This window comes from Camellia sinensis, chromosome 4, assembly GCF_055761805.1.
Source record: "Camellia sinensis isolate YWXY chromosome 4, ASM5576180v1, whole genome shotgun sequence".
NCBI classification, from domain to species: domain Eukaryota; kingdom Viridiplantae; phylum Streptophyta; class Magnoliopsida; order Ericales; family Theaceae; genus Camellia; species Camellia sinensis.
The window spans coordinates 211670778-211814956 of record NC_138964.1 but is presented as its reverse complement, the minus strand read 5'-3'; the positions used below and the strand labels follow the sequence as shown (position 1 = coordinate 211814956).

At 35.7% G+C, this 144179-nt stretch overlaps 5 protein-coding genes, 2 long non-coding RNA genes, 1 other non-coding gene and 1 pseudogene across 15 annotated transcripts; 5 read left to right on the top strand and 4 right to left on the bottom strand.

Annotated features, from left to right (window-relative positions):
- Positions 1–20656: 20656 nt before the first annotated feature.
- Positions 20657–21223, bottom strand: LOC145824426 (protein FAR1-RELATED SEQUENCE 8 pseudogene; annotated as a pseudogene).
- A 38857-nt stretch (positions 21224–60080) lies between these two features.
- Positions 60081–71780, bottom strand: LOC114307682 (uncharacterized). 6 transcript variants are annotated; one of them, XR_014328348.1, is made up of 9 exons: positions 70991–71780; positions 68752–69959; positions 66125–66192; positions 65948–66040; positions 64738–65772; positions 61803–62800; positions 61486–61687; positions 61075–61179; positions 60081–60348 (listed from the first exon to the last, which is right to left on the bottom strand). It is a non-coding gene; the product is annotated as an uncharacterized LOC114307682 (long non-coding RNA). The 6 variants fall into 6 exon arrangements; XR_014328347.1 differs by having other exon boundaries at positions 61486–62800; positions 64738–65461; positions 65552–65772; XR_014328349.1 differs by having other exon boundaries at positions 61486–62800; positions 64738–64991; positions 65552–65772.
- Positions 71781–72119: 339 nt separating this feature from the next.
- LOC145823548 (uncharacterized) lies at positions 72120–72779 on the bottom strand. Its single transcript, XR_014365839.1, has 2 exons — positions 72535–72779; positions 72120–72410 (listed from the first exon to the last, which is right to left on the bottom strand). It is a non-coding gene; the product is annotated as an uncharacterized LOC145823548 (long non-coding RNA).
- Positions 72780–76996: 4217 nt separating this feature from the next.
- Positions 76997–78278, top strand: LOC114307686 (hydroxyproline-rich glycoprotein family protein). Of its 2 annotated transcripts, none has more exons than XM_028253084.2 (3): positions 76997–77412; positions 77715–77823; positions 77928–78278. In XM_028253084.2, the coding sequence occupies exons 1-3, from the start codon at positions 77231–77233 to the stop codon at positions 77982–77984; spliced, it is 348 nt and encodes a 115-aa protein (XP_028108885.2). In that variant the 5' UTR covers positions 76997–77230; the 3' UTR covers positions 77985–78278. The 2 variants fall into 2 exon arrangements, with proteins under 2 accessions (XP_028108885.2, XP_082723587.1); XM_082867461.1 differs by having other exon boundaries at positions 77007–77412; positions 77925–78278.
- On the bottom strand, positions 78152–99088 carry CRR7 (chlororespiratory reduction 7). Its single transcript, XM_082867460.1, has 3 exons — positions 98933–99088; positions 98710–98822; positions 78152–78651 (listed from the first exon to the last, which is right to left on the bottom strand). Exons 1-3 carry the CDS (start codon positions 99015–99017, stop codon positions 78379–78381), a joined length of 471 nt encoding a protein of 156 aa, XP_082723586.1. The 5' UTR covers positions 99018–99088; the 3' UTR covers positions 78152–78378.
- Positions 99089–103297: 4209 nt separating this feature from the next.
- LOC114307684 (uncharacterized) lies at positions 103298–105822 on the top strand. Its single transcript, XM_028253081.2, has 2 exons — positions 103298–104226; positions 105292–105822. The coding sequence occupies exons 1-2, from the start codon at positions 103397–103399 to the stop codon at positions 105470–105472; spliced, it is 1011 nt and encodes a 336-aa protein (XP_028108882.2). The 5' UTR covers positions 103298–103396; the 3' UTR covers positions 105473–105822.
- A 1291-nt stretch (positions 105823–107113) lies between these two features.
- Positions 107114–111959, top strand: RPK2 (receptor-like protein kinase 2). Of its 2 annotated transcripts, none has more exons than XM_028253079.2 (2): positions 107114–110787; positions 111530–111959. In XM_028253079.2, exon 1 carries the CDS (start codon positions 107338–107340, stop codon positions 110737–110739), a length of 3402 nt encoding a protein of 1133 aa, XP_028108880.2. In that variant the 5' UTR covers positions 107114–107337; the 3' UTR covers positions 110740–110787; positions 111530–111959. The 2 variants fall into 2 exon arrangements, with proteins under 2 accessions (XP_028108880.2, XP_028108879.2); XM_028253078.2 differs by having other exon boundaries at positions 111518–111959.
- Positions 111126–116730, top strand: LOC114299767 (uncharacterized). The gene is made up of 11 exons (XM_082924079.1): positions 111126–111236; positions 111472–111580; positions 111961–111980; positions 112603–112731; positions 112834–112848; positions 113583–113633; positions 113754–113856; positions 114385–114651; positions 114902–115036; positions 115147–115534; positions 116003–116730. The coding sequence occupies exons 1-11, from the start codon at positions 111126–111128 to the stop codon at positions 116643–116645; spliced, it is 1971 nt and encodes a 656-aa protein (XP_082780205.1). The 3' UTR covers positions 116646–116730.
- A 5224-nt stretch (positions 116731–121954) lies between these two features.
- On the top strand, positions 121955–125576 carry LOC114307687 (uncharacterized). Its single transcript, XR_014328345.1, has 2 exons — positions 121955–122790; positions 125260–125576. It is a non-coding gene; the product is annotated as an uncharacterized LOC114307687 (transcript).
- The last annotated feature ends 18603 nt before the right edge of the window (positions 125577–144179 follow it).

Sequence of the window (144179 nt, the reverse complement as noted above, 5' to 3'; positions counted from 1 at the left end):
ATGCAATGATAGAAATGCCAATACGATATATGCCAAAACTCAATAATAACTTTGTGAAAATCAAGTGAATGAATATGAAATGCAATAATCATCATCACTACATAACATTGCTCCATCGTCAAATCTCTCAACGATAATTCATTATAATTAAACTTTCCACTCTTCTTTCAACATTATCAAACATGATACCCATAATTCTGTTTAAATTCATGACAAATAAATATTTTCGCATTTCGTATTGAACCAACAATTCGTTATCTCATAACTTTATCTACGATTTCAACTACAAATTTCCATCTCCATGTTTCACACATTCCATGCAATACCTCATTTCCATTATGACATAACAACACTTGATTAATTTTATTAGACCCTCAACCCATTTCAAAAAACAAAATCCATAAATTTGGGTTTTTGGTTAAAATTAGGTATTTCCTCACCCTTTTTTTTAAAAAGAACACACACACCAAATATCATCTCTCACGCAATGAGAGTGAAACCCTCAAGCACTAACTTAGAAAGATTTGAGATTTTAAAACCCACTTTTGAAAATCCCTACAATCTTGAACCAAAATCAAACCCTCATAGTATTCCCAACAAAACCCCAAAACCTACATCAAACTTGCAAACACATGTATATATAACTCAAAAAAATTCCTACCTCAAGTTCTTGGTGAGAAAAGAGATGAAACCCCTAGAATCAACGGTGACGAATCTCGATTTTCACCGCACACAATGTAGCTCTAGAGGAGCTCTTCAACTTTGATGAAGGAGCTTAGGTTAGAAATGCAATAGATCCGAAAGAGATCAAGAGTTCTAAGTGTTTTGGTGTAGGAAATGTAAAGAGATTGAGGAGAAAAGGGTTTTGAGAGAGAGAGAGAGAGATGTGTATAATAATATACACTCAGCCCAAGAAAAGAAAAATGAGCAGATTTTCAGATTGCACAGGGGCCCGCACGTGCGGCCTCTCTCTCGCACGTGCAGAGCGTCTTCCCGCACGTATAGCCTTCACCTCGCACGTGCGGTGGTCCCTCCTCGCACCTCACTCCGCACCTTCCTCTTCATGTGCCTTTTATGCAGAATGTAACCCAGAAAGCTTCTTCCTTACCGCACGTGCGGCCTCCCATCCTGCACGTGCGGCCCTAGCCCTCAAACACAGAATTTTCTCTTCACAACACCAATCACCCCTGACCGACCTTGTACCCTCCGAAACAAGTAAAATTCAACCCCAAAATAAACAAGAGCAAAAATTTTGAGGAAAACTCCCGAATGCAACAAACCCAATTAGTTAACAAGGTTCTAGGTCAACCCAACAACCCAACAAGACAGACCCAAAGTTAAACGAGGAAAACAAAACGAGTAGCGCACCTGGTCATTACATTGGGTGTGCCCAACCACTAGTATTAAATAAAATATACGCAAAACCCTACCTCCTTATTTGTTCATCACAAGTTAGAGAAGAGAAAAAAGGGGAGAGAGAGAGAGGATATAGATTTGAGAGAAACTTTTAGGAACATTGGTGGTCAACAACTTTAAGGTATCATCCTATTTTATTATATCTATATATTGTGATGGTTCATGTGTGTAATCTGCTTGTTGTTGGGAAGGAATAGGAGAAACGGGTGTGTTGTTTGGGTGCCAAGTCGGTGGTTGGTGATGAGAAATAATGGGTGTAATTCTGAGTTCAAAAAAATTCTGTACAGAATCACAAACTTTAAAAAACGAGGATGAATTCTGTATCAAAAGGATGAATTTTGAATTTTGTATCAAAAGGATGAATTCTGTATAAAAATCGAGGATGAATTCTGTACAGAATCACAAACTTCAAAAAAATTCTGTATCAAAAGGATGAATTTTGAACTGAAATTTTTACAGTAGATTAATTACATATTGAATTGCATATTAGAATTTTCTCATAATTTTTTGGAGTTAAAATCTATATTAACTGGTGTGTTCAAATCTGTCCAGAAAACTAGTGTAAAACAGTAACTTCGAAAGTGTCATTCTCTTTGGGTATAAATCCAAAAATTATCAAATTAGCATCTTTAGAACTAGTTACAAGTCTAGTTTCTTTAATTTTTGTCCTTACATTGATTGCTCTTGTATACTAAGATAACCATTAATTTCTTTAAAGTGCTATAGAAAGCGACCTATTTGGATATAATTAATTGTAAATAATTATTTTGATAAGCAAATCAAGTAAAACCAATTAGGTTTGAAATTTAGCATATATTAGTTGATATCTTGAGGGTTTTGAAATTTTTTGAACAGCATCAAGTGGGTTTTGTAATTTTCAAAGTTAGCGAATAGATTGGGAAAGCTTGTTTAAAATTTTGTTTTATCTTAAAGTTACTCTTAATTAAGTTTCGATTTGAACCCATGTCTTGGGTGATTTTAGACTTTGAAGAAAATGAGCTTAGGTAATATTTAAGAGTAACAGTGAGTTGGGTTGAGTTGTGTTAGTATGTTTTAGTTTGGGATTATTTAGTTCTTATTCTTTAGTATTTTTAAATTAGTAGTCACGTGTAGTTTTCATACTTGGTTCAGGGTACTAGTTGGACTTTTATACTCTATTCGAGAATTAAATTATTCCCTTTTTAGGTGAGTAGTTGCATGCTACATATTTTTATAAATGTTCTCCTATTCTGAACTATTGAAAAATTTAATTGTTGTTTCAGGACTAAACTGTTTGATAAATTATTATATTATCAATATAATTAAATTATTTATGAAACATGTATAAACTTGACATACTGTAAACTATTTGTTATGGTCTTATGTTTATAATGGTGAACTACCATATTTTGCGAAACTGAATTGTATTGATTATCGGAACCATCTGTATATTTTAGTCTAGGGAAATTATTCTACTATGTGTGGTGACTCTGGCCACTAGCGAACAGATCTGGGATGGGTCATGGTGACTCTAGTGCTCAACGATTGTAAGGAAAAGACCTAGGCTAGGCTAAGTGACCTTCAATCAGATCGTCTAAGAGAAGAGGCTCGGGTTGCCACCTTGAGGATGAGTCTTGGTTCGATATTGGATCCAACGAGCTTATTGCCTTGAGAACTGTGTGGCATGTTACTTGTTATTCTTGGTACCCAGAAAATTGTTAATGATGATATTGTAATCTATTTTAAGTGGAAAATGTCATTTATCATGTTCTTGAGAGACATGAGTATTTTATCTGTTGAACTGTGGAACTTTCTTTTGAAACAGATTATTTTTATCAAAACTGTATGCCAATCTAGTTTCTGTGATATATATCTTATTTTGAAATTGAACCCTGTTTTTCAAAACTATATTTACTAACCATGTTGCTACTCATTGAGCTATCAGCTGACTTAATTGTTTATCATTTCTAGGTGTTAGAAGGACTTAAAGTGAACTCATGGCGTAGCTGTAACAACCCCAACCTCTGATTAACGCTAATCTATGATTAATTATGCCTAATTAAAAATTTAGTTGAATCTTGAATTAAATGCATGTGTGTGTGTTGCATTGTTGTGATTATATCTGTTAGGCATAGAAAGATCTGTTCATGATTTAGTTTTGGCTTGCGAATTGAAAGCCTTATCGGCATTCGAATCAGAAATTGACTTGATTTTTGTACTAGTTAGAATTTATAGAATTTTATGGTAGGTTTAATTAAAATTCAGTTCGGAACGATTAAATTTGATTAAAATAATGCTATTTATTTTATTTTGTCAATTACCACTTATTAGGCCTTTTGATCCCATTAAGTTGCCTTTCTCATTTTCATTCCTTCCACAACTGATGCAAGAGACGAGAGAGAGAGAGAGAGAGAGAGAGAGAGAGAGAGAGAGAGAGAGAGAGAGTTGAGGGATTTGGGTCCTAGTTCAAGAATTGACTTCACAAGGGGGGGATTGGCTAGAAGATTGAAGATAATTTGAAGCTTTGAGTTAGGATCACACTTGTAATCAACCTTAGGTGAGAACTACACTCTTAAACTTTTTATTTAGGGCATTAAGTAAATGAACTCAAGAAAGTTAGGTGGTCAATTAAGCTAAGATTGGAGAATTGAAGCTCAATGCATACATGCATGTGTAATTCATAACATTTGGGGTTGCCCTTCTAAAGAATCCTTGCATGCATGTCATAATCCAAGCTTCGTTTTAGAAATTCCTCATGTTCCATGTCATATTATCTTAGTTGATCATGTTTTTGGGTTGAACATTGCATTTGATCATGTTTTGGAGAGCCTTAGCTCAAAAATGTACTTGCATGTGATGTTCATAAATTGATCTTGAATTTAAGTTGAGTTTGTGCAAAATTGATATCCTTTTGGGCCATGATTTCTTGAAATGATCTTTTAAACATGTTGTTCTATGAGTTATTAAGTGTTTTCCAAAGTTTTGGGCCCAGAAAATTGAGTTTGATGCTTTAAAGGTCGAATTTGAACTTGGTGATCAAATCTAGAATTTCCAGAAATTTGATCCACGCTCGAGCGTGGGACTTTACGCTCGAGTGTGAACTCTGAGTACGTGCACTCCGCTCGAGCGTGGAAGTATATGCTCGAGCGTGAAATGCATATACCCAGAAGTTTGTGGGTTTTACAGTCCGCTCGAGCGTGGGAATATACACTCGAGCGAGGGTCTGAGTCTCACGCTCGAGCGTTGGTCGAGCGCCCGTCGAACGTGAAAATCATGCATCCAGCACTTTTTCATGAGTTTACAGTGCACTCGATCGAGGAGATTCACGCTCGAGCGAAGCTTCATTGTCTGCATGTCCGCTCGAGCAAGGGAAGCCACGTTCGAGCGTGGACCTTATTTTCAACAAATCTTGAGAAATGTTTTCCAACGCATTCTTGCATCCTCATTCTATTCTAGGCATTTCTAAGCCATGCTAAAGACTCCATAATGAGGATTAAGGGTTAGAAACACACTAAGAGCAAACGACATAAGTTATGTACAATTTGAACGTGTATTTCAAGCGTATGTTCGCATGTGTGTTCATGTAGGTCACGCGCCTCAGAACAAGTGAAGGGCCACCTTACTATCTAGTTAGGGCTACCAATCATCTGTGAGTAATAACTTTGTAAAGTTATGTTTAATGTTAAGTATTTTCTGAATATTAAGATACGAAGTAATTAGTTCTCTGAAATGCCATGCTATGTTTGAAGTGAATGATTGGTTGTCCAAAATTCTGAAAGTTATTCGTGGCATCCTTAGCATCATATGATATGCCTCATTTTATGGGTCATCAGGTCCCTTTATGGGTCATCAGAAACGTCTCTATGCACATAAGTCATCAGAATGCCTTCAAGGCCGTCCCTTTATGGGCCATCAGATTTGTTAACGCTAAGGGATGTACCACGTATGATTGTATGCAAAATCTAAATATGGAAATGATTATGAATATGTACATGAATCTGTTTCTGATAAGAATTTGATTTCTAACTCTGTGATGAACATCATTTATTAAATCATTTACTTTGTTATTATTCACTGGGCTTTAGCTCACAGTTTATATTATATATGTAGGTGAGCCGGCGTGTGACCAGGGCCAGAGTTGACGGCCTTCTGTTCTGTTTTGTCAGCCAACCGTCGTGCCTCCCGAGGAGGTTCCGAACGAAGCCTAAAGCCATGGCTGTTTTTTTGTATTCATGCTAGTTTTTGTGTATGTTCTGTAAAGTCAGGTCTTGGGAAGTACATTCTGTAAATGCCTTGTAAATATTGTGTATTTGAACTGGCATATTTATGTATATATGAATAAGTTTTGAAATGTTCTGTCCCATGTATGTTATCACAGCTCATTGGACCTTGCCTATTTTGCATTATTGCTTCTGCAGCTCCTTATTATTTGCTAATCTGTTCAGAGGCCTTTGGTAATCCATGGATTACTGGCCGGTTACGGTGCTAAACCTACAGGGGCGGGTTTGGGTCGTGACAGTAGCGGAGACTCAATTGTATGAACCTTTAGGACATTCATTTATTTTATTTTAGATTGTTATGTCAAGTTTGTACATATTTCTTTTTATTTTTATAAGGGTTCATTTAGAATTATTTTGATATGTGGGCTGTTTATATCCCATAAGTTTGGATGGTATTGATTATGGTTCGTTTTGCCGTTTATAATTGTGGCATGTCACTGGATTGAGTTTTGGTTATTTGTTACTGGACTATTGGATAGTTATTCAATGTGTTTATAGATTTGTGTTTAGGCTTACGTGTGCCTTGAGTTAAGGCCCTGTGGGCCACGACCAGTCATACCTGGGTTTGGGGTGTGACAAGTTTGAAAATAGAAATCTATTTGAGGTTAAAGCAGAGGGAAAGACAGAGTGGAGCAGAAGTACAAAAAAAATAGATTGTGAGTAAAAATATGATAGAGATATTTGGGATAGGAATAAACTAGCGAACAAAGGAAGAAATCACCACGAAGTGAACTGATTGGAAAATATGACAATAGAATAGGTTGAGGTCCGGCGGCCAGCCAAGGCAGTGTTGTTGCTTGCCAATAAAGTGAAATTACTAGGTACTTAACCTAATTTTGATACCATGTTAAAATAGTAGATAGAGAGAGAGAAAAAATAATATGTATTGTATTTAATAAATTAATCCTATACAATAGAGGACCTGTATATATAGGCTGAGAAAGAATATCCTATTAGAAACCTAACTATGAGAAAGAGTATCTTACAAGAAATCTAATTATGGCTATTCCCAAATATATTTAAGAAATCAATACTTAATGTATCTAAGAATATATACTATATATACACTAACATAGATAAATTGAAAAATATAAAGTGTAATTTGTTATACAAAATTTTTCACATCCAAATTTTCAATTGTAAGTGCAAGAAAAATTTAAACACAAGTAAAAGTCTGAAAACTTTAATTATTATTACAAGCGTGTTGGGGACCTTAGTGAGGGTGACCCCAGCACCCTCAGTCCACGTGGAGGGCCGCAAATGGCAAGAAAAAAAAAATATTTTTTTTTAACCAATCAGACTCTACTAGAGGTCTTGGGAGTCACCCAGCGGGGGTCTGATGCATTTCTCTTATTATAAACAAAGTGACATATGGGCAAAAATTTGAGATTGAAAAGTGTAATTTACCTCAGTTTTAATTAAGGGGAGGGCGATATTGAAATTGTGAAAAGGGAGTTAATTTTCTGAAAAATACTATGGACCTCAAATAAATTATCAAATTTTTTACTAAACCTCTCACATCGTGTGAGATCCACACAAATCAAATGTGTGTGGATCCCACACCTTTGTGAGAGATTTGATAAAAAATTTAATAATTTATTTAAGATCCCTAGCATAATCCTAATTTTCTTACTAGTTTGACTGGTCTTCCGTTGAGTAAGAACAGACATTGAATGGGGTAACCCCCAGTCTTTCTTTTTGACTCTTGAGATATCATTCAAGTCTGATTCTGGATGAATCCTTGTTTCTTCTCTCTCTCTCTCTCTCTCTCATGAGTTTTGTATCTCTGATAGACTCCCTCAAGAATATCAGATGACGACATACATACAGTAGTCTTAACTACTGTATTAAATTATAGATTTTTATTTATTTATTTATTTTTTTTAAATATAGAAGAAGAATTGTCTATTTATGGAGATTATATGGGATGATTCAGAAACAACACGTAATTATTACTTTTGATCGATAATAATCAATTAATTTAATCAAAATAAGGCTTGAGATTTCACCCACTAATTAAAATTGCAAAACCAGTTTTATAAATACACTTACACTGAACCCTTTCAATTATTAGTAATTATCATGTTACCTGTCATGTATGAATAGGGGTTTTAATAGTATAATTGAGGTTGAAGAAAAATTTAAAGGACCAAAACAAAAAAAAAAATCAACGTTTGAGCTTCACAACAAAATAAATTTTTAATATTTAATTTTGTCAATTTAAATTCTAATTTTTTAATTTTCACAATTTGAACCATTTTCCTATTTTCGTTAAGTAAAATTAACTAAAAAATAGTATTTTATTCATTAAACTCAATGTAGGTATACATAAAATACCTAATGATTTAAATTTAAAATAAATCAAAAGTTCAGAATTTAAATTGACAAAATTAAAAATTTATGATTTATTTTGTTAATAAAAGGCTCAAATAGGATTCAAATTTGTTGATTGAGGAATAAAAAATTAATGGATTAGGATTTGATATTATCGGTTTAGTATAAAAAAATTCTTAAATATAATAGTTTGGTCAAAATTTCATAATCAAAATGGATAGTACATTATAAAAAATAATTTTTTTTTTTTATTAATCTCGAACAATTGGTTTGGTATATTGATTTTTCTTACAACTCTGTTTCGACTATAAAATACATCTCTCTTTTGTTGATGGAATATTGTAAAATTTTTAAAATAAATTACATTAACTTTTTTTAAAGTTTTAAAAAAGTATAAAAATTCCCACAAGTTCAATATAATTATATGAGTTTTGTTACATTTTTCAATTGTGTGCATCTCTAATGATATGACAAGAAAGTAAAACCCCACATAATGGAGTATGTGACAAATCAATAGTTGACACCTATCATTCCACATTATTAGATTTTTTATTAGGAGTCTCATCATTTTCCTAATTATATTGAGTTTCTTTAAAATTTTAATTGACATAACTCATTCTTACTTAGGGAAAATTTGTATAGTGTTTACAGTAAATTACACTCACTTTCCATGACGTTTAGAAAAAACATAATAAAGCTTACAAATTTAATCTAAGTTCCCTAAAGGTTTTAATTGATATATAATACCACTACAAGAAATGACAGTTTTTCCGACTAAAATATTAGTCGCTAAAGGGCACATGTTTTGTCGCTGAAGCTATTTAGCGATGAAAATTTTTTGTCGCCAATTTCGTCGCCTATACTCCGTTGGCGATAGTATTGGCGACTAATCTTTTTTTAGTCGCCGAAAGTGAACCTTTTGGGCTACTAACTTTTGATTAGTCGGCAAATGTTATCTTTTCGCAACTAACATATTAGTCGCTGAAAGTGAATTTTTGGCTACTAACTTTGGTTAGTCGGGGAAGGTGGGTCTTTTGGCGACTAAATTATTGGTCGCCGAAAGTGAACGTGTGGCTACTACACTTTGGTTAGTCGGCAAAGGTGATATTTTGGAGACTAAACTATTCGTTGTTGAAAGTTACAACATAAACTAAATTCAACTATTGGCGACTAAAGTTGTAGTCAGCAATGGCATACATACATTTAGTGACCATGAAATTTAGTCGCCAAAAGCCTCTTCAGTTTCACTTCAATATTTTTTACCACCAAACATTTTAGTCGCCAAAGGATGCTATGTGAAAAAGAGACAGTGAGAAGCAGACAGAGAAATCAAGAGCGAAATACAAAGAGAGAGAGATACGAAATAGTGGACACACCTAAGAGGGAGACAAAACGATGATCCAGCAACCTTTGTGGTGATGGCGATAGAGACAAAGCTATAGAGAAGAGGGCAGAGGCGTGAGTGAGAAGCAGTCACAGAGACGTGAGTGTACCAGTGTATAATCAATTATATATAGGATCAAAGTTATGTATATATGATTTGTGTCTATATACATAGATGTATGTATGTGTTTGCGTGTGTGTGTGTGTAAACAGAGAGGCAGAGGCGTGAGTGAGAAGCAGTCACAGAGACGTGAGTGTACCAGTGTATAATCAATTATATATAGGATCAAAGTTATGTATATATGATTTGTGTCTATATACATAGATGTATGTATGTGTGTGCGTGTGTGTGTGTGTAAACAGAGAGAGAGAGAGAGAGAGAGAGAGAGAAAGAGGAAAATCGAGAGCCCTCTGTGAGAAGAAGACAAAATCGAGAGGGAGATACAGAGAGAGAGACAGACAGACAGACAGGGGCGAAATAGAGGGCATACTTGGGAGGGAGACAAAGCGATGATCCAGCAACCCTTGCGGTGATGGCGATGGAGACAAAGCTATAGAGAAAAGGGCAGAGAAGTGATGCGGGAGTGAGAGAGGAAGGGTAATGGACTTGTATTCTATCCCTAGCTGCTATTGTATTGCAATAAGAACAAAACCTAGTTTTTTCCCGACCAAAAAACATTATTCATCGCTAATTTATTTAGGAATAACGCGAAAATTGGAATCCTCCCTCCAAAAATTTTCGTTATAATTGGCCACTAAATTTTAGTCGGTAAAAGTGAAATAAATACTAACTAAATTTTTTCTGTAGCTAAATATTGCAGATTTAGTGACCAAAATATTTTTTGGTCGCCCAAAACCTTATTTCCCACGACTAACACACTATTAGTAGCCAAAAATGAAATAAATACCAATAAAATAAATTTATAATATCTAAAGATTGCAGATTTAGCGACCAAATATTTTTTAGTCGCCCAAAATCTTATTTTCCACCACTAACACACAGTTAGTAGCCAAAAATGAAATAAATACCAATAAAATAAATTTATAATATCTAAAGATTGTAGATTTAGCGACCAAATATTTTTTAGTCGCCCAAAATCTTATTTTCCACCACTAACACACAGTTAGTAGCCAAAAATGAAATAAATACCAATAAAATAAATTTATAATATCTAAAGATTGCAGATTTATCGACCAAATATTTTTTAGTCGCCCAAAACCTTATTTTCCACCACTAACACGCAGTTAGTAGCCAAAAATGAAATAAATACCAATAAAATAAATTTATAATATAGATTGCACATTTAGTGACCAAAATTTTTTTTAGTTGCCCAAAACCTTATTTTCCACGACTAACACACAGTTAGTAGCTAAAAGTGAAATAAATACCAATAAAATAAATTTATAATATCTAAAGATTGTACAATCAGGGACGAACTTATTTTTTAGTCGCCCAAAATGCTATTTTTAACAACTAACATGTAATTAGTGGCCAAAAGTAAAGAAAATACCGACTAAATTTATTTTTAGTAGCTAAATAGTGTACTTTTGCCGACCATATATTTTTAGTAGTCAATGCGTGTACCTTTGGTGACCAAATATTGTTTAGTAGCTAATGTGTGTACCTTTGGTGACTAAATTTTTTTTAGTAGCTAATGCGTGTACCTTTGGTGACTAAATAAAATTTAGTCAGCATTTTTGGTCGCCGAATGTGTTATTTCCTGTAGTGTACTTAGTCTTCCTATCAAAAACTCATTAGTCATACAAATGAAAAAATAATATTGTCATCTCTTTTCCACTAAATATATATTTTATCTTATTTATTTTATATTTTCATATTATTTGCAGTTTTGGTCAATTTAATCGTATCAGAAAAGAGGTCAGTGTAATTATGATAAATTTATAAAATTAATTATATTTTCTTCAAGTTTTATTTAAAAAAATATATCTTAATTTTTATTATATTTTACGATTTAGAAGGTAAAAAAACCTATATTATTTACAAAAATGCTTCCGACCCCCAGTGACTCCCAGCTAATGTGGCACGTCACGCGATAGCCACGTGACTATAAGACCCAAACACATATCTATCTTCACTCCAACGGTAACAGCTACTGGCCCCCACTCCGATGTCGACAGCTCGTTCCATTCACTCGCGAATCTCTCTGTCTCTCTTTCCCTCTCACCCGACGAAGGACGATTAAGAGGTAAATTTCCCAACTCTTTATGTCTCTTTTCCTTTCATCCCTCTCATCCGATAGGTATATCTGCGTATATATATATATATATATCTGTATATATATCTATTTGTGAAGCCTCGACTCTCTCTATATATATCTGCGTATATATATATATATATCTGTGTATATCTGTGTAAATTTCCCGAATGTTTGAATTTAGTAGTTTTGACAATATGTGAAAGGAATTGAAAAATTAAAGTTTGGCCTTTTGATTTGGGACTTGAATTTGGCCTTTTCATTTAGGAATTGTGACCTTTTCATTTGGAGTCTTACCTTGCCATAAACCTGTTCGATGAAATTCCTCAACGAAATGTTGAAATTATGAAGACCTGCAAAAAATTTCTTATCCAAATTTTGTGGCTGAAGCAATTGAAACTCTACTATCCTTGATTTCATAAACCTGTTTGATTTCATATGAAGGTAGTCCAATTCATAGTAAATGTTAAACGTGTTAACAAAATTAGCCATTTGCACCTAATGTTTGATTAATAGGTTGCTGAGAAGTTGGTGCCATTTGCCAATGAGAAGGCTTTGGAGGGATGTCTGACATCTTGAGATTGCTCTCATGACTCACATTTTGACACTAAATTGATGCACATTTTGAACTGGGTTTTTCACAAACCACAAACACTAGTTTCAGATAATTTCCAATGGGATGTACAAAAAATAATCTCCATATCCAAAAGACCTATAAGACTACAAAGATGCACCAAAGTTCATATCAAAGGACTATAAGTTGTGGTCCAAACAAGAGAAAGATGACCAAAGATCCTGCTCTCATATTCCTTGCTAAAAGAAAGGTTGCTAATATCAAGCATAAAGACCACTTTTCAGCATTGAACAGCCAAATGGCCCCCAAAAAAATTAAATCGATTGAACAAGGAAAGCATATAGCACAAATGAAACACGAGAGAAAAATATCACTATGTGTCTGGTACTCAGCTTCTGGTACCCAATTACAGATTCACAATATAAGATTCTACTCAATTTATTTAGCAAAACTACTTGCTCAGGTTTTGGTACTCAGCTTTTGGACTTTTGTTTCTCATAAACAGTAGGATTACATAGATTAATAAAGGCAACGGGGGAAAAATTAGACTACCAGCTCAATAGAGGCAGAAACAATTAGTGCCAATCTAAACAAGCTATTTTCACATCACATATGTGTCTCAAAACACCTGTTACAGAAACATCTTACCAAATTAATATTTTCTGCATCTTTTTCATTGACTATACATATTTATGGCTAATCCCATGCTAACCATACTCTCCTAGCCCCCTAGCAGAGTAGCATGGATTTGGCATCAAATCACTAAAGTTTGTTTCGGATAAGTATATAACTAAAAAAGAATATAAATTCCATTTCTTATGTCGTCTTGGTTCAAAAAATCAAATTATTCCAAGTGCACTTGTCCATTCATAAATAAACTACATTTTACTCGATTCATCCCTAGTTCCAGAATGCATCAGTTGTACTAGCCATGAAAGATAATACGACTTGGTATCATTTCACAATAAAGGAAACCATCTAAAATAGACCCTTGTTTCATTTCTGTGAGCAAATTCCATGGCATGTAGCATGCACCTATATCCACAAGATTTACTCAAAATTCTCCATGTGCCTTACTTCAAATATGAAATATACTAATAGAGAACCAAAACACTTCAACATTACACAATTGACATTTTGGCATAAAGATCATAGATTTGAAGACTTTTTATTTTTAATTTGTGCTATTCAAAGAAGAAACATGTTCCCTGTTTTCAATTTCGAAAGATGTGAAAACTGGCATCACAGCGTAATGAACCTAAATCATTTTTCTTAACTTTAATAATAGCTTCAATAGTAGAAGTGCCGCATTTCAAATTTATCTTATATCAACCATAGCTTCAATACTAGGAATGCATATAAGTTTGAGGGGATGATTGACTCACTTGTAACTTAACTTGTTAACTTAACTTATTAACTTTACTTAACTTACTACAATAGTTTATTAACCTTCATAACTTGCTATTTGTCCCTTTTTGCAGATGTCAAGTTCAAGTGTCAATGGCAGTAGCTCAGATCGGTTGACATACGTTAACAAAAATTGTCGTAGATGTAATAAAAAGGCCACCATTCGAATTTCTGAGACCGATCGAAACAAAAACAAGTTATTCTACTCTTGTAATGATTGTGGTTTTGTCGGATGGTGTTTACCTATGAATCCAGAATATAGAGGTCATCAAATTCCAAGAGACGAAGTGCCAACTGTCGGCGAACAAGTTATGATCGAACAACTTCGAGCTGTGAGCAAACAACAAAGAGAGATGACAGAACATCTTCAAATTCAAAATGTAAAGATGCAAAAGTTGATATATATATATATATATATTTTTTTTTTCGTGTTGCTTGTAATTGGTGCCTTTACACTTATGAAAATGTAATAACATATATATACATATATGTAAGTTAGAAGTAGAAGTAGATGTTAATGTACAAGTTCAAGTAGACTAAATACTTTTGTATGATACTATGATGTTTTAGAGGAAGTTATGTTTTGTTGTGTATTGAAACCTAATTATTGTACCTCTTTTGTGGTGAGTGGAATGGAAAATGACTTGTTCAAACTTGTACACTTTTTTCAATACTCATTGAATAGACATTGTTGAATACAGGAAACTGTTGAATACAAGGTAACTATTGTTGAATACAGGGAAACTATTGAATATACATGGTTGAATACAGGGAAACTATTGACTATACATGGTTGAATACAGGGAAACTATTGAATATACATTGTTGAATACAGGGAAACCATTGAATATACATTGTTCATTACAGGGAAACTATTGAATACACATGGTTGAATATATGGAAACTATTCAATAAACATTGTTCAATACGGAGAACTGTTAAATAAACATTGTTCACTAGTAAATATTGCAACATCTTCATTACATAACAAATAATAATAATAAGATAACTTCATTAATAATTAGTACACAACATGTTTTACAAATCCACTTGTTGAATCTAAATAACAAAGTTGTAACATAAGCTACAATCTCAAAAACAAAGTTTCAAACTCAGATTAATAGACAACATAATTTGCAATCTCAAAAACAAACTGTTGGAATACATAGAAACTAGTCAAACAAGTCTATAATATCCAAGCTTCCCAATGTGCATGCATTAGAAGCCGATGGGGTTAGAGATGCAGAACCATAAATCTGAGTTGGAGCACTCATCAAACTTCCCTGTGTGCCACTTATGAAGTCTGATAGAGTAAGTGTAGACACGCTCGAACGTCTCGGGGAAATCCCGTTTTGTTCATTGGGCTCACTATAGTTCGGACTCAAATGTCATGGTTCTTAATCTGATCTCACAATGTGCGATGTGAGATTAATAAATCACCAAAGAGTCCAAATCCAGCAAATCGTTTTGATTTTTAAGAAAGAAGTGCCAAACATGGACTACTTTGCCAGACATAGAGTCGCCACCTAAAGTTGCCTCAGCTCGAGAACTTGGGTACGATTAGGGAAGGTCATCTATGAGCACCCCCGCTCGCCCGATCAAAGATCGGCCTGTACTAAGCATGATATTTTATTTTTGAAAACACATGTGTTCTTATTCCGATTAATTAGCTAGAATTACTATGTGATGCGCACAACACACAAGTATAGACTAGATCGCCTAATTTGGAACAAAGCATCGCATGTTTGTTTGAAAATGGTTTGAAGGTGCTACTCGCAAGTAGGCTAAAACGTGGATTTGTCACCCTCGAGTGGGCTTAGAAAACATGATTTGCCACAATCAAGTGGGCTTAAAACTCGCATTTTAATGAATTGTTCTAATTCAAGTAATCTAACCTTCACCCACAAGCATTCAGGCAGTTATATCAGATAAGCAGTTAGCCTCATGACAAACATGCTATCATGTTAACACTCACACTCATGCAAGATGCTAAAGCATAAAAGCTTACCTAGTACTCCAAGCCAAAACAATAACCAGTTAGTAATCACTGCATGATCCTAGCTATGTTAAGATGCCTAATGCAACACATGCAAAATGCAACTAGAAATAGGCTCGGCTATCTAAGAATGGTATATGAAATGCAACTGGATAATCATGTATTCAAGTTAGAATTGAAATACAATGCAGTTAATATGGTGTGCCGAGCTCGGTGCATGCAATATAGATGAATGATGCAAACATGCGAGCATAAGGATGCTAATTGAAACATGCCCTAAAACTAACCATCGTAAGCTGGTAAATAAAAGGGAGAAAGAAATGGGGGTTGGAAGACATGCATCACACACACGCACACTTATTACAAAATTCGCCCTCTCGACAGATGGTCCGAATAAATAATACAGAATCGACTAATTAACTAACTATTCTAGCTAATTAATTATTACACAACCAAACTTGAAACATATAACTATTCTAAATTTACAAAACACTGAAATGGCCTCATGATGAAGGATGCATGCATGCTCGAATCGCCTCGCTCGGAAATCCATCGCGATGCCCCGACTTGCCTCTGTTTGCAATTGATCTCAGAACACTGCACAAAGCTCTAGAAGGCTGAAACTCCACCAAGGGAACCTGTGGGAAGGCTACCGACTAGATATTGGCCTCGGAGACCACCGGTCGACCACCTTTTGTGGTGAAAACCAGAAAAAGTGGTCGGTCTGCCACTTTATTTGGTTGGCCTACCAGTTTTTGCTGCTGGTTTCTGGTTTTCTGCAATAGAGGGCAAGAGAGGGTCATGACAAAGTATTCACAACACATGTATGCGTGGCCACCCTCCTTATCATTACATAAGTTCAAGGGAGTGTATGTCTCGACCCTTGGACCACCAATCACGCATCTCGATGCATGATGGCCGAGGAGCCGAATTGCGCAACTCAATATGAAATGAATGCACATATGAACACGTAAAGCCTAAAACTCCATCATGTATAGTCAAGAGTGTCGGCCACCGGGAATTGAGGAACGTTTCATCACTTCGAGTATGAAACGCCCCTCGTTTCCCGTGTTTGGGCTAACTCTTATCCCAAACACAATGCAACAAACATGGCATGTACAATGTGATCCAAGTATGCAACCTAATGCAATACAACTTAGACATGCAAACACGCAAGGGATGAACATGCGAACATACAACTAGCATACGCAATGCTATAAACTATATGGCATACATAATTCTCATGACACTAGCATGTAAAATGTACATGGAAACTAACATTCACAATGCGATGAAAGTGGCATGCGCAATGCAATGATCAATCATGCAACAACATGGCATACTTCAATATTATGAACTGCATGGCATACTCAATGCACAATGGACTTAAACCAAAATGGATAGGCCTCAGCCATGTCCAAATCAGTGGCCATAACACCAAGACTAAGGCACCAAAAGGCAAGACACACATGCACACATATTGGTCCACAAGCTAGGCAACAAGAACACAACCCTTAGGGGCACTCAAGGGGTGACAAAAGTGGGAGCATGACAAGTATATATACTCTGAAATTACATGCAAAGTGAAGCCATATCATGCAAATAGCTCAAATAAAGCATGCAAAGAGACTTGAAATACAAAGCTAGTCAAGGGCTTTACAGTACAACCATACCAAGCAATGCTCAAATGACCTAAAGCACTTAGAACAGACCTAATGCAGGTTAATATGGTAGCAAAAACATGCTAGACTCGCAACAAAGATGGCAAGAAAGATAGGCTCCCGAATTAGCCCACAAACAAGACATGAGGGCATAACTCTTAAACATAATGAAAGAGTGATAAACATGAGAGCATGATAGAAGTTTATGATCTGAAATTACCTACCAAATGATGCCATGCCATGCAAGAGGCTCAAATATGACATGCTAGGGGTCCCATAGTGCAAGGCTAGCAAAGCCAAATGCACTATAGCTATGCAAAACCAAACATGCATGACCAAAAACAATTAAATCAGACCTTAAGCATGTTAAATCAAAGCCAAAAATGTGCTGGAGTGGAGTCAAAACATGCTAGAATGATGAGCCAAAACATCATGCACACAAGACTAGTAAACAAGATTTGTTCTACAAGTACATGGAGCATGCAAAGGACTACCAAATCAGTCAAAAATAGAGTCATGACATGTTAAATGATGACCAAAAATCTACTGAAATGGAGCCAAAACATGCTAGAAAGACATGTTACTTTGATGAGCCACAAATGGGTTACATTACACATACAAGAAGCATGCACAAGATGACCAAACCAGCCATGGACAGAGTCAAGGTAGGTCCTAAAAGTCACAAAAAAGGTCCTAAACCAAGCCTCAAAAGTAAAGGGATACATGCTCCTTTGATAGGCCAAAAACTCAAGTAAACAAAACCAAAAGAGAGGGGGTCACCCCCCTTTGATTTGAGGCCTTAAAACCACATGCCTATCATTGAAAATACACTGAATTTCAGTGGTAGAAAGGTCATGCAAAGGTTAGAACAAGAGCCAAAAGGGATGGTTCAAAACAAGGCCTAACAAGGCCTAAGAGGGGGTGAACCTCCCCCAATGCAAAAATGACCTTAAACAAACATCACAAGGACTGGAAAAAAAAAAAACTTTTTCTAGTAGGAAGTTAAGCTCAAATCACCATGAAAATATGGCTAGGAGAGTAACCAAAAACAAATCTTAAAGAGGAGAAAAGGGGTTACCCTTGAAGCACTGCAAAACCAGCAAGTTTCCTGAGCCAAAACCAACTTTTGAACTCCCACAAGACCCTCCAGCAACTCAACAACAAGGTAAGAGTGTTTGGCTAGGAGGTTGTGTGCATAAATGAAGGAATAACACTCTTTAAGGCACAAAATATAGAGGGAGAGAAGAATATAGAGAGGGAGATGTATGTATCACCCTCAGCCAATTTCAGAACCTGAGACAAGAGAGAGAGCCTTTCCTCTTATAGAGAAACAAGCACCAAGCTTGTTGAAGAAGTTTTAAGCTAGATGCAATCCCTCCATACACGTGTATGGAGGATGTAATCTGTGCACTCTAGCTGGCACAGATGGCATCCACAACACCTGTAGAATATGCAGGAAAACCGCCGACCAGTTAAAGTGGTCAGCCCGCCACTTTTACTGGTCAGCCAGCTACTTTTTCTGGTTTTTTAGAAAAATTCTGCTTCCCAGGTCCAACTTCAAATGGGCATAACTCCTTCATCTGGACTCCTTTTCAAGTCATTATTGTATCCAAATTGAAGCCCTGGAAGTAATATTTCCAATGGCGGAAGCCTTGCATCAAAATTCCAACTATGAAAAAAGTTATGCCTATTTTGGTGAAGCCGCGCAGTTTTGGTCCTACCCGAATTCATGCCGAACTTCTCTCAAACTAGTTTTCTTCTCTCCTTTCCTCTTTTCTTCAACTCCAAACCCCTAAACAAAGTGTTTTGAAAGATTTTTCAAAGATTTCATCTCTCTTTCATTCGTTTCCACTTGTCCTTGCTCGATTTACCGAAAAGTGCAACATTTAACGAAATGCGAGCGTCGGAACATCGTAGGAACTTTATTTTCAAAAAATTTTGAAAGAGAGGGTTTCAATGTCTAAAATATTTTGATCAAGATTGTTTTGATCCAAAAGGGGTATGAAGTTGAGATTTGTCTCTCTCATTGCCGAAGAAACTGAACTTTTGCCCTGCACACATTTCTCCACCAAGTAAACCATCAGTAGTACCCAAGTCTTAAGGGCGGTAAAAAATGGGGTGTCTACAGTAAGAGACGTGCCTCCAATACCATAGGCCACCTGTGACAATTCAATTAAAAGTACATGTTAGAATAATACACTTTGTAAAAGTACATGAAGTCCTCTTTCGAACACGTACCGGTACATAGATACTATTTTGCATGCCAACCATATACGGATAATACAGTGTATATGTAGTAGCTTTAGCTTGAGCTTGAGCTTGAGCTTCAACTTCAAATCGAAGCAACTTAGCACCCTGTATTTTTTTAACAATAATTAAATATTGAAATTTATGAATTGCTTTTACATACTGGAAAACAATTTGTAAGAAAAAAATGTTGAATGCACAATTTACCTTTGCTTTTGTTTGTTTTTTTGCCATTGCCTTGAACCGATTCACAATCTGATCTACTTTGGCAACCTTTCGTTTGGTTAACTGGACGGCCTCTTCGCCGAGCAACCAAAGGACTAATCACCTTCCTACTAGTACCTCCTTGTGTAGAACCGGTGCGAATCGGACTTTTTGTGGAACATGGTAAATTAATCCCATCATCGGATTCTTCTTTCATGACTCTCTCCTTGATTTCATCCAACCTAAGGTCTATAATTTTAGTTTTGCCTTCAAAGTTACCAGCAAGTTATACAATGGCAATCAATTTTTTGTTCATCCTCTCATAACTACTTGCATTGAAATCATTCCCAAAGCCAGTGTATGTGGTTTTGATGCATGCGTATTCTCTATCCACATTTTTTCCCCACCAGGGCAAAATGTATTTACTTGGCACCTCATTTATGCATCTTCTGACAAGCACAACGAGTGAGTGAGCACACATAATGGCTCTAAACTCAAACAACCGACACATGCATTGAACTTCACATTCAATTGAATTAAAATAGACAACAAAGTCCACATGTTTCATCTTCTCACAAACTACCATCGCTTCTTGGACATTATATGTAGAAACTGATCCCTCATCTTTCACAAACAACGGTTAACAGTAAACTAATCTCTTCAACTCTCCTTGAACTTCTTTGAATTTTGCATTGGTGTTGGCTTGCTGAAATTGCTTCTCAAAACCATATATAGTTAGGCAATCAAACAATTTGTGTTGAGACTTGAAGTCTGCTTTCTTCTCTTTCTCTATCTTATTTCTCAAGGCATTGTCATATTGTTCAACGAATTGTTTCAATGTAGTCTCTGGATTTACATATCCATCAAAAAATGCATTCATACTTTCACTACGTTGTGTAGTTGACATGCCAGCCAAAAAAATGTCTTTAACATAGACAGGTACCCATCGATGCCGTTCATCATATAGTATCCCCAAACCACTCATTATCATAAAGATTGAATGTTGCAAGCATCTCTTCCCATTTACTCTCAAATTCAGCTCTTGTCAAACAGTCATAAACTGCATTTTGCATAGCCAACTTTATGGCTTCATACTGAGCATATCCTTTCAACTTCTCCAGAATTTTCTTCATGATATTCCATAAGCACCATCGATGTCGAGCTTTTGGAAAGGCAATTTCTATAGCATTTTGCATAGCTCTGCATTGATCAGTTATGATAGCTTTTAGCGGATGATTTGACATGCAACTTAACCACAACTTGAATAGCCAAACAAATGTGTTAGCGTCTTCACTTGATAACAATCCACAACCAACAAAAATGGACTGTCCATGGTGATTAACTCCGACAAATTGAGCAAATGGCTTGTCATATTTGTTCATCAAATAAATTGTGTCAAATGAAACGACATCTCCAAATGCTTCATAAGTCGCTCGACTCCTTGCATCAGCCCAACACAAGTTTCTAATGCGAAACTCCTCATCAACATCAATCACATAAAAGAATCTCTCACTATGTGCTTGCATCATCATAAAATAATTTTGAAGTGATTCGGTATCACCTTCTCCAAGTCTCAATCTTCTAGCTCTCTCAATGTAATTTCTTGCATCTCACTCGTCAAATGTCAATGACTCGTATCTCCCCGCTTCAACAACCATTGAATGAAAGTTCCTAGACACCTCAATCCCTGCTTGATCATTAATTTCTAATCTTCTCTTCACGGGAGTAAGAATCTTTTTATTCATTGCAAAATAACGTGAGTTGGTGGGAATCAAATCATCATTATGCTCAAGGTTAACTGTGGTTAGTTTGTATCTCCCATCCTTTTGTACACTACCTCATACCCTTGCTGTGCAACTAATTTTTGTGGACAAACATGGCATCAGAGGGTTTACTTCTGATTTTTTTTTTCTCTGCCCGCTCGAGAACATTCAATTGCAAAGTTTACTAATTGCCCATCATCTCCAAAATGTTGTGCTCTATGAGCTATAGAAAATCCAACATGCTCAGCATATTTTCCATAAAATGTGTACACCTCTTCCCTTGAGCTAAAACACATACCCTTCTTAGGTTCTTCAACATCTTCACCCTCATTTATTGAAAGATTCTCACCAACATTTGAATCAACCTCCATTCTTCCACATTACGTACTGAAATAACAATTAAACAAATATTAGTTCCCCAACAATTTGCAAACAAAATACTGATTTGATTATATAACAATTATGGAACTAAACTTCATATTTCAGATTACAGATTATATAAACTCCATTCAAAATGATCACAATGCCCAAATTTCAGATTTCAGATCACTCATATATATATGGAACTAAACTTCACAAAATGACAAATTACTCATATTGCAGATTACAGATTATATAACACAATGACCAAATTTCATATTTCAGATTATATAACAATTACTCATATTTCAGATTACTCATATATATTTCAGATTTCATATGTCCAAAATGACAAATTTCAGATTAGGGAAGTTCCATATATATACTCATTTACTCATTTTAAACTGAAAGAGAACTCTATATATGAGAATTAGCATATATACAAACTCCAGAGTTCAGATTTCAGATTAGTCATTTCACTATTCAAATTTCAGATTTCAGAATTAGCATATAACTGAAAGAGAATTCATTTACTCATTTCACTATTCACATTTCAGATTTCAGAATTACAATATAACTGAAAGATAACTCATTTACTCATTTCACTATTCAGATTTTAGATTAGTGATATGAAATTGATTTTTTACCTCATAAACCGAAGATTGAGACACAGACAGAGACACAGCGGAAGATAAACGAGGAGCGACAGAGGAGACAGAGACACAGTGGAAGATAGAGAGCGATAGAGGAGCTGAGGACAGACGAGAGAGACACAGACACGCAGCGAAAAGTCGAATAGTCGTCGATGGACAGATAGAGGGCAACTAGAGTTCCCGGCGAGTTATGGCCGTCGTCGACGGCGGAGAGCTTTGGTGGAGGAGGAGAATGGCGGCGACAGGTGAGGACAGACGAGGGAAGATGGCGGAGATAGGTTTGGTTCCCGCTATATCCAAATTTTGTTTTTCTCTTTCTCTCTTTTTTTTTTTTTTTTTTTTTCTCTCTTCTTTTTTCCTTGCAGTTGCGTTGCTGGGTTTACACTCATCCTCCACATCAGCTGTCACCTCATCTGCCATGTCACTGGGGGTCTGGGGGTTAAGTTTTGCTGGGGGTCTGTAGCGGGATTGTATTATTTAGTGATCTTAAAGTGTACGGTGAGATTGTGTCTCAAGTTTGTTATAATTAATGAAGAGAATAGATCTATAATTATAGGAGGAACTACATATAGGTGGGAGAAAGAAAAAAAAAAAATTATCAACATATGGGGGTATAAATATGTCTGTGATAGAGTGCAAATTAACAACTATGAAAATACAAGTGTTAGGTGTATTTCCTCATATATTGGTAATTTTTTTTTTCTTTTTGCACTTGTATGCAATTCTCCCATAATTATATATTCCATGATCAAAAAAACAAATAGAAATATAATAATTTCTGATTTACCATGAATATGACCAATGTCCTGAACCACAAAATAAACCAAACTGTTAGCACCATAAATCTGTAATTTTTATTATTATTTATTATTTATATAATTGCAGGACACGTGGCATCCTCTTATTCATTTGGAAGTTAAAAGAAGTTATAGAGATAATGAAGAATATGAAGGATAAAGTGGATGAGTGGGAGGACAAAGTGGATGAGTGGAAGGACACATGGCAAGACAAGAATGGAGATGGAAGAAATGGGTAGTTACTAAGTAGTTATTGCTGTATTTTTTCTTCTATAAATAGGCATTAATGGCCACATTGTAAAAGATCCAGAACTTAAATCAAAGACAATTGATTTCAATATTTCTTGTCATTTTCCTTATCTTAGGAGTAGTTTAACATAGATTTATATTTTGAAGCATTTATTTTCAGCATTTCCATTTCGAAGCATTTTATGCACTTTCTTTTCGAAGCATAGGAGTAGAGATAAGTAATTATTACTTTGATTGTTCACTTAATCATCTTTCTCCTTCCCTTTTTCTTCTTTTACTTTTTCTTTTCTCTACACTTGACAATTTTGAAGTCCTCTTTGTTGAGGCAAAAGAACCGTCAACACAATCGCTTGATAATTGGCTTGTATTTAATCTGTAAGGATTTTTCAATCCTTGCTGGCACGCTCGCATTTATGATATTTTCCTTCGCAGAAAAAATAAGCCAACATATATTTTTGGCACGCCCAATGGGACGTCAAGTGTAATAAATGGAAAATGAATTGGATTTGTCAATTTCAAATAGCCTAGATGAAATTTATTGGCGTAAACAAGAAATTTTGGATCTTCAAGAAGAGATCCATTTTCTTGATGAAATAAATTTTCATCCCTTATAATATTATTTGGTGGAAGAAAAAAGACACCATTTAATTGGAGAAATTCATCAACTTGATATGGAAATTCGCCAATGGAATGATGAATTATCAACTCTCACTACCAAGTCTTTAACTGAGGCCTTAATGGCCGGAATTGGTGAATTTTTTCAAAATTTTTCCATGGTTAAAAATAGCAAAAGCAAAGAGTTGATTTCATCAATGGCTCGAAGGGTTCAAGAATCTGTTTTTAAAGAGCCAAATTATGAAATTAACATAACGAAAGAGCATGTTTTTGAGCTAAATTTGGCTAAGAATGATGTTTCATACATGGCTCGGGGGTTCAAAAATCAATTTTTAGAGAGTCAAGTAATGAAAATAACATTCTTATGGGGGATTTTCATAAGCCATTAATGGCTAACTTGGAAAAACAACCTACTTTGCCAAAGAATTATGAAAATCAATTCGGCAAAAGTTATGTTTTTAAACCAAACATGGTCAAGAATAATGAACAAGCCACTGTTCATGAATTCAAATTTTTTGACATTTTTCAAAATGTCAAAAAGTATGAATTTTCATGGTCACACTATACCATGACTTTTGGTGTTCAAAATCCTTTTTGGATTTGTGGTTCACATCAAAATATAATTCTGATGATGTGGCTAATAAAATTAACAAATTGTTCTTATGAGTTCAAAGCACTAAGAACAAGGGATGACCATTTAAAATGCATGAACTTGGCTAGAAAAAGCCTATGCATTTAAATAAATTGTTGAAAATGGCTTATCTTTTCAAATTGATGGCTAGTTGTTTGTATGTACACAATCAAAGCATTGAAGATACATTCGAAGCATCAAGAGTTGTTTCGAAGGTTGATTACTTCACCTTCAAAGCTGTATAAAGCTTTGAAGATACATTCGAAACATCAAAAGTTGTTTCGAAGGTTGATTACTTCACCTTCGAAACTGTATAAAGCTTTGAAAACTTTCGAAATGTGTACATCTCTTCAAATATATGTAAAATGACAATTAATTAGTTGTCGAATAATGCCTGTTTTTGGCATGATAAGTTGGTTCGAAGAACAACAGTTTTGGTGTCTTCGAAGAATTAATAATTGGTTCGAAGCACCAAATTAATAGTTTCATTAATTATGTATGAACCAGAACATACAAAATGTGAATAACTACAATGTTGGCCAAAAGCTGTTTCGAAGGCTCTTTTGCCATAATTTTGTAAGCTCCGAAGCACTCCATCTTGCATTAACAGTTTCGAAGAAACAATAATGGTGGTTGTGAACCTTCGAAACTTTGCCGAGTATTTCTAAGGATGTAATTTGTCCTTTGTCGGCACTTTCAACCTTCGAAAGATGATTTTGGTCCTTTGTACCACCTTCGAAGCTTGTTACTAGTCCGTAATAGCTAACATTCGAGACATCTAGTCAGAATTTCATACTCATTCGAAACACTTCATTGGTGCTATTATATCATTCGAAGCACTTTGTTGATATTATTTGAAGCATTTTATTGCTTAGATTAGTCATGTGCTTGGTTCGGCCCTTCAAAAATTTAAGTAAACATCATTTTTAAGGGCCGCAGAGGGTAATATTAGCACCATAAATCTGCAATTTTTATTATTATTTATTATTTATATAATTGCAGGACACGTGGCATCCTCTTATTCATTTGGAAGTTAAAAGAAGTTATAGAGATAATGGAGAATATGAAGGATAAAGTGGATGAGTGGGAGGACAAAGTGGATGAGTGGAAGGACACATGGCAAGACAAGAATGAAGATGGAAGAAATGGGTAGTTACTAAGTAGTTATTGCTGTATTTTTTCTTCTATAAATAGGCATTAATGGCTACATTGTAAAAGATCCAGAACTTAAATCAAAGACAATTGATTTCAATATTTCTTGTCATTTTCCTTATCTTAGGAGTAGTTTAATATACATTTATATTTTGAAGTATTTATTTTCAGCATTTCTATTTCGAAGCATTTTATGCACTTTCTTTTCGAAGCATAGGAGTAGAGATAAGTAATTATTACTTTGATTGTTCACTTAATCATCTTTCTCCTTTCCTTTTTCTTCTTTTACTTTTTCTTTTCTTTACACTTGACAATTTTGAAATCCTCTTTGTTGAGACAAAAGAACCGTCAACACAATCGCTTGATAATTGGCTTGTATTTAATCTGTAAGGATTTTTCAATCCTTACTGGCACGCTCGCATTTATGATATTTTCTTTCGTAGAAAAAATAAGCCAACACAAACGAATCCTAATTTTCTCGATGTCCACCACTAGATCTGATAACCAAAATCTAGAGGTGACTTTTTTTCAAAATGTATTAGGGGATTACATTAAGTGACATAATTTTTTCTTTTACACAAATATAAAGGGTTGCAAATCATACTTGTAACGGCAAAACCTTTTAGTTATATCTCATTATAGAATTATTTATATTTTATATATTTTATAAATTTTTTTCTGTCTTACTCTGATGTAATATTTCAAATATAAAAAATATTTAAGATTCTCACAAAAAAAAACTTTTATAATTTTTACTAATGTATTGATCATTGACGTATTTGAATTTTTTTGAAAAATTATGCCTAATGACATGAATAATTTAAATTATTTTAAAATCAGCAAGGATTCATACTACTAATTTTAGTGCTCTAATGGAACACTAACGACATGACAATAAACAAAATAAAATAAAATAAAAATAAACCAAGATCAAAATATCACATCAATATGGGCAGAGCCCATTACTAACTCATTAAAGTTCCTTTTAGAGTTAAAAAATTAGAGTTGTAAAGTTTTTTTCTTTTAAAAATAATAAAGATTGTGTTTTGTGAAGATCGTAGGCAAGGAGAACGAATTTGTTCTTATGGATTGTTTAGGGTGTGCTAAATAAATGTATTTTTTATTTTTTTAGATTAAAAAATTAAAAAAAAATATGAATGTTTGAATTAATCTTTTGACTTTTTATAAAAAAATATGTATTAAAAAATTATAAAAATTAATTTGTAAAAAAAAATTAAAATTACGAATTATGCAGCTATAATTGTTAATTTTTAATTGATAGTACTAACTTTTTAAATAATTTTTTAATTTTTTTTTATTTTCTAAAACTTGGCCTTAATAACAATGCTAGTAGGACACACTAGTAATCGGTGCACATCAACTAGAATGTCCAATCAGGTTGACTTAATGGTATACCTCAGTCTCTCTCTCCCTCTCTCTCGTGAAGGAAACAATGGGGATGCGACATGTGTCCATCCTTATATCCTTATATTTGACCAAAAGTCTTCAAGGATGCAGTTACATCACACACATTTGTTAGTGATTGATGCAAGTCTCACCAAAAATAAAAATTTCAAGTTAGAGAGATGGGATTATTAAGAAAAAAATTGGAAAAATTCCAAATCAGTTTAAAAATTATAAAATAATTATAAATTGATGATAAATTTTATTAATATTAATAATTATAATTATAATTTTTTTGATAAATGTGTAATAATTTTCTCAACTTACATCTGACTGGTCATTTTTTCCCATAAAATATATATATATATATATATAATTATAATTTTAGACAAACTGCTATATATACCCTAATTTAATATTTTCTAAAATGCAATGATTTACTATTTGATATGCAATTGATAAAAAAAAATGAAGCAAAATTACAATTTAATGATTTTTTTAGAAAATAATTATAAATTCGTTAAAAAATAAGATTTAATAATTAATATTTATAAAATTCACAACTGATTTAAATTTTTATATTAAATTTATATTGAATTTTAATTTTTAAAAAAATAAACACGAGCTTGACAAAAGCACATTATTATCACTTGCATTACTTTTATCAAGGTTCATGGAGGGTAATATTTATGAGAAGGCTTCTACTCCTAAAGAGGAAAAGAGGAATTAGCGTAGAATCATATTGATGAGATAAGGCTTCTATTTCTCCTAGAGACGAAAACAGGAATTAGAGTAGAATAAGGAGTAAAATTAAGAATGAACTGTGAGGGAGATCATAAATGAAAGTCTCTTCAATAAACTCTTTCTGTTTCTGTTTCTGAATCTAGATGGTGGCTTTAGTTGGTGGAGAAGAAAATGTTTCAATTACGATTTAGGACATGCAAATATAGAGATTTGATATTGTTACAATGCCAAGCAATTTTTTTGTCTTTATTTTTTCTTCTTATTCTCTTATACCTAATTAGTCACAATTATTTGATCATTGAGAATTTTGAAACACAATAATCTTAAAATATTATCTAAAGAATGTGAATGTTTTAAGACAAAGAGTATGAAAATTTAAGGACAAAAAATTATATCAATTTTAAGTCTAGTATAATTAGCTAGAATAATGATAGAGAGAATAAAATGCATGCTCTAATATCTTCTCTTATATTGGAGATTAGGGATGGCAATGGGGCCAATGGGGTGGAGATTAATTCCCCATCCCCATTCCCCTATAATAAATTTTCCTCATTCCTCATTCCTCATTCTCCATGGGTACCACCCTCCCCATTTCTTAATGGGTATGGATTTTCCCCCACCCACTTTAATCCCCATTTTTATTTTTTATATTTAATGTTAACAATCACTTTTTTTTTTTTTTTTTTTTTTTAATGTTCACAACAAAAACTAAAATATACCTTCAATCTTTTTTCTTTTTTTTTTCATACTCGTTAATTGAAATTTCAGAACAAGCAAACTATTCTGAAAATTACAATACATAACAAAATAAAATAACATAGAAAAGCAAACCGAAACCTGCACTAGACAGTGTCCTTAATTTTTTTAAATAAATTTAAAAAAATTCTAGATATGCATAAAATTTGACAAGAATAATGTGACAATGTTAATTAATTTGTATTTGATTTTATTGTTGAGCCAAATAAAATAAAATAAGATTGAATGTATATTTAGCTTTGGCTGTGAATCTTAAAAAAAAATAAAAAAAAAAAAATAAAAAACTGGTTGTGAACCTTAAACCTTAAAAAAAAAAAATTAAAAGAAAAAAAAAAGAAAAAAGATTGAATGTATATTTAGTTTTGATTGTGAATTTTAAAAATTTTAAAAAAAAATGATTGTGAACCTTAAAAATAAAAAATAATAATAATAATAAAAAATTAGATGTATATTTAGTTTTGGTTGTGGATCTTTAAAAAATAAATAAATAAATAATTTGGTTGTGAACCTGAAAAAATAAATAAATAAATAAAAGAAAAAAGATTGAATGTATATTTAGTTTTGGTTGTGAATATGAAAAAAAAAAATATATATATATATATATGGAGAAATTAGTGGGTACCCATCCCCAACCCATTCCCTATGGATATTTAAAGAATATCACTTACCCTACCCAATGGATAAGAAAAAAAGGGAAAACCTATGTATTTTGGTTGGGTCTCCATAGATACCCACAGGGTAGGTTATCCATTGCCATCCAGATAAGGTGATTGTGATCTCTTAACTCTAGCCACGAGTATTAGTTAAATTTGTTTTCAAAAATACCAAGTTCGCAACATATTGTGTACAAGTGAATTTTAATAGTGGTATAATTTATGTATATATATATATATACATATATGAATATTAGTGCTAATGATGACACCGATTGAATGTTTTTGTAGGCACATTATGAAATTGATGTGTGGTCACATTCCTGGCTAGCCAATTACTAATTATTTGTGAAGACTCCAAAAATAGTCTAATTTGGATCTAAACTAGCCCTATTATTAGTCATAGATTTTCTCTCCTTGCCGACACATCTCCATCACCTCACACATGCAAATTATCTTACAATAATTGTAAATATGATTGATCTATAATCATATTTACCATAAATTATCTTACAATAATGGTGTGATAATAAGTGTCACACTAGGTGTTTTATGTTGAACCTATTCTGATAAAATGAAAAAAAAAATATATATATATATACTTACATTGTGTTGGAATTTTAAGTTTGGCTAAAAATTTGTGCAAGTTATGAGTAAAAATTAATTTAAATAAATTTTAAAAGAATTAATTATTCTAAAATTGAGAAAGAGATACTTTTATTCTATTTATAAATTACTAGTGGTGAAATACATGTGCATTGCACGTGGTTTTTATAATTATATTTTTGAAATATAAAACTTTATAATAATATAATAGAAATAGACATTAAAAAAATAATATTTCATAATGATTTATAAACTATATGGATTTATCAATGAAACACAAAAATAATAATTCATAGTGGATGAGAAAAGTGAAAGGTTTAGTATTAGAAAGCTGTAAAACCACTAATGTAAAGTAAACCGATGACGTACAAATATGATTTGACCGATGAATAATTAAGTAAAAATTGTAAGAAAGAATAAACTTAAACCCGTAATTTATCAAAAATCCTGATGAATGATTTAGATTCAATTCTTAAATGATGGGTTCTACTTCTAAAATAAATCTCACCCCCACATGTATTTTCTAAATCAATTTCTAGTAAAAATTTTGAGTTTGTAGAAGTCTTCGTATCAAAGACAAATATGTGTTATCAAATTGTTGGATTCGCTCTTGTACGGTAAAAATAAGTAAAAGTTTTATATGTAAAAAATAATGAAAAACTTACACCTTATATGTGAAAAAGTGTTTCTCAATGAATGAATGTGTCTATTCAATTTAATTTTCTAATGATTTGTAAGAGTATGACCATTCGGTCTATATAAAAAATACTAATTTTTAACTTTTAAAATTAGGGTTGAGTGTAAATTTGAGAGAGCTTGACGATCTCGTTGTGCTCACCAAAAATTATGTTTCGATGATTCGAAACCGTTTATTTTGTAGAACCCTCAATATATATCATTCATAGAAAAAATTAAATTGATCTGATAAGTGTAACATTTTTATTTTATCAAATGTCTCTGAAAAAATAGAAAGCAAATATTTTTTTAAAAATAAACTATTTTTTTAGATAATCACGATAAAATTTACACGGAGGGTCATACAAATGAACAATTGGAATCATAAAAACAGAACTTGTAGGGAGCCTCACGAACCCGTCAAATTCTATCAAGTTTATATTTAAATTTTTGAAAAACTCAACCATAAAATTATGTATCATTATATGAAAAATGTTAGAGATCCACAATTTTATATCTACAAATTCAATTATAATAATGTGGCAAGAAAATTGAACACTATCTACTATTATGATTGTGTGACAAATTAAAAATTAACATATATTAGTATCAATTATGCCACAACATTATGGATTAAATTAATTTTTTTTAAGAGTTTCAAATATTATTATTATTATTATTATTTGAAGTTCTCTAATGGATGAAAATCTTAAAGCGATTATTTACAAAAATTCAAAAGTCTTAGTGCATGTTGTTATATGGTGCCTCTGTCTGTTGTTATATGATGTCTTTTTAGGGGCAACGTGTTGGGAATGATATTTTGGAAATATGAAAAAATAAAAAATAAGTGAGGGGTATTTTGGAAATATAAAAAAGTAGAAAACAAGTAAGGGAAAATTACACTGACCTTCCTTGAGGTTTGAAAAACAAATAACAAATCTCATAATTTTGACACAATTACATTGTGCTCCCTTATAATTTTAACCTATTTTTATCAATAATTTATTAGTTATATTAGTGAAAAAATAATATTGTCATCTCTTTTACACAAAATGTATAATTTACATTGTTTATTTTTATATTTTCGCAACATCTATATTTGTTTCGATCCATTTTACCTTATTAAAAGAGGAGCCATTATAATTATATTAAAATTGTAATATTTATTATATATATTTTTTAATTTCAAGAGAAGCTGATATAATTTATCCTAAATAAACTGAACAGGTCCAACAAATGACTCACATGCTATAGTACATGTGCTAATCATTTGGGAAGAGTGTTGAGATCTAATATATTTGTTTGTATGTACTTACGGTGTGTCAACAAAGCCAAATGATTAATTTCAAATCAAATCCAACCCAAATCTGGCCCTTTGCAAGTTTAGGTCGAAGACTGTAATGTGACTACAACTTGTTACTTTTACAAGACTTTTTTTCGTTGTCCATATCTTTTAATTTTAAGGCTTTGTTTGGAAAGTAGATTGATTTTTTGAATTTTTTGTTTTTTTGGTTAATTTAGCTTGGGATTAAAAAGTTTGGTTTGGAAAGAGTTTTTAACTTTTGACTTTTTTGTGAGAAAAAAAATGTAATGTTATGAATTGGATATAATATTTTGTTTAATTAAACTAAAAAATCTATTTTATTTTTTATGACTATTTTAATAAAAAAAAATCTTGAAACCCAACTTCCAAAACGTAGGCTAAGTCAATATCAAAGCCTATAAATGGTTGTTTTTTAGCTTGATTTATCGTGCACAACGAGCAAAGTAGAAGAAGCTTAAATGTAAGCTATGGCACACCACTTGTCAAGTTGAATGGAATTGATCTAAATGATCCAAATCCATGTAATTTAATCATTAATTTATGGGTAAATTACACTTTACCTCCTAAAATTTTACCTATTTTACACTTTGGCCTTTTAAGTTTTATTTTTTCTACTTTGACCCCTCATGCCCTTTAAATTTGATTTTTCCTACTTGGTCCTTCGTGTTTGCAATCCTTCTCATTTTACTCCTAAACTAATTTTCATCAGAAAAATTAATAGAATCTGTCACATTACTAATACATCAGCTATGTGTGATGTAAAAAATTCACTAAAGATGCAAAAAATAAAAAATAAAAAAATTAGAATTTGTTTTAATTTTTAGTGAACTTTTTTTTCTTCGAATTTATTCATAAACATTATTACATTATAGATACATCTAGATTAGATGCACCTAAGAAAATAGATTTTTTTTTTTACTAAAGACGAAAAAAGAATAAAAATATACTAACTTAAATAGTTGTGTTGTCAATTCTGAAATAAAAGGTTTACTATTGTTTTTTTTTTTTCCATCTTTAGTGAACTTTTTTCTTTTTTTAGTTAAATTTATTTTTATTTTTTTTAGGTGCATCAAAGTTGGATGCATCCATAATGTAATAATATTTATAAATAAATTGAAAATAAGTTCACTAAAGCCTAACGAAATTTCAATTTTTTTGTTTTCCATTTTTCATTTTTTGCATATTTAGTGAATTTTTACACCACACATGGAGTTGATGTGTTGGTGATATGACAGATTCTGATTGTTTTTTGGATGGAAGTTAGTTTAGGAGTAAAGCGGGAAAGATTGCAAACATGAAGGATCAAAATGAAAAAAATCAAACTTAAAGGGCCAAAGTGGGAAGGATTGAAAACATGAGAGGGCAAACTGAGAAAAATTAAACTTAAAAAGCAAAACTGGGAAATTGGTGAAACTTTAGGGGGGGCAAAGTATAATTTACCCTTAATTTATAAGTAATGCTACAATTATCATTTATATATATTATACTTAGTTTATCATTTCACTCGTAATAATTATATTTGATGGGCATAGCCCAAATAGATAGTCTAACGGGCCATCCAAATAATTTCCAACCCAATTTAGACCCAAGGGCTAGACAAAAAGAAGAGACAAGTCGCTCATTTTTCTTCTGTGATTTCTATGACGTAATGATACTACCATGGTCGGCTATAGATAGCCATAGACTTATGATTAGTAGGACAACGTGAAAAAACAAAGATAGGAGAGTAATCATGAGTGGAGCACGATAAGACAAGAGGCCAACAAAGATATGAAAGATATCAATACATACATACTCTCTCTAATGATTTCTAGACTCTCTTTTTTTCCAATCTAACTTAACCATCGGAGGGTCCTCATGACGGAACCCCACCCCCTTGGTCCTTCCTACTGGACTTGGTACAGTGCTGCTGGGAAGACAAAATTCAGCCAACCCATGGAGCATTCGGATCCTGTTTGACCCATATTTCGTCCGACCAAACTGCATCATCAATATTAGTTAAATAGATCCTACCAAATATATATTTTATCAATATAATAATGATGCATCACACGATAAATCAAATAAAATATATGTAATATTTGAAATAAATAAATAAAAATTGATACATCGAAAGATAAAAGAACAAAAAGAGAACAGGGCCGGCCCTGGGCTAAGGCTGGTGAGGCCTGTGCCTAGGGCTCCAAAAATTAGGCCCAAAAAAAGGCTCCCAAATCTAGTCTTGCACTATGTTAAAAACTTGAAATGGCCCATTCTGTTTAATTAATTTAGGCCATTTTAAAGGGGGTCTAAAAAAATCTATTTGACCCAATTGATAAAAGGCCCAATTATAAAATATTTATAAGTTTTAGTTGTTAGTCTAATTAAAAAAATAAAATATAAAATATATGTACATATATTAGTCATTAACCTAATTTTGTGTGGCCTATTTTTTTCTTTCTCTTTATGGCTCAATTATGTGTTTTTTTAGTATTTTTTTTTAAAAATATTTTACACAATATTTATTTATTTATTTTGTAGATGCATCTAATTTAGGTACGCTTAAAAACTATAATATTTATATATTTTTTTTAAAAATGTTATCAAATACAAAAATATAAAAAAAATACGAATTGTAAACTTAGATAATTATTTTTTGAAAACTCTAAACAAAACAAAATGATTTTTATTTTTATTTTTTATAAATATCTAAAAAGAACGCGAAGATTAACCTCCCTTAAATTCAAGGCCGGCCCTGAAAGAAAAAGCAAAGCTACTCCCTCAAAGAGGCTCTCTCTAATGTTGTGTTTGGTTGAGGAATTTGGAGAAAGATTTAGAAAGGGAAAAGAAAAAGATGTGTAAAATTAGGTGAAATGCAGATATATTTTATTTATATTTTACTAAATTTTTTTTTTTAAATTTTTATTTAAATCTTTCAACCAAACACAACGCAAGAGGTTGGTGGAGGATGCTAGACATTTGATGCAAAGGTGTAATGCTCTAGCTCAACACGTTTGCCGTGAAGGAAGTCAATGTGTTGATGGGTTGGCTTATTTTGGCGCCGACAACGTTGATCAAATTTTTAGTATCCTCCATCAAATAATATTCTTTTAATAAGAATCACTTTATCATGAAGATGCATGATAAGACCTATAGTTATTCATAACTTTGAACCTTGACTACTATACATTTTTGCATTCATGGTAGAGGATAAAATATATGTTAAATCATTTTGAATTTAGGCGCACTAAATAGTGATCACAATAATACTAAGGGTTCGTTTGAAAAATGGATTGATTTTTTGACTATTATAATTTGGGATTAAAAAATTTTATTTGAGAAAGATTTTTGACATTTTTAATTTTTTTAATTTTTTTATAAGAAAAATAATGTAATAATTATGAATTAAATGTTATATTTTATTTTTTGTAATTAAAAAACTTATTTATTTTTTGTGACTATTTTAATCCAAAAAAAATCCAACCTTTAACTTTACAAACGAAGCCTAAAAGTGTTTGTTGATCAATAACATCAATAAATAACCTAACATATATGAAAGTACACTTGATGAATGCCCAAGTCATGTACATCACTGATCTAATCTATCATCAATAAGCTACTTGGCCACCGGTTACCCATACTTGTATTGATACACAAGATAGCTTCTCTCTCAATGCTACTCATTTAATATATATACATAATCCAATAAATAAAAATGTGGGTCAAATTTTAGAATACAACTATTTTTTTTTTCTTTTTCTTTCTTTCTTACAAACTAATGTAAACTGATGTGACAAGTGATAATAAAATTTCGAAATGCAAAATAGATATTATTTTATTAACATAATAGATGTTACATTAATTTGTAAGAAAATTTTGTAAAAATTATTTTATTTGTCTAACAGTACTCACATACATATTAATCTCTCATACATTTCATATGAAGATTTGTTTGGATAGACCAAACATTAAAAAAAAAGTGTTTTTTTTTTTTTTTTTTTTTTGGATTTAATGCAATAAACTTTGATTGGTGTCCACGTTTGTGGCCATGAAAACGGTCTTGAGTCAAACAAGTCATTATCAATATGGGCTAGGATAATATGGGTATCTTATGATGATCTTAAACATCATATAATAATTGGGGCACGTTTGTAATGATGTGATATGATGTCCTCTTTTGGTAGGGCTCAACCCCACAATTAAGGGTTGGTGGGTGAGTGAGTGGTGCTCTTTTAAGTCAACAAACAAAGGCTACATATAGTGGTAATATGGATAGATATCTTTTAGTTGAAGAAGAATGGGGCCATTGCTTTGGAAATATCTCCTAAATCCATGGTTCACAATTTTCAGGGCATGTGTCACATTTGACCATAATGTAATCATGTTGATGGCTGCATGTCCTAGTCAATGTAATGTGCCAATGGTGACGTTAATTCTTAATCATAAACTCGGAAATGCTATGCCAAAAGTTCTGACATTGAAGTCAGTTAGAGCTCAATTACAACAATTATTTAATATAGTAAACGATAAATGCAGTATTGAATAGTTTGAAACCTTTCTAATAAATATTCTCTCCCTTACCACAAATGGATTTATTTTTTTAAAATATGCTAATTTACTACAAATAAAGTATAATGAGGAAAGCATGTTTCCTGGTGTTTTTTAAGAAGTGGAAATGTTTTGATTGTTCTAATGAGAATGAAAAGAAATTGTATTCCTAACTCATAATTGTGGCAGTACCATATTAAGTTTGTGCTTGCTTTATATATATATTTTTTTCCCTCTTTTTTTTCTTCTTCTTCTTCTTTGTTCTTCTATTTTTTTCTAAAAAAAAATTATGCACACGGCAATATTATTCTAGATTGAGCTAATTTCTTGTTAAAACTCTGTTTTTAAGCTAATGTTTAACTATCTAGCATAGTTGACAAAGTTTGTTAAAGTGGCACTGAGGACCCCTTTGGTGCAATTTATGAAATTGTTTATAGTTTTTTTTTTTTTAATGAAAATTTGTGCCAATGTTAGGTGTAGCTTTTACTTACAATTTAGAGGTAAAAATAGTTTAAATAAATTAAAAATAATAATTATTGAAAAATTGGGAGAAGATTACTTGTAGATTCTTTTGGTTATTACCCTTTTTTTCTTTTCTTTTTTTTTTTTTTTTTTTTTTTTTTTTCTTGGATACAAGAAAATGGTGGACTATCCCTTGGCAAAAAAAAAAAAAAAAAAAAAAGATTTTTGGTGAAATCTCCCATTTTGGGCCTTTTTTTAAGATAAAGAACAACTCAATAAATTCTCCTTCACAAAGCCCTTTAGTAGGAGAAGCCCAACTCAATAAGGACATTCTATAATTTGTATTTTTTTATGACCATATTGCCCTTCTATATATATATATATATATCATATATTTGAACAATCTTAGCTTATGCATACACCGATTTTGAAGACGATATGCGAAGTGAAGATGATCTGCGAAATCCATGAAGACGATCTCAAAATCTGAAGATCTCACCGCCGACGATCTCACTCTTGGTCAACAATACATGATCTCGCCATCGAAGATCAACACTCTCAATTAAATGAGAGATTACGTTTTCAAATCTGTACAAATCTGTATCAGATTTAGTGAGTTTCATCAAGATTTGTGAATGTTGATGGAGGTTTTGCTTCAATCGCGTGTTTGATTATTGTTCAAGTTCAATCAGGTATGTTGATTAGTTTTTTTGTTTTTGTTTTATTTTTGTTGATTTGTCGAGTTCAATCAGGTGTGTGCTTTATTTTTGTTTGACAGAATGAGAGTAAAATTTTACTCTGGTTTGTGCTCTGTTTTTGTTTGACAAAATGAGAGTAAAATTTTACTCTGGTTTGTGCTCTGTTTTTATTTGACAGAATGAGAGTAAAATTTTACTCTAGTATGTGCTCTGCTTTTGCTTGATAAAATGAGAGTAAATTTTATTCTAGCATGTACTTTGTTTTTATTTGATAAAATGTTGCTCTGTTTTGATTGATAAAATGAGAGTAAACTTTTACTTTTTATTGCTTTTTTACACACTAACAATAAAATTTTACTCTGTTATTGTGTACTTATGTTATTTGTTTTTGGACTCCTAGTGACGGTAAAATTTTACTTTGATTGACAGTAAAATTTACTGTCAATTGATTGTAGATTTGAAAAATGATTCCACCTCTTATGTTGTTATGCAAGTATGGTGATCGTACCATTGTGTTCAAGGTTGTGTCAAACTGCACATTGAAGGATTTAACTGATTTCTTAAGTTGTAAATTGAAGAAGTTTGACAGTAGTGGTTCCATACTGTTATCGTACTGTTTACCTGGACATTCGCAATGCATGATTGATTATGATTTCAATTTTCAGAATATGTTGTCGCTTGTTTATTCCCTTGGTGTTAACCGGGTTGATGTGACTGTTACTGAAATGGGCATTTCAAATGAAAAACATGGAGTTATAGGATTGGGTGAGGCTAGTAGATCCAACGTTACTGATGATGAAATGGATTTACTCCCTATGTTTTGTTAACATGAAGAAAGGACTTTGTTGTCTTCTGAATGGGTGAATGGAATTACTCATGTAGGTCAAAGATTTATTGGAGGTGCAAAGGATTTTCAAACTGTATTATGTAAATATGCCATTGAGATAGGATTTGAGTTTGTGTATCTAAAGAATGAGAAGTGTCGGGTGATTGCTGTGTGTTCAATGTAGGAGTCCAAAGGTTGTTTATGGCGAGTACATGCATCTTTAGAGAGTGCTAATATTTTTTTCTACATTAGGACTCTACATGATGAGATAGTTGTGAAGCTACAGTTTGTACTTCTAAAAACTCAAGGATGAGTTCAAATTTGATTGCAAGTTTGATTGTTAATGAAGTTCGTGTGAATCCCTAAACTCGTCCAATTAATGTTGTGCGTCAGTTTACAGATCAATACGGGCTCACCATTACGTACAATCATGCTTGGTTGGGAGCTGAGAAAGCTAGGACTACCACTTTTGGGGATTTCTCTATGTTTTATGATGAGATTCGATGGTATATGGATATTGTGATAAGCACAAATCCTGGTAGCTATTTGCAGCTTGATTATAACCATCAAAGTGGACGATTCAAGAGATTTTTTGTTGTATTTAATGCTTCCATTCAAGGGTTTAGGCATTATCGTTCTCTATTGTTTATCGGTAGTACTTTTCTGAAGGGGAAAAATGAGGGCACCTTGTTAACAGCTACAGCGAAGGATGGGGATCAAGGTACATATTACTATAATTTATTGAAAAGCAACAAGTTACTTATTCTCAAAGTAACATGTTACTTATTTTCAATGTAACATGTTACTATTATTCAGAGTAAAAATTTACTATATTTGTCCTTTTTGATTAATAAACTTACTAATTGTAAAATGTTATTTTTCAAGTTTTTTTTCCCTCTTGCAATGGTAATTATTGATACAGAGACTACAGATAGTTGGGAATGGTTTTTTATGCATTTGTCGAATATATGGTTGGATGAAAGACCAATTACCTTCATATCTGATCGAAAAGTTGAACTTTTGAAGGCTTTACTCAAGGTTTTACCTACTGCTTACCACTATTTTTGTCTCCAACACTTGAAGGCCAATTTGAGGGATAGGTTCTATAGTCCAAGTTTCAGCAATACTTTTAGGAGTAGAATAGTTTTTTTGTTTTCTTCAGGTGCTTATGCTCCGACAGTGGAATGTTTTAATCAGTGTTTGAAAGAATTACAAGATGAGGGAAAAGGGATTGTTTGTAGGCTTCTATCCAATTTGCCTTATGACAAGTGGACTAATGCATATTTTAAAGGACAAAAATGCAATGCAATGCACTCGAATGTGGTGGAGTCTTTCAATTCATGGATCCGTCAAGCTCATCATTTGCCCACTACAAAGATGATCGATTCAATTAGGTTGAAGATCATGGATTTGATGTCAAGAAGAAAAGAACAAGCTAAGAAATGGAATACTTTTCTTTGTCTGGAGATGGATTCAACATTAGTAAATGCTCTTAAAAGTGGAAGAACTTGGTTGGTTATTCGTTCAAGTGATCATGTTTTTGAGGTTCAATCCCGGCCATCAGTTAGCGTTGACCTCTTGAATAGAACTTTCTCGTGTTACCAATAGCAATTGAATGGATTTCTTTGTGCTCACGCGGCGACCGTTATCCAAAAGAGCAGAGGTGATTTGTATGCATATGTGGAACCATTTTATTACACTAGCAAGTTCAAAGCTTGTTATACTGAGTCCGTTTATCCAATACCCATTGTTAAGAAACCTTCTGTAGCTATGGATGATCTTGTTATCCTTTCTCCAATTTGTAAGAAGCCACCTGGTAGGTAAAGGAAGAATAGGATTCCATCTAGGGGTGAGAAGATAAGACGAGTATAGTGTGGTAAATGCGAGAAGTACGGTCATAATAAGAAGACTTGTAAGGAGATATTGCCATGAAAGGATTTATTACTTTGTAATAAAAGTATGAAAATAATGAAGGATTGAAGTAAAATTCTAGTCTAAAATGAAGTAAACATGAAATTAAAACTTTACTGCCTTTTAGAGTAAAATTTTACTATCTTGTTGAATGGTTGTCTATGGCTATGCTTAGCCTGTGCTTCCAGAGTACAATTTTGTTGTATTTCAGAGTAAACTTTTACTTTATTGCGAAGTAAAATTTTACTTTTTTCAAAATAAAACATTACCTTCATTCATATGAAAGTAAAACTTTACTGCCTTTTAGAGTAAAATTTTACTATCTTTAGAGAAATTTACTCTGCAATGAAAGTAAAATTTTACTATATTGTTGGGTGGTTGTCTATGAGCCTGTGGTTTCAGAGTAAAATTTTACTTTATTTCAGAGTCAAATTTTACTTTATTTAAGAGTAAATTTTTTCTTTAATTCAGAGTAAAATTTTACTTTATTGAATAGTAAATTTTACTTTATTGCAAAGTAAAATTTTACTTTATTTAGAGTAAAACAGTACCTTCATTCACATGAAAATAAAACTCTACTGCCTTTTAGAGTAAAAGTTTACTATCTTGTAGAGAAATTTACTTTGAAATGAAAGTAAAATTTTACTATATTGTTGAATGGTTGTCTATGAGCCTGTGGTTTCAGAGTAAAATTTTACTTTATTTTAGAGTAAAATTTTACTATATCGTTGAAGAGTTGTCTATAAGCCTCTAGTTTCAGAGTAAATTTTGCTATATCGTTGAATGGTTGTCTATGAGTCTCTAGTTTCAGAGTAAAATTTTACTGTCAAACAGTTTGTGTGTCCTATTGAAAAACATTTCCAACCTGCACCAAAATTTACGACAATACACAAACTCCCCTAATGCTCATCATGCAATCTTTGTACAAAAATAATCTAACAACACAACCATAGATATTATCAAAACACATAAGTATAACCTGTATTATTGTATTCTATCCATAACAACATTCATTCTTAGTTAAAACAATATTCTGCTATAATAATGTATTAATCACCAAACCACAGTAAAATTTATTAGAACAATAGACATAGTACGTACTATCTATTACTCTTTTAGCATTCTTTCACTTACAATTACTTTTTCAGCTTTCTTTCATTTACAAAAAGTAAAATTACATACATCATTCACAGTAATTCCCAAAAATTGTCCACATCGTTATCCTCGATGTCACGACCCAAACCCGCCCTATAGGTTTAGCGTCGTAACCGGCCAATAATCTTTGGATTACCAAAGGTCTCTTAACATAATAATATATAAATAGGGGTTGCGGAAGCAAATACATAAAATATACATATTCTATCGAGCTATGAGAACATACATGTGACAGATAATCTTAAACTTTTATAAACATACGAGTGACGTCAAAAGATACAGTATTTATACGTCACTTCATGTACATATGAACAAAAAAAAAATTGTTCGTGGAGCAAAAGAAAAAAAGTCTTATACATTCACAAAAATAGCCACTAAACTTGACTTAATTCGGAACCTTCTCAGGAGGTGCAAAGGGTGGCTAACAAAATTGAATCTTAGGCCATCAACTCTAGGCCTGGTCTCGCGCCTGATCACCTACATACATAATATAAATAGTGAGTGGGAGCCCAGTGAATAATAACAGAGGAAAGGGTTAAATGAATGATGTCCCATAATTATGTGAGACCCTTAAATTTTGTAAATCCTAGTAAGGCCCTTTCTCTTGAGTTATTATAATAAAGCCCTTAGCTCCCCGTTTATTCGCAAAATTAACCCTAGAACTGAAAACCTATCACGGATGAACCTGTACAAACCCTCATCGATCTCGTTAACTTAGAAATCATTTATAACACTCTAGTATTAATTATTTAAATCTCAAATTTTAGATTAGTAGCTTAAAATCTTAATTTTTGATTTTTATCATTTTCATTCGGTAGTGTGTCCTTTAATTCAAAGCAAGATCATTTTAACCAAATTATTTTTCCTAACATTATTTTAATTAATACTACACTTGAAATAGATATTCTAATCAATTCCAAACCAACACATTTTATTTTAATTGCATCTCGAGTCCAAATTATTCTTTATACATATAAAAGCATACCCCAATATTATAATCTTTTTAAAAAATATCTACAATATGTATATATATAAATAAATGAGAAAAGACCATCAAATCTATATCACATGGCCAGCCACCCTAGCATACACACTTGTAGTGTACTTTTGGAAACAACATTGCATGATTCATGGAGGAAAATTTGACCTTGGTACCATAATTCAAGGAAAGTTGTCATGTACTTGTAACTATCTTGGTTCTACTTACGCCTAACCCTAACTAGATCATGCCTTAATATATGATTAGGCTCCCTAATGATTCCTCATTCCATTACATTTAAACTAAAGACATCTCAATTCTATTCCATTCCAACCAATGGGCATTATGGACCTTTTACACCAATTTTATTATAAAAACACCACCACCCTCCACATGTTACACATCTCATTCACTCACACACCTACACATTCAGTTGAGAGTAAGAAAGAAGAGGAAGAGAGTGAACTTTGGTAGTGGAGGAGAGGGAAAGAGGAGAAAATTGTGTAAACACTTCACTAGGCAATCAAGTAAGCTACAACACAACTCTCTCTTTTATTTTTCTTTTTCAAATACATGTTATTATAGGTTTTATATAATATTTTCAGATGTGTTGTAATGGTGTTCGTGTGTTCAAAGTGGATGGATTGGGCTTCAATCATTCTTCTACTCATATTTCCTCTTAACAGATGTAAAACTACATTTTCTTTCCATGTCTCACATTTTTTTAAAAGCATACCATCACTCTAAAAATCTGAGTTATTGATACATTATTTAGTATATTTTCATCACAAAAGAAGTGAAAAATTTCCCTTAGTTGGCCTCTTTTCTCACAAATCATCTTATTTTGAGTATTGTGCATGAAAAATCTATTTTACAGCCAACTTTAAAAAATTATAGGAAAATGTACAAAAATCTTCTGGACCTCAATTTTACGTCAACATCTTCCTTAAAGAGTTATCTTTCAATTAAAATTAGTTTCATTGACAAAAGAGTGAGCGGTTGGAAAGAAAATTTGATTTTCGTAACTGTCGACGAATCTGGACAGCGCTAGATTAAATTGAGGTCCACAGTGTTTCTTAAATAACTAATTATTTGGAAAAGCTATTCCATTTCTGAAACATGTTCTGAAAACTAGATTAAATTCTCTACGAACCATAGGAAGGCCAAGTTCGGGAAATGTAATAACCCTCACCACTGTTTACTGATAAGCCATTGATTACTGTTAAACTGAGGCTAAATATGTTAATAGACTGACTGACTGAAAACTGAAGCCGAATTGATTGAGTATATTAGTTAAATTGCAATTCTATCTGTTTGCCTGCCAAATTATCTATTCATGTCTTTGTGTTTAAACTGCTAATTGAAGGCCTTATCGGCGGCCGGATCTGAAATTGATTGATGTTCTGTGTCAATTAGATTTTATGTGATTTTATGGTGTATTTAATTAAAAATAAGTGTTTTGGTATGATTAAATTGGATCAATATTGATAAATGACATAAGTTGCATTATTTACCAAAAAGCCATATTGGTGGGCCACTATCTAAGACATATTGAAGCTTCATTACACCTAAACACAACATTTACTCTGTCCATTTGAGAGACAAACTGACTAAGAGAGAGAGAGAGTTAGGAGATTGAATTGTTCTTGAGGGTTTTGCTTGGAAACTTGAGGAAATTGTAGAAGACTTGCAATATTGAGCCCCCATACCTCTAATTCAAGACATAAGGTAGAATAATTTGCCTTCTTAATTGTGTATTTAAGTTCTATCTAGCATGGATCATGATAGTTTAAAGATCTAAGTCAAAAATTGGAATAGATTGTTGAATTAAGGCTTAATTGTTGCATTCATGTCTATATCCTTGCATTTTGATGTTGATTTCATGGCAATTGGTGCATGCATGTTCATATTATTGTTATAGACCATGATTTCATCTTGTTTTTGTAAGAGTTGGCTCACTAGAGCATGTTTTTGAGGCTTGGAAGTTATTTAAAGTCATGCATGTCCCATGTTTATCTTGTTCATGATAATTGGTTTGAATTTGGATTTATTTGAACTACCTTTGGGCCTTGATTTTACAAATTGAGCTTTGAAATATGTTATACTATGGGTTTTGAGGTGTTTTCCAGAAAATGGGCCCAAAAGGATCACATTTGATACATTGAAGCTTGATTTGAGCTTGAGGTTCAAATATGAGAATTCTAGATTTTGAACTCACGCTTGAGCGGGGTGACTGGCGCTCAAGCGTAGAAATCGTGCTCCCAGCATTTTGTTCTGTTTTTAAGTCAGCTCGAGCGGGGTAATTTACGCTCGAGTGGGACATTGTATCTTACGCTCGAGCAGATGTCGAGCGTCCAATCGAGCGTAATTTTCACACATCTAGCACTTTTGACTGTTTTAAAGTACGCTCGAGCGCCTAAGTCTGAGCTCAAACGAAAACCTTTGTCTGCATGTCCACTCGAGCGAAGTAATCGACGCTCGAGCGGAACCCCTATTTTTTGAAAATGCTTTTAATGTGCATCTTTGCATCCTCATTTCATCTTAGGCATTCTTAGGCCTAGTTTAAGGCATCTTAATGAGGATATAGATGTAGAACCACACCGAGTCTAAGTAGGGACTAAGTCTTTGTTTTCCGAATGTGAACTTAGTGTGTGTTCATCTTGTAAACTGTGTAGGGTTGGCATCTGAGGACGCGCTCTAGCTTAATTGTAGCCCAGAACTCTGTGAGTAACAACTGTGTAAAGATATGTTCAAATATGAATATCTTCTGAATGGTTAAACTGTACTGTTTCTGAATTGATACTGTTAACTGAATGAATGTATGTCCTCTATTCTGAACTATACTGTGGCATCCATAGCAACTACTGTTACTGTTACTGCTACTGTTACAGAGATCTCTGTCGGTTTCCATGTTGGAACCACTACTGTTTACTAATATGATAGCCATCATTGACTGTTCGATCTTTTAAGACCTACTGTTTACTGTACTGCTATGCTAATGGATGTACCACATATGACTATAATGACTGAATAACTGATATACTGATTGAAGTGACTATTTTCAATACTGTAAGGACATCCATTCTTAATCTCTTTACGCATTATGTTATTCACTAGGCTTTAGCTCACTGTTTATATATATATGTAGGTGTTCAGGCACCAGACCGGAGCTAGGAGCGTGGGTTAGACTCCAGTTTTGTCAAGCCAACCTATGTGCCTCACTACGAGGTTCCGAGCTTGCTAAGCTATGGCTTAGGGGTGTTTTAATTTCTCCCGTCTGTCTCTGTATCTATTTTGTAATGTTGTATAGACTGATAACACTGTACTGTACTGTTTAACAGGGATTAGGTCCCTGTTCTGATCGACTGTAAATGTTGTACATACTGTTCATGCATACGTATGAAAAGTCTTTTTGCATACAGACTCATAGCTCATTGGACATTATTTATTTACTGTTTTGGCTTCCGCCATGTCCCTGTACTCTGTATTACTGTCTTACTGTTAAGCAGGCCTTTGGTAATCTCGGATTACTGGCCGGTTACGATGCTAAACCCATAGGGGCGGGTTTGGGTCGTGACAAAGTGGTATCAGAGCGATACTTAACCACGAGTTATACCGCACACACGTGTCCAAGTGAACTATAGGGTGTCCTAGAAGAGCAATTAGGGCATCACATGAGCATGAAAAAGTGTGTGCGGACATGACATGTATATGTGTTAATGTGTTGAAACATATAACTGCTTATGTTTAAATGTTTAAAGTATGCAACTTCCTATGTTTATTATTATAATATTGCATACATTGAAATGGATAATGCAAGCACTGCTAATGAAACTGAATCCTCTAAGGCAAGAATGGTGAGGTTGGAAAGAATGGTGGAACTATTAACTGCAAGACTAGAACAACAACAGAACCAACAGCCCCCACCTCTTCCTCCGGTATAGCCGGAACCGAATGTTAATGATGGGGATATAATTGCTCTCACCTAGAAGTTCAGCAAAATGAAACCGCCATCCTTTCAGGGTGGCCTCGAACCGCTAAAGACTGAAGCTTGGGTCCTTGAGACAGAAAAATTGTTCGAAGTTTTTCCATGTTCTGAAGCACATAAAGTGCTATTGGCCACCTTTACACTATAAGAAGAGGCCAGAAGGTGGTGGATGTTAGTCTGCGACACCAACACTGTTATGACTTGGGCTCAATTCAAGGAGTTCTTCTTCAAAAAGTATTTCCCTCAATGTGTCAGAGACAGAAAAGTGACTGAGTTTGAACAGCTGAGACAGGGTACCATGTCCGTTGCTGAATATGAAACAAAGTTCACCAAACTTGCTAGATATGCACCACATATGGTGGACACTGACTACGAGAAGGCCAGAAAGTTTGAGGGCAGCCTTAATGTTGCAATACTGGACAGAATAAATGTTTTAAAGCTACCGAACTATGTAAATGTTCTTGATCGAGCATTAATGGCTGAGTCGAACATCAAGGCACTGAAACAAACTAAAGCACCAGCGTCTGAATGGCATGGTAAAAGGTAGGGTTTTAAGTTTAAGAAAGGCAAAAATAACCCATTGGACAAGAAACAGAATACGGGGTCAACAATTAGCCCCAGCCAGGGGAGTGGTCCCATACCACCCTGTTCTGAGTGTGGCAAGAAGCACAAAGGGGTTTGTTACAAAATATCTGGAGCTTGTTACAGGTGTGGCAAGGTGGGCCACATGGTTAAAGACTGCCCCTCTACCCCACAGGCCAATAGGAAAGCTACACCTAGCGCAGCAGCATCGACTGCTACACCAAAGCCTAATCCTAAAGCTACCGGGAAAGAGCCTATGAGGCAAGCCCAAGTGTTCGCACTAGTACTGGAAGATATGCAGAATACCGAGACCGTTGTGTTAGGTATTCTCTTTATTTGTACTCAAAATGCATATGTTCTGATTGATTCGGGGTCTACACACTCGTATGTATCGCATGCTTTTTTGCGAAAATTGAGTAGACCATTAGAACCCATGAATTATCTGTTAGCTGTAACTTCACCTGTTGGGGGATCTGTAACTTGTGCTTATATGTACCCTGCATGTGAAATTATTGTTGGGGATATGCATCTGTATATTGACTTATTGCCTCTGAACATAGATCATTTTGATGTTATATTGGGGATGGACTGGTTAACGAAATATCATGCTACCATAGACTGTGTAACGAAACAAGTAGTTTTCTGTCCACCGGGTTTACCTGAGTTTGTGTTTAATGGGATTGGAGTAGTACCTCCTCCATATCTGATTTCCTCCACGAAAGCCTTTAAACTGATTAAGAAGGGGTGTAAGGGGTATCTTGGTTCTGTATTGACTATACATACTGATGGTAAATCTGATGTGAACTGTATTCCTATAGTCAGAGAATTTCCAGATATTTTTCCAGATGATCTGCCAGGGGATTTGATTGACAGGGAGATTGAGTTCACCATTGATGTGATTCCGGGTACACAACCAGTATCTAAAGCTCCTTACAGAATGGCTCCAACTGAACTGAAAGAACTGAAAGTTCAACTGCAAGAACTGTTAGACAAAAATTTCATCAGGCCTAGTACTTCACCGTGGGGCGCACCTGTCTAGTTTGTGAAAAAGAAAGACGGCTCACTGAGACTCTGTATCGATTACCGTGAACTAAACAAGGTAACTGTGAAAAATAAATATCCATTGCTGCGTATTGATGACTTATTTGATCAGTTACAGGGTGCTCAAGTCTTCTCTAAGATTGATCTCAGATTCGGATATCATCAGTTAAAAGTTAAACCAGAGGACATTGATAAAACTGCTTTTCGAACGAGGTATGGACATTACGAATTTTTAGTTATGCGTTTCGAAGTTACCAATGCACCTGCTGCATTTATGGACATCATGAACAGAATCTTTAAACCATTCTTCGATGACTTTATTGTTGTATTCATAGATGACATTCTGATTTATTCCAAGAGTATAGAAGAACATGAACATCATCTGAGACTTGCCCTACAAACCCTAAGAGAACAGAAACTTTTTGCTAAACTGTCTAAATGTGAATTTTGGCTTGATCATGTTATATTTTTGGGACATGTTATTAGTAAGGATGGAATTTCAGTTGATCCACAGAAAGTTGAAGCAGTGGTGAATTGGCCTAGACCAACGAATGTTACAGAAATTCGAAGCTTTTTGGGATTAGCTGGATATTACAGAAGATTTGTCAAAGATTTCTCCAAAATTGCCTTACCGTTAACTCAATTGACTCAAAAGGGGATATCATTTGACTGGACTGACCAAAGGGAATCAGCTTTCCAAGAGTTGAAAACTCGACTTGTGACTGCACCGGTTCTTACCCTACCTTCAGGTACGGATGGTTTTACCATTTTTAGTGATGCTTCTCATAAGGGTTTGAGATGTGTTTTAATGCAGAATGGGAGAGTTATTGCTTATGCTTCCTGACACTTGAGACCACACGAAAAGAACTACCCGATCCATGACTTGAAACTTGCTGCAGTAGTATTTGCATTAAAAATCTGGCGTCACTACCTTTATGGGGCGACATGTGAAGTATATACTGACCACAAGAGTCTGAAATATTTCTTCACACAGAAAGAACTAAACATGAGACAGCGGAGATGGCTAGAATTGATTAAAGATTATGACTTACAGATTTTGTATCATCCGGGGAAAGCCAACACCATTGCCGATGCATTGAGTCGAAAATCGATCGGGAACTTAGCCTATTTACTCACCGGACAGAAAGAGTTGCTTTGTGACCTTGAAAAATCTGAAATTGAAATTGTTTTGCGAGAACAAGGTGGAACAATAGCTGCTATTTCTGCTCAACCGGCACTGATTGAAGAGATTAAAGAGAAACAGCAACAGGATGACTTCTTGAAGAAGATCATCGAAGAACAGGAATCTAAACCAAGATCGAGTTTCAAATTTGAAAATAATGTACTGAAATTTCAGAGAAGACTGTGTGTACCGAATGATACTGAATTGAAAAGAAGAGTTCTGCAAGAGGGCCACAATTCGAAACTGTCTATCCATCCAGGGAATACAAAAATGTACCAAGATTTGAAACTGAATTTCTGGTGGCCAAGAATAAAGAAAGAAATTGCTGATTTTGTATCGAAATGTCTTCATGGCCAACAAGTCAAAGCCGAACATCAACGACCTGCAGGCTTACTGCAGCCCTTACCTATACCGGAGTGGAAATGGGAACATATCACCATGGATTTCATTGTTGGTTTACCTCGCTCCAGTAAAGGTATGGACTCAATTTGGGTTATAGTTGATAGACTGACTAAATCTGCTCACTTCTTACCTGTCAAAACAATCTATAATGCGGACAAATTGGTTATACTCTATATTGATGAGATTGTTAGACTGCATGGAGTGCCTGTGTCCATTGTTTCTGATAGGGACTCAAAGTTTACATCAAGATTTTGGTAAAGCCTACAGACTGCATTGGGTACTGAACTGAGACTGAGTAGTGCCTATCATCTCCAGACAGATGGCCAGTCAGAAAGAACCATCCAGACTCTGGAGGATTTACTGAGAATGTGTGTCCTTGATTTTCAGGGAAACTGGGAAAGCCATTTGCCATTGGCTAAATTTGCCTACAACAACAGCTTCCATTCAAGTATTGGTATGGCGCCTTTCGAGGCATTGTATGGCAGAAAATGTAGATCTCCGATTTGCTGGGCAGAAGTTGGAGATGGGCCTTTGCTTGGGCCCGAGATTGTGTATGAAACGACTTAGAAAGTAAAACTAATACAACAGAGACTGAAAACTGCACAGAGCCAACAAAAAAGTTATACAGATGTCCGAAGGCGAGACGGAGAGTATGAAGTAGGTGATCACGTTTTTGTGAAAGTGACACCGATGAAAGGCCAAACTCGTTTTGGAGTCAAAGGCAAGCTAGCGCCGAGATATGTTGGACCGTATGAGATTATTGAGAAAATCAATCCGGTGGCGTATCAAGTAGTGCTTCCTCCTGAAATGGAGCATATGCATAACGTCTTTCACATTTCTATGCTGAGGGACTACCTCCGGGATCCTTTTCATGTGATAGAGCCGACTCGTGTAGTGCTGAGTGATGACTACACTTATGAGGAACGACCTATTCAGATTGTAAACAGATGGATTAAGAAGTTGAGAAACAGAGAGATCCCGTTAGTGAAAGTTGACTGGCAAAACCATGGTGGCGTGTATGTCACTTGGGAAAGGGAAGATGACATGGCTAAAAGATATCCTGAACTGTTCCCTCTAAATCCTATTTTCTTCCAGAATGAAGGTAACTCGAGTTTAGGGGACTAAACTCTTTTTAAAGAGGGGAGACTGTAATAACCCTCACCACTGTTTACTGATAAGCCATTGATTACTGTTAAACTGAGGCTAAATATGTTAATTGACTAACTGACTGAAAACTGAAGCCGAATTGATTGAGTATATTAGTTAAATTGCAATTCTATCTGTTTGCCTGCCAAATTATCTGTTCATGCCTTTGTGTTTAAACTGCTAATTGAAGGCCTTATTGGCGGCCGAATCTGAAATTGATTGATGTTCTGTGTCAATTAGATTTTATGTGATTTTATGGTGTATTTAATTAAAAATAAGTGTTTTGGTATGATTAAATTGGATCAATATTGATAAATGGCATAAGTTGCATTATTTACCAAAAAGCCATATTGGTGGGCCACTATCTAAGACATATTGAAGCTTTATTACACCTAAACACAACATTTGCTCTGTTCATTTGAGAGACAAACCAACTGAGAGAGAGAGAGTTAGGAGATTGAATTGTTCTTGAGGGTTTTGCTTGGAAACTTGAGGAAATTGTAGAAGACTTGCAACGTTGAGCCCCCATACCTCCAATTCAAGGCTTAAGGTAGAATAATTGCCTTCTTAATTGTGTATTTAAGTTCTATCTAGCATGGATCATGATAGTTTAAAGAGCTAAGTCAAAAATTGAAATAGATTGTTGAATTAAGGCTTAATTGTTGCATGCATGTCTATATCCTTGCATTTTGATGTTGATTTCATGGCAATTGGTGCATGCATGTTCATATTATTGTTATAGACCATGATTTCATCTTGTTTTTGTAAGAGTTGGCTCACTAAAGCATGTATTTGAGGCTTGGAAGTTATTTAAAGTCATGCATATCCCATGTTTATCTTGTTCATGATAATTGGTTCGAATTTGGACTTATTTTAACTACCTTTGGGTCTTGATTTTACAAATTGAGCTTTGAAATATGTTATACTATGGGTTTTGAGGTGTTTTCCAGAAAATGGGCCCAAAAGGATCGAATTTGATACATTGAAACTTGATTTGAGCTTGAGGTTCAAATCTGGGATTTCCAGATTTTGAACTCACGCTCGGGCGGGGTGACTGGCGCTCGAGCGTGGAAATCGTGCTCCCAGCATTCTGTTCTGTTTTTAAGTCAACTCGAGTGGGGTAATTTACGCTCGAGCGGGACATTGTGTCTTACACTCGAGCGGATGTCGAGCGTCCAATCGAGCGTAATTTTCACACATCCAGCACTTTTGACTGTTTTGAAGTACGCTCAAGCGCCTAAGTCTGAGCTCGAGTGAAAGCCTTTGTCTGCATGTCCGCTCGAGCGGAGTAATCGACGCTCGAGCGAGACCCCTATTTTCTGAAAATGCTTTTAATGTGCATCTTTGCATCCTTATTTCATCCTAAGCTTTCTTAGGCCTAGTTTAAGGCATCTTAATGAGGATATAGATGTAGAACCACACTGAGTCTAAGTAGGGACTAAGTCTTTGTTTCTCGAATGTGAACTTAGTGTGTGTTCATCCAGTAAAGTGCGTAGGGTTGGCATCTGAGGACGCGCTCTAGCTTAACTGTAACCCAGAACTCTGTGAGAAACAATTGTGTAAAGATATGTTCAAATATAAATATCTTCTGAATGGTTAAACTATACTGTTTCTGAATTGATACTGTTAACTGAATGAATGTATGTCCTCTATTCTGAACTGTACTGTGGCATCCATAGCAACTACTGTTATTGTTACTGCTACTGTTACAGAGATCTCTGCCGGTTCCCATGTTGGAACCACTATTGTTTACTGATATGATGACCATCATTGACTATTTGGTCTTTTAAGACCTACTGTTTATTGTACTGCTATGCTAATGGATGTACCACATATGACTATAATGACTGAATAACTGATATACTGATTGAAGTGACTATTTTCAATACTGTAAGGACACCCATTCTTAACCTCTTTACGCATTATGTTATTCACTGGGCTTTAGCTCACTGTTTATATATATATATGTAGGTGTTCAGGCACCAGACCGGAGCTAGGGGCGTGGGTTAGACTCCAGTTTTGTCAAGCCAACCTATGTGCCTCACTGCGAGGTTCCGAGCCTGCCAAGATATGGATTAGGGGTGCTTTAATTTCCCCCGTTTGTCTCTGTATCTGTTTTGTAATGTTGTATAGACTGATAACACTGTACTGTACTGTTTAATAGGGATTAGGTCCCTGTTCTAATCGACTGTAAATGTTGTACATACTGTTCATGCATACGTATGAAAAGTCTTTTTGTATACAGACTCACAGCTCATTGGACATTATTTATTTACTGTTTTGGCTTCTGCCATGCCCCTGTACTCTGTATTACTGTCTTACTGTTAAGCAAGCCTTCGGTAATCTCGGATTACTGGCCGGTTACGGTGCTAAACCCATAGGGGCGGGTTTGGGTCATGACAGGAAAAATCTGAAATAGCCCTTTTGATTTTAATCTTTAATTCGTACTAATCTGAAAATTTGGTTTTGCATGGGTGTTTTATGCTCTTGTGATCATAAATATGCTTATTTGTACATGATCATGTCTTGGTATGATATTGAATATGTTATGGTTATGTTTTTTTATCTTCTTCAATTGATGATGCTCATGCTTATGTCGATATTACTATCTTGTTAAGTTATTCTAACTTTAATTTAAGACATCTAACTCAACAGAAACCTTCATTGGGGTGGTATTGGGTTTTTGATCACTTGAATATTGAAAAGATGATAATGTGTTATGTATGGTTTGATGTGATGTGCTCCATAATTGAATGTTAAGTCTTGTGCAAGTAGTTGTTGCGTAAACCCTAGAATGAAACGGATGTATTCAGACTCTGTCACGACCCAAACCCGCCCATATGGGTTTAGCACTGTAACCGGCCAGTAATCCGAGATTACCGAAGGTCTGCTTAACAGTCAGACAATAATACAGAGTACAGGGGCATGCGCGGAAGCCAAAACAGTAAATGAACAATGTCCAATGAGCTGTGACAGTCTGTATGCAAAAAAACTTTTCATACATATATACCATCAGTGCAAAACAGTATGTACAACATTTACAATCATTCAGGACAAGAACTTAATCCCTATTGAAACAGTACAATACAGTGCTATCAGTCTATACAAAATTACAAAACAGATACAGTGACAGACAGGGGAAATTAAAACACCCCTACGCCATAGCTTGGCAGGCTCGGAACCTCGCAGTGAGGCACAGTGGTTGGCTTGACAAAAAAAGGAGTTTAACCCACGCTCCTAGCTCCGGTCTGGTGCCTGAACACCTACATATATATATATATATATAAATAGTGAGCTAAAGCCCAGTGAATAACATAACGTGTAAAGAGGTTAAGAATGAATGTCATTTCAGTATTGAAAACAGTCAATCGATTCAGTATATCAGTCATTCAGTCATAACAGTCATATGTGGTACATCCATTAGCATAGCAGTACAGTAAACAGGAGGTCTTAAAAGACCGACAGTCAATAATGGTCATCATATCAGTAAATAGTAGTGGTTCCAACATGGGAACCGACAGAGATCTCTGTAACAGTAGCAGTAACAGAAACAGTAGTTGCTATGGATGCCACAATACAGTTCAGAATAGAGGACATACATTCATTCAGTTAACAGTATCACTTCAGAAATAGTACAGTTTAACCATTCAGAAGATATTCATATTTGAACATATCTTTACACAGTTGTTACTCACAGAGTTCTGGGCTACAGTTAAGCTAGAGTGCCTCCTCAGATGCCAACCCTACACAGTTTACAGGATGAACACACACTAAGTTCACATTCGGGAAACAAAGACTTAGTCCCTACTTAGACTCGGTGTGGTTCTACATCTATATCCTCATTAAGATGCCTTAAACTAGGCCTAAGAATGCTTAGGATGAAATGAGGATGCAAAGATGCACTTTAAAAGCATTTTCAGAATTTTCAGAAAACAGGGGTTCCGCTCGAGCATCGATTAATGCGCTCGAGCGGACATGCAGACAAAGGTTTCCGCTCGAGTGCAGACTTAACTGCTCAAGCGTACTGCAAAACAGCCAAAAGTGCTAGATAGGTGAAATTCATGCTTGATTGGGTGCTCGACACCTGCTCGAGCGTAAGACACAAGGTCCCGCTACGCTCGAGCGTCAATTACCACGCTCGAGCGGACATCAAAATAGTGCAAAGTACTGGGAGCACGAATTTAACGCTCGAGCGCCAGTCACCCCGCTCGAGCGTGAGTTCAAATTCTGGAATTCCCAGATTTGAACCTCAAGCTCAAATTCAACTTCAAATGTATCAAATTCGATCCCTTTGGGCCCATTTCCTGGAAAACACTTCAAAACTCATAGTTTAACATAATTCAAAGCTCAATTGTAAAAATCAAAGCCCAAAGGTAGTTCAAATAAATCCAATTTCAAACCAAAACTCAAGAACACAACTCAAACATGACATGCATGAGTTTAAACCAATTCAAAGCTTCAATTACTTGCTCAAATGAGCCAATTCCTTCAAAACCAAGATGAGTTCACAGTCCAATGCAAAAATATGAACATGCATGTACCAAATTCCATGTATTCAACCTCAAAATGCTAGGATATAAGCATGCATGCATGATTTATGCTACAATTCAACACATTAAGCCAATTCTAGACTTGGACCACTCATTAACCATGGACTATGCAAGATACAACTCAATTACACAAATGAGAGGGTGAAACACCAACCTTAAATCTTCAAGCTCAAGAATATAAGCTCAATTGATCACAAACTCTTCCAATCTTCTCAATTTCCAAGCAATACAAGATGAACTCACTCCAACTCCCTATCTCTCACTCTCTAGTCAGCAATAACAAGCAAAGAGGCTGATGAAATGTTTTGTTGAATGCATAATAAAGCTCAAATATGTGTTGCCTAAGTGGTCCACTAAGTGGCATGTTGGTAATTAAGCCAACTATTGCAATTTAGCTCAATTCAATCTAATTTAATCATACCAAATCACATTTCAGATAAATACACCATAAAATCACATTAATTCTAATTATCTTAAATCATCAATCGATTTTAGATTCGGCCGCCGATACGGCCTTCAATTCGCAAGTTAAAACATAAAACATGGACAGATAAGTTTAACAGTCAACAGATAGATATGCATTTAAACTAGCACATTCAATCAGTCAGTTCAGTATTTCAATCGATTCAATTACTTATCATAATCAGTCTCAGTTTAGTAGTAATCAGTGGGGTTATCAGTAATCAGTGGTGAGGGTTATTACAGACTCTTTGCAATGGTTTGATTTGTGAGATAAAGTTGGGTCCGGATGGAACATTCAGGAGGATAAAAAATTTTTTGGAAGGATAAGGTTAGATTCAGAGTGATAAAACTTTATTCTTTTCGTTGTCTCTTTTGAGGCCCAGCGGTTGGCGCTACGTGGTATATAACTGTTAGTAGGCATCCGAGGTTAGTTATGCAACAAACCAGCAAAATGGGGAGTTCTGAATAGTCCGGTGTCTAATTCTTGTGGTTGGGATGATGAAATCTCTTTGGGGGATTTCTAGAACACTAACCACTAACATTATAACCTTTGTTATCTATTTGAATGACATGTCCTTTCCTCTATTATTGAAATTACTGTTATTGACTTGAATATCATGTTTCACTACTTGCTTGCTATAAATATGATGGTGTATTGGATTAGGAAAAAAGGACGGGGTGTGTGTATGCTTACTAGGCATTTAAAGCTCATGGCGTTTCATGCTAAGTATTGAAGACTACTAGACCGATCGAAGGCATAGCTAAAGCATTTGGAGACGTACGGCTACCCTAGGAGGATTAGAAATTAGTTTGTAAACATGTTTTGAGATTATAAGTGATAGATCCCATGTTGTATTTAAGACTTGATTTTGTAACTATTATATATCTATACATATCTTTTATATTACCCATCCCTTATGTTTCATCGACTCATGTAGACCTTGTGTTAATATCTTGTTAAGATCTGTCAGAATGGTAGCTTTGCTATCTAAAAAGATTGGACTTTGAAGGGAGGCTAGTTTGACTCGTCCAATCTTTCCTGGGATCTTGCTTGGTTATTAGCCAAAGGACTCATTAGTGATGTTTCATACTCTTGTAACCTTAGATAAACCTTGTATTTAATTGTTAATATATTCTCTGATGTTCTCAATATTTGGGGCGTCACAACTAAGTCCATACATAGAATAGATTCATATTCGTATTCTTGTTTGAGTCATTGACAGAAATCAGAATTCATGCTTGATCTAACATGGTTTATCTGTTAGCACTAATAGATCATATATAGAGCATCATAGATCATACTTGTCAGTTCCATAGAGAAACCTCTAGTCGGGTACGAATAACTTGTAAGTTCCACAAAGGAACCTTTGGACTGGGAACGAATAACTTGTCAGTTTTATATAGGAACCTCCAGCCGGGGTATAGGTAACTTGTCAGTTCCATAAAGGAACCTCCGGTTCGGGTACATATTGCATACTTGAATCGTAGCATAAATACCACAAACATTTGCCAAAGTTGGACAATCATTCATAGTATAAAACATGACATTCATAGAACAGATCTTATTCCTTATACATAAAATAATTTAACTTGAACATAACTTTACTAAGTTATTACTCACAGATAATAGAAGGCTCCAAGTAAACAGACAGAGTAGGTAATTCAGATATCTTGTGGCGCGTGACCTACACAGATACAGAATGAATACGTACTAAATTACACACCCGGAATTATTAACTTGGTTCTTTCTTGCTTTGGTGTGTTTCTACATCTTTATCCTCATTATGGTGTCTTAAACTTGGCTTAGGTATGCCTAGGATAGAATAAGGATGCAAAAATACACTTGAAAACACATAACAAAACTTGCTGAAAATTGGGTCTTCGCTCGAGCGCAACTTCCTATGCTCGAGCGGACATGCAAAATGTGAGTGGTCGCTCGAGCGGTCTGTAAACTTTTGCAAAAATGCTAGTTGCTTGATTTTTTCACTCTACGCTCGCTCGAGCGGTCCGCAAAGCACAAGAACTTCTGGGAGCATGCATTTCATGCTCAAGCAGACTTCTGGTTACTCGAACGGAAGTGCACGCACTCAGAGTGGTCGCTTGAGCGTGGATTCCTTCGCTCGAGTGTAGGAGCAAAATTTTAAAATTTCCAGAATTGCTCCCAAGCTCAAAACTCAATTTCAAAACTTTCAAAACACATCTTTTTGGACCAAAACTTAGTAAAATGTTGAGAAACTCATAGTACATGATGAATTACAAATTATTTCGCAAAATCAAGCCTAAAAGCTATGCCAATTGTAGTAAACAAAACTTGAAACTTAGATCACATAACTTGCTTGTAATGCCATGAATTCCAACCTTCTAAAACATGATCAAATAAGTCACTAAGCTCAAAAACAAGTTGAATTCTTTGAACAAAACGAAGATATGAACATGTATGTGAGAATTCTTGTAAAAACAACTTCAAAACTTCATGATATACGCATGCATGTATGATTTGAGTTACAATTCTTTAATCCTAGCTCATTCTCATGTTAGTCCACCTCCTTTACTTGAATTCTTACAAATTACACAACTAAGGGTTAGATTTCTTACCTAGGCTTGTCAAGATGAGAGCTAGAAGCTTAATTCTTGAGTTTCTAAGTCCAAATCCTTCAATTCTAGTAAATTCTTGCTTAATTTCTTCAATCCTCTAGTTGAAATCCAACTCCCTTCTCTCTCTCTCTCTCTCTCTCTCTCTCTCTCTCTCTCTCTCTCTCTCTCTCACATTGAGCTCAAAGATGAGGAAATGAGGATGTAAAAATGTGTTGGAGATGTATGAATGGCCTTATATAGGCTTGCTTAGTGGTATTAATTAATTTGGCTTAAGCTAAGCAAAGTGACATTAATTAATCTAATTTAATCGTTCTGAATCGAATTTTAATTGAGCCTACCATAAAATTCTAAAAATTCTTATTAACACATAAATCAAGTCAATTTCTGAATCGGATGTCGATAAGGCCTTCAATTCACAAACCGAGACGAAAACATGAACAGATATTTCTACGTTAAATAGATATAAACACATATAAGGCAACATATGATACAACAATTCGCTTTAATTATTTATTAGGCATAATTAAGTATGGATTAACGTTAATCATGGGTCAGGGTTGTTACATTCAAGGTCTTATCTTTTGGCTATTTTTCTTTTGAGGTTGAATTGTTCCTCACTCCATGCTTTTGGATAATCATTCAAAAACTGATGCACTGTTGATGCTTGGAAATTGTTAATTTCATCATCTTCTATAGAATTTGCAATAGGCTCATCTCGTATGATTTGGCGCATGATATAACATACAATAATTCCGCAATCAACACTATTAATAAAAATGAAGATCTTGTTAGATTTACTCAAACTTGAAAACTACCAATTCGAGCATGTAGTAGTAGCGTGAAATACTTACGATCACTATGGGAAAATCGAGTTTTAGCAGCATTTTTAAAACACCGCTAAAAGCCTGAAAAACGCCGCAAAATGTTACAGGGACGTTTAAATTTTTCGTCATTGATATGGCCACCACAATAGCTTTACAGCGTTTAAAAATCGCCGCTAAAACTATTAGACAACGTTTTTAAAAATGCCGCAAAATCTTTGACGTCTGTCTCCCAAATTAACGTGTGACGTCACAATGACGTCATTTAGTGACGTTTTTTTAAAAAACGCCACTTCCATTTTTTTTCCCGTGCTGCTGCTACTGCTGCTGCTGCAAGAATATGGAATAAAATACCATTTTTTTCCTCTGTGCCGCTACTAGTGCAAGAATATGAAATAAAATATCAAATATATATATATATATATATTCTCTCTACTGCTGCTGCTGCGAGAGTATGAAATAAAATACCAAAGTTGGCATTCTCTGTGACTATATATAGTTGTCGTAAAATAAATGTTATTGTGCACTACAAAGTTCATACTGCAACTTAGGAAACAAAGTATAAACCAAAGAATTGAACTAATTGCACATTTCATAAGATAGTATCTAAGACAAAACCAAAGGCTGAAAAACAAAAACCAAATAGATAAGATAGTATCTAAGATTGAATAAATACTCATTGGAACCAATGTTGGGTGATCTATGATTGAATTTTCAATGTCTGGTCCAAATTATAAGAACAATAATCCACACCAGAATCTGGAAATCATTGGAATGTACTTGGTTACAATAATGCCAATTACTTGTGTAAATATGATGATCAAAGCATGTTGATGTATCAAAATATTTCAAACTTCAAAAGGTACAGCAGAATCGAGCTTCACACGAATTAGTCGAACAGTTCCAAAAATGTACTCAGGGAGCTCCTCCTCTTCTTTGGCCTAAAAATATAGTTATTGTCAATACAAAGCTATGTATAGCACACATGCTTTCATGGCTAAGAATTGGAAAGCAATTGAAATCAAATACATCAATCAAAAATGGAAAAAAATATAAAAAAAAAAAAAACATTTCTACAAAAACATAAAAAGAAAGAAAAAGAACTAAACTATTCTCGATCAATTTTACAAGTAAACTATTTTAAGAAGGAATCATACTGTTCCAAATTAAAGAATGATAAAATCTATTCTTAACTAGTATGGAACTTTAAACTTCCTTGTTTTACCATTTTGATACTATTATTGAACTTTTTCCATTAAAGCTTTTACTAAGCATGATTTTCAAATTCACCCAAAAAAAAAAAAAAAAAAAAAAAAAAAAAAAAAGAAGCATGTTTTTCAATTACAAAATTTGCAGACAAGATTCCTTGATCACAATGTATTAGCAACTTAGATATGGTCAAATGAATAAACATTCATAACATTATACTTAAGCATCACAATTAGCATATGGCCAAATATGTTAGCTTCAATATCCATTTGAGATGACTGTAACCCAAAAAAAAAATCAAAACAATTATTTATCAATAGAACCAGAACATAAACACAAACTCAAACTGTGATGATCATTTATCATGAAAGGAATAAATAAATAACTAATAAGGATGAAAAGGAATTGCATGTTAATATAAAGCCAGAGAGAAAGAGAGAAGCAACCAAGCTACATACCATGACCTTAGCAACTTTATCAGTATTTGGTTTTTTATCCTTGCAGTACCCAGCCATCCACACCTCTAAGTGAGTTGCAGGAATTCCATTCTTCTTTTTTGTTTCCTATAATTACAATTAAAATTAAATAACAAAATCAAAATATACAATTTCAATTTGAAATATAAAGAAACTATATACCTCTACTTGAACAACTAAGAATGGTTTTCTGCCGGTTATGTGATTTAATGTCTTTTTCTTCCGAATTTTTTTGTTTTTGTACATTTTTTCTATTACATATGAACATAAACACAAGATAATTTATTAATTGACAAACTCATCCTATGAGATTACAATAGAGCTCAATAAACCCATGCAAAAAAATTTCTAACAGCAGCAGCCACCAATTAAACTACAAACATTAAATGATACCTGTGCCTTCCGAGTGCCCCAATAATATACTAAGCTCCGCCATTGATGCTCATGTACTCTTTCGGGTCGATGAGTTAACCTATCAGCATCATTGTCGAATGGCACATACCCAATTTTTTAACTCTAGCCTTCTACTCTCTCCATTTTTTCCAATTGATGCCAAAACAAATTTCTTCATCAACTCGCCAGCATTTGTATTAAACTGCAACAGTGTTGAATACAAGTACAATGTCAAGGAAAATGAAATAATTACCACAAGCTCAATCACCACAAGAAGTAAATACAAGTACAATGTGAAGGCAAATGAAATAACCCACTACGTCCATAACTCCAAGAGATATATGAGAAAAGCCAAGAACTACGTGTTAGGCAGTGGAGGTCCTGAGAACTGAAAATTAGTTGGTCGCTATAAGAGGCCCAAACACCGTGTATCCTGTAAAATCCCTAGGCCAAAATTTGGTCACAGAGTTCAGTCTACTGATAAAGAAAAGCAGCATTTGCCCTTAATCCTTCCAATAAACATAATATTGTTCATAATTTTCATTTTCAACAAGATAAAACAAAAAGAGTGTTTTCTATGAATTCTCTATAACAGGTTATCATTAGTCTAGAGTATAGGTTTCTGAATAAACAGTTCAAACATTATTCAATGAAGTCTGTCATGCAAGAACACATTTCAATGTCAAAACTAGATGAAAATATTCACATGTAAGTCAAGTTCTCAATGCTAGTATCCCCTGCATCAAGTAATTTTTCTGTATGTCAAGAAACTTTGGACTATGCAAAACAATAGAGCTGCTATTTCTTGTTTGATCTCACAGTAATAGAGCCAATTATTGTAAGACTATGTAGGAATGTCAAGAATGAAAAAGATACGACTCCACACAAGTTACTACATTTCAATAGTACATAATAGTACATAGAAACTAGAAAACACGCCATTGTATCTCCAATTCCAAGGCTCAAAATTCCAGTAAAAACAGCAAGAGGTCAATCATTGAACCTAGAAGACATCCAGATGGGAAGTGCACAGCTCAATAAGAGTGAAAAATGGCTGAAAAATGAAAAACACATCAAATAAGAAGATCTGAGTCATGGTGGTCTGTAAACGCATTCATAAACTGATGTACAAATAGCCTTAAAGGTTGAATTCTCCATACCTATCTACAAAAGTTATGGTTATGCAAGCTTTACCAAAACCATTATAACGTGTTTAAGCATCTAAAACGAACTAAGACCCAGCTTTCAATAAGAACAACTAGAGTGTTGCAATGAGTCACTTTGGGGAGATAAATACAAAATTGCTTTCATAAATCTGTCAAAACAAGTTGGGATAAACTTTTTATATTAACTTCTGGATGGATGATGAAATGATATCCCCCATAATTTGGATTTCTATAAAAACAATGAATCAAAAATAAACAAAAACAATGAATCTTGTGTCATGATAGACAATTTACAAGTCACAATATCTGAAAGCATTTTCATTTATTTTCTGCAAGATTTGCAATATATCCCCCAATATCCATGGAAGCATGGTTAGCTTGTTAATTATCTCCTGGATATCATTTTCAATAGTTTCAAACAAGCATTTGATATACCATATGCAAAGTAAACATGTAAAATTACAAAGTGCTCTTGAAGTTTAAAAATTTCCAATGTTCCACAAAATTTGCCCACACTTTCCCCTTCTATTTAGTTTATTTTCTTACAATGCATAAATACTTTAATTTCATATGCAATAAGTTCTGCAGACTGCAGTGTTGACATTTGAACCCAAGAATATTAAACATGAGCAAAGGCAATGACTTTTAGCACCGTCATTTTTCTAGTATATAGCAAAGAAAAAGTCAAGAACAATAGTACGTGCAAATTCACTGAACTTAATCGAACAATTTCCAAGACTAGGAATACTGCCAAAGCTGCACCAAATGCCAGATCAAGAAACTTCGGCTGGAAACAAAAATGAAGTCCACATAACTTCAAAAACTACTCCGAGAACTAACAATTAAAAAGAAAGGATACAGAGAAGATCATTGTGTGAATCCCAAATCACCTGGAAGATAAGAGCAGTCAGAAACATTAAAACAGCCATCAGATGGTAGTATTTTCGAAGAAGAATCCTCTCAATCTTACTATTCTTTGAAATGTTGTAAAACCGTTGGACAGACACACATATAACAGCCACCCAGTAGATACACAATGAAACCCTCTTATGCGGTTCTGAGAAAGCAAAATTAATCACCCTAGAAAAAATTAAAAACAATAAGATGCAATATATATATGTTTTTCAAACCAAACAACTTCATATACTGGATAGCTACAAACAAACTAGAATTCTTTCCCACAATATTGTAATGGAACTGGTTTATAATGATAGAAGGCTAACCATTGCAAGTGTAAATGAATAATTACGTGGCAACCAACCAAACTTCGGCCTGACCTAAGCCTAAACTTTATCCTAAATTGGCATGCCTAAGACGTACCTGAGCTTAAACCAATGAACTCGGATTAGGCATTTTTTGCATGAATAAACCCAAAAATAACAATAATAATAATAATAATAATAATAATTATTATGAAATGAGACAAATTCATTCAAGCAGAGGCTTTCGTGGACATCGCAAAGGGGTTATCTCCATGAACAACCCTATAATTTAGCTAGATCATTAAACTTCTTCCTTATCTAGCCGTTGATGACTATTTATTCTTTGTGTTCATCATACACATTACAACAATGATCTTGGAAATATTAAAATCTAAAAACAGACAACAAATTGCCAACAATTTAACCACACCATAGTTTCTAGTGTATTTCCAGACTAACAAAACAACATAGTTTGTCAAACAAGTGATATACAAAAGTCAATTAGAGACCACAAACAAGTACAAAATTTTAATTTGTGTACCTTACAAAACATCAAACAACTTGACCAAAAAAAAAAAAAAAAAAAGCAATGAAAAAGTTCAGTACCAGCCTGGTTAGAAGAATGAAATTGTATACAACATTGTATCCATAGTGGAATCCTTGGAGAATCATCTTGGCAGAATATTCAGAAGAGAAGTCGTCGAGTAAACAATGAAACACAAACATATTGCAACGCTAAAATCTTAAATAATCTATAGAACTAGAATAGTAAGATCATCACAAATTATATAAACTAGTTTTTTTTTTTTTTTTAACTAAAGAATGAAAAATTACAGAGTTAATCAACGATTTGATAATGAGAAAGTAGAGAATGAAAAATGTACCTGATATAAGAGCAAGAGAGCTCAGCTAGAACATATCGATTTTGGATTTTAGATCTGTCATTTGATAAAGAACAGATCGATTTTGGATTTTGGATCTGCGATTTGATGAAGAACAGATCGACTTCGAGTTTGAGTTCGATGAAGAACAGCTAGAGCAAAGCCCTCGAGTAACAGAGATCGACGAAGAATAGCTAGAGACTTCAATTGTGAGCGACAGAGATTGATGAAGCCCAAACCATCGAGGGTTTTGGAATCTGCAATCAAGCAAATCGAGGGTTGAGAATGAGAGTGTGTGTGTTTGAAATTGAGCAAGGGAGCGAGAATGTGTGTTTGAAATTGAGTAAGAGAGAGTGAGAACTTCAAATTGAGGGTTGAGAATGAGAGCTTCAAATCGAGGGTTTTGGAAGAGAGGATGACTGAGTTATGGTAAAGACTAAGAAAGAGAGAGACTGAGTTGAAAAAGACAAAGGTTTGGACGGTCAATACGTTGACCCAATACGGCGCCGTTTCACTGAGATCAGAGACAACGTTTTTCAAATCGTTGTGTTTCATTAATTTATAGTGGCGTTTTCATAAATGCCATAAAAGAACCGTTGCAATATCCCACTTTTCCTGTACTGGATGTTGGGCATTGTTGTGGATTATCTTTTACCGAAACCAAGTTTGCAAACTTTCTTGTACCTCTCTTCCTTTTGTTGCCCAACTTTTTCTCCACATATGTTATCTAACATCATTGCATAATTGTTTGGTCACAATTAAATACAAGAATAAAACACAGTAAAAATTTACTGTTAATATGATGCAAAACACTTACAATCTATTTTGCATCCTTAAGGTAAGAATCATCTTTGTTGTCTCTTGGCCTTAAAGAATTGTAATGCCTCCACTCATCAAATTCAGTGTCCAATACAAGCAGTGTCTAGTGATAGGGTTTTTCATGCAAAAGTGAAAGAATCTGTATCCACTCAAATCTTGCTCAAGCACTTCATCAATTAAATGATTTCTCAAATCTCCATAACCCCATTTCACTAGTGACTGCATTAAATCATATAAGAGTGTCACGTGTCAAGTTGTGTTGGTAACACACTGTATGAGTTGTCAATCTTTGGCAAACCAAATAGTAAACATTAACTCTAAAATACAGTACAATGTTACACTAAATCACAGTAAAAGTTTATCAATTCAAAATAAACACAAATTGATTGTTTACCCAACAAAGGCTTGAGAAAAAGAATGACTTATTCTTTTCTAGCTTCTTTGCTTGTTGCTCAATCTGAAGCATTTCTACAAAACTGTCAATGACCTACAAAAACAAAAATAAATTAAATATATGTTAATAAAATGAACTATTTTTAGTTATTGAAGTGAAAATTGTATGGCCACTTACATTATTTGCAGTATCACCATGTCTTAGAATTGCATCCACATCATGCAATGCAACATATACTCTATTTCCTGTGCCAGACCATATGATTGCACTAGTCATAAGGTAAAAAAAATGTTGATTAACACGTTACAATTTGATAACAGTAAAAATCTATTGTTTGATAAAATTAAAATGGTCTTACTCTGTGGTTTCTAAATTGTAAATCTTACTCAATAGACGCTTATCATTCTCATCAAGCAATTTGCATATTGCAGCCTTATCTAGAAACAAAACCTTTTCAACTGGTTTTGGTTGGCTTAGAGGCAAGTCGTCAATACAAATCACTTCTTTTGATATCACTTCAATTGCTTGTTTTGTGGTCTTTTTTTTCTCTGCCTTTCTTGTCTCACATTCAAAATCAGACATCTCTTTTTTTTTCCTTGCCTTCATTTTGATTTTCTTAACCATGGATGTTTGCAATGGCTTTATGACTACATGTGTTTCTTTCAATGCAGCCTGAATCCCAATGTTTTGCTCTTGTTGTACTCCTTTAGCATGTGGTATTTCTTTAGAAGCAAAAGCTTGGGTAGCCGCATGAACTGCATTTTTTTTAATTTGTCCAACCAATTCTTTATTTTCAAATTCAAGTGCTTCAAACTCATTTCTTAGTTTCTCCATTTCTTTCTTTGTGTTGCTCATATTTTCCATCATTTCTTTTGCTTTCGCCTCTTGATCCTCTTGTATTTTTTTCATTGTTTCCCTCATTTTCTTTAGTTCTTCAACCAATGCCATATTTTCACTTTTTAGCCTCTCGTTTTCTTTTTGAACTTATTCTAATCTCCCAAGATCAATGAAGTCCTTCAAAGGTTGATCATCTCCTATAGTTTCAGCTACATGATCTTTATCTTCTTCAGTCTCCAAATTTTCCTCTATGACCATTGCATCTTCTTCCTTATGACTGCAAATGAGATTCGTTTCTTCTTTGGAAATGGGGTTCAATTAATTATGATTCACTTGAATTTGAAAATTAGAAAAAGAAAAGAAGTCAACAATGAAGCAAATTTTAACCAACAGAGTAATGTTTGATAGTAAAACTTTACTCTGATTGTAAGTAAATTTTTAATCTGAATTTAAGAAAATTTTTACTCTGTCTAAGAGTAACATTTTATTATGTAACTATAATTTTAAGCAAAGCGCACCAATAAGACTGAGATTGAAAAGATGATGTCACAACCCAAATCCGATACCCACAAGGTTTAGCGTCGCAACAAGACAATAAAAATAAAATGATGTGAAATAATTCTAACAATTTCGTAGCGCAAGTGAATAAATTAAATAAATAAATAAACGGGTACCAAAAGTTTATTCAAAAGAAACAAAAAAATAGTCATTTGGGCTTTTATTTTATTATAAGAGTCCAATAAAAAATATAGATAGTACAAAAAAAGAAAAGAAAAGAAAACACTATGGTTTATCCCCTATCTTGATCTTGCTAAATCTCGTCATCTGAAAAGGGTAACAGCTATAAGTACACAGCAGAGTGAGAAATATTACACTGTGAGTATAGGGGTACAAAATAGCCATGAATAGTTATCTAAGCTAAAATATTAACATAATTTACGTTGAATAAACAAATTTATTGAGTAGCAGAAACTGAAATACAGAAATTAACTATAACCACAGTACATAATAGAGCAGAACAGGGGTCACTGGAGTGACAATCAGAACAGGAGTCAATGGATCCATGACAAACAGAGGACCACAAGGTGGCCAAACAGGGGCCAATGGTTTATTTAAGTCCCCCAAGGCATGGGACTTCCGTGGTGGTACTTACAGAACATAATTATTTATAAAATTTTTGCCAAATAATTTCTAAAATTTAAACAAACATATCCATGGATTTCAATTTAAGCAAATAAAGTTCAAAAAATAATCCACGTAATTAAAACATTAACATAACTATAAAACATAAATTATATAAAATAATTTTTGGTAACTCAAAACATTCGTAAAATATATTATGATAACTCAAGACATATAGAAAATATATTATGGTAACTCAAGATATAATATAACTCACCTTTGCTATAAAATTTCCCTTATTTTTCACGTATTCCCGAACTATGCTAAGTTTGTTGCTCCTCACTCTACCCCAACGCCCTTTATTTATACTTGAACAAGAGTGAGGCTCAAGCTAGGAGATACACAAGTAGATGCCCCCTCTTGTGCCATCTATGGGGCCCAAGTATACACACAGATGCTTCCTATTTTTGCCATTTGTTTGACCCTTGTTTTCATCTCCATGAATTCACCAAGGACCAAGTTGACCCTTGGCCCCACCGAAATTTTACTTGGCTCTTTTTATTTATTTATTTATTATGTTATTCTAATTCTAAAAGTCATGATTCCTGAAATTACCTATGATTATATGTTAGGTTCACGTCTAAAAACATTTCCACCCAACTATAAAATATCACTTACCGCTTACTAAAATATTTAATATTCTAAAACTATGGTGTCTCGCAATCTATTCCTTTAACAATTTATTCGGTTATTTCCCAACTTTCTGAACTATGCACCTTTCAATATAATTAGAAATTCTATTGATTGAATTAAATTTAAAAAATTTCGAGTGTCACAGATGATACCTCTTCAGGCTTTAGATTTTGCAATGACCTCTTCATTAGCTTTTTCCTCAACTTTGATAAGTCCTATCGAAGGAGCCTTGGACACAAATTTTTGTCTTCAGGTTGAATGAGGGTAGTGTGCTTGCATAAACAATATTGTAAAATAAAAAATCGAAATTAGTTAATTCTCTAAAGATGGATTGTGTAATATTTCAAGTAGTTCAATTTACTCACCGAAAGAAGAAGTACTCATCCAGTCATATTTTCAGGACTTCCTGATGAAGACTGGATTGAAGTAGTCAATGTGGCTGCAACTGCACTTGACCATGCATATGAATTCATTATTTCCAAATCTTCTACAAGGGCGACAAAAGCCTATCTAACTGTTAGACCGGTTATTGGGAATAACAAAGTTGCCGCAATGAATAAACATATTATTCATGCAACATCCTTAACATCAACTGTCGTTGTGCCTTCCAATGTATCTCCTAATGCCTCTCGCAAAATCTTTACGGATACTCTTGACATATTATGAAACCTTCTCTGAACAAAAGGTGTTTCTTGTTTCTTCCCATATGAGACATCTACTTTTTTTTGTTCCCGACTTTATCCCAAAAATCAAAGTAACATCACAGTCCCTGTATGTCATACGTTTTCCCCCCAAGCTTGAATCCTTTTGCATGAAAATCATAACACTTGATCACATCCATGACATTATCGTCAACTATCTTAAACTTTTTCAACACCACATCTTCTTTCTTCCAAAAAGATTTGAATAACATCCCAAAAGGTGTTCTTTATTCCAAAAAGATTTGAATAACATCCCAAAAGTTGTTCTCTCGAGGGCAGTAATGTACCTTTCAGTGAACTTTATGTCTTGCATTAGGTTTATTAATGAAACAATATTTGACCTATATTGTTTCACATAATTCTCTTTCTCTCGTACGCCATGTACAATATTCAACTTTGAAGGTTTTCTTGTTGAAGGCATTGGATTGCTTTCATGAGAGCCTTCATCTTCACTAGGGTAGCGCTTTTTCAGTCTCATTGATGCAAGCACAAAATCATCATCACATGCATCATCCACATTGCTCATGGATTTTTTGCTACTCTTTTCAGGGAGTTTCTTCTTTTCTATAACTGTTAGTGGAACTTCAAAATCATCGTCATCCTCACCATCCTTACGCTTGTTTCTAGTAACAACCATTTTCGAATACTAAAAAGTTTCCCTGTATCAACAGTATAACATTTTACGTTAAACAACAAAGTAACAAAACAATAAGCACTAAAGAAAATGAATAATAATGCAACAAAACAAAAATGCAAAAATATTGTAATGAAACAATAAAGTTTTAATGTGGAAGTAAGATTTTACTTTGATTGGAAGTAAAATTTTACTCCGAACAATAAACCCTAGGAAATAAACAAAAACACCTACAAAAATTCTACAACTAATAATATTGACAAAGGTACATCACTATATTCAAGAAATGATAGTGAAGAAACAGAGATAGTTCTAGCAAAGTATAGAAATTGCATATAAAGACCACAAAAATATATATTCAACAATATACACTACAATACATAAATAGATAAATATATACACAAATATATTCATATACAAATTGATATATACATTTATATAATAAGCAAAGGCTAGAGAACACATAAAACAAGAAATCAAGAGGTATTCATGAAAGTATAAAAATGCACAAACATTGTAATGAAACAGTAAAGTTGTAAAATAAAATTTTACTCTGTCTATAAGTAACACTTTACTCTCATTGAAAGTAAAATTTTATTCTGAACAATATACACTAGAAAATAAAAAATGAAAAAACATATTGAACAAAATACATTACAATCACATTCACATACATAAATAGATACATATATACACACATATATTTATATACAAATTGATATACACATTTATATAATAAGCAAAGACTAGAGAACACATACAGTAAGAAATTAAGAGGCATTGATGAAAGCATAAAAATGCACAAACATTGTAATGAAACAGTAAAATTTTCAAGTAAAATTTTACTCTGTCTAGAAGTAAAACTTTACTATTGAAAGTAAAATTTCATTTTGAACAATATACACTAGAAAATAAACACACAAAAAATACATATATTGAACAATATACACTACAATCACATTCACATATATAAATAGATACATATATACACACATATTTTCATATACAAATTGATATACACATTTATATGATAAGCAAAGGTTAGAGAACACATACAATAAGAAATCAAGAGGCATTGATGAAAGATCCGCAATGTTGTTGGCACCGTCGCTCACGGTGGTGGTGGAAGGAAGGTTTTGAATGCTCACAGCAATGGTGGAATGAGGGTTTCGGATGCCATTGCAGTGGTGGAAGTAGGGTTTTAAATGCTCACGACAGTGGTCGAATGAGGGTTTCATATTTTGAAACCATTATTTTATTCCGTGAGTTTCATACAAAAAAAAGTCTTACTGGACTGGGTTGTGGGCCTATTTATGGTTTTTCAATCCAGCCCAAACTGATACAACATGACGCTTCTCTCAACAATGCACGTGACATGATAATTAAAAATTAAATAGAATATAAGTTTATTTTCTTATTAAAAAATAAAATAAAATTGTTTGGATAAAGAAAACTAATACCAAAGAAAAAAAAGTGGGTCTTTTAGGTTGGACAGTTACTATAAATAGGATGGTTAGGTTAGGAACGTTGAGAAGAGAAGAGAGAGAGAGAAAAAAAAAAAAAAAAAAACCTCAAGGGTTTAAAAAGCTGTGTTTGTTATGTTTTACAAAAATCAATTTTTAAAAATTTGGAAAGCAATTTAAAAGTGTTTTTAGAAGCAATTTTCAAAAATAATTTTCCGAAAAAAAGTTTTCCTACCAAGTTTGTACATTTTTAGACATTTTGAAATTATTTGAAATTCTTCTAGAACGAATTCTCACGTAAATGGGTTCAATATCACACAATAATTTTGTTGTGGTCGGTAATTCAATGATTTAGATTTAAAGTGGAGTAATGTCGCACTACTAAAAAAAACACTTTTTGCGACCGCTATAAACCGTCGCAAATAATAAAAAACAGTCGCAAAAGACTTTTTGCGACGGCCCATGCGACGGCAAATGGGGGTCGCGAATATGGGGGGTGGCAAATACTTTTTGCGACGGCAAAGCAACGGTCGCAAATTATTTGCGACCACCTAAACTACTTATGGCGACTGCTGTTTTGCCGTCGCAAAAAATAAAGAAAAACACTAATATGTTCTTTGGCGACCATTTTGTTACCGTCGCAAAAAATAAAAATAAAAATAAAAATAAAAACAATAAATAAATAAATAAAAGTGTAGCGTTAAGCACTCTAGGAATAACAATGACAAGAATTCAGACAATATAGCATTATAGTTTGATTGAACATTCTATTTGAGTCTCAAAATTTGAGCCATATGTAAAAGTTATTACAACTAAAAACTTGGGAAAAGTTCTTTTATGAAAAAAATACAATCCAGAACTGGCCAATCTTCTCATCAATTTTCTTGCTCGGGTGTTTCTCCACTCTATCAATGAACTGGCATAACACCTTGTACTCCTCAGTGCAAGAAATGAAAGCAATATGACGAGGGGAAAAGCTCCTTCTCCACAATTGAAAAAGGTAAGCTTTTATACTGCATTGTCACATGATTCCCAACATAAAGAAATCTTTTAGGATGTAAGCTACAAAACAGTGATAAACCCCCACAACTAGAGACCATTTGTCCAGAACAAGGTAACCAGAATTATATGGCATACCAAAATTAAGCTCAAGGTAATTTTGAAGTCTCCCTCATTAAGCTCAAGGTAACCAGAATTATATGGCATACCAAACTTCTGGATATAATTTTTGACCAAGCCCTGCACACATATCTCCCACAGTTATGCAGAAACTCTGCACGAAGGAAAATAAGAATCTGAAAAAAGATTTCCCGGGAAGAAATGGAATGTCATTCTTCAGTTTCTTCAATTTTGTCATTTTAGAAGAAGCAATCCTACAAAAATGTAGAGAATACTGTAAAATTTTGAAAAATGATGAATAAGACCAACAATATTGTTCATGCATCTATGGAATAAAAAACTAGAAGTCTGGACAAGAAGATATCTTTGGCACAAAAATGAAATACAGAAGGGAAAGAAAAACATACAAATAAAAAATCTTAAACCAACTAACCAAACATAGTCCTTCACACAAATGCTATGAAAAGATTGAATTCGAGGACGGTTCTCTTCATCAATGGGAGAAGCATATAATTTAAACAATCAAGCTCATACACAACACATACTGACCTTTCCTTAATTTGTAACTATTCATAAAAGCAATCAACTTAACCTGTTTTTCAGAAAGTAATAAAATGGCTGGTTCAATCTACAGAAAAATGTTTCTGGTTTTCGCAACAGTTTAGGTATTCGATGAACAAGAGGCTCCTTCAAATCAAACCACGAAAGGAGAAATATTTCAGCCCATTGTCTATATTACCGCTTTAAACACACACCTAAGGCTAACTTAAGATATATAATGTAAGTATCCACATGGAAGGATCTACCAAAATGCAGCCAAAAATATTAGACACATAATCACATAGGTATTGAAGCACCCCTGACTGGTAATGCTCCAAAAGCACCATGCATACCCTTTATGCATATGCAAGTAACTACCACAAACAAAAAAGGATAATGCCTTTTCGGGAGGGAAGAAAGAAAAAAAATATATATCCAGAAGATTTTCAAGCCTCTGCTAAATCTTGTCCAATAGATCCACGCCATTAGTTTACAGAACACAAATACAATAAAAGGGCTTGAGCGCTTGCCTTGGGACATTATGCTTGGTGAATGTTGCAGATTGCAGCACTTATGCTTTTACAATCAAATTCCATGGTCTTCATCCAGTTCTCAAAATCTCCAATTTCCTGAGCAAGGCAAACCCGTACTCAATTTCGGTAATCAAGAGCCAATCCCACACCAAGCTCTCCAATTTATGGTGTGTTCGGAAGCCATATAAAAGATAGGAATCAGAAGCTTATCACATTCTTCATAAACATATCCTAAAACAAAACGATTGGACACAGAATGAAGCATACCTGTGTATATAGTTGGACACCATAATTTCTCAATTCAAATTTGTATTATAACTTCACAATTTTACCCAAGCTCTGTCACCTAATAACACACCCATTCATCATTATATCTAGATTCTTCTAACTATATACAACCATTCTGACAGGCAGTCATTGTCATAGATTACAAGTCAAGATTTTAAACGTGTTGTTTATTTGAATGTCAATTTGAACAAGCCCATTGTGTTTCACATTGCTTTTATGAATGTATTCATCATTAGAAGCATCAAAACTAGAGGAACTGAGCTCGAATTATTTCAAACCTATTATGGGAAACAATAAATTCATTTACATGCCATCAGAATTGCAATAGATAACTTCAAATTCAATGCAAGACACAATAATCTAATTTGAATTCCATGGAAGACCCAAATTCTCATTAACACTCGGGGCCACCGAAAGGATGTGGGAGCAGAGAAGAGAAAGATAAAAAGAGCTACTGAATTAGAATCCAAATTCCAATGCATGTGAAATATGAAATGGAAAAGCCACAACTGCATAGGGGACAAACTACAAATTGCCATGGGGTGGTAATCTATACAAGCAAATTAGTGAGGCCTATGCCAACTCAATAATTGCAGTTGTGGCCATGACTATTCTTTAAGCTATGGTGGCTAAGCAAACAGACATAGTCATCCAAGAATTGAGTGTGTGTGTGTGGAACCAACTCTACCCCCATTTGCCAATCTAACAAGCGGTTGTAATAATTGAACTACACTAAGGGGTGCAAGAGAAACTGATGAAACTGAACCGACCGTGAAACTGACCAAAATTTCAGTTTTCAGTCAGTTTTTTCATAAGGTATGGCCTGTTTCGTTTTAAATTTGTTTACAACTGATATTGACTGAATTGACCGAAACATTATATTTTAATACTTTTTATGTTGTAAATTTTTTTAGTATTATCAGAAGACAATAAACACCAATGCACATTTTACAATTAAAGTTAGGACAGAGATTTATAGAGCATCTCCATCCATTTATTCCCAGTCATTTATTCCAAATATAGGATTCTATAGATTTTATAAAACACTTAAAAACGTTTATTATGAGTCAATATGAACAATTGACAATACCAAACCCTAGTATGCAGATGGTTTCGGTTCCTCAATTAACAAAACTGAAACTTTAGCTGGATGCCAAATTTTCGCACAACCCCAACCGAACCGAACTGTTAACACTACTCAACTAGCGTAAAAAAGCAGGGTATGCACAAAGATGAAAACATGTAAAACAAGTCAAAACAATTCATGAGTCACAATTGAGAGCTACTACAACTAATATACAGAGTAATTTAATTATTATCCAATAGAAAATGAGCAAAAATGAACCGAAATTGAAAAGAAGGGAAGTGGATTTGGGGACCTTGATAGCAGTGTTGATAGAACGAGAAGCAGCAAGCCACTGATCAGTCTGCTTAGCGAAACGCATGATTGTGGCCGCCAAAGACCGAATCTCGAGCTCAATTCGCTTCTCATTCACGAACGATTCTTGTACTCCTCCATTCACAATCTGCTTAGCGAAACGCATAAATGTAGAAAAAAATCATTTCAAATTCAAACTCTCTGGATCATAATTCGGATTTGAAATTTATATATAGGTTGCTATGATCATCTGTAAATGAAAATCAAAAGTTGAACTGTACCAGTAGAAGCGAGTCCTGCTCGGTTATCTCCGATTCCTTCACTTTTTGTACAACAACTTGATCGATCGAGAAGATTGCAGTGAGATTAGTGGATAAGCAACAAGTTAACGAAAAAGGCGTGAAGATGAACAAGTGAATGCTTCGAAGAGATTTCTCTGATCTCACAGAGAAACTAAGACAAGAGAGAGAGAGAGCAATTCAGAGCACACTTGATTTCTCGGATCATTACAGAGAAAGTTGAATCGATGAAGATGTGTTTAGGCTTACCGATTATGAAATCTTCAACAGTTGTGGACTAGAGAAAGTTGAATCGATCGACAGATTCGAGCGAGAGATTCGAGCGACAAATTCGAGTGAGGGAGGCAGTGAGATTCGAGCGAGAGACAGATTTTGAGAGGGAGAGAAAGAGGGAGCTCAGATTTAGGAAAAAATGGGACGGATTGAGAGGGAGAGAGAGAGTCAAGTTTTATAAGATTTTGATGGTAAAATAAGATTTTGATGTCAAAAAATGATTGGGTCAGGAGAATGAGATGGTAAAATAAGATTTTGTTGTTAAAAATGATTTTTTGCGACCGTTCAATAATCAGTCGCAAAAAATTAGACGCAAAAAGTCATATTTCTAGTAGTGTCGGGATCTTAAATAATTTATTAAATATTTTATCAAATCCCTTATATATGTGTGAGACTCATATATACGTGAGTTTGTATGGGTCTTATTTGATAAAATATTTGATAGATTATTTAAGATTTATAGCATTATCTTTTAAAGTGGAACAAAATGACGTCATTTTAGGATATGTGATTTTAAAATAAAATACACGTTATTTTAGGAGTTGTTTGAGGTGTTCTAAATAAGTGTACTTTTTGTCTTTTAAGATTAAAAAATTGAGGAAAAAAATATAAATATTTGAATTAACTTTTTGATTTTTTATGGAAAAATGTGTATTAAAAAATTGTAAAAATTGGTTTGTAGGGAAAAATTAGGATTGAGAGTTGTGCAGCTGTAATTGTTGACTTTTGGTGAATAATGTTAACTTTTTAACTTTTTAAGTAATTTTTTAACTTTTTGACTTTTTCTTATCTTCCCAAACTTGGCCTAAATATCATTTTTTAAAAAGCATTGTTATTTTAAGACAAAAAATTAGATTCAATTTTCAAGTCCAGTAATGTGGTACTTAGGATATTAAAAGCAACCCTTCCTCCTATATATTTTCTAATCATTAATCAATTATATTACTCATATATCATTGGGTCTAAAAAAAGGACTTATATATCATTTTTTTAAATTTTTTTAAATTATATACTTATTAATTTGTCTTCTTGTAATAAAAAATACTAATAAAAATCATTATGCAAATTGAAATTAGAAAAATGGTTGAAACCATTAAAAATGGTACTCTAATAGCACTACTAATGATGCGGTAGTGGGTTTATATATATATATATATATATTTTTGGGTAGGAATCATTGTTGTTGAAATTAATAAAATTTATCCGTTGGGTTTTGCAGACTTTTCACATGGCTTTGAATATCCCACTCCTTTAGACCCCCAATTTTGACCGTTGCAAACCCCCCTCTTCCCAAACGGTCACCGCCTCTGTCCAACACATGTTTAAATCTGAGAAACTTCTCCAAATTTGAATGCTCTCTCTCTCTCTCTGAAGTTGTTTGCCTTTATTTCACCTGCAATTCCATGGAGAAAGCTCTGAAAACACCTCCCAAAACACCAATTCATTCAGAAAACACTCATTCTGACTCCAAATGTACACCTCCTCAGACTCATCGAACTGATCAAAACTCCCAAAACTCTGGCAATGGAACCGGCACTACGCCCAATCGCCTCACGGTCCCCAAGGCATTCAAATACCCTGAAAGGTGCCTACCTAAATCCCCATGGCATTCAAATTGGTTCTACTATTTTTACTTTAATTTTTCTGGATACGTCTTAATTTTTCTCCGTGTTTGTATTTGGGTCTATTTTGACATGACGTGCAATTTTAAAAATTTTGTATAGTTATTTTGAGTTATAGGGTTGTTGAGAGATAAAAGCCGATTTATTGTAATCTCTACACTCATAGTGGAATTTTTTCTTCTGTTCTTTGCTAGTATTTTATAGCCTAATCGTGTATCTTTGTGCTCGTATGTTTATTCTGTTTTAATTTCTCTCATCTTTTCAGGTACACAAGCCCAACTGATCTTATGATGTCTCCAGTCTCGAAAGGCCTTCTTGCGCGAACCAGAAAACCCGGCACGCTCTTACCTCCAACTAAAAATCAACCCCCCAAGGTATGATTGAACTGCTTCGCCATCAAAGTTTAGTTTGAATGTTTAGTGAATACTCTTTTTCTTTTTCTTTTTCCTTTTTATGAATTTTTTCTCCCCTGCAGCAGATTCAGGATTTGAGTTTTCAGGAGGTGGGTCTTTTTGCAAACTTGAAGCATCAGTAATTCATGATTCCATTAATTTGTGGGCAATTTAAGAAGTTTTAAAGAGGGATGTACATGTGTAGCTTGTTTCTTGGGGTTTCTTACTCCAACTTTTGGAATTGTGCATTGCACTGTATTATTCTCCAGGGAAAAGCAAAATTTTCTTGCTCATTGCAACTGAACAAAGCTTCTTTTTTTTTTTGTTTTCCAATCCCAGAACTTAAGAATTTGTAGGCTTATTTATTTGCTGTTTTCTTATGGACGGTGTACCCTATGTAAAATAATTAGCAATGAACAAGGTGGGGTTTGCTTGAATGTGTCTAAAATAATCTACTTGCCCAAAAAAATGTGTCTTAAAATTATCTCGTTAATTACACATTTCATGTCTTGGGACAGTTTGACATATGGTTGTTTGTCACTCCAAACGAACTTCGAACCACTGGATAGAGCCAACATCTCCATCAATTTCAAGCTCACAAACAGATTTAACAAGATATGAAACAGCATCGTTAATATCTTCAAATCTCGCAAGGTCAGGTGGCAGGCACTTGCCTGGCCAATTCTCCAGCCAACCCTTCAACCGGTCCCTCAATTCGTCCTTGGTGACAAACTCCTCATTTTTTCCAGGTTCCATTAGAACATAAGTGTCTGTCTCTATGTTTGACCTCCTCCTCCTCATTGCATAAACCTGACCAAAAATAAAATAAAAATTTCAAGCAAAATAATTAGAAATCTCATAAAACAGGGTAGGAGAGTGCAATCAACACGTGGTGAAAGTGAATCCTCTCTAAACGTGATCGACCCATGGTATCAGAGCTTAGGTTCAATCCTTACCCACACGTTTCAACTTTAAACGATTTGACGATCACCTGCGAAGGGAAGTGGTTTTAACTTCGAATAGGGCAACATGTTGAACATTAGATACAATATAGAAGTAGGGGATACTGTTATTTCTATGAGTCTTCTATCGATCGTCATACTCTCATTTCATATTTGTAACCTTGTTTGATGTCGTTTACTTCAAGATTAAGTTATTACCATCTGGTCTTACTTTATATTTTTCAATGCTATCTTATATGAGAATTTTTCTAAAAGTTGCAATTTCTTTATTCGATGACGAATCTTGGATATTCAGTTTGAAACGCGGATGGCTGACGCAGTTGCAAGTTAAATATCTAACTTGGTCACTATCTCTATACCTTGACCACATAAAAGTCTTAAATCACAACCCATCCGTATTTCCGATGATCCTTGTATTGATTGATGCAAGTACTATAATATTCTTTCATCTCCACTTCATTTTTCCTTTTATTAATCCTGTTTAAAAGTCTTGTAGTTATTATTTTGCCTGTGTGTGTGAAGTTGTGTTGTGTACTTCCCTATATTTGTTATTTACTACTTGATCTTATTGCTTTAAACACCATGGGATAATTAAACCATAACTTTAAGATTAATTGATTGCCCCTGAGAATTGCCTTCATAATTAGACTCCAACTTATGCCTCGCCCCGTACTATGAACAGAAGGAAGAAAAAAAAAATAGTGAACCGCACTCGAGCCAACGGTTGCACCGAGACAAGCGATAACACACGAGCTCACGAGCAATAACGCAATAAGAATGAAGTATCATGTAATTGAAACCCTGAGAATGGACCAATACCCGCAGTTGAAATCTTGAGCCACATTGGAAACCAGATTCTAGAACAATTGGGTCAATTGAGAGGGAAAATGCAAGAAAGTTCGAATGGGAGCTAGACCCTACGATCAAAGGAAGAGGACGAAGACCCGTTAGTAATTAGAGGTAACATCGTACTCTATAATTCTTGGGTTCACGCTCCATCTGATTATGGTGCACCATTTTTTTATTATAAAAACATCATGTGTTAAATCGTTAAGTCTTACATATGAACATTTAAAAACTACTTTAAGTATCGCATCACCTTTGGAAGGAAGTGTTAGTGCAAATTAGAAGTGTCAGGTTTACACTTGATTTGTGACCTTGTCGTCAGGGACATGTTCGATTTTGACATAATCTTAAGTATGGATTGGCTATCTGCCCACTAAACGGTGATTGATTGCTACCAGAAGAGGGTGACGACTTACACACCTGATGGGAGGTGTTTTCAATTTAAGGGGATAGAGAGGAGTGTCTGAGCAAGACAATGCGGTGGCATAATCAACTTGGTGGGTGTTCTCATTGAAAGAAGTTAAATTTTTGGGACACATAGTGTCTGAACATGGGATTGCAGTGGACCCAGCCAAGGTAAAAGTAGTATTAGATTGGAAGCAACCAACCTCAGTATTCGAAGTTCGTAGTTTCTTAGGGTTGGCCAGGTATTACCGACGGTTTATTCCAGATTTTTTTTTTTTAAAACTAGCCAAGTCGATGACTCGTCTAACGCAAAAAGGGGTAAAATATGATTGGGATGAAGCATGTGAACAATCCTTTCAAGAACTCAAGAGGAGATTGACTAGTGCCCAATACTCATCATTTCGGAGCAGGACGAAGGATATATAATGTATTGCAATGCGTTTAAGGATGAGCTTGGTGGTGTGTTAATGCAAAATGGAAAGGTGGTGGCTTGCGACTCCACGCAACTAAAACCGCATGAAATGAATTATTCAACACATGATCTGGAGCTGGTAGTGATGGTTTTTCGCTAAAGCAATGGCGTTAATATGGTGAACAATTTGAGATTCTCATGGATCATAAGAGCTTGAAGTATTTGTGCACACAGAAGGACTTGAAGATGAGACAAAGATGGTGTTGTATCTTATTATCCTGGCAAAGCTAATGTGGTGGTAGATGCCCTAAGTTGCAAGAACCGAGGAATTATTGTTAGCTTGGCACTCAAGGAATGGAACATAGTTGGAACACTTAATGAGTTCAGAGTACAGATGAAAGCTTATGACAAGAAGGTATACCTTGGTGCTCAAGCTGCTACGACCAAATTACTGAACGAGGTAATGGAGTCACAGAAGTATGATCAGGAGGTGGTGTTCATAAAAGCGTGAATAGCATCCGGCGATCATATACTTGATTGGACGATTCACTCGGATCGAAGTTTGAGACATCAAGGCAGCGTGTTTGTGCCATAAGATGAGTCTCTTAGAGAAAAAGTTCCATCATTCGGTGTTTGCAGTGCACACAGGAGGGACCAAAGTGTGCCAAAACTTAAAACACCAATAGTGGTGGAACAGAATAAAGAAACTATAGAAAAGGTGAAACTTATTCGACAAAGATTGGTGGCAGCACAAGATCGTCAGAAGAGTTATGCAGATAAAGAAGGCCTCTAACTTTCATTGTCGGTGATGTTGTCTTGAAAATTCAACCCTTTGGTATGGTATGTACAGGGTGCAAGCGAGCCCTAAACACGATTTGGGTGTAAGCGAGTCCACTTGTTTGGCCGTCCCTTTTGAGGTCCATCAATGTCACTAACCGGTAAATAACCAGAAGGTGGGCATAGGTGGTAAGGTCTGCAAAGCAGCAAAATGGGGAGTTTTGAATAGTCCGGTGTTCAATCCTTGTGGTTAGGTAGAAGGATTTCTTTGGGGGGATTCTAGATGTCTAGTCTAACTACTAATTCATAGAACCTTATTGTAATGTTGTATGTTATGTTACCCGATTTGTTCTGTGTATGGTTGATTGGTTGATAAAAGATATGGGTGTGTGTGTGTTTTTACTGGGCATTCCAAGCTCATGGCATGTCATGCTAGGTGATGAAGCAGTTTACAATGGTAAAGGTTAATTCGAAGGAAAATAAGATGAAGTGTTGGAGTTGTGGTTCATTTGAAGATTTAGACTAGTTATTTTTTTTCCTTTTGACTTTTGGTTTGGCAATGTTTTGGTAATCCTGTAATGGAACATAAACGAATTATCTGTGATATTAACTCTGGTATGTATATTAAGATGTTTTAGTTATTTATCCTACTAGTGTTATATTATTGTACATATTTAACGGCCCAGAAGTTGGAGCGTTACATGACCCATGATTAATAGGCATGAGTCTTATGTCACGAGTAATCTTTATCAATACCATGTAAATTTAACTATTAATAAGAGAAATTAGAATTAATCCCCTCAAAATTTAACTTTTAACCCTCCTAAAGTTCACAAAAACCTTATCATCAACAAAACACAAAATTTAGTTCGACAAGATTAAACACCAAAAAAATATTTTCAAAATTAATAAAAATATTTCCAAAAAGAAAAAATCATACGAAAATTATGAGTGTTGTATTATTATTATTATCACCAAATTAGTTTTAGTTTTCTTGAAAGAATTTCAAAAAACAAATTTGAAAATGAAACTGAGAGGGTAATTTGTAAACAAATTGGGCCGAGCTAGGAAGAGTCTTCTCTAGGAGTTGGACTGCGTAATGGGCCGAGATAAGGGCTGGTGTAGCTCGGTCTTAGGCCAAGAAGACATCTCATATTTTGGGTTTGGGCCGAACTATGGACCGAGGTATTGGTAGAAAGAGGACCGAGCTAAACGATAGCTCTACAAGGCGTCATCTCAAAGTCAAGATTGATAGTAGTGCTTAAAGTATCACAGAGCCGAAGTAACTTGGCTGACCGCAATGTTAGCCGAGGTAAAAATGTCAGCCGAAATAAGTGGGCCTGGTGGTTAGCCGAGGTATTGGTGAGAAAGGATGTCGGGCTTGGTATAGCTCGGCCGGTCTTGGTATAACTCGGTCGGGCCCCATCTACATCATTACTTAAGCGTGTGACCGAGGTAACTTAGCTCGGTGTGGTTGCAGCAGCCTATTAAAAGGAGGTAGCATCAATGGCGAGGGCCGAGCTGTGTATAGCTCGGCAGGGTGGCATCCGGTAGATCAGCTTTCGATCACACGGTCCAAAGGGCAGGGGACCGAGATAAATCAGTTCGGGCAAGAATGTATAACCGAGGTAAAAGGTTCAACCATCTCACTTGGCTTGCAGTGATGAGACTTCTAGTGGGACTCTGCTAAGGAGAGTTAGAGTCCTACTGGGATTGTGTAAACCATCTCACTTGGTTGGTAGTGAGTAGGAGTATGACTCCTAGGAGGACTCTGCTAAGGAGAGTATAGCCCTACTAGGATTGTGCAAAACCATCTCACTTGGTTAGTAGTGAGTAGGGTGTGTGATTCCTATGAGGACTCTCATAGGGAGAGTTATGAGAGTTGGAATCCTACTAGGATTGTGCCAAAGTAAAGTCTATAAAAGCTCATGACCAGACCTTTGTACAGGTATCCCAATTCTTACTCTAGAATACACAGAGCTTATTGTCTATTGTCTAGTTACTGACTTAGGCATCGGAGGGGTTTCCGGCACACACCCGCCGGTTAGCTCACGTTTGTGTTTTCAAGTGGCAAAACAACATTGTTTGGAGGAGTGCAAGCTTGATCAACAGGATCATACAAGAAGAATTATTTCTTTCCCGTACAATTGGCGCCGTCTGTGGGAATTGCAGACAGAACAAAACCTCTTGACTAAAGCTTCTCCTCTTTACAAACAATGGTGCACATTGAAGAATTACCACAGTCCGCCATCGACGGGCAAACACCAGATGGGGGGGCCAGGCATAAAGGACTACCTTCTATCCCTCCCATGACAGATTTGGAGCCCCAACGACATAACCCCAGGAGAGATACTAGGGGAAGACGGACTCACTGCCCCCATCAATCTCGCTCGCAAAGTCCTGACAGGCAAAGACGGAGGATGGGGGGGCCAGGCGTAAAGGACTACCTTCTATCCCTCCCATGACAGATTTGGAGCCCCAACGACATAACCCCAGGAGAGATACTAGGGGAAGACAGACTCACAGCCCCCATCAATCTCGCTCGCAAAGTCCTGACAGGCAAAGACGGAGGATTGATCCTCAAGCTCTGGAAGACCGCGTGAAGGAGCAAGATGAATTAATAAGGAAGATGGCGGCGGACATGGAGGCCTTAAAGCGCCAGATGAAGAGAAAAGAAGTGGCGATAGGAGAGGGGCGCAAAAACAAGACGCCCCCTCGCCACTCAGAAAATCGTAGTAGGAATACCACACCCTCACAAGGAGAGAGTAGAAGCTTCAGGACAGGCGATACTCAATCCAGGTCTTCCAGAACTCGTCACTCCAGGTCTGAGAGGACGAGATCTGAAAGATCATATACTGAAGGAAGCACGTATTGGCCTTCACATACACACCAAACCAAATCTAGACAGACGGAGTTACCCAGATCATCCGACTTACGAACCGTGCTCGAAGAAAAAGCACGATGCAAGGAGGATGCCAGGGCACGGGATCCACACAGAGTTTTTGCCTTACAGCGATTGGCTCCTCGGACGCATGGAAGCGTCGAGGTTGGAATGCCAATACCGCACCCTGCCTACGAACCAACGGACAAAGCATTAGCAAGGCCGCAGACTTCGCCGTTTGTTCCAGTGATTGAAAACGCGCCTCTACCATCAGGCTTCCTTCAGCCCAAATTCACTACATATGAAGGGAAGACGGACCCCTACTCACACTTAAGCCACTTTCGCCAAGTCATGGCTGTATACAGGTGAAACGAGGCCTTAATGTGCATACTCTTCCTATCTAGCCTTGGCGACTTAGGCTTGACTTGGTTCGAGAAACTTCCAGAGGGCAGCATAGCCTCTTGGGCGCAGTTGGCAGAGGCGTTCGTAACAAGGTTCCGAACGAACACTAAAACCCCGGTGGAAATTGATCAATTGCTCTCCATCGACATGGGCGATAAAGAGACCCTAAGATCCTGCAATAGTCGCTACTGGGAGACATTTAATCAGATTAGGGACTACCCCACCAATCTCGCCATTGCACAGTATAAAAGAGGCCTTCCAGTCGGGAACAGACTAAGGGACTCGATCACCATGACACCACCCCTCACCATGGAAGCCTTGATAGAAAGAGTGCATCAGCACATCAGGGTAGAAGGGGATGGCGCACGTGCCAAAGCAAAATCTGGGGCGCCCACAGTACTAGAAAAGAAGACCTCAGCAAAGGTCAACACGGTAGATCGAAGTAACAGAAACGGACGTGGCAGACGAGATAACGGAGAAGACCCGGATAAAAGATGGTTGAGAATCCGCACTGCCATAACCACGGTGTTCAAGAAACCAATATATCGGATTCTAAGCAAAATAAGAGATGAGCCTTTTGTCAGATGGCTAGCCAAACTAGGGGAAGCGCAGAAGGATTATGACGAAAGATCACGGTGCACCTTCCATAAAGAAAAGGGACACCGCACTGAGAATTGCACGCCATTGAGACAACACCTGGAGGAATTGGTGGCAGCAGGACACTTGGATAAGTACATTGAAAGAGGGACGCAACCAGCCCCCCAGGATCACAATAACCCCAACGAAATGCCAGTTGACGCCCCACCTCAAGGCATTATCAATGTGATACATGGAGTTTTTGAACTTACGCGTATATGCGAGCTCAGAGGATCAATCAAAAAGGCTGAACACTTAAGAGAGGTGCAAAGTGCCCAACCTGCCACCAAAAAGGGGAGGACAGAGGCAACAAACGTCATGTCTTTTTCGGATAAAGACTTAGAACGGATATATTGCCCTCACAATGATGCCCTGGTCATCACTCTCCAAGTCAAGGATTTTGACGTCAAGCGGATTCTGATTGACCAGGGAAGTTCATGTGAAATCATGTACTACGAAACATTTAAACAACTGAAGCTACAAGACAAAGACTTGGCGCCTGCTGTATCTCCCCTAATTGGATTCAACTCCATGCCAGAATGGCCCGTCGGCAAAATAATTCTTCCAGTTAGAGCAGGAAGCGTGACGAAACAAGTGGAGTTCTGGGTATAGAGGTTCCCTCCACTTACAACATCATCTTGGGCAGAACATGGCTGCATGCCATGTGATCGGTGGCGTCATCCTACCACCAAGTAATGCGGTTCCCCAACGACACCGGTGCAATTGAAGAAGTCTATGAAGATCAGATTATGTCAAAGCAATGCTTCGTCACGGTGAATGGCAGTCGCGCTGCCAAAGGATACGTTCATTCGGTGGAGAAACCTGAGAGTAATGAGCTATTCGTAGATGTCGGCAAAGCGGCGGATCAGAAAGCAGTGGAGGATTTGGTAGAGGTAAAAATAGATGAAAAGAACCCAGATAAGTTTTTTTTGCTCGGTTCGTCGTTGTCCAGCACTGAGAGATTAGAGGTCTTAGAATTCCTAACCTCTAACTTCGAAGTGTTCGCCTGGACACCCTACGACATGCCAGGCATTGATCCAAACTTCATCTGTCACCAACTCAATGTTCACCCATCCGCCAGACCAGTCATTCAGCGCACTCGCAGATCGGCACTTCACCATACCGAAATAGTAGCGGAAAAAGTAGGTAACCTACTGGAGGCAGGAGCAATTAGAGAAGTGCACTACCCAAAATGGATCTCCAACACGGTCGTAGTGCCAAAAAAGAATGGTAAATGGCGTGTCTGCGTTGACTACAAAACAGTCAACAAGGCGTGCCCAAAAGACAGCTTTCCCCTACCACAGATAGATCAACTGGTAGACCTAACGGCGGGGCACAACCGACTTAGCTTTCTGGATGCATACAGAGGCTATCACCAAATCGCCATGCATGAACCAGACCAGGAGGTCACATCCTTTACAACTCCGAGAGGACTATACTGTTACAAGGTCATGCCCTTTGGCCTGAAGAACGCAGGGGCAACATTCCAACGAATGGTCACCAAGATGTTTGAACCATTGTTAGGAAGAACGATGGAGACTTACATCGACGACATGGTGGTCAAAAGCAAGGATGAAAATAATCATCTCAAAGACTTAGGAGAGATGCTTGAAATCCTAAAAAAGCCCAAGTTGCACCTCAATGCATCCAAGTGTGCATTCGGAGTAGGATCCGGCAAATTCCTAGGCTTCCTTGTGACCAACCGGGGTATAGAAGTAGACCTCTCCCAAATCAAAGCAATCCAGAATTTGAAGAGACCAAACTCAGTAAAAGAAGTACAACATCTCACCGGCATGGCAGCTGCACTCAATCGGTTTATAAGCCGATCGTCAGACAGACTTCGACCATTCTTTCAAGCTTTAAAAGCCAAGTTCGAATGGGACGAAGAATGCGACCATGCACTAGAAAGCCTGAAAGAATACATGTCCTCCCCACCATTACTGGTCACCCCAATACCAAAAGAAGAACTCTTCCTATACCTTACAGTCTCTCAGCATGCAATTAGCGCAGTGTTAGTCCGTGCGAAAGGAATTCAACATTTGCCCATCTATTATGTCAGCAAGACATTGCTGGGAGCCGAAACAAGGTATTTGCCACTGGAAAAATTGGCATTAGCCTTGATGATGGCCTCCGGGAAATTGGCACACTACTTTCACGCCCACACCATAGTCGTCTTCACAGCTTTCCCACTAAAAGCTTTGTTTGAGAGGGCGAACTTTTCTGGGCGAATTTTGAAGTGGGCAGTTGAGCTGGAACAATTCGACGTCAAGTTCCAACCTAGAACCGCAATAAAAGCCCAATCTTTGGCAGACTTCGTCGCAGAGTTTACTCCTGGAAGTCATCATATCTGCCCAGTCGACCTAACTGACACAACTGAACTAGGGATGGAAATTGACGCCGGAATAGCGCAACCCCTAGCAGAAGGTACTCAGTCAGACTCCAAGGCAGACCAGACTATAGACAGCAAGGAAGAAGCAAACCAAGCTACAACAAACCAAGACTAACCAATAAATAAAGACTTGGTTCAGTCAGATAGCGAGGGGCAGACAACAAGCATGGACCTTGAAGAAAACACCAGCAACATTCTTGACCCCACGACATCATCCGACCCCTCCACTTGCTGGAAGTTGTTTGTTGGTGAGATGTGGAAGCTCTTTGTGGATGGAGCATCCAACCGGCATGGTGCAGGACTTGGCATAGTCCTCATCTCACTAGACGGCCTGGTTGTGGAGCAAGCAATCAACCTTGGCTTCCCAGCATCAAACAACGAAGCGGAATATGAAGCACTTCTAGCAGGACTCAAATCAGCATACAATATGAAAGCCACCGAATTAATGGTCTATAGCGACTCACAGCTGGTGGTAAACCAAATTTCTGGCGACTATGAAGCAAAGGATGATAGGATGGCTAAATACCAAGAATTGGTCAGAACAGAAATCAAGAAATTTGAAGTAGTAAGAATAGAACAGATAGGCAGGGATGAGAACAGCAGAGCAGACGAACTGGCAGGCTTCGCCTCAATGGCAGACACCTCCATCTCTCATCCACTACTGATCGACTACCTACCTAGACCAAGCATTGAGGACCCCGAAGCAGAAGAGGTATGTTGCACAGAACTAGGCCCCTCATGGATGGATCCCATCATACTATTCTTGAAAGACGGCGTCCTACCAGAAGAAAAGAAAGAAGCCAACAAAATTAGAGCAAAGTCACAGCGATTTTGGCTCTCCCCATCTTTGGCATTATACAAAAAGTCGTTCTCAGGACCTTATCTAAAGTGTGTCCACCTCAGCAAAGTTGAAGCATTCTTGTACGAGATACACGAAGGGGTGTGCGGAAGCCATCAAGGAGGAAGATAGCTAGCTTACAGGGCCATTTCACAAGGATACTGGTGGCCATACATGCAAGCAGACTCAGAGAAATATGTGAAGAGGTGTGAGAAATGCCAAAAATTCGCACACCAAATACATCAACCAACAAGAGAACTCCTACCATTAACTAGCCCATGGCCTTTCGCAATGTGGGGCTTGGACATAGTAGGACCACTTCCAACAGCACCCGGCAACAGGAAGTTCTTTCTCGCAGCAACAGACTACTTCACAAAGTGGGTGGAAGCAGAAGCATTGGCATCAATCAAGGAAAGAGATGTGAAGAAGTTTGTCTGGCAAAATATCATCACTCGGTTTGGAATACCAAAAGCCCTAATCTCAGACAATGGCACTCAGTTCGACGGCAGAATCTTCAGAGGCTTTTGTGAAGAGTACAAGATAGAGTTCTACAATTCTACACCAGTGTATCCTCAAGCAAATGGCCAAGCAGAAGCATCAAATAAAGTTGTCTTGGATGGACTGAAGAAAAGGTTAGAAAAGGCAAAAGGCAAGTGGGCGGAAGAACTTCCCCATGTTTTATGGGCTTACCGCACCACACCTCGACGCTCAACAGGAGAAACACTATTCTCCTTACCCTATGGAATGGAAGCAGTAATCCCACTAGAAATTGGCCTCCCCACAATTCGAAGCGAAAATTTTGATCCCGACTTAAATGGAGAGGCCATAACATTTGAGCTCGACCTCGCCGAAGAAAGAAGAGAAAAAGCACTAGTCCACATTGCCTCGTATCAACAAGAGTTATCCAGGAAATACAACAAAATGGTGCATCCAAGACAATTCAAGATCGAAGATTGGGTACTACGCAAAGTGATGGGAAACACCTTGATACCAGGAGATGGCAAGCTAGGGCCAAACTGGGAAGGTCCTTACAAAGTGGTTGGGTTAGCAGGCAAAGGGGCATACCACCTAGAAGACAATGACGGCAAAGCAATTCCTAGGCCATGGAACACGGCCAATCTCAAGTTATTTTATTTTTAGCTATCTTCTTTTCAAATATGTGTAATTTCTTTTTCCTCAATAAAACAATCGATTCTTTTCAGCATGAGTTGTTCTCTGTAAAAGTTAGCTTTAGTGAAGTTAGGAATATTGCAAACATTATTCTAAGTTGGCTGGAAAAACTAACTTAGAGGTTGGCTGGATTAAACCAACACCCTTCCTAAGCCCAGGATAAGGATCCAGGCTGCAGGACGTTTGGTCGGAATAACCAAACATTATTCTAAGTTTGCTGGAAAAACTAACTTAGCGGTTGGCTGGATTAAACCAACATCCTTCCTAAGCCCAGGATAAGGATCCAGGCTGCAGGACGTTTGGTCAGAATAACCAAACATTATTCTAAGTTGGCTGAAAAAACTAACTTAGAGGTTGGCTGGATTAAACCAACTCTTTGTACTCTTCAGTCAAAGTAAGGGTATGGCTGAAGAGTGGTTGGCTGGATTAAACTAACTCTTTGTACTCTTCAGCCGAAGTAAGGGTATGGCTGAAGAGTGGTTGGCTGGACTAAACCAACTCTTTGTACTCTTCAGCTGAAGTAAGGGTATGGCTGAAGAGTGGTTGGCTGGATTAAACCAACTCTTTGTACTCTTCAGCCGAAGTAAGGGTATGGCTGAAGAGTGGTTGGCTAGATTAAACCAATTCTTTGTACTCTTCAATCGGAGTAAGGGTATGACTGAAGAGTGGTTGGCTAGCTTTTAACTCTTTGTACTCCTCAGCCGAAGTAATTATGTCGGCTAAAGAGTGGTTGGCTAGTAAGCGTAGTTAGATTGACCAGCTAAAACCGAGATAATAGTTGGAAATAAAAAGATCATGGAAAAATTATTACAAGTACAAACATACAGATCAACCGAAATAAGTTCAAGAAAATTTTCATTCATCAAAAAGCAAATACAAAGGAGGGGCCATAGCCCGGTTACAAGAGCAAAAAGTAACGAAAAAGAAAAGTACAAAATCAAGTGAAAAGGTCTTCAATTTCAGCGTCAATATCAACTTGAACACCGGTTGCAGATGGAAGATCAGTCTCAATAGCAACTGGCAGAACGATATCAGTCGATGGCTCAACAGTCAGGTCTTCAACCGTTGCCTCCAACCGAGCTGATTCATCGTCTTCATCATCTGAATCCTGCAAAAATTGCTGTTGGACGGAAGCAGCATACTCCGCCAGTGAGGCCGGAATGAAATACTGAGGAGCATTGTAGACCTCGGTTTTAGGCCCACAGCCGAGCTGCTCCACAGCACTTCTCCAGCCGCACTTGAAGAACAAATCCTTTGCCCCCTTGCATTGCGGAATGTATAGGCCCTCCGCCTCTTTGAAACCTTGGGCGTTGGCATCACCGACCTTCTTCTTGAGATCAGCTATTTCGGCGTCTTTTTTGCCTTCAAGTTTGGCCAACTCGCGCAAGTATTTATCTTTCACCATTGCTGCAATTTTTTGCTTTTCAGCTTCAGCCGAGCTAACAAGTCTGGTCAAGCGACCGTTCTCGAACTATAGCTCGGCTATCTGCTTCTTGGCTTGCTCAAGCTCGGCTGTCTTTGCCTCGGCTTCCGCCATTGCTTGTCTCGTTGTTTTCCGAAGCTCCAGCACTTTCCTATGTTCAATGTTGTTCTTCTGAATGGCCTGCAAAATAATAACTCTCTTTAGCCGGACTAACAGTTCGAAAAAAGTTAGACAAAGAAAACAGAGAGCCACCTACCAGGATCATTGATTTTGTTGATGACCGGATGGCCTTCAGCTCGGTGTTTAGTTGCTTATTGTGGTGCTCCATATCTTTTGGAAGGCAAACACTCTTGGCTAGATTAAAAGCCATCAAGTGATCCTTCTCAGCAACAACCGAGTCAGTTTTCTGGATGTTTCGATCTTGAAAGGTGAGAATTGGAGCCCATTTGGAGGAGTCAGCTCGGTCAGAATGCTCCGGTTGAAGGCTTGGTTGAGGGCTGAGCGGAAGAATGGTCTCATCCTCGTCGACAAGTCGCTGCTCGGTCTGGCTAGTCCGGGCACGCTTGTTCGCCCGAGATGAGGATGGCTGCTGGGATGGAAGGGCTACCACGGTCTCAGTCGTTTGACCAGTTTGTGGTACCTCGGGTCTGTTAGTTTCGGTTAGAAGTGCCCTTACTCTGTTCCTTTTAGCCATTTCTTCTTCAGCAGTTAGTGGGATTAGTCTGATTTCTGGCAAGGTTGGGTCCGGTTCTGGGGCCTCCTCTAGCAGAAAGTCGGTCACTCTCGCTTTTTGGCGGCCGCTGTATCTGTAGGTCGGCTCGAACTTTAGTAGCTTAGCCCAACTACGTTCTGGATACCGTAGTGCGGCGCACAAAGTCGCTAGATTGGGGTAGCTGTATAAAGAATGGAGGTGGGCAGAATCTGCGAAAGAAGAACTGTTAGTCCGGCTGAAAAATTAAAAAATCGAAATATAAAATAGCACGCAAGAAAACCGAAGTAAATATACCGGGTTCTCCTTTTTTCCAATTGATCCTTCGGCCAAGAATCTGGGCTTAGTGATCCTCAAAGTTCCCAGACACCTAGAAAAAATCGTCGTCATTCAAGTCCTTATCCGGAGTGTTTTTTATTATTTTCTCACGATGGCGGCGTATTCTGAGATAGTACACCCAGCCGTCTTCCTTCGAACCAATGGAGTATTGGTGAAAGATTTCGGCCAGACCGAGGTTGAGACCGGCTTGCCGGTTTAGTTCGGTTATTCCCATTATTATGCGGTATGAATTGGTGGATTGTTGGGTTGGGCATAGTCTAGTTTGCCTAAGAAACTCGCAAATTAAAGGTTGGACTGGAAATCGTAGTCCGGTTTCAATTATGGATAAGAGAGGGTGAAGGGGACAAAGCCTTCATTGCCCCAAGGAATGACATCTTTTTCGGCTAAAATCAGGTGGACGTCATCGGGTATATTGTAGTCTTTTCTGAATTTGGCTAGGCCGCCCGGAGTGTCTACTAGATACCTATACTTCCCCATTTATTGTATAATTTACGAATAAATTAGTTCGATCCAAAAATTGTTCTCGGTAGCTCGGTTGAGCGCGCAGAGGAGTGCCTGGGCAACCTAAGTCTGCAAAGTAGAAAACAAAGGGGTTAAGCACAAATCATTGGACCGTGCTACAAAATAAAAGTACAAAAAATAGGAGCCCTACTTTGGCTATGTGGATGCTACAGGTTCTAACTCGGTTTCTGCAAGGTGATTTGTAGCTCGGTTTGAGCAGGGCTTTGCTAGTTCGGGCTCGGCAAGCGTCTAGATATCTCGGTTAAGGAAACGGTTCTGTTTGACCGGTTGATCGTCTAGGGGCAACTTTCTGAGTTCTATCTAAAAAACTAAGAAAGCTGGTTTAGCCCCAAAGGCCTAGATCGGTTGGAGTTCAGGTATCTCATTATGCTAAGAGCAAACCTAGTTCGGTGGGTTACCTTGGCTAAGGTCTATCAAGAAGTGGTTTGACTTATTCAAAGCTACTGGTGTAAACATGAAGTATTAGTCCGGTTATAAGCTGACTCGACTTTTACCTAGCTTAAACAGTATTCTAGTTCGGTTGCATCATGATTTTGGATCAAAAACCTGTTTTCATATACTCATGCATTCTACTATTAAGTTTTTTCCATAGAAGTACAAAGCAAAGCAAAACGGAAAAACGTGTTTGCAAAAAACACAGGAAACAAAACACATAGAACAAATACGAAAACAAACAGAGCAAATAAGATGTACAATACTAACTAGATGAGGAAGCTGGAGCTGAAGATGGAAGCAAAAAGCAACAGTTCACAAACTCTTTCAGAAAGACGAAGAATAATGAAGAACACGAGCTCAGAAGATTGAAGAAGTAGTAGAGACACAGAGAGGGAGAAGTTGCAAAATATGGCAAAAATGAAGAGGCTCGTTTTTAGGTAAAGGAAAAAGGGCGGGACTGTTCAAATTTCACGAAGTACGAAGACGGCGTGACAGCCGTCCTCAGTCAATCAGAGCGTGCCACGTGTCCTGGGAAGGAGAAACGATTCAGTCACTGTGATTGAAGAGACGTTTTGACCGGACAAGCAGAGCCCGGTGTAAAATTAGCTCGGCTGAAAGGCTTAAGAGTTTTAGCTCGGCTGGAAAGGCTAAAGGGTTCTTTAGCTCGGCTGGAAAGGCTTAAAAACTTCAGCTTGGCTGACAGACAGGTAATCCCAATCATGCTGTGCAGATGGAATTAAGGGGCAATTGAGAGGGTAATTTTGGTGAAAATTAGGCCGAGCTATGAGATGGACATTATGGCCCAAAGTATGAAGAGCTGGGTAAAAAGGCCGTAAAATTACTCCGGCCCAAGAGAGGTAAAAGATTACTCCGGCCCGAGAGGAATGTAAAGTTATTCCGGTCCAGAAGCGACTTGGAGTTAGGCCGGTCTCAGAATTAGTCCGGTCATGGCGTATTGTGGTTAGAACGGTCAGAACCTTGCTACTCGGTAGCTCGGTCTAAACATACCATGGTTTGTACATGAGAGAACCGAGATAAAGAGGAGAAGGAAGAACCGAACTAAGGATAGTACGGCTTACTCTGTGGCTTAGCATAGCCATGATTACTTTGGTCATGTAGGAGTCCGGCCATGGTAATAACCATCTCACTTGGTTTAAGTAGTGAGGAGGGTGTTGGAGGATAAGGATTATCCTTCAGGAGGTTAAATCCTAGGAGGACTCTGCATGGAAGAATAGAAGTCCTACTAGGATTGTGCCACACGAAACCTATAAAAGCTCACAAACATCACCTTTGGAGAGGTAACACACAACTTTGCTTTCTGAATACACAGAGCTTTTGTCTATTAGTCAAGCTTACTGACTTAAGCATCGGAGCGGTTTCCGGCACACACCCGCCGGCTAGCTCACGTTTGTGTTTTCAGGTGATAAAGCGACGATGTACGGAGGAGAGTAGACTTGGTCAACAGGATTATACGAGAAGGTTTATTTCTTTCCCGTACAATTGGCGTCGTCTGTGGGAAATTCACAAAGAGCAAAACCTCTTGATCAAGTTTTCCTCTTTAGTTGAAAGCAATGGCGCACAATGAAGACTTGCCGTAATCTGCTATAGATGGGCAAACTCCGGAAGGGGGTGGGAGGCACGAAGGTTTACCTTCTATCCCACCTATGGCGGAATTAGATCCCCAGCAAAGGAATCCGCGGAGAGAAGCAAGAAGAAGACAGGGCTCAAGTCCACACCGCTCTCAGAGCCTTGATAGACAGAGGCGGAAGGTGGATCATCAGGTTCTCGAAGATCACATAAGGGAGCAAGACGAAGTAATAAGAAGAATAGCAGCTGACATAGAGTTTATGAAGAGTGAGATAAAAAGCAAAGGGGTGGCAACAAAGGAGAGGAGCAGAGGCAACACACACTCTTGCCACTCAAAAGATCATGACAGACAAGTCACACTATCACAAATTGAAAGTAGAAGCCTCAGGTCGGGTGATACACAATCAAAGACTTCCAGGACACGCTACTCCAGACCTGAGAGAAAGAAGACTGAAAGGGCTCGAAGGAGAGAAGACACTTAGGCTCGTGACCCTCGCAGAGTCTTCGCACTACAACGATTGGCTCCTAGAACACATAGGAGTGTCGAGGTTGGAATTCTAGAACCACGCCTCGCCTATGAACCAGTAGACAAAGCATTAGCAAGGTTGCAGAGCTCACCGTTCATCTCGACAATTGAGGATGCACCATTACCCTTAGGCTTCCATCAGCCTAAATTCATAACTTATGAGGGGGAGTCAGGCCCCTACATACACTTAAGCCACTTTCGCCAGGTTATGGCCATGTATTGACAAAACGAGCCCTTAATGTGTATCATGTTTCCATCCAACCTTGGCGTCATGGGTTTAGCATGGTTTGAAAAGTTACCAGAAGGTAGTATAGCCTCATGGGCGCAACTAACGGAGGCATTTGTAACCAGATTCAGGACAAACACCAAGACGCCAGTGGAGATTGACTAGCTTCTCTCCATCAGCATGGGCAAGAAGGAAACATTGAAGTCTTACGACAATCGATATTGGGAGACCATCAACCAAACAAATTGTCCTACAAACCTAGCTATTGCACAGTACAAACAAGGTCTGTTAGTGGGTCATAAATTGAGAGATTCAATAACAATGACGCCACCTCTTACTATGGAAGCCCTGATGGAGCGAGTGCACCAACACATCTTGGTAGAGGAAGATGGGATGCACACCAAGGTAGAATTTGATACAAACAGTGATATCGAACAGAACACCTTCGGCAAAAGTTAGTACGGTTGGAAGGAAGGACTAACCAAGCGTAACAAGTCTTTGCCCGACTTGGGGGGCAATCAAGAAGTTTGGCAAGAATAACCAAACGCTTAGCTCTATGTTGGCCGGAATAACCAACATTTAGCTCTCCTAAGCCCAGGATAAGGATCCAGGCTGCAGGACGTTTGGTCGGAAAAATCAAACACTTTACTCTAGGTTGGCCGGAATAACCAACTTAGAGGTTGGCTGGAAAAACCAACACCCCTCCTAAGCTCAGGATAAGGATCCAGGCTGTAGGACGTTTGGTCGGAATAACCAAACACTTTACTCTAGGTTGGCCGGAATAACCAACTTAGAGGTTGGCTGGAAAAACCAACATCCCTCCTAAGCCCAGGATAAGGATCCAGGCTGCAGGACGTTTGGTCGGAATAACCAAACACTTTACTCTAGGTTGGCCGGAATAACCAACTTAGAGGTTGGCTGGAAAAACCAACACCCCTCTCAAGCCCAGGATAAGGATCCAGGCTGTAAGACGTTTGGTCGGAATAACCAAACACTTTACTTTAGGTTGGCCGGAATAACCAACTTAGAGGTTCGCTGGAAAACCAACACTTGGTACTCTTTAGCCGAAGTAAGGATATCGGCTAAAGAGTGGTTGGCTGGATTAAACCAACTCTTGGTACTCTTTAGCCGAAGTAAAGACATCAGCTAAAGAGTGGTTAGCCGGATTAAACCAACTCTTGGTACTCTTTAGCCGAAGTAAGGAGGTTGGCCGGATTAAACCAACTCTTTGTACTCTTTAGCCAAAGTAAGGATATCGACTAAAGAATGGTTAGCTGGATTAAACCAACTCTTGGTACTCTTCAGCCGAAGTAAGGACATCGGCTAAAGAGTGGTTAGCTGGATTAAACCAACTCTTGGTACTCTTTAGCCGAAGTAAGGATATCGGCTAAAGAGTGGTTGGCTGGATTAAACCAACTCTTGGTACTCTTCAGCCGAAGTAAGGACATCGGCTAAAGAGTGGTTGGCTAGATTAAACCAACTCTTGGTACTCTTTAGTCAAAGTAAGGATATCAGCTAAAGAGTGGTTGGCTAGATTAAACCAACACTTGGTACTCTTTAGCCAAAGTAAGGATATTGGCTAAAGAGTGATTGGCTAGAAAAACCAACACTTACTTCTCCTAAGCTAAGATAAGGATCTAGGCTGCAGGAAGTTGGCAGGTATGTCCAACAAAATTTCTGAAACTCTTTGGCCAGGATGATGGTTAACTCGGCCAAAACAGGTTGGCAAGGTTCATATAAACCGAGTTAGTCTGTTCGGCAAGACACAGAAAGAACGACTCGACGTATACAAACTCGAAGGATACATACGTTAAAGGCAAAAAATCAGGACTATTCAAATTTTTGGCATGACGATGGTAACAAGGAGAACAATGATATTGGGGGCACGCCATGTATCTTGGGAATAATGTCGTACCAGATTAGTGGAAGGACATGCTAAGCAACTGACAAGGCTTATTGGGACCGAACAAGCCGTGAAATCGAACAACTTCTTAGGTCGGCTGGAGGAAAAATAATCCCAATCATGCTACGCAGATGGAATTAAGGGGCAATTGAGAGGGTAATTTGTAAACAAATTGGGCCGAGCTAGGAAGAGTCTTCTTTCGGAGTTGGACCGCGTAATGGGCCGAGATAAGGGCTGGTGTAGCTCGGTCTTAGGCCAAGAAGACATCTCATATTTTGGGTTTGGGCCGAACTATGGACCGAGGTATCGGTAGAAAGAGGACCGAGCTAAACGATAGCTCTACAAGGCGTCATCTCAAAGTCAAGATTGATTGTAATGCTTAAAGTATCACAGAGCCGAAGTAACTTGGCTGACCGCAATGTTAGCCGAGGTAAAGATGTCAGCCGAAATAAGTGGGCCTGGTGGTTAGCCGAGGTATTGGTGAGAAAGGATGTCGGGCTTGGTATAGCTCGGCCGGTCTTGGTATAACTCGGTCGGGCCCCATCTACATCATTACTTAAGCGTGTGACCGAGGTAACTTAGCTCGGTGTGATTGCAGCAGCCTATTAAAAGGAGGTAGCATCAATGGCGAGGGCCGAGCTATGTATAGCTCGGCAGGGTGGCATTCGGTAGATCAGCTTTCGATCACACGGTCCGAAGGGCAGGGGACCGAGATAAATCAGTTCGGGCAAGAATGTATAACCGAGGTAAAAGGTTCAGCCATCTCACTTGGCTTGCAGTGATGAGACTTCTAGTGGGACTCTGCTAAGGAGAGTTAGAGTCCTACTGGGATTGTGTAAACCATCTCACTTGGTTGGTAGTGAGTAGGAGTATGACTCCTAGGAGGACTCTGCTAAGGAGAGTATAGCCCTACTAGGATTGTGCAAAACCATCTCACTTGGTTGGTAGTGAGTAGGGTGTGTGATTCCTAGGAGGACTCTCATAGGGAGAGTTGGAATCCTACTAAGATTGTGCCAAAGTAAAGTCTATAAAAGCTCATGACCAGACCTTTGTACAGGTATCCCAATTCTTACTCTAGAATACACAGAGCTTATTGTCTATTGTCTAGTTGCTGACTTAGGCATCGGAGGGGTTTCCAGCACACACCCGCCGGTTAGCTCACGTTTGTGTTTTCAAGTGGCAAAGCAACATTGTTTGGAGGAGTGCAAACTTGATCAACAGGATCATACGAGAAGAATTATTTCTTTCCCGTACAGAAACCAAACAAATGCATATATGATTTTCCTTCTAAGCATCCCAAACTTTATAATTGTTATGTGCGTGGATATGCTGGTTTGCAAATTACCAGTACAAAGAAAAGAAAAAAAAAAAAAAAAAAAGCTGCATAACTTACTAAAAAGAAAAAGAAAAAAAAAAATTTGATAGAGAAAGAAATTGCAGTTTATGAAGTGAGGAATACAGAAATGAAGATAGTCCTCACCTTCATTGAATCCCTGTGCTTGCTTGCTATCTGAGAACTCGATTTCTCGATAACAGCAAGCGAACTGAGCTGAAAAAATGGAATCCGAATACATGGTCTCGATGCTTTTTCACCTGCAAATTGAGGAGTTCCAAGCAAGTGAGATATGTGCAGTTTTCAGCATTTCAGGTGGTATGAAAGTATAATATTTGTATAAAGAAAGTAGTAATAGAGATTAACTTACAGCTTAAACTTTGAATCCTATTTTCAAATAGCAGTTTCTTCACTGCTTTCTCCATTGTTATTGTATTCCCAGCAGCTTTCAGCATTTTTATGTGTAATCAATTAAGAAAGGTGAAGAGTTAGAGCATATGAAGATCAACAACTAGGTAGGAGATGAATGGATAACTTGACCAAATTCAACCTCTGATATGCCTTCTTGTCTCTTACCCTCACTTCTCATCATATTTTCAAAAATACCCCCACGCGAAAATGGGTCATATTGCAAATAATTTTTTGTATTTTTTCTTTTTTCATAGTTACCATATGCATGGTATACTTTAATTGATGTTAGTTTCAAATTATTGTGATATTTAGGAGTCATTTGGCTGGCTAGAGGATGGTTTTGGGGAGACAAATGTCATTATGGTGGTATGATTAGAGATCAGAAAATATAAAAAATCAAAAAAATTGTTAAGGGATTTACTCAAAATGTCGTTTAGATTCAATTTCTCTTCTCTAGTAACACAACAAAATCTCCATCATACATTGTTTTTTTCGGAATATTTTTTTGATAAATTTTTAAGTACCTAGTATTACTAGTTAATAAATTATTATATTAAAATTGATTACAACTCATTATGGTTTTTGGTTGCATCACAAAATGACTAGTAATGACTATTATATCGTGATTTTAGTTATGTCCAAATGATTTTTCATTAGGTATTAAGCCTAGTATGAACTACGATCAATAAACCATACTCAGTTTTTTAAATTTAACCACTGGAATTGAAGATAAACATGGTTTTTTTTTTTTTTTTTTTTAATTTTTTAGTGTGTACTGTGTTAATATTTATTTTTGTGACAATGAACTCTAAATAATGTATTGTATCGAATAAGAGGAAACTAAGGTCAGTTACATGAATATTCTTGTATTGGAAAAGAATTTTGCCTGGCCTTGAAAAGAAAGAGAAAATTAAAGAGAATAATGTGAGGAAAACTTTTAACATGAAAAATAAATAAAATAAGTCAATAATAATTGTTTTTCTTCTTTAAAAACTTCAGATTTACTCATGCTATTTGTGTGGAATTTTGAGAAAGTAGAAATCTATTTTTGGATAAAAATTAAGTTTAATACAACATAAAAGTGCTGGCATGCACAAATGTCTAAAAACAGAGAGGTAGAATATGGCATTCAATTCTTTAAATAAAATAAAATAAAAAAAGAAAAATAAAAACGAGAGAGTATGGAATTCAATTAACCTAAAAAAGTAATTAAAAAAGTAGAAGAGAATTTTGCTAATAAAGGCCTCGAGAATTTAAAAATACACTCCAATTTTTACAAATTTAAAAATGCTTTTCATGGGTTTAAATTTTTTTTTATCATTTTGAAAATAATTTCTACCCAATTTTTAATATCAAATCAAACAATGTTTAAAACACTTGTTGGCATTTTCCAATGAATAATGTTAATATATTACTATTTTTTTGGGTAAATTACATAGATCACCTCTAAAGTTTAGAAAAAAAATTATAATAAATCTCATAAATTTGATATAATTACACTGACTTCCTTTTTAATAAGGTTAATTTAAAATAATTGAAACTGAGGCAAATGGTGAGTAAGATAAATTATGCATTCAATGTAAATGAAACTATATATTTTTTTTATCCATTAGACTGAATAATTATTGATGAAAAATGAGTTAAGTATTACATGAACAAAGAACAAAACTTAATGAATTATGTTGAACTCAAGTGACTTAATGTATTTTGTCAAATCTCAGGAGAAATTTGAATAATTTTGTGAAAATTATAATAAAAAAAACCCTAGAGTTTAATCCTTATAACAAAATAAATTCTAATTTTTTTTTAATTTTGTCAATTTAAAATATAATCTTTTGATTTATTTTCAATTTAAGCCATTTATCATTTTTGTTAAGTAAAACCAATATAAAAATATATATATTTTTTAGTCACTAAATTTAATGTAGGTGTACATCAAATGTTTAAAATATTGTTTTTCATTGAATTTAATGATTAAAATACTATTTTTCTATTAATTTTACTTAACAAAAATAAATAAATGATTTACATTAAAAATAAATAAAAAAAACTAGAATTTAAATTGAGAAATTTAAAAAACTCAAAGTTTATTTTCTTATAGGGTTAACCTGTTTTTTTTTTTTTCAAATAAATTTTGCCCAATATTTTATTAAAAAAATTTACACATGGCAAAAAAGCATGAAATTTCCCCAAAACACTCAGTTTGAGCATAAAAGGGTACTAGTTAGTTAATTTGGCGCCAATGGTCTCTCCAAAAACTTTTTTTTATTTTTATTTTTGTTATATGAAATAAATAAAAAATTTTATGATCACCGAAATGGCCGCTCAACCCTTCCTTGTTCTGCACATCTTCTCAGATCAAACGCTAATACTCTCCGGCGGTCATTTTCTCTTCTTTTTCTCCAATCTCTCTCTGTTTTCAACTATTATTTCCATTCCATATTCTCTTTTTCTTTTCTTTTCTTTTTCTTTTTCTTTTTTTTCTTCTCTTTCCTTCATTCAAATTCCTCTGTTCTAGATTCTCGGGAAACTTTTGATCATCAACAATTTCTTGGTCCTCTAGGGTTTTCTTCAATTTATCAAGTAAGTTCAATTCCTGTCCTTCTTTTTCTTTTTCTATTCTTTCTTTTTAAATATAGTTTTGTCTATATACATGATCATTAATGATGCAAAACCCTTGTACAAAAATCATTCAAATTAAATGATTACCAAAATCCCAATTTAAAATTGCAAATTTTATGCTGATTTATTGATTGGTCTTGAGATTACCAAGTGTGATGTCTAAGTTCGAGTTTTACGGTTGTGCTTGATGCTTTCTCTTCCCTATTACCCTCTTACCGATTGTGAAAAAGAAAAAAAAAATGGTCTTCAAATTGCATGAGATTTTGTTGCTTCATTGATCATCAAGCCATCAACAAATGGGTTAGAATTATTGAGTTCCATGGATGTTGATGTTTTTGTCCATCTCCTAAAAACTCTACATGTTCCAAATTCTTTGCACACCAACACACCGGTAATGCTACCATTTCAAATCAATAAACTTGTGGAAATTGATTATATGATATCACTAGCCTCAATATGTAGGGGCATCATCAACAAATGTTGTTAAATTAATGTTAGAACAATAGAAATCCATTTCTTTCTCATGGTTCCAGAACCTCTTCTCTTCTGTGCTATACCCTAAGGCTTCATTTGAATTCTAGAAGAATTTAGGGATGTGAATAAGTAACGCGTAAGAGGCCAAATGTGCCTTCATATAGTAAGTGTCTTAAGCCCATTTCTATTTTATTGTCACAATCTTTTCAAGACCAAAGCAAAGAAAAACTGTTTTTTTTTTTTTTGTTGATAAATATGCAAACTTTATTAGAAAAGTATCAAGATGATTCAAAGAATACAAAAATCAAGCCCCTAAAGAAAAAAATAAGATAGTAAATTCTCCACAAAATCTACAAAAGCCAAAACATTTGGATCAACCAACCCCGTAATCCAATTATATAACACCATAAGCAACCGTCCCTCCAACCAAGGAATTGAGTGTGACACCCCTTGGAAAACCTGCCTATTGCACTCCAACCAAAGAAGCCACATTAAATAATGAGAAGCTATCATCCATGCTTTCCGACGCCTCCGCCCAACCCTACTCCCAGCCCAACTTTGTAAAATAGCCGACACAGTGTCTGATTGTACCCATACCAAGCCAAAAGTAACAACAAGAAGCATCCACAACTTAGAAGCAACTGGGCAATGAATAAGCAAATGATTCATCGACTCGGCATCGCCATAACACAGATAACACCAATTTGCTATAATATGCCCATGCTGCCTTAAATTATCAATGGTCAGAATATGGTCTAAAATCGCCGTCCAAACAAAGAAAGCTGCCTTGGAAGGCGTGCCGGAGACCCACACATATTTCCAAGGGAAGAGATTCGTATCAATAGAAACAAGCGCACCATAGAATGAAGACATAGAAAATAGCCTTTTGGAACCAGGGCAAGAAAAACTGTTTTTGTCTATCTATCTATTTATTTAATCTGTAACTTGTGTGAGTTGAATTTTCGTTTAGGCATTTTTTGGGCTAAGTGTTAATCTAATCAGGTATTAGTGATCGGCTTTTGAGACATCTTTGAAATTAAAATCACTTCACAATTTCCTGTCTTTGGTGTAAGGTTCAAGATACATTATTTTGGGGCATTTATGTTCTTTATTTATGATACATGTTTACTGATATAAACATGACCACTATCAATCTTTATTATTCCATTTTTGTGGACTCTCTGTTTTCTTGTAAATGTAATGCTGTCTTTCTCCATCGTGCAGCACAATTGCTATTGTTGAGGTGGCATAGGTCCTAAAAACGGCCGAAATAACTAAACAAGCAGTGGATTCAGAACGTGGGACTGGAAGTAGTAAGCATTTGAAGATGACTAACGAGTCTTCTCCTAATGATGGCAAACCAATTGTTGAAGGACAAATGTCCCGCTCCTCCTCATCTTCATCTGCTTCATCTTTTGATCCTTTGATGGACTCAGACAGAGAAAAGGAAGATAGTCCTAGTTCGCCAAGTGCAAAAGTCGTCATATCACCTGAAGTTTCTGCTCAGACTCCAGAGTGGAGCATGGTAAGTGCGTCGCCAAAGGCTGAAGCGGGACCCTTGTCATCACCCGAGATTTCTCCAAAGCAATCCCCTCCTATACAAACAATGGGACGACCTGGCTCAGACTACGACCCAGAGAGAATTCCATCATCCATTTTCTCTAGCAAACCCACCACGCCTATGGAATGGAGTGTCGCTTCGAATGAGTCATTGTTTAGTATTCACATGGGGAACAACAGTTTCTCCAGAGATGCCATGTTTTTGAGCAAGTCTGGTGAACTACTCAAGCCCGATGAGTTGTGCAAAATTACATCTAGCACACAACCTATTACAGAGACCAAGTCCGGTGAATTGAACAATCCATCTAGCCTGGCCACGGTAAATGAAGTAACAGCTGACAATCAAAGAAAGAGTGATAGTACAAGCGACGAGTCTGGAGTAAAAGAAGTGGGAGATGGAACGCCAATGAAGGAAACATCAGAAGATCATAGCAAAGAAAGCACACCGCCTGCTGAGGGGTTTCATTTTTCAACGAGTGCTTCGAAAGCTTCAGATGGTAAAGAAATGCTTCCTCCCGATGGTGCACGTAATTCTGGGAGCACCGCTCGCCTTTCTGACGAGAGTGGCAATAGCAGTAGATCTTTCGCATTCCCAGTGTAAGTTGCTGATTCTTTATTGCACATCTATGTAGAAACAATTGTCTGTGAATCTCCTATGGTACGTTGCATGAATGACTACTTGAATGAATGCATTTCACACCTCATTTCATTGCTAAATCATCTATGCGATTATATAAAGCACACAACCCAGAACAGTTTTGAAACTTTATCATGCTTTTCTTTCCGTTTTTGTATACCAAGGATGCCTAAAATGTAAATTGAAATAACGGCTAACAGTTTTCAAATTCAACCCATCTTATTTATTTATCAAATAGCCAAAAAATTTAGATGCAAAATTGCAAACGCATCGTGTTTGCACCCATAGCTAGTGATTTAGGAACAAAGTAGGTGCAATATATATATTCATTAAAGTAAATGATGAATTTTCATTAAAGTAAATGATGAATTTTCATGGTTGATCATAGGCGTTGTGCTACATCATAATGTCTCCTAAACATTTTCTGTTATACATTCCTAACCTGCTGTTAGCTTGATCACTCATCACCAATTTGAATTTGGCCAAACTAACATGTGTCTGTTTACATTTAGCCATAAACTATGTTACATATTCAACAGTTTATTATTTAATATGATCTGACTGCTGATTAAGCAAAATTTATTTCCTTGGCATTATTCATGGTTGTTAGAATCGTATGATTCACGATTTGATTCATACGATTCAATATGAGTTTCAAGCAAAATGATCTGATTCGTGCAATTGAATTTTAAATAGAGTGAATCTTACGATTCTATTGTGATTAAGTAAGATTTGCTATGATTTAGTTCTATTTACATAATATATGAAACAGAGTCATTTTAGCAAAATTAAAAAAAGAAAAGATATCAAACTAGTTGTATTGATAAGCATGGTTTTATTTGTATACATGCATATATATACAACTTAGTTACAAAAAAAAAAAGAAAAAAATAAAAAATAAAAAGATTCACGGTTCAATTCGCAATTTGACAGCAATGGTATTATCTATCTTGCAGATGCATTAACACGTTGATTCTGAGTCAATACCTGAAGCATGGTGCTGACTTTATCTGTCTTCATTTCAGATTGACAGGTGGAAGTGTTGGAACTGGCTCGGCAAAGGGGGCTCCAGATATTTCACAGTCGAAGCCCCCTGAAGCACAGAAGCCAGAGCCACAAGGTGGTGAAGCAGTGACCCCAAAAGCCGAACCTCCTGCTCAAACAAGATGGTTCCCTTGCTTCTCTTGTTGCCCACTTTGTTGTTGAGACAAAAGCTTGTTCGTGTTTCATAAGAATCAACAATTGATCCCCCCATCACTCAAAACGCATGCCTGTGTTTGGAGACATGAAGTTGGGACTCCCGTTCATGGAAGGCTTATCACATTTCTTTAGGCATAGCGAGTCCTGTCTAATTGAGAAGTTTGTGACTAATTATTGTGTTTCTCTATCGGTGTTGGGGCACACAGCTTACTTCATGTGTTTGGATCACAAAAAGCAGTTGGACGATGAAAGAAAATTGCGTTCAACTGTGAATTTGATGTAGAAACTTGGACAGGTCACTTAGTGTAAATTTGCCTTGTTCGAGCTAATTTTATCAGTTGCTTGTTGATTCCTTTAGTTTGTAGTTGCGATTCTTAATTTTAATGGAGTTTTTAACAAGCACATAATATCAACTTTTTCTATGACAATTTTTTGAACCATTCACATCAACTTTTTCTCTTATTCTTCCAAAATTTGAAATCCTAACTAGCAAGCAAATTTTCACTGTTTGGCAACTTTAACACAAATACGTAGAGGATGTATCCTTAATTTTTTTTTTATATTTAATTTAAAATAATTAATACTTTATATGTATATTTTATATTTGTTATAATTATATGTACTCAAATAAAATTCAAATTGTTCAAGTTGTGAGAGTTCATATTCAATTTTTCAAGGAATTTAATTCAAATTGATAAATTTAAACTTAGTCCTTGTCTAAATATAAAATTATACAGTTTAAATCTTAAAAATTTATGAATTTATAATGTTAGACAAAATTAATAAATTTTATAATTTTTTCTTACTTTTTGACGTGGATCTTTCGCATTCCCAATATAAGTTGTTGCTTCTAATTTTTTCTTCTTTGGAGAGAACCCGATCATCAACTCCTCTCACTTTCTCCTTCTAGCACTACCATCTATGACCATCATTGATCACCGCCATCGCTGTTGTCGGCTATTGCCACTACACCACCATCGTGGGCCACCATGCCTGCCACTTTCCCACCACCATCGCCAGCCATCACAATTCCCCTCTCTGCTATTCCAATCCCCCTATCCATCTCTTAACAATGGTTTGTGATGGATTTGGTTTAGATCTGGTCCAATCTTCTCTCTCTTTATCCTTTTTTTCTCTTTGAGTTTTGTTTGAAGCAATGATGGCCGATGATATTTTAGGTGATGGCGAGGGTGATTAGGTCAATGAGTGAAGCTAAATCTACAAGATGGTAGTGTGTTTCATGGAGTTGGTTCAATGGTGGTAAAGGGGATTGGGGCTAGGGTTATAAGGGGAAAAAAAAAATGTAAGCCTTTCATAGTGATCAACGATGATGGTTCTAATACGTAGTAGTAGTGGGTAACGGTGGTTCTAAAAAGGTAAGTGAGAGATTTATTTGAGAGTAAATAATTGTAGTGATAACAATAGAGATAGACCGATGATGAATGGCCGATCACAAAAGTTATAGGACGGAAAAAATGTAAGGAAAGAGATGAAAAAAGAGTAATTTTTTCATTTTTGGCTAAAAAATTGGCATCTTTACAGTTAATTTTTAACATTTCATCAATTTTGCAATTATGGGAAAAAGGGCCATAGAAGGAAGAAAAAGAAAAATTCTACATATGAAGAAAAGAAAAATGAAATGAAAACAACACCACGTAACACGTTTTGTCAAAAGAACAACGGTTGAATGTCTCTCTCTCTCTCTCTGCTCTGTTCACAAAGGAAGAGTCTCTCAACTTTGGGTTAGGGTTAGGGTTAGGGTTTTGAACAAGAAAACCCACTCTTTTCTCTGCTATATTCAACTCGAAAGCGAAACGTGGTTTGAGGGGTTTTTCAATTGTTACTATTTTGACCCTTTTAGGGTTTCGGTGATGGGTCGTTGTTCGTCTGTGATCAATTGTTACCAGCTTCAGAAACCATTGAAATTGTTCGTTCTCTTCTGGGTCTTCGTTCTAGCTCACGAAGCCTTCGTTTTCGGCTCCGATTCGGAGAAATCGGCTCTATTGCAGTTCAAGAACTCAGTTTCAGACCCATCCGGAGTGCTCGCGAGTTGGGTTTCAAGTAATTCTGATCACTGTTCGTGGTTCGGTGTTACCTGCGATTCGAATTCTCGAGTTGTGGCTCTCAATATCACTGGTGGAGGTAATTCGATCTCTTCTTGTGCTAAATTTGCTCAATTTCCACTTTATGGGTTTGGTTTTAGGAGGAATTGTTTTGATAGTAATGTAAAATTAGTGGGTGTTCTTTCGCCGGAGGTTGCGAAGCTCACGGAACTTAGGGTTTTGTCACTTCCTTTCAATGAATTGAGTGGTGAAATTCCTAGTGAAATATGGGGTGTGGAAAAATTGGAAGTTCTCGATCTTGAAGGGAATTCGATTACTGGGTCTTTGCCATCTCATTTTGGGGGTTTGCGGAGTTTGAGGCTTCTCAATTTGGGGTTTAATGAGATTGTGGGAGAGATACCGAATTCGCTGTCAGTTTGTATGAGTTTACAAGTCTTGAATTTAGCTTGGAATCGAGTGAATGGAACTATCCCGGGGTTTATTGGCGGGTTTAGAGATTTGAGGGGGCTTTACTTGTCTTTTAATCAACTTAGTGGATCGGTTCCAAATGAGATTGGTGACAATTGTGGGAAACTCGAGCATTTGGAGCTTGCTGGTAATTTCTTGATTGGAGGTATCCCTAGTAGTTTGGGGAATTGTACAGGATTGCGTTCACTTGTCTTGTATTCCAATTTGTTTCAAGAGATTATTCCAGTTGAACTTGGCCGGCTCACTAAGCTTGAAGTGTTGGATGTGTCAAGGAACAGCCTCAGTGGTCCAATACCTCCTGAGCTCGGAAATTGTTTTGAATTATCTGTCCTTGTGTTTTCAAATTTGTTCAATCCTCTTCCAAACATTAATTATTCAGAAGGTGATTCCTCATTAGGGCCATCTAGTCCGATTAGCGATGAACTCAATTTCTTCGAAGGTGCAATTCCCACAGAAATTGTGACACTTCCGAAGCTGAAGGTGATATGGGCACCAAGGGTGTTTTTGCAGGGAAGTTTACCCAATAGTTGGGGTGCTTGTGACAATTTAGAGATGGTGAACTTGAACCAGAATCTTTTCACTGGGGCAATCTCCGAGGGTTTTAGTGGCTGCAAAAAACTTCAATTTCTTGATTTGAGCTCGAATAGGCTTACAGGGGAGGTCTCTGGGGAACTTCTCCTACCTTGTATGACTCTGTTTGATGTCAGTGGAAATCACCTCTCGGGTTCAATTCCTAGTTTCAATGACACGTCTTGCTCCCATATGCCATCTTTGAGTGGATATCCTTTTGAGCCAGACGATTTCTCATCTGCATATCTGTCATTTTTTGGCAATAGAACTCGGGCTGAAATTCCATTTATTGGAGATGTTGGTGGTCTTGCAGTGCTTCATAATTTCGGTGATAACAACTTTACTGGTGCTTTGCAGTCAATGCTGATTGGACCTGAGAGATTAGCAGATTCGACTGTTTATGCATTTCTTGCTGGTGAAAACAAGCTTACTGGACCATTTCCTGGAGATCTGTTTGAGAAGTGCAACGGATTGAATGCAGTGATTGTTAATGTCAGCAACAACAGAATATCTGGTAAAATTCCAGCAGACATCGGTTCAATGTGCAGATCTCTTAAAGTTTTGGATGCCTCTGGGAATCAAATTTCTGGGACTATACCTCCTAGTTTTGGGGATTTGGTGTCTCTTGTTGCCCTTAATTTGAGTTGGAACCTGTTGCAAGGTCCAATCCCAAACAGCCTGGGCCAGCTAAGGGGTCTTAAGTTTGTTTCTCTGGCTGGTAATAATTTGACTGGATCCATCCCTACAAGCTTGGGCCAGTTGCATTCTGTAGAAGTGCTTGAACTTTCTTCAAATTATCTCTCTGGTGGGATTCCAAAAGACATTGTGAATTTGAGGAACCTGACTGTTCTTTTGCTCAACAACAATAAACTCTCAGGGCAGATTCCCTCTAGTTTGGCAAATGTGTCAACACTCTCAGCATTCAATGTGTCGTTCAATAATTTATCTGGGCCACTACCATTGAGTGGTAATTTGATGAAATGCAGGAATGTCCAAGGAAACCCTTTTCTACGATCTTGCCGTATGTTCTCCTTAACGGTTCCATCTCCACAGGGTGGAACTAGGGATTTGCAAAATTATGTTGCTTATCCAACAATGAGCCCACCCCAGGGAAGTGGGAGTAGTAGTTTAAATCCCATTGAGATCGCATCAATAACTTCAGCATCCGCAATTGTGTCGGTCCTCCTTGCACTTCTTGTCCTCTTCTTTTACACTAGAAAGTGGAAACCGAGGTCCCAAACTGGTGGGTTGGCAAGAAAAGAAGTTACAATCTTCACTGATATCAGAGTTCCACTGACTTTTGAGGATATTGTGCGGGCCACAGGTAGTTTCAATGCGAGCAATTGCATAGGCAGTGGAGGTTTCGGTACAACCTACAAAGCTGAGATTTCTCCTGGAGTTTTAGTGGCAATAAAGCGGCTTGCAGTTGGACGGTTCCAAGGGGTTCAACAATTTGATGCAGAACTGAAAACCCTAGGGAGGCTCCAGCATCCGAATCTTGTGACCTTAATAGGTTATCACGCGAGCGAGACAGAGATGTTTCTCATATATAATTATTTGCCAGGTGGTAATTTGGAAAAGTTCATCCAAGAAAGGTCCACGAGGGTGGTGGATTGGAGGGTACTTCACAAAATTGCTTTGGACATAGCACGGGCACTAGCCTATCTACACGATCAGTGTGTGCCACGTGTCCTTCATCGTGATGTCAAGCCTAGTAATATCTTGTTGGATGATGATTACAACGCATATTTATCCGACTTTGGATTGGCCAGGCTTCTGGGTACTTCTGAAACCCATGCCACTACAGGCGTGGCCGGAACTTTTGGTTATGTTGCTCCAGAATACGCAATGACTTGCCGTGTTTCTGACAAGGCCGATGTTTATAGCTATGGGGTCGTGCTGCTTGAGTTAATATCGGACAAGAAAGCCCTCGATCCGTCATTTTCTTCGTTTGGTAATGGTTTCAATATTGTCACGTGGGCATGCATGCTCCTGCGACAGGGGCGTGCCAAGGAGTTCTTCACTGCAGGGTTGTGGGATGTGGGCCCCCATGATGATTTGATCGATGTTTTGCACTTGGCGGTCGTGTGTACTGTTGATTCTCTCTCGACCAGGCCTACGATGAAGCAAGCTGTACGACGGCTGAAGCAACTTCAACCCCCATCATGTTAGGCATCAGCTGATTGACATAGCATGTGATAGAGAGTAAAAAGGCCAATTGTAAGTCGCACTTTTTTTTTTGTTTTTTGTTTTCCTGAGAATATAGTGCTCTTTGTTCATTCTAGGTTGCCCTTAGATTTCAGTTATGAATTGTAGTTATTTCACTTGTAAATTGTATTATAGGTTTGTCTTGCCCCCCATTTTTCTTTGTTAATGATAAGTGGCTTAGTCATGAATCTGCAGAAGAATGCAGGTATTTTTCCTGCACGTTGTACACGTGTAATCTCATTTCTATTCTTGTCTTAATAAAATTGAAAAAATAGAAATGTTTCCAGAAGATTCTTGCTGATAGCTTTTTTTGAATCAGTTCTTGGTCATACTAGGAGTGAATTTTGTACATGAATGCATATTATCTGGAATATACCGATGAAGATTTTCTTAAATCAGATATTGAACTTGGTGGAAGAATAACTTCTCTTGCATTGCATATGCTACTGGAACCTATGATAGTAATTGCCCAGTCCATAGAAAGAGGAAAACTTTTTTTTAACACTTGAAGAGAGAGACCTTCCATGGCATACACATACTATCCTCTCACCTCTTCTTCCTTCCCATACCTGTAGGGGAAACCTTCTATTCTTTTTCCATTTGGCCTAACTCCGCTTGCACTTACGCAAGGCATATCTATCACCGTGTTCTTGATGATTTCATTTGCTTCTCTATTCTTATCTGTTTCTTTCGCAGATGTGCTGCATTGCAGCTCTCATGAAATTATCTGATTTCTGGGCAGTGGTTGTTCCAGGGGGTCACTACTGTTTTTTAATCATTATGTTCAGGCAGAGATTGGACGATGGTAGGGCTTGTAGCTTCAGTGCATCCATCCGTTCCTGCAATGCGAGCCGGAAACATGACTAGAAGAGAATTAAAAGAATTGCTAATCGTCTAGATTATACGGAACATGTATATCCTTTCTTACACATAGATGGACTGGTGTTACTGCATGACAAATTGTCAGCAAGACATAGTTGTATATGGTGATGAGAAAAATAACAGAGGATCACTGCAGAACAATTGTTGCACACTCCCACTTTGACCTGAGAGCAGCATTTTTGTTGCAAATTATCCTTTTTTTTTTCCGTCCTTTTTTCCTTTTTCAAATTCTTCACCAAATTTGGATGCAAACACAGTTTTAAATCTTTTTTAATTTATATGGATTTATTGTTTGCTTGTCAGTTGATGGGATAAGAGGTTTTGTATTTTCGCCCAATAGCTCTTGGTAATATATTTATAGAGTATTGTGGTGTTTGGTGCAGCATATAAGGAATACTAGAGTTTTTTTTTTTTTTTAAAAAAAAAAAAAAATCTCAGTTAGAGTGATTGGTGTAATTTTTTTATTATAATTTATTAGGTGAAAATAATTTAAATAAGCTAAAAAAATTAGGGGAATCTTTTATGTCAAAATTATGTCAAAATTTTTTACTCTTCTGTAGTATCTTGTATAGGTGAATCTTTTTTCTTTTTTTTTTCTTGTGAAAAATTCCAAAATAAATTTAAAATACCAAAATATAAGTCAAAAAGTTCATTTTTGTTTATTTTTGTCTTTTTTGAAGATTTTAAAATTATTTATAAAAAAAAATTTGGTTCATCTTGTGGAAAAAAAAAATGAGATTTTTATTGATAAATCCATTCTAGAGTTGTTATAACCCATTAGGTCCACTAAAGAATATTATAACCTAATTAGTCCCATAAATTTTTCTGGATATTCCATAAGGTCCATTTTTCTAATTTAATATAATTTGTTGGACTATTTTGCCCCTATATATATATACGTACAGTGTTAATACGTAAAAGGTGCCTGTTTCTTCGTTCATGCAGTTTGGCAGTTTCTATTTTACGCTTTTCATCATCAATCCAATTCCGAGAGATACGTTTATGTTTTGCATGCTCGTTGCAAGGATTGGTTGTGCCAGGGTTTCGTCCTTGCTGTTGGAGTCTGGTTCTGTGGTTTGCGTGTGAAGACGACGAAGAGGAGTGTGTTCGGTTGTTACATTTGCCGGATTATAACTAGTTCAAATCAGTTTTTTTCAACTTTCTGTACGATTGTAGGATTGGATGATCAAGGTTAGTATCAATTTGGTTATGAATACATGTTCAGTTTATGGTTTCGTTCGTATAATGGATCAGATGCTCTGTTTTTGGATTTATATGGATTGAATGCTCTGTTTTTTTAATTATATGCATTTTACGTGGTTATGTGGAGGGGAGTTCATTCGTATTATGTGAAGATTGTGTAGTTCTCATTTGACTTCGATGCATGCGTAATGAGGCTCTGTGTGGATGATTTGATTATCAGTATATATATCAATGTCAATCTGCACATTTTGTGAATATGGAATATGTGAAGAATGTGGATATTCTCATTTTAAATTGATGTTTGCTTAATGAGGCTCTGTGAAGATTGTTAATAATTATGTGAAGATTGTTAATGTTCTCATTTTACTTTGATGCTTGCTTAATGTTAACATCTTGTTAATATCAATGTGAATGTTTACATCCTCATAAACTGATGTGAATGTTTACATCCTCATAAACTGATGTGAATGTTCACATCATTATACACTGATGTGAATGTTCACATCATTATATTATGTGAAGATTGTTGTTGTTGTCATTGGACTTTGATGTTTGCTTAATGTTGACATCTTGTTAATAGTAATGTGAATGTTCACATCTTCATATTGTGAATTATGGATTTAGCAGTTGAAATGTACACGTAGTCATCTATTTTTTGCACAATGTGAATTTTCATATTGATTTTCATTACTGTTCATTGTTGTGTTTTTGTGTTTTTACAGGAGATGGATACCTTTATGCTATTAGTGTGTACATATGGTTGTAGTACAACTGTAATAAATGTTGCCCGCGCAATGTGTTATTCTCGTTTGGTGGAGTGTTTGTGTGAGAAATGGGATGAGTTGTCTGCTGGTTCTATTTCATTGTTCTGTAAACTACCTGGGATTAATAAGTGTCATTTGGACAATGAGGAAGAATTTCAGAACATGGTACTGCTTGCTAAATCAATGGGGGTACAACATGTAGAAGTTGTGGTTGAGTTGAAGGGTGATATTGGTCAGTCAAGTAGTTTGGGATTGCTGCGTGTGGGGGTTGAGGATGAAATTGATGCACTACGGAGATTTTGCCACCATAAGGAGAAGGTGTTGTTGTCAGCCCCTTGGGCAAATGGTATTACGCATGTAGGACAACGGTTTGTTGGAGGTGCACAAGAATTTCGTGATGTTTTATGTAAGTATGCGATCCAATGTGGGTTTAAGTTCACATACGTGAAGAACGAGACAACAAGAGTTACGGCTGTGTGTGCGATGCGGGAGGAGAGGGGGTGCTTGTGGGCTATACATTGTAGAGCACAACGAGCAAATGATTTTTTCTACATCAAGAGGTTTAGTGATGTGCATACTTGTGGTACGGATGTTCGAACATCGAAGAATCCGCGAGTTAGTTCGGATTTGGTGTCGAGTACCATATCTGAAATTGTGAGGGACAAGCCGTTGACTCGGCCGTGTGAAGTGGTGACTATTTTGAAGAGGGATTATGGGCTAGATGTGAGTTACCATGTCGTATGGTTGGGTGTGGAGAAAGCAAAGGCTGGTATCCATGGAGATCACTCGTTATCATTTGACCAGTTGCGGTGGTATTCGGATGCTGTGATGCGGTACAATCTGGGGAGTTATGTCAATATTGACTATGATGCGAGTAGTCAACAGTTTTGTCGCTTCTTTGTGTCATTCGCTGCGTGTATTTATGGGTTCAATGCTTGTCGGCCTTTATTATTCCTGGATGGAACATTCCTCAAAGGAAAGTACAAAGGTCAGCTACTTGCGGCAACGGCGAAAGACGGGAACAATGGTTAGAAGTTTTTTTTACCTGTCTATTCATGTCAATATTCGCTCTGAGCAGCGTAGTCTGGACGAAAGAGTGATTGCTAAATTATAAGTAATGTGAACATTCACATCAGTGACATTAGTATGCACTGATGTGAATGTTCACATCTTTGTATGCTACTGACAGAAATGTTAACATCAGACTGATGTGAATGTTCACATCAGACTTATTACAGACTTATGTGAATGTTGACATCAGTGTATACTAATGTTAGTTGATCTATTAATGAACAGTACTGTGAATGTTAACATTTTCAGTGACTCAACAAGCAACAATGAATTATTAATGGTCGTTAATGTGAATGTTCACATCGTTGATGTTTACGAACCTGAATCCGAAAATAGAAATAGTAAAGAGGGCAATGTACATATGAACATTCACATGACCTGTTTCGTTTATACTATTTTTCTATTCACTTTGGAATATTGTGAACAGTAGTGTATTGGTGTTGTGTTGTAGGTCTGTTTCCTGTTGCATTTGCAATTGTTGATTCAGAGACCACGGCTAATTGGTCGTGGTTCTTGCATGAACTTGGGAAGGTTGTTGATGGGAAGCGCCATATTACTTTTATTTTGGATCATAATCTTGGTCTGTTAGAAGCTATGCCAAAGGTGTTCCCATCGGCTCATCACGGTTATTGCTTACAATACTTGAAGAGCAATTTAAGAGACCGGATGAAAGGAATTGATAATGGATACCTAGTAAGGAGTTTGGGTGACTGTGCCTACGAGCCAACTGTGGTAGGGTTCCATGAAAAGCTTGCAAAATTAAAAGAGGAGGGTAAACAACGAGCTCATAATTTTTTCAAGGACTTAGCACCTGAGCACTGGGCAAATTCATACTTCAGGTAATAACAGTTTCCTAAGGTGTTCCATTTTTGAAGTTTAGAATGGTAGTGATGTGAATTTTCAGTTTATAATGGTGACAATCTTCGAATTGTGTTTCATCTTCAATGTAAATGATGTGAATGTTCACATCTGCTAATGATGACTGATGTCATGTTCACATCTGCTAATTTGTCAAATAGTCATGCAATGTATTACAGATTTGAATGTTGACACGTGTCATATTTTGTTATTGTTGTTAACATTCACATCTGTCTATCATTTAAGTTGACAACGTAATAACCATGTAATGTGAACATTCACATTATTAAAACCTGGTAGCAGATGTGAACATTCACATTATTATACCCTGATGTGAATGTTCACATCAGTGTATACTAATGGCAGTACTGTGAACGTTCACATCTGTCAACATTAATGGTCGGCCTGTTAAATTCCGTATTGTACAATGTTTGTGATATACTGTGCAGGGGCATGCGTTATGGGGAGATGACATCCAATGCGGCGGAGTCATTTAATAACTGGATTAAAGAAGCACGTAATCTTCCTATCACTCAAATGGTGGACAAAATTCGTACTCAGTTGATGCGGCAAATGTCTGCACGGCGTGACCAAGCAAACAAATGGAATGAGATTATTTGTCCGACATTCGAAACAAGGCTTATGGATTCGTTCAATGACAGCAAGTCTTGGCAAGTTAGCAAAGCCAACGAGGATGTGTTTGAAGTTCATTCGATACCATCGGTTACAGTTGATGCTGCGAGGCGTACATGTTCATGTTTCAAATGGCAAATCAACGGATTCCCGTGTGACCATGCTGTTATTGCCATTCAAAAGAGCCGCTACAATCTCAATGATTGTGTAGAACATTACTTTCATGTAGAGACATATCGTGCAGCCTATTCGGGAGCCATATTCCCTATACCATCGGTGGAGAAGCCGCCTTTTGATCCCACGGACTTTACTATATACCCGCCTACCGTGAAAAGACCACCCGGAAGGCCGAAGAAGAATAGGATCCCATCAAGGGGTGAGAAACTGAAGCAAATAAGGTGCGGGAGATGTGATAAGTTGGGGAGCCATAATCGAAAATCATGCACGGAGCCGATATAAGATGTACCTTTTTTCATTTCAACATTGTATTTTACATTGGATTCTTATATTCATTTTTGAAATAAGATTGTGTTGTGTTGGGAAACATTGGGTTGCAATAAGATTACGTTGCGTTGGCAAACATAATAATGCATTAGTGTTTGATTTGTGTTTTATTTTTACTTTTTTAAGGTACCAATCTGACATTTATGTTGGGTGTGCTTTGGATGAATGCATGCTGTTAACATTCACATTATGTGAATGTTCACATTGTTCAACTTTCAAACATTTCTGTGGTGGGAATGTTCACATTGTTGTTACTGTTAAAAGCAATGTTTACATCAATGTAACCATTCGCATCATCAACTCATAAGATGTGAATATTCATGACATAATTGTTGCCATTCGCATAATCAGAAGTTATGATGTGAATATTCACATCATCAAATTGTTAGATGTGAATATTGACTTGTGTTAAGAAATATCATAATCACACCTGTCATATTGTGTTACATGAACACTTTAAGCAATATTCACATCCATGTAGTATGGTTTAAAATAGAAGAAAGTGTACGATCATTCTGTGATGTGAACATTGACATCATGTCATGTGTATCCAAACAGAAAAAAAGAAAATACAATCTCAATGTACACGACCAACGCAAAATATGCCTGAAAATGCATATACATATATTGACTGAAAAGTATCTGTACAAGAAGTGATATAGACTTCATTTACAATTAAGCTAGTGAAACTAAAGTGTCTTAAATGTGGATAACAGATTTGGGTAACAGTGATAGGTGGACACCCCCCACCTATAGGTTTTCACATTGCACTGTCTTTCTGTGGTTCAGAAAAATGTGTACTAATGAGTCTCTTATTTGACACCATTCAAAGCGATCTAGGCTGGCAACAATGTCTTCACGATATACATGCGCCCTCATGATGTAACAAACTGCAGGCCCACAATCCACCCTAAAAATGCAAACTTCTTGTTAGATTTTGAAATTAAGGTGGGTAAAGGTTGTGGAACATGTGTAGAAATCGATTTTAGACTTACGAATTTGATGCTTGCTGGGGACAGATGTCCACTGATATGATTGTTTTCGAAGTATTTTGGCTTGATAAATTGGTCCATAATGGTGATGACGGTCCAATGTTGTGCACCAAAGTTATGATGTAGTCCCTCTGCCAACAATGAAATTTCATATTAGGCACCAACCAACATAGGGCATACGTCCAAGTTCAAATATTACACATCACAACAAGTATTATTTTTGTCAGCCACTTACCAGTATTTGTGCTTTGTCAATATGTGGGTCATGTATGCCTTCTCTTGGGCGGAGTGAGTTATAATGCCTCCATACATTCTCTTTCACGTCGTACACAACAATTGTCCAGTGAAAGTTGTCGTGTATTGGGAAGATTAAGAATCTCTGGCCTTGATACTCCTTGATGTGTACATCAATTAGTTTATTCCTCTTGTGGGGGGGGTACTGTTCAATGATTTTCTGCACACAAAGGGCATACAATGATGTACTAAGTATTTATATCGATGTTTGGTGTTAATGATTTGAATGTTCATCTGCTAATGGTGGGTGATGTTACTGATGTGAATGTTCACATCTGTTAGTGTGAGTAATGCTACTGATGTGAATGTTCACATCTGTTAATGTCAGTGATATTACTGGTGTGAATGTTCCCATTTGGTAATAGTGGGTGATGCTACTGATGTGAATGTTCACATCTGTTAGTGTGAGTAATGCTACTGATGTGAATGTTCACATCTGTTAGTGTGAGTAATGCTACTGATGTGAATGTTCACATCTGTTAATGTCAGTGATATTACTGGTGTGAATGTTCCCATTTGGTAATAGTGGGTGATGTTACTGATGTGAATGTTCACATCTGTTAGTGTGAGTAATGCTACTGATGTGAATGTTCACATCTGTTAGTGTGAGTAATGCTACTGATGTGAATGTTCATATCTGTTAATGTCAGTGCTATTACTGATGTGAATGTTCCCATTTGCTAATGGTGGGTGATGTTACTGATGTGAATGTTCACATCTGTTAATGTGAGTAAATACTGCTGATGTGAATGTTCACATCTGTTAATGTGAGTAATACTGGTGATGTGAATGTTCACATCTGTTACTATGAGTTATATTACTGATGTGAATGTTCACATGTGTGTATCATTTAAGTTAATCAACATAATAAGCATATAATATTCAATGCAAATGATGTGAATGTTCACATCTGTCAATGTGAATCTTCTCAAAGGTCATTTTATGTTTTTGTTAACATTCACATCTGCCTATTACTTAAATTAACAATGTAAGCATGTAATGCTGAGAATAACATCCACATGTATTGAAACATAATCAAAATTAAAGTCTAGTGGTTACCAAACATGTGCTTGTAAAGATGAATGATGAATCTTCCAAACTTGGGTTGACTAGCCCTTGTAGTTCAAGTAGAATTTCACCATAAGCATCTATCACCTGCAGAACCGGAGGGGTGGCAGTACATTATTTATAGTGTCTTCACTCTATGTGTATGTGTGTGTGTGTGTGTGTGTGTGTGTGTGTGTGTGTGTGTATGTGTGTGTTTTGTACACATTTACAGTTGCCATACGTTGTTGGTTATTGATTCTTCCTTGATGAGGTGTATGATGTCATCAAAATACACATGTTTAGTCTTTGAGTCCCCTCGCCACACTAACAACCTGTGCATTGTGATTACAGAAAATTTTAATGTCAACATTGCACATTTATGAAATGGTCTAATTTATTAAGTATGTATGTGAACTGAACATGATGGAAAAAAAAGCAGTTGGAGATATGTAAGATCACTTACTCATCACCGCCGTTCTTGTGCAAATTTTGGACTTTTTGCTTGTTGAGTTTGTTCATGTTAGCCCAGACCTTGAGTTTGTTGTTCAATGATAACTTCTTGGACTTTGTTGGCTGCTTTTTTGGTGGTTGCTTGTCTAAATCTTGTGCAATTTGGACTGCATGTGATTTCTGTTGGGCTCCCTCTTCCCCTTTCTTCTGACCAGGCAGGTTGGGGTATTCAAACTCGTCCAACCTGTGTTCTTTCCTTACCTTCTGCTTTATGCGCTTTACCCTTGTTGGGGGGCTGATAACGTGTTCCAATGCTGCAGTAGGATTGTTGTTAAGGCTGTCATGAGCCTTTTGTGCTTCAACTTGAGTGATGATGTGTACGAACTGATCGTCAAAAAGGTCTTCAAGTATTGTTTTTTCGCATTCCAAGTTGATGACCAACTTTGTCAGCCGCTGAATTTCTGTATCTTTCCACTCCATGCAAGTCTTCATGTCCATGTCCACATTGGATGAGCCCGATTGGTCAAATAGTTTGGCTTCAAGGGCAGCAATCACCCTTGCCCTCAACTCCCATGATTCTTCCAACTGTTTGTATTTCGCTTCCCATTGCCGTACAAGAGCCCAAGCTTTTTGGTTTTCTTTCATGAGTACTTCCACAATGTCGGGCTCAGTTGGTTGTGCTATGATGATTCCCTTCTCAGCATTGGGGGTGCTACAGCTGGGGTTGATATAATGTCCAACATCATTCAGGTCCACTGCATCAACAGAAAATGCATCCCTGTCATCACTGCGTTGACTGTCTTTGCTTTGATCCTCATTGCTTTCATCTTTTTTTGCTACTGCACTTGACAAAATCTCAGGTTTTGGCCCCACATTCAATTTTGTATGACGATAAATCTTCGCTTCAGTTGGTGATGCCATTAGCTCGCCGCCATATACCTGCATTTCCAGACAGTATGTTAGTTAGATAGTTCCTCGTCGCACTATTTGAATAAGCACAATATATTTGGTTGTACTTCTACCTCATTTAAACCTAGCTTAGCCAGAGCTATGGACTTCATGTTGCTATGTAAGGCTGTGAGGTCCCATTTTACGCATCGTGGAATGACATTGGGGTTGTGGGGTTGTAAGATTGTTGTATGCTCACACAGCCAATACTGAAACAAATAACAAATATCAGTAATTTGAATGTTCATATGAAATTAGCATTGATGTGAATGTTTACACCACTGGTGCAGTAATGTGAATGTTCACAGTGCACTACTAGGCCAGTAATGTGAATGTTTACATCACTTAAAACTGATGTGAATGTTCACATCCGATGATGTGAATGTTCACATCTGCTAATGTGGAGTAATGTTACTGATGTGAATGTTCACATTTCCTAATGTTGAGTGATACTACTGATGTGAGTGTTCACAACTGTTAATGTGAGTGATATTACTACAACAGTTAGAGGCCAATGTGAATGTTTACATATATTTTTACAAAATTAGTGTTGAGTGAAGTTTGGGGGTTCTGACATTAATGTGAACATTCACATGATGTGAACATTCACATCAGTGTGTACTACTCTAAATTTACCCAGCAATCAATAGTAATGTGAATGTTCACATCATCCATGTTTGAGAAATAAATTTCGAACACGACAACATTTACTGGCCAATGTGAATGCTTACATGGGTGATCACATTATGTTATAATTTTCTAAAAATCAAAGGGGGGAACCAACAGCGCCAAACTACACCCAATAACACAAACAACTTGGGCATTGATGTCACAATGTCAATGTTTAAATCACACTTCAGCACAGTGTTGAGTGCAGTTTGGGGTTTCTGACATTAATGTGAACATTCACATCAGTGTGTACTACTCTAAATTTACCCAGGAATCAATAGTAATGTGAATGTTCACATCATTCATGTGTCAAAAAACAAATCCCGAAAACTACAACAGTTAGAGGCCAATGTGAATGTTTACATATATTTTTACAAAATTAATTCCGAAAACATCTATGTTTACAAATTCAAATCCGAAAACCAGAAGGTGTATGTATACATCAATGATGACATTATGATTGAGAAGCAGAAGGTGGAATGGTATTCCTTACTTTTGTTCGTCATGGTTGGTGGGTATGGATTACACTCAGTGGATAAAATAAACTCAATTGGGCGACAAGAATCTTCGAACGACGAAGCACCCTCCTTCCGATGTGAAGCTTCGCAGTGGTGAGACGAAGAGGAATCTAGGGTTACTGGAGGCAATATCAGTATCGTTTCGTCGATTGAGTTTTTGTTTTGGAAATTTTGTGGATTGAATATTTCGAATAGGAATGGGTTTTTGCAGAATCGGTTTCACGAGGGAGAGGCGGAGAGGGTTATTTCGTCCTTTAACAATTAATGGACCTAATGGAATATTCAGAAACAATTTGGGTTTTATGAAACAAAACAGTTATAAATAGGACTTATCAAAAAATGGCCCAAAAAAAATCTATAAGCCTAATTTTTTTTTTTTTAAAAAGTTCATTAATGAAAAAAGCAACCAAAAAAGCAAACAACCTTAAACACAATAATATTTTTAATTATCAATGTTCAATTTGAAAAAATTGGTAAAAACACGGGGTGTATATCTGACCCTGGAATATTGTAACCAAGAAAATTTCGAAAAGTAAAAAATAAACACCAAAAAAATAAATAGCATTTGTATATCTATAAAATAAATAAATAAATAATTTCTGGGAAATTATTACATGGAATGGAACTGTCAATCGGGTTGGGTTAGATAGTCAGCCCAGGTCCAGCCCAAACTTAATTAACGCCACTCAAAACAAACACCAAAATCGACAAATAAATCCCTATTCCCAATCTCACACATAAGTATTTTCTGTCCAATTTTCTCTCAAACCAAACACCCACTCTCCCCATCTCCACCGCCGATGGCATCAGCCGCGAAATCCCTGATGCAAACCCTAAGACGTTACATAAAGAAGCCATGGGAGATCACCGGACCCTGCGCTCACCCAGAGTACAAGGACGCCGTCCCCAAAGCCACCGAGTACCGCGTCTTCTGCCCCGCCACCGTCCCCGTGAAGGCAATTATCCCAAGCTCCGATCCGGAAACCGTGTACGACATCAAGTACTTCTCTCGCGATCAGCGCCGAAACCGCCCTCCTGTTCGACGAACAGTCTTGAAGAAATCTGATATCGAGAAGATGATGAAGGAGACCACTTTCGATGTCAATGACTTTCCCAGGCCTTATTTGACTTCTACGATTGAGGAGGATTTGGATGCCATTGGCGGAGGTTACCAGAAATGAGGTTAGTCATTTGATTTTTCCACAAAATTGTTTGAAGTTAGGGTTTGTTTGATGATGATGAATTGTTTATCTGTTCAAATTATGTAATAAATAAATTGTGTAGATATTTTTCTATTTATTGGCTTTAGGGTTTTTATTATTATTTTTTTCTCTTTAATTTATGTTTCTGCATTCACTTCCCCTCCAGCTTCTTGTCATAATAATTGTAGGGTTGTTACATAGAAAGAATTGATGCTCTATTTTAGTGTTGTTTTTGTAATCACTGGAATTAGGTTTGACTCATACAGTTATGAAGCATTGTATTTCTTGTATTATTTAGTTTGAGGCAGGGATTTTAGAAATGCGCAGTTATTCATTTGGAATTAGGAATTTTCTGTGGAGTTTCATTGAAACTGAATAATTTTGTAGTGGACCGTAAATAATTGGGTTTGATAGTAAATAATTTTATATAATGAATTGCATAGAGATTTTTCTCGTTATTGGCTTTGGGTTATTTTTGATGTTTCTGGATTATCATCCCCTCAAGCTTGTTCTCATAATTGTAGGGTTTTTACATAGAATTGATGCTCTGTTTGGATTGAGGGGTTTTGTGAGAAAAGAAAAGAAAAGAAATGGAGAGAATGAGATTTCTCATCACTTGTTTGGATGATTAATGAGGTGAGTGATGGTGAGAAAGGAAGATAAATTGTGAGAAAGACAAATCACACCCAGCTTTAGTTTTGTTTCTCACCAAAAGTGATGAGATTTGGTCAGAAACCAAAATTGTTCTTTACAAATTTATAATACCTAAACTACCTCTCTAAATACAATACAAAACATATAAAATGAAAAGACATATGTATCTTCTTGTAGTCATTGTCCATCCAAATAAGAGGGTGACGAACTACAATAATTTATTTTCTTTTCTTTTCTTTTCTCATGATCCAAACGGGTTAATGTTGTTTCGTAAATCACTGGAATTAGGTTTCGCTTTAAGACAAGACTGATACAGTTATGAAGTACTGGATCTCTTGTATTAGTTTGAGGTAGTGATTTTAGAAATGCATCAGTATTCGTTTGGAATTAGGAATTTTGTGTGGTGTGGAGTTTCATTGAAGTTGAATTGGACTGTAAATAATTGGTTTCTGGTGATTCTATTTATATTGGGGCCGCGTGTGTGGCAACTGGTCATCCAAAATTAGTGACCTCTGAGAAATTGTGCAAGTCATGGGGCTTGGTTTTTGGAGATGGAGCAAGGATGTGTTTGATCATATTGTTCAATGTCCATTGGTTTATCATGTGATGGAAAGGGGTTTCATTGACTATTGGGGTAGTATTGAATTTGCAGTTTTGGTTTGCATTGGCGGTTTACCATAATATTGATCTTTAGGATTGCGTAACTTCTGCATTCAGTTTTGTCCTTCTTGTTGTCTTGATGTATGCACATGCTCGTTAGGATCTCTTCTCCGAAAGGAACAAGAATTGGAGATTGGAAGCTACTATGATATGTGCCTCATGTTTTGCTGTTATGATTCAATGAATAAAGGAATATGCAACTTGAAAGTGGGTGTCGTGTGCACCTCTTGACTCTTATTTGCTGTTATGGGTGATGATGGATTTGAATCATGTAAGCAAAATATAAGAAAAAATTTTCTCGAAAAAAACAGAACAAGGATAAATATAAACATCTATGGTTGCTGTTAGACGGTCAAATCAATGTTCAAGTTGGGGGGAAAAATAATTATTTTATCACTAAAATTACTACCAATAGAGGTTTTAAGCAGTTTAGCTTACATAGTCAACCCGTACATTAGTTTGCATTTCACTCACTTGTTTGATGGGCTGGATGTGGATTTGGATTTACAAAATAAAGATGTTAGCATCAAGCAGTACTCTTGCTTCACTTCATTCGGGATACTTATAATTGGTTTTGTCTACATTTTTAGATTTATTTAATGGGTGGACTATTAAATTTGTTAGAAAAAGAAGGAATTGAGACACTTCGACATTTTGGAGGAAACTTTACTCTCCGAACTTGTGGTTCTTTGTTTGTTTGTACATTCATTGAGTAAATTTGATGTATTTCTACCTTTAATTTTTTTCCCCATCCACCATTTGCTGCAAGAATATGTAACTTTTTTTCTGTGCATTTCTCTACAGAATTTTCTTCTGGTTCACTTTAATTCGGAGTTTGTTTATGGTATAAGTGCCCTTCCCAATGCTTGTAAGTAAATAAGAAAAATGAGCTTTATCGTAGGTGGTAAAATGTCATATTATCTCTACTCTTCCCTTGATATTGTAGTATAGGAATTCAGCATTTGGGTGTAGATGTGAATTTTAGTTCTCCCATATACCTTGATGTTTCATCTTCTGAGTGGGTTGACTTGCCCTTTATTCTAGGCAGTTTCTTCACCCTTCTCATCTTTTTATTAAGAACATAACAAGAGGCACTGTCATGGATTATGATTTGATTCCTTTTTATTGTCACCAGGTTTGTGGGCTGCACAGCGGGCCTGATTATCATTAAATGTACTGTTTCAAATTGTCACCTAACTGCCATGCTAAGGGAAGCTTTTATGCCTGGTAGTTTTTCTGGTTTTTCTGTACCCATGCTTGCAGTGTTTATTTACTTTTTGATCATTGTTTATCAAGTTGTTGGGCTACATCTATATGAAACAACTAGGTTATTGGTTTGGAACTTGAAAGTCTTCCATTAGTCGTTTATTTGAATAAGGATCTTGGCCTTCTGTTTTATATCGTCCATGTAACATAAACGACTAATGCTACAATAATCATCTATTTCTACCATCCGATTTGTCAATCTAGTTGTCAACGCTACATCTTGAGTGGTGAGATCTATTAAACCAATATTGTGTTGACAATGTGGTAAGAGCATAATTTGGTACAAAAATGCGTCAAGTGTAGCATTATTCTATATAAACATAAAAATATAAAAATAAAGGGTGACTGGACCTATTAAAATTAGGACTGAGTTTTTGGGCTTGATTTGTCTGCCAAGTACTTCAGCCCAAATTTGTATGAAGAATGGGGTTGTTTTGTAATTTTTGTGTCATGTGGTTTTTGTTGGATCTGTATTCTCTCTAGTTGAAGAGAAGTGCAGTCCAGTCTAATTGGGCTCAAAGGAACTATAACAGGTCTCACTATGGGTCCGTTTGGCAAGTTAGTTTCGGGCTATTTTAGCCATAAAAGACAAAATAGGCTATTTTAGCCATAACAAACAAAATATCACATCTAACTCATAATTATTACACTCTTTTTGTCAAAAAAAATTCAAAAAAGCTAAAAAGTCAAAAACCTTTTCTAAACCAAGTTTTTTAGGTCAGGCTAAAATAGTCAAAAAGTTAAAAAATCAACCCACTTCCCAAACGGAGGCTATAATGATTTGATTAGTTTATTTTGTAAACTCATGTGTCAGATAATAATTGTTTTTTTAAAAAAAAAATAGACAGTTTATTTTGAAAATTAGACGTTTCGTAAATCAAATTGAATGAAATCATGTGGTTAGAATTATCAGATTAATTTTAAAAAAAAATAATTCATGAATAATATACCCACAAAGATGTAGAAAATCATGTAGACAGTGCACTTTAACTTTTGCAACTTATGCATAAGTCTGATTTTAGAATCTCACAAGACAAAATACTTCTAATTTCAATCCAATCAAGCCTTAATATATGTCATTCCTCAGCTCAAATAAAGAATTTATATACAATATTATGGATATTTTTGTTTGAAGAACATATATACATTAGTCGGCTTGAATGGCACCAATCTTTACAAAGGCACTATCAGTTGATCAACAGGAAGCCCAACTTTAACACACACAGTTGGCTTTAGACTTAACTAAACTAAATTCAGGTTCATCAGTCTTTTTCTTTGCTTGGCAAGAAAATGATAGAAAGGATGATCAATGCGGAGCAACTCTCTTTGAGCGTAATCAGAAGGTCCCTCATCTGTTGGGCAGACATAAAGAGCTTATATGGGGCCAACAAATGTGGGATACTTGAAGGATAGAAAGGGCCATCAGCATGTAACAATTCTCTTTAACCGTGATTATAGGATCCTATATTTATTAGAAAGCAGAACAAAAAGGGCTTAAACAAGCTTAACAATGCGAGTACTTAAAGGATAAAAAGGGACAATCAATACGTAACAATTTTTTTTAAGCGTAATTATAGGATTATCTATATATGTTGGGAAGCTGAACAGAAAGAGCCTAAATGGAGTCCAACAACACATGATACTAAATATAAAAAGAGACCATCAATGAATAACAATTATTTTTAAGCGTGATTATAAAATTCTCTATATATTTAGATATCAATAAATTGGGTTCATTCAAAAAGGAGCTAACTATTCCAAATTGAATGTCAACTCTTTGGGGGTGTTTGTTTTGTGGGATAAGGGCATTGGATTAGACTCTATGTTCAGCAAAGTGGATAGTCCAATGTTTGGTTAAAAAAATGAAAGTCGGACTAATAATCTCTGGATTAGCTAGTTAAATGACGAAATTAACCCTCAAGTATATATAAAATTTATTTCTTTCGTTTCTTTTAATTTTTTTTAACACATTGAATTATTTTAAGCCTATGTAAATTAATTTCATGATATATAATAGTCTTCTCCGTTTTTCTTTTTTTGTATTAGCAAAATCATAAATGCAAATATATTTCTAATGTAGTATTTAAATAAAATTAAAAGTGTTTTCGTAAAAATAAAATAAAATATATTTCAAATAAAAATTAAATTAAATATACATTAAATAAAATAAAATAAATTATACTCCAAATTTAAGTATTGTCGTTGTAAACAATTTAAACAATATACTTCATAATTTTCAAATTAAATATGAAATTTACTAAAATAGTCATTTCCATATATTTAATATCTCATGAGAAAATAAATATGGGATACACATTATTTCCGGCGAAATAGTCCAGAGACTATATATCCCAAGACTAGCAGTCCGTTGCATTACAATCTCTCATTTTCTATCCCGTCCAAACAAATATAACATTTAATCACTTTAAAGAGAGTAAATGGACTGTTTTATACATTGAATTTAGTACAATTTCTAAAATGACACCAAATTGCCATAATTTGAAAATTTCAGTGGTAAAATTGATACAATAGAACTATAGGCACCAAATGACACGAAAGGAAAATTAGAAGGCCTCCCGGTGTAATTTCTTCTAAAATTCAATAATTAAAAGTATTTAAAATGTACACATTTATGGTCACAAGTCTATTAAGATATTCTCATTTACTGATATCGTTCTTATTTTTATCCTCATCATGCGCCAATATGTACATTCTTACTACCTTTCTATGATTTTATTGTATACTTATTTGACCAGTATTGATAGAAAAACCATTTCTATAATCTACAAGTAGCAAACAAGAAATTTAAGTGAATTTATACAAACCAAAACAGGTTATGTATTTAAACAACCCAACCCAAACTCGTCTATCTAATATATGGGTTTAAGTAGATTAGGTTATATTAGAAATGCATTCAACAATGAACTCCCAACCCATTTTGCTTTATTAAATTTCTTTTTCGATAGATGGTGATGTGGGGAAGATAGTTATGTTGGTGTCGATGGAAGAGGAAGTATACGTTTAAATAGTATTATCTCCAATTATTTAATTTTAATTTTAATTAAATTTACAAGATGCAACCTATTTATATTCGTCTATATATTTGAACAAATTTTAAATAAAGTCTAATTAAGTGATCTCACCATTTTGGGTTGAGTTTGTCTACTCTAATTAATATGACTCAATATTGATTGCTAGGGTACCTAGTTTGCATCTGGCAGCTTACTATCACCATCAACTACATTAATAGCATAAGCAACATCTCTATCATCATCAAGAAGAACAATTTATGGCTTACACACATACATAGACACAGAGAGAGAACTGTGAAGGACTTGATAGAGTTGCAGGATATAGAGAGCATCTAAACTTTGTTTTAAAGTATTTTAAACAAAACCCTAGCATAGAAGCATATAAAACTTTCCCAATACTTATTGTCTGTCTCTTACTCTCTTCTGTTGATGCTGTTATTAGTAAATTTATGAAAACGACACTGAAACCCTAGAAACAAGGAAGAAAGGTAAAAGTGAGAGATCAAAGAAGCAGGAATGAATGAGTCAAGTGAATAAGGCAAAGATGACAGAGAAAGTGAACATGCAGATCCCCTCCTCTCCTCTGCCATGGAGAAAGACAAATAAAACCAACTTTTTAAAGCTCCTTCTTCTTCCTTCATTTTTCTCTCTCATCTTCCTTGTTGTGACTCCTCCTCCCTTTACTTTACAAAAAGCTGTCAAGAGAGAGAGCATCCCAATGACTTACATTTCCTTATACTTTAGCTCTGCCAATTCTTAGGAACTCTCAGTAAAGATGGATATATGTATATACCACACCTAAAACTTAATTAATACGTACTTTCTTTAAGAGCAAATGACACCAACGATAGTTCCCGTAGCCTGTCTATTGTATCAATTTAATATTTATAATTTTAATTTTTTTAATTGTATCTTTAAATTTATCGTATCAATTTAGTCTAATTTATAATGAACATAGGCAAAATAGTCCATGCATTTTCCTAGGCAAAATAGTGGATTGAGGTGGAGCTTTTATTCGTACACCATGAGGTTGACATACATAATTTTGATTTTTAAATTTTTTCCCCTCAATTTAAACCACTTTAATTCTCATAATATCCTTATCTTTAAATCCCAACCCTAACCCTACCACTGTTACCATCACCCACTGCTATCAAGTCACCACTCCTTCTCTAGCTTCCCTCACCTCTTCTCCAACATCGACACCACCTCCAACTCGCAGCTCCCTTTCTTCCCTTCCTCTGCCACCCCTCTCCCTAATGTATGGTGTGCAAACAGAAGGTCCCGAATTGCGGGGTTGACATCCAATTTGAATAGATTATTTTGTTTTTGATTTTCATCTAATTTCTAAATTGATATTATCAGCTGACTTAAATTAATATAATGTAAAAAATTAAATAAAAAATTTGATGCAATTCAAATCATAAGAACTATTAGTATAATTTAAAGATTTAGAGGTTGGTTTCAGTGTCCACTCAAAACGTCGTGGTGGTGGTGGTGGTGTTATTTCTTTTGGAACCTTGGTTAATTTATCATAAAATAATTGAAATTACTACAGCTACAACATTACAAATTGGTTAGTGAATGTATCATAGATTTTTTCTTTTCTTTTCTTTTTGGGGGTCTGTAATGCATCATTGACATAATAATAATAATAATAAAAGAATAAAAAAAATAAAATAATCACCAATTTATATTGACCCAAAAAAACCTTTGCTGCACACTCATCAATTTTACTGTTCTTTTACACCCCCCTTTTCTATGTTTCTTTGTTCTTTCCTCCTACTCTAAGAGCATGCCAACTTTTCTATGGCACCTTTTGACCCGTGCATGGTAAGTTGTTGTTTGGTTAGAATGAAAATGGTAGAAAATGTGTGAAAGAAAAACAATTACATATTTTTGTGGATTTATTTAGCATAAGCATGATGAAAAATATAAGAAAGTTAAATTTCTTATACATTTTAAATCAACATGGTAATTTAACTTTTAGTTTCTTCAAAATTAAACAAAAATAAATAAATAAACAAATTGCGAACCCACTAATTTACATCGACCAAAATGATCCTAAATTAACTATGGGTTTGAGAAGGTGAGCATCTTGGATTGGATTTTTGATGATGGAAATTGGTGAGTTTGCTAGTTTGCAAGTTAAAGTTTGTTAAGCATTACAAACATGTCGAATCTACCTACATGTATGTCTAATTAGACCCTGCCAGTCGAGAACTAATTCAGGACACTGGACAGTTTAAAATTAACGGCTGAATAAATTTTTAGTAATCTCTTAAGAGACTCGAATTAAAAAATTTAGATCTTAAAATCTCTATTGTTTAACCAATTCCTTAAAATTTATCTAAAATTGTATGATTACTGATTTTCTTTCATTTTGTATTTCTAACCCGTCTTACCTACTCAAAATATTCATCTAATACACTAGTTTTAAGAATGGGTTGGTTCCCCTCCCCCCAAATTGTGATCTATCCCTTCATAATTGTGATCTGTATAAGCACGTGATTGTTACAATTGTGATCTGCATAAGCATATGATCGTTTACCTATATCTATATATTATATAAAGAAAATAGAATTTTTAGTGAGAAAGTTTGTGAGAGCTCCACATTTCATTTCCCCTCCCCCCCCCCAATTGTGATCTATACCTTCACAATTGTGATATGTATAAGCATATGATCGTCACAATTGTGATCTGTATAAACATATGATCATCTATCTATATCTATATCTATATATTATATACGAAAAATAGAATTTTTAGTAAGAAAGCTTGTGAGAGTTCCAAAATTTTATTTCACAATTGTTAATTTTTGTGATTTTAAAAATAATTCTATTAGCTAACAAAGTAATTATAAATTTAAAAAAAAAAACAAAAAATCACATAAAATTTTGAATTATAAGTTCCTAAAATCCCCCCCCCCCCCCCGGCGCCCCAGCCCCAAATATTTCTCTTTCCTAAATCTCATCTCATAACAAAATAACTATACATTAAAAAAAAAAAAAAACAACTCTCATTTTTTTTATATATAAAAAAAATTATAGATTCAAAAGAAAGTAAAATCACAATTGCTAATTTTTGTAATTTTAAAAATAGTACTATTGGCTAACAAAGTAACTATAGATTAAAAAAATAAAAATAAAATTGCTAATTTTTGTAATTTTAAAAATAATACTATTGGCTAACAAATTAACTATAGATTTAAAAAAAAAATTAAATTATAAGTTTCTAAAATCTCTCCCCCTAATACTTATCTCTTTCATAAATCTCATAATCTATCTATTTATGCTATATATTATACCAAAGTAACTTTTCATCTTTTTTTTTTTTGAACGGCAAAGAAGATCTTTATTGATGAAAATATGCAAAAAGATATAAGACATCAATAAAGAGGAGCTTGGAGCTAAATGAAGCTCCAAGCTCCAGTTGGTGAGAAACCAACAGAGAAACAGAAGAAAGAAAAAACAAACCCAGATCAGCAGCCAAGAAACACAGCACAAACTCAGTGGATCAGACCATACTAGACCTTACATAGCAGACCAACATCCAGCAGAACTAGCAAAGCAACTGAAGACTTGAGCCTAAACCAGAGAGCAGACCAACAGATCAGACCAACCAAAAAGCTGACCAATCCAGAAACTAATTTTTCATCTTAGAGGCCCTAAATGTTTCAAAACCTAAAATCTAATTTTTTTTAATTTTTGATTTTTATAAATTAAAATTAAAATATCTATTGGCTATTCAAAGGACATAAATATTAACCTATAAAATTATTTAATGCAAATATATTACCAGTAAAAAGAAAAAAAGAAAGAAAAAAGTACACAATTCTCAACACTCCTCTCCCTCTCAAAATAAATCAAGTCTTTATTTAAAGAGTGGTGATTCATCCCACTAATTTTTGGACCACTAATAGCTCTAATGAGCTTAAAAAAAAAAAAAAAAAACAAACTCAAGCCAAAACATCACATCACTTTGGTGGGGGCCACTGTGCCACATCATTAGTGATGCTCTAGAGCTTCCAATTTAGTGCTCTAAAACATTATTCTTATTTAAAAAGAATATAAATTTCATACAATCTTCTCTTTCTTAAAATAAATCTATTGAAAATAAAACTCTCTCACCTTCCTTAAAATGTATACTATTAATATATTTCACAACTAGTCTGATCAATATAAACCTAAAATTAAGATTAACATAAAATAAAAATTAAACCTTATATTTAGATTCTTTCTCTATTCCATAATTAAACATAATTTTATTCCCAAATAAATTTAAGAATATCTATACTATATATATATATATTTTTTAAATCTCATAATTTATTATTTTTTATAATGATTCCATGATTTATAATTTAGAAAATGAAAGATGAAAAAAATTATTCTTGTGCACTCTTTCTCAAACCAATTCTTTCTTCTATCTAAAAATCTTAGCTATTATATATTATACTTTTTCCAAGCCATTCATGTCTTCTTCACCCTATAAATATTACATTCATGGAACAATGAAACTCATTATTTTTTAACTTTCTTTTTGTGAGACAATTTTGAAGTTAGATTATGTTTAATCTATTGTATTCTTGAAACGGGCTCTTTTATCGTTTAGGTACACCATTTTTTTTTCTTCTTTTTTATCTATGACCATTTTTTTATTTTTGTATTTCATATTTTGGGAGTCATTTCTCCCTCATCTCTACCAGCTGTAGACAACTCATTTTTGACCGACCTTAAGACTCAGACGTCACCAATTGAGCTCTCGGTGATGATGCATATTGTGCTCGTTCTGAGGTTTCAGAGTCTCGGCTGCGAGCCTTGCCTCCGGACTTCGGGGCTCTTTTGTGCTTTGCCTCGGTTTGCGAACCAAGTTCTGTTTTCTTTATTTTCTCTTCCCGAAGGGAGGGAGAGGTCTCGTAGACTATCTCTCAGTGGCCGTAGGCTATGTTTCGTGGTCATAGGCCATTTTTCCCATTTGGAGCCTAGTTTCCGGTTTTCGGAGCCGTCGGCTGTGTGCCTCGGTTCAGGACCGCTTAACTACCTCCGTTTGCTCCAGTTTTTGGCACACACCTTGTTTCCTCCCTTTAGAGGGACACTGTGGCCCAGGAGACCACCTTCGTGGTCATACACCACTTCTGGTGCCTAACAGCCTGGTTTTCGGGACTCCGGACTGCGCGTTTTAGCCCCCGAACCCTCGTTTTGCATCCGTCTTGGTCCATTTTTGGTAGAGACCCTATTTTCATTGTTAGGGAGGTGGTAGTATGGTGGGAGGCCACCTTTTCCCCTTGGAAACCAATTTTCTTTTTTTTCTCTCTCCAAAAGTCGGTTTTTCTGACTGAAAGCTGGTTTTTCTCACTTTTGAGCCATAATTTTTGGTTTTTCATACCACCATTGTGTTGTGCTCATCTGGGAGGCCACCAATATGGTTAGGCCGACCAGTAATTCATCTTGACCCTTTTGAACCTTGCTAAAAAGCTGGTTTTTCTCTCTCTTGGGTCACATTTTCTGATTTTTCACTATACAGCTGTGTTGCACTCATCTGGGAGGCCACCTTTTTGGGGTGACTGGCCAAAAATTCTTCTTGAACCTTTTGACCCTTGGCCGGCCGACCAGGGGGAGTGGCCGGTCGGCCACTTGAACTGGCCGGCCTGCTTCTTGCTTTTTGCTCTCTCTGAATGCATCACGGTTGTGCCAGCTGTGAGGCAATTGGACCATTCTCTATACACGTGTATGAAAGATATGTGAAGCCCTTTTGGGACATTTTAGAGCCTCTCCTCTATAAAGGGGAGGCTGATTTTCTTGGTCAAGGGTTGAACCTTTTGGTTAGAGTTTATACACCTCTCTCTCTATATCTCTACACTTGAGCCTTCAAACCCTAGTTTTCTTAGACCATTTGCACTACAACCCTTAGCACCACACCTCCTCCATCCATTCCAGCACTTTGGAACTGATTTGCAAGGGTTGAAGGTTCACTAACTTAGTCCAAAAGCTCCAGCTTTGCTGCTCTTTAAGGGTAAGCACCTATTTCCCTTAAACTTGCATTTTTTTGCTCCATTGATTAGCCTTACTTGCAAGTATTTTCGGACTTTGTCATAAACTAAAAAGTGTCATATTTTGAGCTCCTCTTGAATGTTGATTAAGGACACTTTTCTGTTTGAGGTCTCCTACACCCTTGTATGCATTGTCCCTCTTTGTAGGCTTATTTTGCATCATATCTTAGCCCTACTTGTGAGCATTTTTGAGATTTGTCATAAACTTGAAAAAGTTTCATTTTGAGCTTATAAACATGTTTGTTTAAGATACTTTCTCTGTTTGGGGTCATCTACCCCCTTTCATGCTTTATTTCCTCATGTTTTGAGCTATGCATGTAAGCACTTGCATTGGCCTTGATTTGGCCTTTTAACCACTGAAATTCAGTGGATTTTCAGTGGCTTTAATGTGTCTTTGAGCTTCAAAATCATAGAGGGGTGACCCTCTCACCCCTTATTCTCTTTACTAGCTTTGTTGGCCTCCCAAAGGGACCCTCACTTGCATGTTGTGAAGTCACTTTTTGGACTCAATTTGATGAGTTTCAAGGCCTACCATAGCTCTGTCCGAAGCCTCTCTGGTCTTATTTTATGTCTATGATGCATGTGTAGAACAATTCCATTCAAGGCCTTTTGAGGGGGCCTTTCATTGTATGCTTCATTGACCCATTTCAGGGCCAATTTGGTGAGTTTCAGGCTTGTCATATTTGATTTCCAGAGTTGGTTTTGCCATGCTAAGTGTTCTTGTTATATGTGTTGAGTAACCCCTTGCATGGCCCTCCAAAGAAGCTCATCATTTTTGCATGCATTGGATGCATTTCAATGGTTATTTGGAGTTTATTTGGCATGAAATACTTCTATTTTTGGCTGGTTGGGTGAGCCCTCATATGCTTCATATAGCTGTAGAACAACTCATGGTTCACTAGCCTATGTTGCATGTTGTTTTGACCCTTCATGTTGGCACCTTTTGGCCATGCCTTGAACTGATAATGTACTCATTTTGGACTACCCTAGCTCTGTTTTTGGGTCTTGTGATTGAATGATGTTGGTTTTGTATGCTTGTAGTTCAATGCACTTACCTATCTTCGAGTTTTGAGGTTCGTTGCATGCATGTACTGAGATATTTCCATGTTTTGAGCCTATCATTCATCACATTTCAGAGCTTGTTTGAATGCCATGTTGCCATGTTTTCATCTCTTTAAATGCGTTTGAGAGTCGGGCTTGTATGTCCCATTTACCAACCATTGAATGAGCTCCATTTCGTTGCATTCAGAGTCATCATTTTAGGCCAATTTCCCACTGTTTCAGACCTGCCTAGGTTCTGTTTGGGGTTGGTTTTGCCTTTGGTGCATTGCTTTAGGTACCTCTAGTGTAACGCACTTCACTAGTTTCGGTACCCGGGCCCCCTAGCTTGCATTGTGTGCCATATTTGCATGTTTTGGGACCATAGTTCATGCTGTTTTAGAGCTGTAATTTATGCTATTTCATGTCATGTTTCATCCTTGCCATGCTTTGGTAGAGTGGCATTCCATGCCTTAGGTTCGGTCCTTGGTATTCGTGCATGTGTGCACACATTTCGGTTGTCTCATTTTCATCTAATGGCCACTGATGTGAGTGTAGCTGAGGTCCACTCATGTTGGTGTAAGTCCATCGTGCATTGTGTATGCCATTTCATAGCATTGTGTATGCTAGGTTGCATTTTAGAGCATTGCGTATGCCATGTTCCATCACGTGCATCGTGTATGCCATTTTAGTCTATAGCATTGCGTATGCTAGGTTGTATGTTAGTCGCATTGTGTATGCTATCCCATTTGCATTGTGTTTGGAACAGGAGTTAGCCCAAGCACGGAAAACGAGGGACGTTTCGTACTCCGAGTGACGGAATGTGTCTCAATTCCCGGTCGCCGACACTCCGGATTACCCATGATGGAGTTTAGGTCTTGTTGTGTTTTTATGTGCATTCATTTCACATCGAGTCGTGCAATTCAACTCCTCGGCCATCATACATCGAGATGCGTGATTGGTGACACGAGGATCGAGGACTACACTCCCTGAAGAGTAGTCATGCATACATATATGAAAATACTTTGCTATGCCCCTTTCTTGCTCTCTGTTGCAGCAAATCAGAAATTAGCAGCTTTCTAAAAGCCTTGCATAGCATTCCAGAATTAATTACAATCAGAGGTGAATCGGGGCATCGCAATATATTTCCGCGCTAGGCAACTCAAGCATGCATCATTCATCATTCGGAACAAGAGCTGAGGCAGTCCAATTTGTAGCTTGCACGCTATTTACTTGCTTTTCTAGTTAAATTGTTATTTAATTAGGGTTTTGTAATGTTTAATTATTTATTCGGACTGTAATTTTTTATTCGGACTGTATTATTTATTCGGACCCTCTAAGCGAGGGCAGTATTGTAATAAGTGTGCATGTGTGTGATGTATGTCTTCCAACCCCCACTTCTTTCTCCCTTTTATTTACCAGCTTATGATGGTTAGATTAGGGCATGTTTTAATTAGCATACTTATGCTTGCATGTTTGCATCATTCATTTGTATTGCATGCACCGGGCTCGGCGCATCATACTAACTGCATTGTATTTCAATTCCGAGTTGAATACTTGTTAGTTGTAGCATCTCACATGCCATCCTTAGAATAGCCGAGCCTACTATAGTTGCATTTTGCATGTGTTGCATTAGGCATTTCTGTATAGTTAGGATCATGCATGGATTTCTAACATAGCTTCTGTTTTGGCTTGGAGTACTAGGTAAGCTTTTACGCTTTAGCATCTTGCATGCGTGTGAATGTTGCCATGATAGCATGTTTACCATGATGCTATATGCTTATATGATATAACTACCTGAATGCATGTGGGTGAAGGTTGGATTATCTGAATTGGAATAATGCATTAACTGTGAGTTTTAAGCCCACTTGAGAGTGGCAAAATCATATTTTCTAAGCCCACTCGAGAGTGGCAAAATCTGCATTTTAAGCCTACTTGCGAGTAGCAAACCATTTTCAAATAAACAAACATGAAATGTTTTATTTCAATTCAGGCGATCCGGTCTATACCTGTATGCTGTGTGCATCACATAGTAATTCTAGGCTAATAACCGGAATAAGAACGTATAATGTTTGCAAAACGAGATATCATGGTTAGTAGAGGCCGATCTTTGATCGGGCGAGCAGGGGTGCTCACGAAGTGACCTTCTCCAATCGTACCCAAGTTCCCGAGCCGAGGCAACTTTGGTGATGACAGACACGTAGCCTTAGGCAACGAGTCAGGGCTTCCTAAATTTTTTAAAATAAAATATTTAGGTGGCGACTCTGTATCTGGCAAAGCAGTCCATGTTTGGCACTTCTTTCAAAAAATCTATTTTCAAAACCGATTTGCCGGATTTAGACTCTTTGATTATTCATCGGTCTTGCATTGCACTCTGTGAGATTAGATACGGGACCGTGATTTTGAGTTCTGAACTGTAGTGAGCCCAATGAACAAAACGGGGCATTTCTCTCCCGGGACGTTCGGGGACATCTACACCAGCCATTACCTGTTTTTTGTTTATAACTATTTTTTGTTGGTTAATATTGTTTTATTAGAATTTTTATACTAAAATGGCATGATAGGAACATTTGTATAATAAAAAACATGTCACTCATTATAAAGTGATAGATCAAAACTCAAACAAAATCATTATTAATAAGTTTTTTGTATTGATTTTATGTTTGTATATCATTACTTTTTTTTAAAAAAAAATTCTTTTAATATTTTTTTTGATATTATGATATGTGTTGATTGACAGTTGTTGCAGAGTATTACTTCAAAGACATATAATAGTTTTTCAAACCTATAAAAGGAAATATTAATTTTAATCAATTTTTTCAAAACTATTAAAGGTGTTAGCCAATTATTTAATTATTTATCTTTAATATGTGTAGTTCATCTATTTCTTTATGGTACTTCTCTCTCTACTCCACTGTGAGTTCATAAGTGATCGAGGCTAAATTGTATAATACTAAGGTCGATAATTAGGATCTCTTAACCTTACTTGTTAGTCAAATTGTATATTTTATGTTTATTTAATGCCACGTAGGTTGGATGCGGTTGGGGTACAAAATGAACAAAAACACAGCATTTTAGTCAGAAAAGTACTCGTTGTACGTGCGGAGGACCATTCTTGCATGTGTGGCCCAATCAAATAAGCTAAACAGCTACTGCAAAAATTACACGAGCGGAGGGTTTTTCCCGCATATGCAAAACCCTCTCCACATGTGCGGTGGTATATTCCACACATGCAGCCGTGCCTTGAAAAGTGTGCTCGATGTTTGAACCTATTTGGAAAGGCTGGAGATATAAAAAGCAGAAGAAAATATTGGATTAGGGTTCTGAAAATTCCAAAAGAGAGGAGGGCCTAGGGCTAAAAAAAAGAAATTCTCAAGCTTAGAGATCAATTTTCATGGGGGTTTCTGCTTCTTTTATCTTTTATCACTCCTTCATGAGTTGCTAAGCTGCTATTTCTAAGGTTATGATGAAACTCTAGCCAAGTAAATAAGTTTTCTTTTTGGTTTTCTTTTATATAATGGTTTGAACAGTTGTATGGTATTCAAGAAGTTTTCAAATATAATTTTTTATTATTTCTTCAAATATTTTGCTTTCTGTGATTATTGAATACTTTCCATGTACTGATTTTCTATTTTTTCATGTTCAAGGTATGAGATGAGTCATACTACAAGGGACGAGTCATGTTGTTACCCTAGTTTAGAGTAAACGACTTGTACTACTTAAGATGGTTTGTGCGTATACATTAAATGTGTTAATTCTCTTGATCAATGCTTTGAGCTTGTAGTTGCGAAGTATTATTTGGTTCGAACCGTAACATAATTGATTTTCAAATTGAAATTGTGTTTATGTAACTAGTGGTGAATTCATTACCTTACGTTTTTCCCAAAATCAGTAATTTCACCTTTATTTATAATTGCTAATTTATTCGCTTTATTTAATTTAATTATCATTAAGTTATGAACAACCATATCTTTTATCAAAATTAATTTAGGAATTTAAGAATTAAATTGGTTTAATTTCCCGTTTGTCCCTATGGATTGATACCTGAACTTACCATTATTCTAAGGAATTTGATATAATTTAGTATTTACTTTTGGTGTGTGAAACGACTCATCAATATGTTTTTAGAAAAGATCATATGTAATTTAAAATTTTGAATATTTTTATATAGGAAGTTAAAAAATAAAATTTGGAATTTAAAATATAGTTATTCAAAATCATATCTTTTTAAATATAGCTATATTTATAATTAATTTTAATCTATCTATTACCTAACCTTATTTATATTATTATATAAATACAAATGTTGTACGATGATTGAAGTTCAAAGTCCCAATCTATTTTTTTTCAAAATATAAAATTGTTAAAATGCATATGTTGCAATATTATTAATTTCTTCCGATAATAAATTTTATTTTAAATCTTATAAGATTTGTTCAATGATTAATATTCAATTTTTGTAAAAAAAATCCAATATATTCCTTCCAAAAGTTAATATAACAAGTTTACAAAATCATATTTTAAAACTTAAAATTATTAATATTTTTAATAAGCATGTTAAAGTATAAATAGATATCCAAATAAAATTATACTTATTAATAAATATGACATTAGTTTTAATTGTAATCACATCTTTTTAAAGTCTTTATTCATTTTTTAACTTTTTTTTTGATATTTCAAATTATATGTTGCGATGATTCTTTCTTACTCATTAAGTGTTTAAATTTTTTTTAATTATTTCCCTTTCAAAAACCAATATAACAATTTTTTAAAATTCATATATTTTTATTCTAAAATGGTGAAATATTATAACTATGTCATTTTTTATTTGTTACAAAGCATAATTTTAATTGTTAATTGTCAATACAACAATTTTTATCCATCTATACTATATATTATAGTAAATGAACATTTGAAACAAAACTCTTAAATTTATATATAAAATTTTATTTACGAGAAACAAAATATAAAAAATTAAATATAATTATCATATTTTTAATAAATAATATATTATTTTATCTCGTATCTAGCACGGTTGACATAGCGAGTATGAATAATGCTATATGCATCAATTAGTATACTAACTAGTATACCAATTGATGATATGACATAATTTAAGAAGTTTTTTATATTTATAATTTGTATAATGAGTGGAGTCAATAATAATATCATAACTAATACTAATACATTAATTAGTACATGTAGTAACACCGTACTTACTATATATATATATATATATATATATTAAAATTGAAATTTATGAATTGTTAGCAATTAATGGATCAACACTGCTAAGACGCCAGTGAAGGGTAACCCTAGCACCCCCACAGTGGAGGGCTGTGATTGCAAGTCAAAAAAAAAATAATTTCAACCAACCAAAAAATAGTGATGTGTTGGAGGTCACCCCTGGGGTCTCAGTCATTATGCTTAATGGATTGGGTGGAGATGCTGCCGTGGTGCGTTGGAAGGATGAGTAAGACTAAACGTTTAGTAATCTGACCAAAAGGCTTCTGTCTGGGATATGGGGACCATTTATTTTGCTATAGTAAATGGTATTGTACCTATTTGTGCCCCTCCTTGAGATTCCCACCACTGTTTGTTTCCAGAGAAAGAGAAAGAGAAAGAGAAAGAGAAAACAATTTACAAAAGAGAAAGAGACATAAAAAGCTCATAAATTTTCTCTAATGATTTTCATCCAAGCCGTGACCTCCTCTTTCTTTAATTGCATTTTTGTCAGTAGCTTCCGTTGAACGTATCAGTTCTCTGCTGTCATTCTACCACAAGGGTTTGAAGATTTTTAGGGTTTTCTTTTTTCTTCTTTTAGTTTCTTTGAAGGAAAACACACTCAAAAATTTTAAGGATTACACTTATTTACTTGTCTGTGATGATGACCACAGTAATTCTTTATGAATATAATGGTTCTTGTTCTGAATCTTTAAATCAAGTCCCAAAAAATTTCATAAAAATTCCATTTTTACTTAATTTTGGTTTGTCATGGCAACACAAGATTTTTTTTAGAGTTTTGATTTTCTTTGTGTTCACAGCATATCAATGGAGTTGTATTGATATCTGTATAGAATTTCATCCACAGATGTATATATACATATATAATATAATTCTATAAATGCAAGAAGTTAATATTTTCTCATATTCTTCTTTGATTTTTGAGACAAAAATTTCATCTATTCTATCCTCAAGCATCAACAGGGACGGTTCTTCTCCCAACGACACATCTCCATGCACAGGCACACTTACTAGTGCAATTTTTTTATGTTATGCTTTTATTATTCCCACAATGTTTACTAGATGCAAGAACACGCATGAGGGAATAGGTAAGAATATTTTGGTTGCTCACTATTTGAGCAAGAGTAATTCTACATAGGGGTGTGCATAATACCGCCGAAACCGCCAAAACCGCACCGAACCACACCGCCAAGGCAAATTCGTTATTATTTGTCAATCGAACCGCCGGTTTTTGGTAAGAAAAATGGCAAATTCTAGTGACACTTTTATCAATCCGCCGGTTTCTATTTTTCTTCCAAACCGCACCGACCCGCACCGCTATTAAATCATGTTTTATAGGATTCTAAAAATTCTTTTTTATTTAAGTTTGCTTATTGTTCTATACCTTAGAATATAGTATTACATTACTGCTCGAGGGGAATTTTATGTATTGTATTTGATCATTGTAGCTTCCACAGATGCTTGTAATGAACTGATGGCATAGTCGTTGATATTATCATGTTGTTGCTACAGTTGCTGCATCAGAAGAAAGCTTCGCAAGATGCTTAACATCACGATATCTCTCGTCTTTTTTTTATTCTTTGATTTAAGTTTTGTAATTTGAATTATATTTTTTATAAACCGCCAATCCGCTCGAACCGCCGGTTTTTGATAAGAAAAATGGCAAATTCTACTGACACTTTTATCAATCCGCCACCCGCCATACGGTTTCTATTTTTCTCTCAAACCGCACCGACCCGCACCGCGCACACATTCTACATGCACAGAATTTGGCCATGATAGGTTTCACCACGAGAATCTTTGTAAATGATTTATGTCCAGTTCTATGATTGCGCGTTTATTAATTTTCCTCAAGTTCCCTAACTAAAGGGCCCTAGTCAGAAAATCTTCTCAATTAGAGAATGCCTAACCATTGAAGAAAGTTGAAAAAGCAAATCAGTGGATTTGGTTTCAGTTTTTTGAAAATTGAATTTTTTTGTTTTTCATATTTTTTGTTTTTAATGAATATTTTTTAATTTTTAAGCAATTTTTTTAACTTTTTTTTGATGTACATTACTTAAATGTATCTAAATAGTAAATTATTTGTGAAAAAATATTTTAAAAAATTGATAAATACACAAAAATAAGAAAAGTATACTAAATTTTTGTATTTTTTTAAATATTTTTTGTATTTAGTAAATTTTTCAAAAAAAAAAATTCACAAATATTATACTTTCTAAATGTATTTATGTTAGGTGTGAATTAAAAAAAATGTTTAAAATATTAAAAAAATTCAGTGAAAACAAAAAAAAAAAAAAATACAAAAAAAAAAAAAAAAAAAAATTTAAAAAAGTGAATTATAAAAACAGAAAACAGAGTATATATATATTTTGAGATTCTTTCCAAAGTTGAGAAAGAAACTTCTACACGTCCATACTTCCTTTGATTTCATATCTATGGATTAATGACTGATTGATTGTCAGTTTTTTAGGTTTAACACGTCAACTTGCTTTCCTGCAAATCTCTCTGCCGGAAAGTTGTGTGGTCCTCTCTCTCTCTCTCTCTCTGTACTCGGTGGGCCTTTAAAGAAGGTGTTGGTCCCTCATCTATAAGGGTAGCCTTTCGATGTTCCCAGTTGCTATTGGATGCATCAAGATGACAATGCTGCTATGTATCGACCACATCTTTTGAAACCATTGAATGGACCTATCTAAGTGCATTTCTCTTTTCTTTTTATTTTTTTTTAAATCTCTGAATTTAATTTCTTTTCTATAAAATAGTATGATCTTCATTTTATCAGCGAAATTTTTTTATAAAGTCAAGAGAAATTATTATATGGAGCTAAGATTAAAGACAAAACTCTACAAAGCATATCCTAATGAATAGTGACAAACAATCAAAATAGAAAATTGAGAAACTCCACTTAAACATTAAGATGCTAGCATTCCTTCCCATACCCAGTGAGGTGCCGAAAATCTCCTCCAACACATACTGTAAAATTGTATAATCTCCTGTTGCTATTTTTTTTGGTGACAAATTGTACACTTGGATACAAAAATATGTCTTCACTTTCTAGCTTATGTGTAGGCAAACTTTTGTGCATTGATTGAGAAACATCTTGCAGCTTACAAAGAACATAGCATAGAAGTAAAAAGTTAGTTTCCAACATTGACTAGCAAAAGCTGCAAGTTTGGTTTACAAACCATGTTACCATTCCTAGTTTGATGCCAAGCACAATAAATGATGTATTATGAGCAAGATTTTTTTTGTTTCTTTGTTATGAAGATTGAATTACACATATTTTAACAGATGAAATGCAAACTATTTTTCAAGGGTTTAATCACACAAATAACATCATCCTTGCTAGCAAGCGTGCATTTGTCGACCCATGTGATGAGAATTCTATCACAATCCCTTTTGTTGATAAAGTGTTAGGCGCAACTT

Bases quoted from the DNA above. Each gene is read 5' to 3' on its own strand.
- LOC114307686 (XM_082867461.1), top strand. From the start codon at position 77,231: ATGGAGAAAGCTCTGAAAACACCTCCCAAAACACCAATTCATTCAGAA. The intron at 77,413-77,714 runs GTGCCTACCTAA...TCATCTTTTCAG, and splicing joins GCATTCAAATACCCTGAAAG to GTACACAAGCCCAACTGATC. The intron at 77,824-77,924 runs GTATGATTGAAC...TCTCCCCTGCAG, and splicing joins CTAAAAATCAACCCCCCAAG to CAGATTCAGGATTTGAGTTT.
- CRR7 (XM_082867460.1), bottom strand. From the start codon at position 99,017: ATGCTGAAAGCTGCTGGGAATACAATAACAATGGAGAAAGCAGTGAAG. The intron at 98,823-98,932 runs GTAAGTTAATCT...CTCAATTTGCAG, and splicing joins TAGGATTCAAAGTTTAAGCT to GTGAAAAAGCATCGAGACCA. The intron at 78,652-98,709 runs GTGAGGACTATC...ATTTTTGGTCAG, and splicing joins AGCACAGGGATTCAATGAAG to GTTTATGCAATGAGGAGGAG.
- LOC114307684 (XM_028253081.2), top strand. From the start codon at position 103,397: ATGACTAACGAGTCTTCTCCTAATGATGGCAAACCAATTGTTGAAGGA. The intron at 104,227-105,291 runs GTAAGTTGCTGA...TCTTCATTTCAG, and splicing joins AGATCTTTCGCATTCCCAGT to ATTGACAGGTGGAAGTGTTG.
- RPK2 (XM_028253079.2), top strand. From the start codon at position 107,338: ATGGGTCGTTGTTCGTCTGTGATCAATTGTTACCAGCTTCAGAAACCA.
- LOC114299767 (XM_082924079.1), top strand. From the start codon at position 111,126: ATGAATGCATATTATCTGGAATATACCGATGAAGATTTTCTTAAATCA. The intron at 111,581-111,960 runs GTAGGGCTTGTA...TTTGCTTGTCAG, and splicing joins CAGGCAGAGATTGGACGATG to TTGATGGGATAAGAGGTTTT. The intron at 113,857-114,384 runs GTCAGTCAAGTA...GTGTGGAGAAAG, and splicing joins TGAGTTGAAGGGTGATATTG to CAAAGGCTGGTATCCATGGA.